Genomic DNA, 144,179 nt, shown 5'->3' with positions numbered 1-144,179 from the left:
GAAAAAGTAGCGAGATTATAAACCAAAATGCTTCAAATAATTATATTTTGTGTATGATGTATAAATTACAAAAAAGAAATTAGAAAACATTGTGAGGGAGGGGTTATTGCACGATAAAAAGATTGAACTTTAAATTGAACGAGCACACAAAATGGTTTCTCAGGTAATTTTTGCTTTCAGCATTGAAACCCGTTGATTGCATATTACAGAATAAACAAAATTAGAATATATATATATATATATATATATATATATATATATAATATATATATATAATATATATATATATAATATATATATATATAATATATATATATATATAATATATGTAAATTAGTAAAAACACTTATCTAATTTTTGATTTCTTCAACACTGTGTTTCACCATCAGTGGGTTCATCAGGAAGAATGTCTAAACGCAAAAAAGTTTTAAAATCATAGAAAAATTATTTCACAGGAAGTTGGGAATTTTTATAATTAATTATGTAATAACTGTAGTATTTTGCAACCAGGAAGATAAATTTGGACTGGTCATTTGTTTTTATAATTTTTTAAAAGGAACTTATTTTCATGTCTGCATTTAGAAATTAATTCTGATTTTTTATTCAGTAAATTTTCTTGATCTAAATGAGTAATAATTTTAAATTTTTCTTGTAAACATAGTATACATTTTTTGGAGATGTTATTATAGGCAGGCGCAGTTTTTAGAATAGACCAGTTTAATTTAAAATTAATATTTTTTTCTTTTAGTTGCCAAATATATTTAGACAGCATAGTCTCTTTTGAGTATTTTTTATGTTTAAAAGATTGTTTGTAATTGGCATAACGTTTTTTCCATTTGCCCTCGGTTAAGCCAATATAATGTTTATCAGGGTTGTTTTTCGAGGAAACAATGCATTTGTAATTTGGTTTTCAGGGTTGTTTTGCGAGGAAATAATGCATTTTTTTGTGTTTAGACATTCTTTCTGATGAACCTACTGATGGTGAAACACAGTGTTGAAGAAATCAAAAATTAGATAAGTGTTTTTACTAACTTATTATTGCTCTGTTCTTTTAGAACATTGAGCACTCTGTTTTTAGAATACACTAACATAATTTATATATATATATATATATATATATATATATATATATATATATATATATATATATATATATATATATATATATATATATATATATATATATATATATATATGTATATATATATATATGTATATATATATATATACATATATATACTTGAATGTATTAAGTAATATTATGACTTCAAAGAAATATAAATTTAAAATCCAAAATCGAAATACTGCTCAAAAAGAATTAAAAAAAAGTATTATTCCTTACATAACAGTATTTGATCAAAATGCCACAATGTAGTCTTATTCGTTAGAAAATTTTTAAAAAAGAATTTATTTAAAGAATTCAACAAAATTCGTTGAAACTTATTGATTAAGGTGGTACACCCCTATTAATTTTGGTATTTCTTTTGAAAAAATCAATATTTCTAGTACTGATATTTTTAGTTCATAGAACATATTTATGATTTTTTTTTAAAAAATAGAATAAATAAATGAGTATGTAAAAATGTGTGTACTTTGGCCATTATAGGATTTTGAGGACCAAAGCAACGCCAAAGCAACGCATTTTCAAGCAAGAAAATTTAAACTTGTTCAAGCTCCTAAACATCAATATCTTATCTATACTTCAGCTTCTTCTTTATTATTTGCTTTAAGTTTAGTGAATGTTTTTATTGGGCTAATGCTTTTCTTTGTAATTTAATGAACTTTTACTTTGTTTTTTGTACTTTTCTCAAAACGTCATTTTTAGCAACATGTAATTTTTAAAACATGATATTTTCAGATTGCGACCATATGTTAGCTTGAAATTTTCAGGGTGCTTTTGTTATTGTTTGACTTAGATAATGGACCAGAATTACAAAAAAATATGGTGTCAAAGTATACCTAATACCTTTTTTTCTTGCTTTTTTTGTTTAAAAATTTTATAAATCTATTAAAAATTACTTTTAAAATGTTCTATTCATCTTCAATCAATAATTCTGGTTCATAAACTCTTCGCATTTTTCAGAAATGTGAAAATATTAGAACTTAAAGATTTATGGAAATGGAGGTATCTTGTTTTAACCCACTTTTGCGTAATTTTTATGGAATAAGAGAGGTGAAAGTTTGGAAGCCAAGATTTCATATTTAGAAAAGTATTAGCATACTTGTTTCAACTTATGTGATGGTATTCTTAATTTTTTAAAGTAAATTTTTTGAATAGGGGTGTACCACCTTAGAGATAAAAATCGTCCCTTACCGTATATATTTATTATAAAGAAACATTTTAAATAATGTTTTCTGGAACTTGTTACAAAAAAAATAAAACTAGTAACAATAATAATAATAATAACTATAATAATAATAATAATGATAATAGTTTATCATCAAAATTATTAGCTAGTGAATATCAAATGTATAATGACAGAACAATTGTATGTTGATTTACTCTCCAAAATTTGTGTCTAGTCGCTAAAGAACTGCATTTAGATACTTAATTTTTTTTTCAACACGACAATAACCCAAAAAAACAAGCAAAATGGTACAACAATTTCTCACAAAAATAAATTTAATATCCTTATTTAATAGTCACGTCAAAAACCTTAACTCAATCAAATTTTTGGAAAATTTCCGCACCTAAATAAGCTAAAAACAAAAAAATTTTGATTAATTCTTAGTGAAACTTAAACTTGAGTTGATATGTCACGCCAAAGCCTGTAAACAGCATTCTCAGACGTTAAAAAGAAGTTGTAAAAGCAAGTGGCGCTGCGTCAAAGCATGAAAGCATGAAAATCAGACATAAAGGACTTACATTTTAATAATAGTTATTGACAATAATAATAGATATTGACAATAATAATAGTTATTGACAATAATAATAGTTATTGACAATAATAATAGTTATTGACAATAATAATAGTTATTGACAATAATAATAGTTATTGACAATAATAATAGTTATTGACAATAATAATAGTTATTGACAATAATAATAGTTATTGACAATAATAATAGTTATTGACAATAATAATAGTTATTGACAGTAATAATAGTTATTGACAGTAATAATAGTTATTGACAATAATAATAGTTATTGACAATAATAATAGTTATTAACAATGATAATAGTTATTGACAATAATAATAGCTATTGACAATAATAATAGTTATTGACAATAATAATAGTTATTGACAATAATAATAGTTATTGACAAGTGCTATTGCTCATAATAAAAACTTTATTGTTTCTTACTTTTGTCTCATTTTTATTTTAATAGATAAATTGTTTGAAATCTTATTTTAGTTTATTAGGTTTTGCAATGAGCCTAAAGAGTTTAAACTTATTCCAAAACTAACACAATAAAACATATTTGTTTACTTTGGAATCAAATTTTTTAAAGTATATAAAATTATTAGAGTTATTATTACAGTTATGTAGATCCTGACGTAAATAAGTACTGCTCATATTAATGCAAACTATCTTGTATTACAATTTCTTTGTGTTTAGTTCGGAAAATTTTAAATTTTACTCCTTCAGTCGCCGATTTCTTTAATGTGGTGATAGTGGTGGTGGTGGTAGACCACAAAATAAACACCTTTTATTAACTATTTAAAAAAAGTGTTAAAAAAAAACAGAAGTATCATCACTCAGAGAAAAAAATGTTTTTGAAAAAAAATAATTTTGCAAAACTTCACCATAAATCTATAAAGGCGCAAAAACAGTATTAAAAAACACTTTATTCTTGCGTTTTTAAAACACGTTATCTTGGTTTAAACTTAGGAGCCATGAATCAAAATTTTAGTCAGAAAATTTCTGACCAGAAATTTTCTGACCAGAAATTTTCTGACCAGAAATTTTCTGGTCAAAAAATTTCTGGTCAGAAAATTTTTGAGGGTGAAAACTTCTGGTTTTTTGCCACTTCAACAACGCATTTTGTTTTTAAAGGACAACCATATGATCAAATTGACAATGAAGTTTTCTATAAACGAAATGTTGACGACATTTGCGCTGTTTTCTGGTCAGAAAATTTCTAGTCAGAAAATGAGGTACGCCTTTTTTTTAATTATATAAGTAGTAGACACAATTTCATTTCTTTTACTACGGAACAAGAAGTACTTTCAAAAATATCTTTCTTAAACTTTACTCTACCCAAATTAAATAAAGTTAATTTTATCAAGTGTTTAATCAATAGAACGTTTAAAATCAATACTAGTAAACTTAGGTTTCACTCCGACATAAACAACCTTTATAAAGTATTTCAAAGAAACATGTATCCCCCTTGGCTAATCTCAAAAGTATATAACTACTATTTAAACATAATTTTAAAAAATATTGCGCCACAATCAATAATCTTTTTTTGAGGAAAAATAGGCGATTCAACTACAGGAAATGCATATTATGACAAAAATAAAAAATCTGAATTCGTAATTCGAAATTAAAGTTATTCGGAATTCGGTCGAATTTCTAAAATATTCTAAATTGTTTTTATGTCTGTAAAAATAATAAAAATAGCTTATTGAAATAATTCATTGTTATTTATTGCATAAAAAATACTTTCTTTAAAAATAAAAATAGAACATAAAATTATGTTAAATTCAATTAGTACAGAAACATTCTAATATGGTATATCATTTAATAATAAAAAATATAAAATTTTTGTTTTATTTTCCTAAAATATGCCTTTAGGAAACAGAGATCACTTAAATCTGCGTCTCCGAGCCTCGTTCGAACTTTTGTACTAAAGTTACCAGCAATTGAGAAGGCTCCCTGAAACTCCACGCTCGATGGCGGAATCAAAATCAAATATAAGTAGACGGACTCTAATATTTTGCCACAAACGTCGTTCTCTTTAAAGAATTTCATTTCAGATTCAATTTTTGAAATTAAGCTTCTATTTATTATTTGTTGAGTTGAATTGGACGTTATGTTGAACGATAAATTCAATTGAACTTTGTTCTCCAACTTTTCCATTAATGTTAAGGGTTTAGTTTGTTTTTCCAACATCACTTCTATCACATCGTCGGCTTGTGACTGCTTGTCTGAGGAATTTTCAATGTTAGTGTTAAATATCAGTCTTTGTACAAAGTTTTCAATAACTTTGGCTATTTTTTTTTCAATGGTCTATTAAAAGATGCGTGAATCTCACTTTTTCCGCCATTGTGTAAATACTGAAGAGTTCCAGACACATTAGTTCGTCTTTGGCTTATTTGGTCTTCTAATTTCTTCTTTGATTTTAATAAAATTTCATCAGATACTAAACTTAAATTTAAAAACTGTTTCTTGCCATGGACATTCACATTTAAATAACATCGGTTTCTTGAAGATGTCCATTCATCTAGAGTTAAGCAAAATCTTGTCCTATTTTCTTTTAAATTATAAAATCCTGCATCATTTCAGCTCGCATTTTTTGTGAGTATTCTAAAACCATTTTGAGAATCGAGTAAGTTGATTTTGGTAATACATAATCTCAAGCGCCTTTAGCCAAAAACAAAATTCTCAAATTGATAGACGTACAGAAAACTTTGAATAGCATATTATCTAATGCATACATTCGTGAAATGATTGCAGAAATTGATTTATCTTTTTTGTTAAATAAATAGTTTGTAATCATAATTTTTGATGCGCTGCTTTCTGGATCTTCATCTTGCACGACATCCCGTTCTAATACATTAATATTGTGTATTGTTCTTAAAAGCGGTTTTTCCTATTTCATAACATATTTTACATTTTCCTTTTATTTTTTTTGATCCTCTTAAAAAATGAATCCAAACTGAATTTTGATTTTTACATTGCTTTCTGTATTTCAAATAACTTTCCTTTGAAGACATTTTAGGATGTACTGTTGATAATGATTTAACTTAAAAAATATTGATCCAAATAATTCAATACACACCGCACTCCAATAGGCCAATCTCAACACTGTTGAAAATCCTAAAATATAAGTCACAAACACGAGGTTATACCATATAATATATATATATATATATATATATATATATATATATATATATATATATATATATATATATATATATATATATATATATATATATATATACATATATGTATATATATATATATATATATATATATATATATATATATATATATATATATATATATCTTTTAAAATCATATTCTTGTTATACGATATTTATAATTGTTAAATTTGATTAAAACGGCTGCGTATAAACATTTTGTTTTAAATATATTTCGATGTAATTATATATTTATTTACACAATATTTCGCTGACCTTTTGCGGTCAGCATCATCAGGTGTAATAAAAAACGTTACAAAATTGTTACAAAACTACATAAATCAAACCGTCAAAAAAAGAAGACATTACAGGCGTAAAATAAAAATAGTTTTTATTAAATGGTATAATGGCGTAAGTTTAAAATTTTTTTGAACAAAATAAATGGTCTCCAAGTTCTCTTGTTTTTATTCATTTTATTTTCACCTTTCAATTTTCTATTCTTTTTTGAAGAAGATTTTTCGTTTGCTTTTCGTATCTTCATGTTTTTTGTTTTTTTCTTCGTTTTTTTGTGATTCTCTTTGCCGTAAAGAGCAGTAATAAAATCTTTTAAAATCATATTCTTGTTATACGATATTTATAATTGTTAAATTTGATTAAAACGGCTGCGTATAAACATTTTGTTTTAAATATATTTCGATGTAATTATATATTTATTTACACAATATTTCGCTGACCTTTTGCGGTCAGCATCATCAGGTGTAATAAAAAACGTTACAAAATTGTTACAAAACTACATAAATCAAACCGTCAAAAAAGAAGACATTACAGGCGTAAAATAAAAATAGTTTTTATTAAATGGTATAATGGCGTAAGTTTAAAATTTTTTTGAACAAAATAAATGGTCTCCAAGTTCTCTTGTTTTTATTCATTTTATTTTCACCTTTCAATTTTCTATTCTTTTTTGAAGAAGATTTTTCGTTTGCTTTTCGTATCTTCATGTTTTTTGTTTTTTTCTTCGTTTTTTTGTGTGATTCTCTTTGCCGTAAAGAGCAGTAATAAAATCTTTTAAAATCATATTCTTGTTATACGATATTTATAATTGTTAAATTTGATTAAAACGGCTGCGTATAAACATTTTGTTTTAAATATATTTCGATGTAATTATATATTTATTTACACAATATTTCTGGTGACGAAACTAATATTTCAAAATACAAATCTATTACCGTCTTGCCTTGCTTCTCAAAATTGTTGGAACAAATTATCTATAACAGACTTTATAACTATTTGATGTTAAACAGTTTGCTGTACAGTAAACAATTTTGGTTTAAAAAAGATAATTCAACTAACCATGCGGTAATCGAACGGATTAATCATGTATCAGATGCATTCAATAATGACTACTTTACCTTAGGAGTTTTTATTGATATGTCAAAAGCCTTTGACACTTTCAACCATAAGATACATTTAAAAAACATTGTAAAAACTGGAACTCTATGGAGTAAAACATTGTAAAAACTGGAACTCCGTGTTTCCAGATTTTTTTACTTCTGCTTTAGGTTACACTATTAGAGTTATAAAACTTATATAAAACCTTATATATTTAAAAACTTGTGTTTTATAACAAATTACAAAAAATCTTAGAAAGCAAACAAATCTTTAGCAATGAAATTTAATTTCACTTAAAATTTTGTTTATTTTTCTTCATTGGATTTTTAAAGTCTTCTCTTTTAATCCAAAGGTATTACGATACGGCCCTTTATTTTTGAAAAGTCTTTTATAAGTTAAGTTGGTAAAGCGATTCTTTTTCTAGCAAAACTTTGGTAAATTCTTGAAGTCTTTCAAGGCTCATGGAACTGATAGTATTTGTTAGTTTAATTTTTTAACTCCTTACAACTGCATTTGCCACTGATATTGGAAAAGTCAAAGGAATACAAAAAGCTACCAAACAGATTTCGAAACCCATTTCCTAACTTGTTTTGGCACAGATAGCGTAATACATTATTACGCTATCTGAAGAATATACTATTTATGGAAAATTCCCTAAGTATAAGTATAAGTTATACCTCGAAGAACACTAAAAAGGTCAAAAAATATTGAAAATTTTAAATTTTATAAAAAAAGAATTTTTATATAAAACAGAATTTTTTTCTGTTGACATAGTATAAATATTTTTATGATGCATATCAAAAGAAAATACAAAATTATATACTCAAGTTACAATTAAATAAATTTAAATCAGATAAGGTCTCAAATCAGATAAAGGTAAGCTTACGTTATCGCAATCTTTTCATAGAGCCTTTTTGTAAAAATTTATATTGTATATCGCAACTGTATGAAGCTCATATAAGATAATTATATTTATAATAATAACAATAATAATAAAAATAATAACAACATTTAATATTTTAGAAAGAACATTAAGAACATATTGTTTTCTATCTGTAGGATAAATCCATGAATAGGTTGTATTATTTATATTAAAATTTGTAACTTTTTTTAAGAAAATGCAATGGTTAAACTGTATTGAATGATTTTGATAGATCTATTGATACTCCTAATTTAAAATTGTTATTATCAAAACCATCAGCTATTTGTTTAACTATTTCAATAATTGCATGCTCAGTTGAGCAATATTTCTGAAATACGAATTATTTTAAGTAGAATAAATTGTTATTAGTGAAGCATTCGAATGTTCTATTATAAATAACACGTTCAAAACATTTAGAGAATACAGAAATTAATGATTTAGGCCTTTAGTTTGTAATGTCCAAATAATCGCTGCATTTGTAAATTGAGATTATATTAGCTATTCTGAGAGCATCAGGAAATATACCGATCTTTAGTGAAAGTTTCAGTATATGAAACAGTATTTTTTTTTAAGCTAATTTTGTTAAAAATAACGATATTATTAAAGATTTTATCATATCCTGAGTATATAGAATACGCTAGATACTCAGAGCAAAGTCTTTTGCTCTGAGTATCAATTTCGTTTGATACATATATTCTTTGTATCAGACAAAAAAACTTGTCTGGAAAACTAAATAAAAGGGTAAATAATAAATCTAAAGTTTAAATGTTAGTATGTAGTATTTATGCAAAATTGTCCCAAGGTAATTAATACTTATATATACTTCATGAGTTTATTGGTTAAACGTAGGAAAAATTTGCGCACCTAATCAGAGAGGGATAGTCAAAAAAATTTAATAAAATCGATACTCAAAATAAACTTCTTTGTGTTACATGTAAAAGCTAGGTTGGTAGACTAAAAAAAAGGTGATATAATAGATTTAGAAAAGTTTAGAAAGTAAAATAATTTTTACGCAAAGTTATATGTCCCGAGTTCATAACTGCAGAAGTGAAAAAGTTGGTGTTTAACTTGTTTATTCATAATGCAGTTTATTTACTAATAACTTATTTATTTTTGAATATTTTCTAATCGCAAAATCTAGAGTTAAATACCATTAAAAAATTTTAAATTGTTTGCTAATGGGGTGAACGATAAAAATATTTTTCACCAAAATATTTGGACTTTTATTCTTATTTTTTTTTTTCGATCTGCTCAACAATTCAATAATTAAATTCAAAATTTTAAATGTTTTCACATGTTAATAAATAAAAAAAAATTACACAATTTCAAAATTAGCGTAACTGACCCTTATATTTTGATTTTACTTAATACTCTGCAAGGAAAAACTTTTTTGTTTCGATTATTAGTGAAATTTAACGTTGCATAATTTAATCTAATCAAATAATAAATTGTATAAGGCATTACAAGTTCAGTTACAACACAACCATTCAATATGTCAAGCAAAAACTCTACTGCAACCAAAATATCAAAAGACGTATGGAAAAAGAATTTAATTCACTTTAAGAAAAGTAAAAGATTACGTAAGAGTAAATCTCATGTATCATTAGGAATAATATGTAAAATACTCACAAATTAGCAAGTAATTAACCGATACACCAGCTTGACATTAGATTGTAAAAATGTTAAAGAACAAATAAAGAAAATTTCACATTGATGTTTAGAACTATGGGCTAACTCGAACTTTCCAACAATAGACAAAAGATCAGTACCAAGAATAATAGAAATATTAATTAAAAAGGGACAAAAAGGATCAAAAAACCATGTACTTTAAGTTTTGATGTTTATTAGTTATAACAAAAGAGGATGGACTTTGTTTGCATTCGGAAGATAAAAATTTTTATTTAAAGCAATTAGAGACTGGTAGAGTAGGATATACTTCAATAAAGCCTGATAATTCTAAAAAAAAAACATCCATCAAAGATAATTAAAACAGGAAACGTTTCATCAATGTCATCAACATCGATTCTAAATGAATACAGAGAGGAACACGAAAGTAGAAATGAGTCAGTAAGTGACAGTAGCAGTGATTATGAACCTTCAATAAATAATATAAACAAAAAATTAAACAGAGGAAAGTTGAGGCTGTTAAATTCGTTTGTCAAGCAAAGCTAAGTGCACAAAAAACTGGCACAGTGTTTCAACAAATTCAGATGGCTCTTGTCGATCTTCCTGCTCCAACTCAACCAGCAATCTATATGGCAGTCATCAGGGAAGGTAAAAAGAAACGAGATAAATTGAGGAAAGAACTTAAGGTCAAAAATTGGTGTTTGCATTTTGATGGAAAAAAGATAGCTGGAGTAAAACATAAAGTAGTCGTGATAAAGAACAATAAAAAATAGGTTAGGCTAAACCCAATGGTGTTGAAGATTGGAAAGTCAGAGACAATTTTTGAAGGACTTCGAGAACTTTTGATTGAATATGATATATGGGGATTAATTGAATCGAGAAATGACATGCAATTTTTGAAGCATCTGGTTAACGTAGTGAAATTTTTGGAATAAAAAGAAATATTACCAAATATTAGCCAACCTAAATGGAACTTCCGGGGAATTTATTTATTACTTGCTTACATACTAATTCCTTCAGGCAGACAACGACTTGAGATGGTAATTAAGCTTGTTGCTGGAAAATGGGCAGATATAAACAAACCAAATGTTTAACCCTGAAAATGGTAAAGAATTGGAGGAAGCCATTAAAGATCATCCAATAGCAATCAATACATTTACGAAGTTTTGGTGGAACCTTTTTTTCGCCTATAAATACGCAAAGATCCAACATTTGCGCCGAACGAGCAGTAAAAGTTTTAGAGGATATCAAAAGTCGTAGTAAACTTTGCATTTGAAATATTTATTAACAAATCACGATTAAAGCAAATGCAAACCTTTTTAAAAGCTTTGATGTTTTGTTAATTTTATCAATATAGCTTTACGGGATATAAACCTTTATTACTTATTTGAAAATAACTTATTATTTTAAGACAAAATGGAGAACATTTTACTTCAAATTACCAGTAAAGAATTTCTAGGCGTATTTGTTATGTGATTAACAGCTTTTGGCTTGGCTTTCTAGTGGGTCAGTGCGCGAGTTTTTTTCTAGAAACATTATAATGAAACTAAATTCTCTTAATTATTTACAAAAGCTCATCAGAATATGACATGCTCAATGAGTTTGTAAAAATATTATACCCCTAATGTATATGTATCTATATATTTTAGGATAATCAAAGACTTCATGATACATCGCACAATCCTGTAACTTTCTAGAAATTTTTAATAATTTATAAAATATTACTTAAAAAAAATATTTTGGTAAAACTTATATTTTCCAAGGAATTAAAGTTTATTTATCTAGTAACTAAAATTTACATTTTTTTGTTTCGAGATATTGCTAAATGCTCATAAATTTATATGTGATATCCGCCTATTCAAGATATAGTTGAGTTAAATAGAATATTTTATCAAATATCTTTAGTTATTGTCAAAAGTTATAATATTTATTTAATTGAAAAAACTTAAACATTTATGAGACATTTAATTGAAGTATGATGATGATATAAACGGTAATGCTGAATGCACTTATGCCGATTCGCACTTATGCCAATGTTTGCAAATTCGTTTGGCACACTTATGCCAATTCGCACTTGTGCCAATTTTTGCAACAATTATTGCAGCTTTCCTTTTCCCTTTTGCAGGATTTACTTTTAATTTGCCTTTACGAACCCCTTTATGAATCGATTTCTTTTTAGTCTTAGTTTTCTTGCTTGCTAATAATACTTTTACAGGGAAATCGGTCACTATTAGTGATGAATGTCTCTTCCTGCCTCAGGTAGAGGTTATTCTTGGTCCTGCTTTTGATAATGGCCTTATTCTTTCTGGGGTGACATATTTAGGCCTACTAATTTCAGCGTCTTCACCAGGTTCTAGGCCTAAATTCTGCTGAAAAGCACTTAATAATATCTCAAACTTAGAATTTTATCAAAGATATGGTGTCATAAGATTCATAAAAAAAATACTCCTATTTTTTTATTTTGACATTAAAAAAAAATAAAAAAATGTCATAATCCACATACTCAACTCTTATAGAAAATTAAATCTAAATAAATTTATTTTCAAAACAAGTCCAACGCAAATTAAGGTACTCCCGCCTTTTTATAGACAACAATTATTAAACTTTTTTAAAATTCATATTACAAGTTTTTGAAGTATGAACTACCATATTACAAATAAAAAATCATAACCTTTAATGACACTAATGCTAATTTATAATTTTTTTTTTCCTTTTTTTTTAGGAAAAATGTTGAATAACTCTAAAAACATTTCTTTTCAATCAAGTTCACCGTTTAGTAACTTTGAAAATAATGCAACAGTAATGATATACGTTGTTTTGATTGCTTTGGGCCTGGCAATTAACTTAACTGTCATCGTTATCTTCTATTTTAAAAATGACAAAAAAACAAAGTTTTGCAGATTCCTTCTACATCTGTCGTTTATCAACATCGGTCAGTATATTGGAATTATACCCTACTTGATTATTAATACACAAAGTATTGTTGCCTCTCATAAATATATAGAAAGTTTTATATGCAGTATAAGCGATGGACACAGTACTATGATGATTTTTTCAATGGCATCATGTGTTTTACTATTTTTCATGTCTATTTTAAGATGTGAGCAAACGATCAAACCGTTTCGTAAATTTGTAAATAATAAAAACCTTTATAAGTTCTTTATAGTATCGTGGTTTTTTGCTTGCGTATCTTTTATTCCTTATATGCTATCATATAAACTTGATCGTGTATCTGGTATTTGTTTCCGCAGCTGGATAATAAGCAATTCATTTGGAATTACTTATATGAGCATTATGTATGTCTGTGGACTTGTATTACCAATTTTAGCAATGATTTTAGCGTGTGTTACTAGTTACATCAAGCTAAGTTCGAAACATTTGAAAAAAAGTTTGGTACAAAAAAAGCGTAAAAGTGTTCTTATGAAGCTAATAAGTTTAATTATCATATTTATATTGACATGGTTTCCTTACTCTGTTTACTGGTTGATGACGTACACCACCTTTGTAGGAAGTAGTATCGATAAGCAACTACAAAGATTAAAGTTACTTAGATACATTTTGATGCCTAGTTTAGTCGGAGGAATTATTGGACCATTTTTCAATATATATCATTGGGAACCATTTAGAAAATCAGTTCAACACTTATACCATAACTGCAGTCATGCAAATGAAGAGTTACAGCCAGCGATGGTTAATCTTTCTACTAGAACTTCATCTCAGGCTGAAAGTGAAACCAAGTAAATCTTTAAGTGGTACCAAAACTATTAATTTTTGTAAAAAATTGGAGTTTTTAAAGGATTTGGATGATAAGTGTCAATAATATTCAATTGAAAATAAAACCTTCTAAATATTTTAAATTAAGTAAATATTTTATTTATCTAAATTTAATTTAAATTACGTTTTATAACATTAGCTCAGCATGTAATTCTGTTCTAATAGTTTTACTTGCAGAACGTGACATACGTTTGTTTGGCATTTAAAACAGGTTATACAATGTATTACAAAATTATAAATAATTTTCAGTGCTGTGATAATAATAAGAGTTATAATCACGTGACGTGATTGCAACAAGTGCTATGACTTAGAACACATCGAAGCTTGTAGTGATGAATAAAAATGTTTGAAAACTTAATAGACGAACAAACTGCTTTAATTTAAGGTATTAAAGAATTTAAGTGATTGGTGTGTTTTTATACAATTATATACAATTTACAAATATATTGTTTCCATTAAACGTAAAAATGTTTTAATTTTATTGTTATTAAGTTGATTATTTTATTAGCATCTTAAATGAGGGGAAGTTCATGTACCTAGTGAAGGCTAGAGATGTTGTCTAAATAAAAATACTAATCTTGGGCAGATTTTAACAGCATCCAGCTACTGTCTTGTTGGAGGCCTCCTAAGCAAAGATGTTAGGGGTAGGCAGAATAATTCTGCTAACCAGCCTCGAACTCCTTCTTTATCTATTAGGCTGGGGAAGATGCAAACCTGTGTTACATTGTTTTCTGCCTAAGATGATAAATGCTGGATCTTTTTTACTCTTCTCACAGTTTTATGCTTATGCAACTCTTCTTGTTATCTTCTAATGAGGGTACAGCTCAAAAACTCAGTTTAATTGTTCTGAGACCGGCCGGTAGTAAGTTTTCCGTAACTCTGTGGTAGTCAGAGAGACTGATTCTATTAACAGCTGCAAAATATCAGAGTATTAACAGTTGCATAATGCACATGGATGATGTCCCTGTAAGTAATTTTTGTGCGCATTGTCGAGGCTTAAATAAGGAGCCCTATGTGACAACTTTAACTTAAGGTTATTTAACAGAGCTTAGAAAATTGCTAAGCTCGTTGCTTAGGAGGCCGTGTTCTATCAATGAATGAGTCAAGTTCTCTTTATACTTAAATCATATCAAAAGTAACCCAAAATATTAAACATAAAAAACCATTCCCACCACTTAACTGTTTTAGTAAAACCTTAACAAATATTCGTGGTCTGCGATGAAACCTTCCATCAGTTGAATCTAACCTCATGCAAAATTCACCAGACTTGTTTGCTCTTAGTGAAACTAATTTAAATTCTGCTAATAATTCTTCTGATCTCAGTGTTTATGGGTACAATTCTTTGATTCGCAAAGACTCCAATAGTCACATGCTTGGCTAGTGGGTATACATACGCATCATTTCACCTAGTTGTTTTGAAATCAGGTTTAATTTCTTTGACCATTATTTTATGTGCTTCCGCTTAGCACCTCTTCACTCTATCACTTTCCTCTTTGTTCTATATTGTACTCCTTCTTCCCAAGACTGCACTCTTTGCCCATGTCTTCTTTCTTTACTCCTATACCAATATTGTTGTTATTGGTAAATTTAATGCTCTTCACACTGAATGACTTGGCTCAAACGCCACTGACATTGCTGGAACTAAAGCGTATAACTTCTGCATTTCAAAATCTCTTACCTACAATCTCTTGATCGTTTACTTTTTAACTTGTTTTCCTGAAAACCCTAATCATTTACCCGCACACCTTGATTTATGTCTTGTCTCTGATTCTAACTTATCATTATTTTCTCCCTTTCTCCTTTATTTGATTTTTACCTTGCAATGATCTCTAAATCTTTTATCTCCTACTTCCTTTTTAGACTCACCCTATTATCGCACTACTTACTACTACACAAAAGCTGACTCGGATTCTTTTTGTGATTTTCTTTGTGATGGTCCTTGACGGCTAATATCTTTTCCCTCTCAGCTGAAAAATGCGCCTCCTACGTTACCTCCTGGATTCAGGCAGAAATGGAAGCTTTTATTTTTTCTCGTTGGTTCTGAGTCAAGCCTCATTCTACTCCATGGTTCTCACTCTCTTGTGCACCTGCTATATCTAATCGTAATCATTTATTTCATCTTTTTCAAAAGAACACCTTCTTTTGAGAACAAACGGCTATTTATTATTGCAAGAAATTGATGTAAAAAGGTGCTGTCAGGTGCAAAGCTTTATTATACTCAGTTCACCAAATCTCGTATCTTATCTAAATGTATCTTAAATGGATCGGATCTACACAGTAGTCGATTTAACAAATCTTGGTTCGTTTTCACACGAGATGATTTTCTTGCAAAATGTTCACGATAGTTTTGAATGTCTTTATTGTGCGCTTCTTGAGTTTCTTCAGAATACATACCAATGGGTAATGCTAAAGTTTTAATAATTTCAGAACCATGAATTAAAATTTTGTCCAGAGATTGTGGCATATAGTACCAAGGAAAATGATGAACGTAAAGACGAGCTGTTTTTAAACAGAAAGCCTCAAATTTTTCAGTGTCAATGTCTAAACCACATGAAATTGTTGCCAATATAATATGCAAATTTAGAACCAGTTCAACATCAATATTTAAAATTTCTGCAAACTTTTCTGCATTTTGAAATGCTCTTCGAGCCGTATTTCCTCATTTGATGTTCCACTACCACTAGATTTCGGAACATCAACTATCAAGCCCATTTCATCTTTAAATCTATTTTGAATTTGTTGTTTCAGAGCCTTTACTTTAGATTTATCTTCTACTGTTCTTGCCTGCCACTTTTTCAAGATCATTTTCTTTCCAATATGTAATAAACATTCAAAAAAACGTATCCAAGCATATAAGGATGATAAACCATATGAATAACTGCCTGTCATATCGTTTTTGAAAATCATTTTTTCAATATCATTCATTACTTTGGGACTTGCCCCACATATAGTACAGCATTGACTAGAATTTGTAACATCTGAAAGAGCAGTGTAAACTTTTCCATCAATTATAGTAATTTGTATTATATGATGTATTTTGATTTTTTTGTTATTTATATCAACTTCAGTATCTTTCAAGTTTGAAATCTCAAGCCTAATGAGATCCTTCTCTGATTTAGAAACTGCTGCCGTTTCTTTTTCAAATTTAAAACGCAGAGGTCTACAGTACATTGTTGATGATGGTCGTGGGTTTCGCCAAGCTGGGTAACGTTTTCCATTTGAAAAGCCACACAAGTCCAATGGTACTAGGCAAGTAATAAAAAGTGCCTGCTCATCGTTTAAATTTCTTGTTACTGTTTCTTGCGATGTTTGTTTATATATGGACTGTCCTGTGGCACCATCAAAGCCTATTTTGTATCTCAGAGAAAGACTATCTGGGGTGCCTTCAGTGCTAAGGACATCATACTGTGCCTGGCATATTCTATTTGATGTATGATCCACCAAAGCTTGCAGTTTTATTTCAGCTGAAAAATCTGAGACAAATATATCTGCAGGATAGCATAACAACTTTGCATCTGGAACATCATTCATTATATGGCGGATATATATCAAATCCCTTTTCAACTGCTTGATTTCTAATAATTTGGTAGGAAGCTTTTGTTAATTTAGCATCTAAAAGAAGACAAAGAGCTTCATCTTTAGACATTCTAAAATCTTTTTTTGAGTTTTTTTCAATTGGATTTTCTTTTCTTCTTTTAATTTCTGAAGCAAATTGCAACGCAGAAGCAGAATACATTTCAGTTAAGTGACTAACTTTATGTTTTTTGGTTTTAGTAGAGTAGTCATCAAAGTTTGCCTTAATTGGCCTCCCAATAGGTATTGGTGTTATATTTATATCTTCAGGAACATGGCTTTGCAGCCATTTTTCATTCTTTTTTTCAAATCGAACCATGTTGCTATCTGACTTGCGCCATCTATCTCATAGATGTGCTAGTATAGTTCCTAATTGCTTCTTGTTACAATCCAAATTCATTGCCTCAATAAGTGTTCCCTCAATACCACAGTCAGATATTTGTAGATTATTACGCTTGTGCACTAAGAATTCATAGATATCAAAATATTTCATTTTCATCCTACAAATACAAAAAATATATTATTCATGAGACATTTGGACAACCAGACATGAAACAAGCTCCACATATTTACATGTTCATTTTAATGTGATAAAAAAGATGTTTTGCTGAAAAATTACAATGATTGGAGCCTGGGAACACAAAAAAAACCAGAATGTTGGCCCCCCTGTCCCAAACATGCAACTCATAAAAATTATGTATAGAGACGCAGTCGACATCCGTCGACAATAGGTAAAATATATATCGATTATGTACATATTAGACAAGATATTTCAAGTCTCAAATTTCTGGAGGACCTTGGAGCGCAAAAGTATTTTATTATTTAAGTGAAGTTTTCACTAAGAAAAGTACTTTTAATACGCAATCATTAGAAATCAATTTATTTGATATAAATTACGTGCAAAATAACTTTGCAATAAACCATTTGATAGATAATACTTAGTTTTATTAAATTATGCAATAAAAAAATGACGCTCTAAATATTAATAAATTTTTTTTGCTTATTAGTAACACGAAAAATATTATTAAATAAATTAAAAAATTAAAAAAATTAAAAAATTAAAAAATACCTTTTTTAAAAACAGTTAAAAATGCAAACGACATGATAGTTATGCAGAAATATATACATTTTATAAAAACCAGTTGTTTAAGCTATAAAATGGTATATAATAATGTCATTTTTGAGAATGTTTTTTAAATACTTTTTTCCACCATCACTTTGCCTTGTTTGGAGTGAATCAGAATAACAAATAAATAAAAAAAATGCACCTTGGGCTTTTTTGTACCGTGGAAAAGTATAGACGGTTTTCAAATAATTGTGAGCAATTGCTTTTTCAACTTTAAAAGGCATAATATTCAAACAATTCTAAATTATTTATTGATTAAGAAACATAAAGATAGTTCTTTGGATTTTCTCTAACATTGTAATCCCAAAATTTACAGCTAAAAAAAGCCTCATCGCTATAAGTTAAACAGTTATAACATCATAAGTTAAACATAACATTAAACATAAGTTAAACAGTTATATACATCGCTATAAGTTAAACAAATTCTATCTGTTGACCAGCCTTGCACCCCTTCTTCATCTATTAGGCTGGCGCAGATGTATTTTTAATACATTGTTTCCAGTTTAGGAAGTTGAATGCTGGATCTTCTTGACTCAATGCATGGGTTTGCTTGTGTCACTGTTTTTACGACTAGGCAACTCATTCTATTATCTCCTTATGAGGGTACAGCTCTAAAACTCAGTTTTATAGTTCTGAGGCCGGCTGGTAGTCAGGTTTCCCGAAGCTCTCAGAGAGGCTGATTCTATCAACAGCTGAAAAATATCAAAGTATTAACAGTGCCATGTTGCGCATGGATGGTGTCCCTGTTTGTACTTTTGGTGTGCATTGCGGAGGCCGCATTTGGAGCCCTTTGTTACGGCTTAGGGTTTATTAGTAGTAATGAGGCAATTGCTTGGGCTATTAAACGGTGTTCTGAGTACTATCTATGCTTTGAGTCAAGTTCTTCAACAATTTTAAAAATGAATAAAGTACCAAAAACTATAAAACACAAAAAACCATCATCATCACCAAGTTCTCTAAACCTATCATTCACTAATATTCGTGGTCTTCGAAGTAACTTTTCTTCTGTTGAGTCTTATCTCTTGCAAAGTTCACCAGACCTACTTGCTCTTTGTGAGACTAATTTGAGTTCAGCAGTCTCATCTTGTGATCTTAGTGTTGATGGTTATCTTCCTCTGATTCGTAAAGACTCCAATAGTCACATGCTTGGCCTGGGCATTTACATTCGTAAGAATTCACCTGTTTGTCGTGAAACTAGGTTTGAATCCACAGACTATTCTTTCATGTGCTTTCGTTTAGCACCACTTTACTCTATTGCCTTTCTCTTTGTTCTATATCGCTTTCCTTCATCTCAAGACTGCACTCTTTTTGATGTTATTTCTGATCATATTGACCAAGCCCTCTCTCTTTATCCATCAGCTAATATAGTTGTTGTCTGTGACTTTAATGCTCACCACTCTGAATGGCTTGGCTCTAGTGTCAGTGACTCTGCAGGCATTGAAGCCCACAACTTTTGCCTTTCTCAATCCCTAACTCAAATAGTCAACTTTCCAACTCGCTTTCCTGACAACCCTAATCATTTACCTTCTCTACTTGACTTATGTCTTGTTTCTGATCCTAGTCAGTGCTCAGTTTCTCCACATTCACCCTTAGGAGCTTCTGATCACAGTTTGATCTCTTTAAAACTAATATCCCATTCTTCTTCATCACCTGAATCCCCCTATTATCGAACCTCTTACAACTACAGTAAAGCTGACTGGGATTCTTTCCGTGATTTTCTTCGTGATGGCCCTTGGGTAGAAATCTTTCTACTTCCTGTCGACAAATGTGCTTCTTACATAACTTCGTGGATTCAGGCTGGCATGGAATCTTTTATTCCCTCTCGACGATTCCAGGTCAAGCCTCACTCTCCTCCATGGTTTTCCTCACACTGTGCTGCTGCGATTGCCAATCGAAACCGTTACTTCCATATTTATCAGCAAAACAATTCTCCAGAAAACAGACGTCTGTTTATTACTGCTAGAAACAACTGTAAAAAGGTTTTGTCTAACACCAAAACCCGCTATTCTCAGGTCATGAAATCTCGTATCTCATCTCAAAAATTAGGCTCTCGTGACTTCTGGAGAATCTTTAATAATATCAATAATAAGGGCAAATCTATAATTCCACCTCTCTTGTATGGTTCAGACTTTGTCACCTCACCTAAAGACAAAGCCGAACTGTTTGCTAAAAACTTTTCATCAATATCATCTTTTGATTCCACTAATTGCGTTCTACCTGATATTGCCAACAAACAGGTTGATCCATTGCTTGACATTCATATCACTCCAGCATCTGTATCTAAAGTGATCTCCTGCCTAGACTCTTCTACAGCTTGTGGCCCAGACAACATACCTGTTATTGTCTTGCAGAAGTGTTCTCCGGAGCTGTCGTCTATACTCTCAAAACTATTCAACAAGTGCTTATCAGAGTCTTGTTTTCCAGCCTGCTGGAAAGCCGCATCTATTATCCCTATCTTCAAAAATTCTGGGGAGCGATCTGATTCGTCTAACTACCGTCCCATAAGTCTTCTTCCTATCATAAGCAAGATTTTTGAATCTTTAATTAACAAACACTTAATTTCTCATCTTGAATCTAATAACTTACTTTCTGACCATCAATATGGATTTCGATCTTCTCGTTCTACAGCTGATTTGCTAACAGTAATAACTGACAGGTTTTATCGTGCATTAGATGAAGGTGGAGAGGTTAAGGCCATCGCTCTTGACATTTCAAAAGCGTTTGATAAAGTTTGGCATGCTGATCTTCTCCATAAGCTTTCTTCTTATGGTGTATCCGGCAACATCTTTAAGATCATTGAATCCTTCCTTTCCAATCGTAGCATAAAAGTTGTCCTCGATGGACAACACTCTTCTTCTTATTCTGTAACTTCAGAGGTTCCTCAAGGTTCTATCCTTGGCCCTATACTCTTTTTAATTTACATTAACGATCTTCCAGATATTCTCACATCTAAGGTGGCATTGTTTGCTGATGATACTACCATTTATTCTTGTCGTGATAAGAAACCAACACCCTCTGATTGCCTGGATGGGGCATTTGAGCTTGAAAAGGATCTCACTTCTGCTACAGCATGGGGCTCACAGTGGCTGGTGAACTTTAATTCAGATAAAACTCAATTTTTTTCAGCCAATCGTTATCGCAATAATTTAGATCTTCCTATATTTATGAACGGTGATGTACTCGATGAGTCACCTACTCTTCATCTTCTAGGATTAACTCTTACTTCCAATCTTTCTTGGAAACCATATATCAAATCGGTTGCAAAATTAGCATCTGCTAAGGTTGCATCTCTTTATAGAGCTCGCCACTTTCTTACTCTGGATTCTATTCTCTATCTCTATAAATCTCAAATCCGACCTTGTATGGAATACTGTTGCCATATCTGGGGCGGATCTTCTAATGATGTCCTTTCGTCTTTTAGACAAGGTGCAAAAACGCATTGTAAACATAGTTGGACCTGCTCTTGCAGCCAACCTCCAACCATTATCACATCGTCGTAATGTTGCTTCTCTTTCTCTTCTCTACAAATACTATAATGGGCACTGCTCTAAAGAGCTAGCATCTCTTGTGCCATCTACTAAAATTCATTCTCGTGTTACTCGTCATTCAATTAAGTGTCATCCTTTTTCTGTGACTGTTCCTAAGTGCTCCAAAAACGCTTATTCGTCTAGTTTTTTTCCTCGAACATCAGTTCTTTGGAATTCGCTTCCTTCATCTTGCTTTCCTGATTCATACAATTTGAAATCTTTTAAATCATCTGTCAATCGTTATCTTGCTCTACAACCTTCATCTTTTCTCTTACAGTAACTTCCAACTTTAATTAGTGGCTGCTTGCAGCCTTGTTGGAAGCGAAGATGTTTAAAAAAAAAAAAAAAAAAAAAAAAAAAGTATTTTCAGAAACTCTTTGCGTAGTAGAACCATTGGTTTGCGTTAAACTTACCTGGTCATTCAAATAATACTTTAACTGTGTCTGTTTCTAAGTGCTCCAAAAATTCTTATTTTTTTCTTCGAAGTTGAATTCTCTTCCTTCTTCTTATTTTACAAATTCATATAACTTGCAATCTTTTAAGTTGTCTGTTATTCGTTATCTTGCTTTATAAACTTCCGACTCAATGTGTATTTACTTGCTTTATAAACTTCCGACTTCATAGTGGTTGCTTGCAGCCTTGATGGAAGTGAAGATGTTTAAAAAAACAACGAAAAAACAAAAAACGAAAAAAAAATAAATAAATAAAGCAATAACTAACATATTTGTGAAAATTTTTTTTTTAATTTTTTTGACATTACTAAGTAACAATGCTTTTTTTGACCCCTCTTTTACCAAACCTTTTAGATTTAATAATTTGTTTTGAGAACAAATTAAAAAAAGGTTTTAAATTTTCTTAATCCCTCAAATCTTTTTTATTTCAACAGTCAAATGTATAGTAAGTATTATTTTTAACTTTGTTAAACAAAATTGTTCGGCCTGCTTTTTGTTGTTTTAAGTATTTCTCTTAAAACGTTTTTTTCAAACAACAGATAAGTTGATAAGCATTTAGTCTTTCTTACTTACTAACTTTATCTATTTGGTTTGCAAGTCTTTATTGATTAGAAATTTAAAAAAATGGCCCTATATCATGTCTTTAATAGTTTAAGTACACCCAAGAATGCAATTTCTGTTAAGCATGCTTTGTTTTCAGTAGTACTTTTAATTCATTTTTTTGTAAATTTTATAACTAGCTTTCAATTTTTTGACAGAAATGTCAAATTTAGATCCTTTTTAATATTATTACTCACAACGCAACTTTAAAATTTTTTGATATTACTTACAACGTTGAAAAGGCTTTGAAAAGGCCTTTTCATATTAGGCATAATTCACAACGAAAACTTTTTGAAAAGCATAAGGTGGTATCTTGTATACAGTTCAATAGAAACAGCAACCACAAATATTAATCCTTGCTCAATTTTAATGCTTGCTCATTTGCTATAATTTGCTTAATGCTTAGTTACTTTGCTTATCAAAAATCAAAATATTCTTATAAAAGTCAAAATAGTTAATAGACTATTTTGATATAGATAAAAATAAACGTTCAGAGCAAATTGTTAATTTTGCAAAATAAAAATATCAAGAAGAGAAACATTGCCAGAATTTTTTTTTTTTTTAACATTTCACTTTCTATTTTACATTAAGACTTACTTAATTTTATTAAGAGCGTCACGGGTGACAAATCGATGTCGCGTTGTGACGCGCATACTTTTAGGCTATTTCAATATTATAATAAAGTTTATTTTTTTATTTTAAAAATCTAAATAACTTTTATCTTTTCGATTAAAAACGCATTAACGCGAGTCATTGAATTGCTAAGTAGTGCAACCGATAGTGGATTAATTTAAGTTGTTATTAAGTCGCATTTTTATTTGTTCGGAATTTTTTGGAATTTTTCTTCTTCCGTACCTTATTATTACTTTTTTACCTCTTTATTTTACCTCTATATTTATTTATTTTATCATTGTTTTACCTCTATATTTACCTCTTTTTTATTCCTCAATATCTTAATTTTTCAAGTATACTTTCTTATTTAAGTTTCCATTAACTATTATTTTATTCTACTATTTACAATAAGATTATTTTGACTCAGAGTGCTCGACTAGTTTTAATATAGTTTTTTTTTTAATACAAAGATCTTGTATCTTTGTTTAAAAAAACTTTTTTTAATCGAAAATCTATATCATTCGACGATCTTAACAAGTTTGCAGCTTTATACTTTTGTGTATTATGTATATATGTGTATATATTATATATAACACATATTTTTTTATCTTTATAAACGAGTTTTTCAAACTATTTTTTTTTTCTCTGGTAATTCTTAAAATCAAGCTTACCAACTAAGAGTGCCATTTGTATCTGTCATTTTGTAAACATTCGTTTTAGACTTGTGGTATTTTGTCAACATGTACAACACATAACATACTATCAAATAACATTCATAACTCAATATCCATAATTTTTGACTTGTGGCACCCTTAATCTAGGCGTACGATATCATTATTGCTATTAACAAAAAAGTTATAAAAAATATTTACGCTTCAAATTTATAATACAAATGAGTTTTTTTTTTTTTTACATTATAGATTTAAATTTAACATGTACATGTAATATATAAATATAATTTGTATATTACATGTACATTAGGGTGGGGCAAATTTTGGTTGCCTCATGCAGACAATAGTAAATTGATGCACCCCCATCAACTGATCAAGAAAACTGCTGTTTTTAATTTTTAGTACAATGTCTAGGGGTCGCAACTTTGAACGAAATATTGTAAAATATTTACCATAGTACAATATTATGTTTTGTATTATTTGTGATTCCGAATGGCTTGTATGTATTGAAACTTGTAGGTAGTAATAATTAATGTTAGTTTAGATATCATTTGTTTTGTAGATGTTAAAAACTTGGATCTAATTTGTGTTGCAACTTGGCAGTAGCAAGTTAGATATGGGTAGCTGTAGCACAAGAAGTACAAATCGACACTCAGTGTTCGGTTTTCCGAAGGAACTAAAAAAAAGTATGCTACCGACATGTGAAGACGTTTTCTGTGCATACTGTTTTCACCAGAAACAGCAGTGCCAATCTGTTAATGACATTGTGAGAACTGTTGCGACAGACTTGATTGAGATCTATAACACAGCTAGCATACCTACGATTGCGTTCAATAGCGTAATGAAAAAGGTAAAAAGGGTAATTGACAAAGGTAATGATCTACGAAAATATCCTGATGCAAAGTGAACTTCTGAGACAAAATCAAAAGATATTGTCAAGTTTCAGCAATTTGTTTGACATTTGTCCATGTAAGTGCGTTAGTGCTAGAATTGAAAATAGAGCAGATTGTAAATGTCCAGTCGACAGAAAGATTCCTCTTATTGAGTGGAATTCAAAAGTTATTCTACCTAATTTTCTATGTCATTTGCAAGATGTTGAGAGAAATATCAAAGATATATCGGCGGTGTGCGGTAAAGTTTTCGGACACGATACACCCCATGGTGTTATCATTCAAATAAAGAAATCGAGAATAGACTTGCCTAGTTTGGAAACTAAAGCTGATTTCCTACCGTAAGTAAGACACTTATACTCAACATTGGTATGCTTGATTTTTGTAATGCATGCTATGTTGGTTACTTGCTTTATTTTCTTACGAAGATGTAGGCGAAAACCTATATGCGAGAAAGGCTCGAACGTGCAATAATTTGCAGACTAAGTTGCTAGAAAACGATGATGTATATTATAAATTAGTTTTTTGTGTAATAATTGCTTTCAAATAAAGCACTGATTTTTATTTGTCTTAGAGCCTAATTGGAAAATTTGTTATCTTTTATCTCACCCTAATGTACATATTAAATTTAAATCTATATTGTAAAAAAAAAAAAAGACTCATTTGCGATTACTAATTTAAGACTAACTCAATTAAAACAAGTTGAAAAAAAACTTCTTGAATCTGAATCTGCAAAATGGCTAGCCAAAGTTTCCGAACCAGAGCAAGTTATAAAGCAACAACAACTGTAATAAAATGAACTTGTTCAAAATTCTAATAAACAAACTATTACAACAACCAGAAATGTTAAATCAAGTAGGGTTACAGTTGCAAACAAGAACAAAAAAAACCCTTTGAACAACTAACAGTTATTAACCCATTGAGCTACAACAACAAAGAAAGCAAGAAAAAAATTATTTATGGTATTAAAGAGTCTACTAAGTTATCAGATCCAGACAAGCAAGTCGACCATACGGAAACGGTTCAGAACATATTAACTACTATCGCATCTGACGCAAAGCCAAAGTTTGTTGAATGTATTAAACCTATGTCCTCTAAACCAGGACCAATTATCGTTGAACTATCAGATGTTTCTGAATGAAACCCATGACTTACATCAGCGAAAAAATTAAAAAATTCATATGATTACAAAAATCTCTTTATAAGCCCGGATCTGACTGAGGCTGAGCGATTTATACATTTTCAGTTAAGAATGAAGCGTAATGAATTAAATAATAGTATAAATCTAAAAATATAACCCTTAAAAAACGGTATACGAAGCAGCGGAGTTGTTAAGCTCAAAATCTTCAAACCATTGTCTAAGAATCACAACCCCCCTTATACTCTCCTACCAATGAAATCAAAATACCAGGGTAAAAACAAACATAACCTGAAAAAAAAACTACAGCGTTAATTGTTACTACACTAATGCAACATCCCTCAATAATACAATGAACAATTTATTTACAATAGCTAGAAGGTTTGACTTATACAATCATACTGTTGCTGTCTTCAAAACATGGTTTTGAAACGATTCAGTTCCTAACATCGATGGGTATAGTTCATACTGCAAAGGTCGCCGTGACGGACGTTGAGGTGGCGCTGTAGCTATCTAAATTACTAACTTATTTAACTCTCACGAAGTTAATCAGTTTTATACAAACCCTCTCGCATAAGTTTGGGTATCAGTAAAAGTTAATAACAAACGTAAACTTATTGGGTATATATATAGACCAAATGATGCTAATCTAACAAACGTCGCTGAATCTTTCATATTACCTCATAGCTTAATTAGGAAGCCCAACAATGACTGTTTTATCGCAGATGTATTTTTAATGCATTGTTTCCACTTTAGGATGTTGAGTGCTGGATCTTCTTGACTCAATGCATGGGTTTTGCTCTAAAACTCAGTTTTATGGTTCTGAAGCCGGCTGGAAGTCAGGTTTTCTGAACACTGTGGTAGCTCTCAGAGAGGCTGATTTCATCAACAGCTGAAAAATATCAAAGTGTTAACAGTGCCATGTTGCACATGGATGGTGTCCCTGTTTGTACTTTTGGTGTGCATAGCGGAGGCCGCATTTGGAGCCCTTTGTTACGGCTTAGGGTTTGCTAATAGTAATTTGGCAATTGCTTGGGCTATTAAACAGTGTTCTGAGTACGATCTATGCTTTGATTCAAGTTCTTCAACAATTTTAAAAATGAATAAAGTACCAAAAACTATAAAACACAAAAAACCATCATCATCACCAAGTTCTCTAAACCTATCGTTCACTAACATTTGTGGTCTTCGAAGTAACTTTTCTTCTGTTGAGTCTTATCTCTTGCAAAGTTCACCAGACCTACTTGCTCTTTGTGAGACTAATTTGATTACAGCTGTCTCATCTTACGATCTTAGTGTTGATGGTTATCTTACTTTAATTCGTAAAGACTCTAATAGTCACATGCTTGGACTGGGCATTTACATTCGTAAGAACTCACCTATTTGTCGTGAAACTAAGATTGAATCATCAGACCATTTTTTCATGTGCTTTTGTTTAGCACCACTCCACTCTATCTCTTTGTTTTATGTCGCTCTCCTTCATCTCAAGACTGCTCACTTTTTGATGTTATTTCTGATCATATTGACCAAGCCCCCTCTCCTTATCCATCAGCTAATATAGTTGTTGTCTGTGACTTTAATGCTTACGACTCTGAATGGCTTGGCTCTAGTGTCAGTGATTCTGCAGCCATTAAAGCCCACAACTTTTTCCTTTTTCAATCCCTAACTCAAATAGTCAACTTTCGAACTCGCTTTCCAGACAACCAGAATCATTTACCTTCTCTACTCGACTTATGTCTTGTTTCTGATCCTAGTCAGTGCTCAGTTTCTCCACATTCACCTTTAGGTGCTTCTGATTACAGTTTGACCTCTCTAAAACTAATATCTCAGTCTTCTTCATCACCTTAATCCCCCTCTCATCATACCTCTTACAACTACCTTAAAGCTTAGTTAAAGCTGACTCTTTCCGTGATTTTCTTCGTCATGGCCCTTGGGTAGAAATCTTTCGTCTTTCTGTTGACAAACATGCTTCTTACATAACTTTGTGGATTCAGGCTGGTATGGAATATTTTGTTCCCTCTTGACAATTCCAGGTCAAGCCTCACTCTCCTCAATGGTTTTCCTCACATTGTGCTGCTGCGATTGCCAACCGAATTCGTTACTTCCATATCTATCAGCAAAACAATCTCCAAAAAACAGACGTCTGTTTATTACTGCTAAAAAACTTTGTAAGACGAACAAACAGGTTGATCCATTGCTTGACATTCGATTTTGATCTTCTCGTTCTAAATCTGATTTGCTAACAGTAATAACTCAATTTTTTTCAGCCAATTGTTATCGCAATAATTTAGATCTTCCTATATTTATGAGCGGTAATGTACTCGATGAGTTATTTACCCTCCATCTTCTAGGATTAACTCTTACTTCCGATCTTTCTTGGAAATCATATATCAAATCAGTTGCAAAATTAGCATCTGCTAAGGTTGCATCTCTTTATCGAGCTTAACACTTTCTTACTCCGGATTCTTTTCTCTATCTCTATATATCTCAAATCTAGCCTTGTATGGAATACTGTTGCCATATCTGGGGCGGATCTTCTAATCATGCCTTTCTCTTTTAGACAAGGTACAAAAACGCATTGTAAACATAGTTGAACCTGCTCTTGCAGCAATCATCCAACCATTATCACATCGTCGGAATGTTGTTTCTCTTTCTCTTTTCTACAAATACTATAATGGGCATTGCTCTAAAGAGCTAGCGTCTCTTGTGCCATCTACTAAAGTTTGTTCTCGTGTTACTCGTTATTCAATTAAGTCTCATCCTTTTTCTGTTTTAGACGAATAAGAGTTTTTTGAGTACTGTTCCTAAGTACTCCAAAAACTCTAATTCGTCTGGTTTTTTTCCACGAACATCAGTTCTTTTAAATTCGCTTCCTTCATCTTGCTTTCCTAATTCATATAGTTTGCAATCCTTTAAGTCGTCTGTCAATCGCTATCTTGCTCTACAATCTTCATCTTTTCTCTTCCAGTAACTTCCAACTTTAATTATTGGTTGCATGCTGATCTTTCAATCCAAACAAATTTAACGAGAATGAATTTTTGGAATATTTACCAAAACAGCCTCTTTACGCGACATATCACATTCCCTAATTTTCAGACAACCTATGGTTCCTCAAAAAATATATTGGATTTATTATTTACCTAAAACAATAATTCTATTTTAAATTTGTTTCCGAATGATTTACTAGGTAATAGCACTAAAGGGTCACTTTAGTATCACTTGGAGAACCTTAGTTTCATAACCGCTTCACGAAAACGAATCTCAATTGTTTAGTTACAACAAAGGTGCTTATGATTTAATATCAAACTTTATTGCATCAATCAATTAGAATATTTTATTTCTACACAAAACTGCGGATCAAATGTTCAATTTATTAGTTTCTTATTATTGTACTGCTTACGAATTTTTTATCCCCAAGATTAATAAAAAAAAAAAAAAAAAAGTATGATCCTTGTGTTACTCCACATATTGAAAGTTTAATCCAAGCATAAAAACCGGCATGGCATATTAACTGAATGGAAAAATAAGGATCTCAAAATAAATTACAATTTTTCTTATTCGTTCCGTTAAAGCTGAATTATTTAAAGCAAAAATATTACATGAAAAAGACACAGTATCAAAATCTTAGAATAACCCGAAACTTGTCTACATTACCAACCAGCTAAAAATTAAAGATAAAATTTGTTCTCTCAAAAATTTTTCAGGGAAAATTAATGAAACCCTTTGCGATATACTTAAACTTCTGAACTTTCAATTCAAATCTGTTTTCTCTTGAAAACTCCGAAGCATTTCCATTGTTAAATAAAAATTAACGACATTATTAATGAACTTACCAATCTAAACCATTACAAATCTTTAGGACCTGACGGTTTGCACCTTTTAATATTTGAGATATGTGCCAAAAGCTTTGCGATTCCGCTTCCAAAAATCTTCTATGAATCTTTTAATTCTGGAATAGTAACAACTTTCTGGAAATTAGCAAATATTAGTTTGGCCTATAAAAAAAGAAGACAAACTACTTCCAGAAAGCCATCGATCTATATCACTAACCTCGGTTGCGTGCAAAATCTTTGAAAAATTTGTAAAGAATAAAATCTTGAAGCGATAACATTCTGCTCTCTCAAAATCAACATGGCTTCCTTCATTATTAATCTTGCGTAACCAACCTGGTAGAGACTTTTGATTTTATTTCGTCTTCCCTAGTATCGCACAGTTTATAGATGTAATCAACCTCGACTTTGCTAAAGCTTTTAATTTTGTACCTCACACTAGACTCATGTTAAAATTAAAATCATTCGAAATAAACAGCAAACTACTACAATAGATTAATTCCTTTTTAGTCGGTAAAAAGCAACGCGTTTCAATTAACAATACTAGCTCTGTTTGAGTTGATGTTCTCAGTGGTGTTCCTCAAGGTTCTGTTCTTAACCCGCTCCTTTTTATTCCAATCACATTTAAAGACATTCACCATTATTGATGAAAAAATGGCCCTCAAATTATATAAAGTGTTTATAAAACCACACCTTAAATATGCAGTGTCTGTTTGGGCCTCTTATTTAAAAACTGACGTCGCTTTGGTTGAAACGTAAAGCTAAAAAATGGGCTTCAAGCTTAAGACATCTTCAATACTACGAAAGACTAAAAAGACTAAATCTACCATCACTTGAGTTTCGGCGCCTATAATGTGATCTTATACAAATCTTTACACTAATACATCGATTTGGTATAATTAATGATATATATCAACCAAAATTTGTTAACTCCTTGTCACGTGGTCATCATCTTAAAATAAGGCGTGATTATGTTCCAAACTGTCTTCTAAGACGCAACCAACTATATAATAGATCAGCAAAATACTGGAACGAACTACCCGAGCAAGCAACTTTCTATTCAACTGTACTTTCTTTTAAAATTAGACTAGATCACTGGTTGGGGATAAAATTCGGAACGAATCTTTTTAAAACTGCTGTATGTATATATTGAATGTATATTTTACGGCTACAACTATAATAATAATATACTATAAAAATAATAATAAGTCAAATTTCTTATTCTATTCTGCCAATAAAATGGAACTTTTTTATTGCATTGGTTGTTGATTGTTAAAATATACATTAGAAATATCTTATATAAGTAATCAATTACAGGGCCCTAGGAACAAAAATTATATTGCCCCTGCTGCCCCCCGGATGCTACGGGCCTGGATTAAAATTTTTCAATTATTTAGAAAATGTGTTCGTTGATTTGTCTGCTTTAAAAACATTTACGTTAGTAGATTCCAGTCTTCCTAATATATAATTTCTCTTAAGATTTTTAGACCCAAAAAAACGATTATAGTAAACATTATTAATAGTATCAAAATGGCTGGCCACGTTGCTTTTTTATTCCTTGTTATATTTTTTGATGCGATATTGGCTGACGAAGGAAGGCATAGTCGATTTGAATATAAACTGAGTTTTAAAGGGCCTCATATAGCTACAAAACAAGGAGCTGTTCCATTTTGGGCGCATTATGGAAGTATGTAGACATAGTTTAGCTTAATAATAGATGATAAGCTTTATCTTAGTAATTAAAGTTGATTAACAGCTAAGTTATTATGCAATCAACTTTGTCTATATTTCATACATTTATCTAAATGTTTGAAATAAAATATTAGTTTTTCAAATAAATGCCGATTTCAAATATTGAGCTAATTTGGGCAATTATTTTTTTAAATGTTATAAGGTGTTTCAAGAGTTTAATATTATACTTTAATCCATAATGTTATTACCTATGGGTGTGTTTTACCCATCTCTAATTTTTTTGTAGTTTTTTTATATTTTGTTAAAAAATATATATATATTTTGCATTATCATTATGCAATAACACATTGTTTATTATTAACAACACATTGACACTAATTTTTGACTTTTCTGGACTTTATTTTCATAATGAAGTCCAGAAAAGTAAAAATTAGTGTTAATGTACAACACATTTAATGATGTGTTGTCATTTTTTCACACTTGAACAAGACTCATCAGTATTTAATTGGTTTCATAATGCTTAGCTGTAATTATTATGTAGTATTATTGGTTTTAAAATAAGTTAACTTGGTAGGTGAAGATAATAATGTGAAGTTGCTTGGATTTGGTAAAAAAACTTTTGCTGGTTGCATCTTCTTTTATTAAGTTATTTAGGAAATTAAGAGGGCTTGATGTTTAAATTATCATGTTATTGAAAATAAATGTACTATCCTTTCCCTAGTGCCTTATCAAAAGTGAAAAAACTTTAATAAGTTTTTTATAACTTAAAAAAAAGCAAGAAATTAGTAAAAAATAGATTTTAAAATCTGTATCTTTTATGAGTCAGGAAAGCAGAAAGTTAAGAAAAAACATCTTTGTCAGTTTTTGAGTTGTGTTTGTGTAATTTAAAAAAAAAACGGTTTTATAAAATCCTTACTTACATACACTTACCTATTAAATAACTTATAAGTTTATTTTCTATAACATTTACAATTTTAAGTGAATGAAATCAAACTATGTTTTAAAATAAAATTTTAATAAGTAACAATGATTCTATTACTATTCTATTAAAAATACTTTAAATGTAGCTTATATATATATATATATATATATATATATATATATATATATATATATATATATATATATATATATATATATATATACACACCATATATAAATATATATATATATATGTATATATATATATAAATATATATATATATATATATAAATATATATATATATATATAAATATATATATATGTATATGTTATATCTATATATATGTATGTATATGGTATATATATATGAATGTATATGGTATATATATGTATATATATGGTATATATCAGGGATGCGGAGTCCAAAAAGGACTCTGGCCTTATACCTCTACTTTTTCCAACTCTGTAGTGTCCAGAAGCTTTAAACATGTTTGTTGACTTATGATCTGCGACAAGTAAAAAAATCATGAGATTTAAAGACTTATTGTTTTTAAGCCCGGAGTCCTTGCTGCCATTATACTTGAGGACTCCGGGCTCAAATAATGATTGTTCGTCTAACCTAAAAGTCGTAACTTTTTTCCTATTTGTAGTCCATAAACTTATTTATATTTTTATAGCTCCTGGATACCAAAAACTAGGATAAAGTAATCTTTTTGTGACTTTCAAATTTGGAGTCCTTTTTGGGACTCCGCAAAAAATCCATTCTGTTTATTAATAACCCATAGTAAATATAATTTATTTATTAAATGTAATTTCTTTAATTATACTTGACGTTTAAAAAAATATATATTTTAAAATATAATATGCTTTTTAATAAAAAAGTATATAACATTTTTAAAATTATGTTTACCCTAATTATCTCTTCTTTAATTATCTTTAATTTAGAAAGCGCCTTAAATCACTTTAAGAATTATTAACCTTCAGTAAAAGTTAAATGAACAGATTTGCTAATATTTAAATCAAAATTTTAAAATTAAAAAAATAGTAAATATGTTTATTAAATGCTTATGTTTTTTATTCAAATAGTTTATTAAATACTTTTATTAAATGCTTATGTTTTTAATTTATATACAAGACGTAAAACTATTTTGTTAATTTTTCAAATATTACACGATTTAATATTATGTAAAGTAAATATTGATTAAAAATTGTTTAAAGTATTTAAACACTTAATTACTAATTATTTAAAACATAATTAACTACTAAAGTTAAATTTACTAAAATATTGTTAATAAATGTTTAAAGTATTTTTAACAATTTTCAATAATTCTTTATTAATATCGTGGTATTTGCAATGAAAGCGTTTATTAAAGACTTATGTAAAATAGAATATTTATTATTAGGCTTTCTTATCATATCTAAAATAACATCATCCACCGGTAAATTCATGTATTCAAAAAAATGCCTTTAAATCAACTAAGGAGTTGATTATCTTAAGATAAAACTAAACAAGGTAAACACAAATGATTAAAGCGGTATACCTAAATAAGCTCTGGGTTCTTCACTGTATATGTATGTATATATATATATATATACATATATATATGGAAAAAAGTAAACAAAAAGCAAAATGGCATTTAATGATAGTCGGGTTACAGAAAAATCAAGAAAAAGAAAGATTAATTATAATTCCAAAAATAAATAAAAAATTCACAATTTATCGAGCCACATTATTGGGGAAGGCTGTAATTGTATTCGACTTGCATGTTTTAAAAATATTAGTAGTGAGGAAAGGAATGAACTAATTAGTAACTTTAATGAATATTCATCTAAAAATAGTCAGGACGTGTACTTATCCACACTAATAAAAATCTAAATATTAACAGAAGAAGACTATGACAGAAAGCAGATAAAACTTACTTACACAATTTTTCATATTCTTATTGTGTGTGGTTGCAAAGAGCACAATTAGCTATCGAAGTACCAATCTGCATTAAAGCTATGATGTCTTTTTTCAGAATTGCGAAAGCTAAAATCAAATCAATAAGAAAATATGTTGCTACAACTGGTTAGTAAATAGTTAAAGAAGTTATTAATAATATTTTAAGTTATGAACTAAACTATTTATATATATATATATATATATATATATATATATATATATATATATATATATATATATATATATATATATATATATATATATATATATATATATGTATATATATCTGTGTGTGTGTGTGCATATAAATATTATGTAATTTTGTTCTTTTAGGTCGCCCTCCAATTGATGGTAGAGGCAAACATTAAAATCGACCACACAAATTAACAGAAAGTGACTGTGAAGCTATCCAAAAACATATTTTTTTTCAGAAGAAGGTCATCTCATTATGCTATTGAAAAAACTAAAAAATTGAAATTGGATTGCAATTACATTCTTAAAATTTTTTGGTGCTTAGTCGCATTTATTCAAGTTTCTGATTATTTTTATCTCGAATAGACGTTATCTGTTTGTGACTATTTTAAAGTACAAGTTTTAATAAAAAATAAAATTGCTGGTTTTTTGAACAGTAAATTTTCTAAAATTATAATGGCTTCGTACATGGAATATGACAAAAAAAGTAATTCTGCTGTTTGGAAACATTTTTTAAGAGAAGAAAAAGGGCAAACAGCAATGTGTAAGTCTACTGACTGCAAAAAAATTTTAAAAGTTAGAGGTGGTTCAACGAAAGGTCTGCATACGCACTTATTTTCCCTCCATAAAATTAACCTCACACCAACTACTATTTCAGTAAACACACGAGATGAACCACCAATAAAAAAAAAAAAACGTTAACCAATTATTTTCCGATATTGGAGCGAGAAGAAACATCACTTCCTGCTACACTTGCACGATTAACAGCCATTGATGGGATTTCGTTCAACGTGATTTGCCGTTCTAGTGATATACGTGCAGGTCTTATAGCTACAGGATTCAAAAGTTTACCCACAACAGTCAACACTGTGCGTAAAATGGTTGTAGATTACAGCAAAAAAATAAGGAGTTTTTTTATTACTGAAATTGCTAGCAAAAAAAAACCTGAATTCGGTGTGGGAGAAAGATTTTCTTTATCTTTTGATGAATGGACATCATTGCGTAACCGTTGCTACATGAATATTAATTTACATGCACGAAATTGTCAGTTCTGGAGCTTAGGCTTAATTCGTATAACGGGATCAATGTCTGCAGATAAGTGTATTGAGTTATTAGAACAAATGCTTGCACAACATGAACTTGATTTGAGAAAAGATATTGTTGGTATTATGACTGACGGAGCAAGTGTGATGAAAAAAGTTGGGAGAGTATTACCTGTAAATCAACAGTTATGTTTTGCCCATGGTGTGCAACTGGCCGTTATTGAAGTACTATATCAAAAGCAGGATATAGAAAGAGAAATAAATCAGCAATTCGACGAAGACAAACAATCAGATATAGAAGACGATTTTTCAGAAGTAGCTCTTGCGAGGATGATGATTTTTCTGACAACGATAAACTGGTTGGTCTTGATGCTAGTCATAATTGGCATCGAGGAAACGAATTTGATGTTACTGAGGTAAATTGTGGTCCAGTGATCAAAAAGGTACGAAAAGTAATAGTAATGTTCAGACGATCACCAAAAAAAAATGATATCTTGCAGAAGTATGTTGCGGCTGAATTTGGAAAACAAATAGCTCTAATTAAAGACTGCAAGACCAGATGGAATAGTCTTTTGTCAATGCTTCAATGCGTCTATTTATTAAAAAATTGTATACAAAAGGCATTAATAGACATAAGTCTACCGGAAGGTGAATCTTTGGCTTTATCTAATATTGAGCTTAGAACTGTATCTGCTATCATTAATGCGCTACTTCCAGTAAAAGCAACAGTTGAGGCCCTTTGCTGTCGGGATGCTAATTTGTTTACAGCCAATGTTGCCATAACTTTTATGTTAAAAAACTTAAAGATGCTAACAACGTTATAAGTCAAAAGTTGCATTCATCCCTCGTTCTTCGAATGCAACAAAGATGTACCGATGCAAGTGGGATCCTTCAGTATCTGCACAATGGTAGAACCAATATTCAGTCCGAATCTGAAATAGAGCTAGTAACAGTTCCGACTTAAATAAAATGTCGCAAATTAATAGTTGAGTTACTTGAAAGACTAGACGCTACAAATCCAGCTACATCATTAACAGCTAATGAGTCTGAATCAGAAGTTGAACTTTCTGTTTCAAATGAGGCACTACTCAAAATTATTTCTGATTCTTCTGACTCTTCATCTGAATCTATTTCTTTTGCTCTTAAAAACAGCAAAAGAATCACAGACGAACTTAATAAAGCTATAAAAAAAGCACATTTGCCCAGCATACCAACTTGATGTGAGACGTTATCGATGAAAATTCAAAAGGAAATGGTGTTGTTTGAAAATGGAGGAACACGTGGTGATTTTTTGCAAAGAGTGTATGATTTTTTAATGACTATTAAGCCTACCAGTGTGGAATCAGAACGTGCTTTTTCTGCGGCCGGACTTTTTGCAACAAAAATAAAAAGTCGTCTGGGGGATGAAACTTTGGATGTGCTCTGCTTCCTCGAAACGTATTTTAAGAATAATCAAAAATAATTGCATACATATATTATATCTACAAAAACAACGTCTTTATAATTTAATAATTAAGTATGTATAATATTAACAAACCAAAGAAATTCCTTGAAATTTGTAAGTTTTTTTTAAACATACTTTAAATGTCTTATTAATTTCCTTAAAACTTTTTTTCTAAAATAATATGTTAAAATCTTTCAAAAACAGGTATTTCAAAATCCCGGGATCCCGGGAATAGGTAAATGTAATCCCGAAATCCCGGGATTTTAAAAATAGCACGGGATTACAAACCCTAGTTCATTGTAAATATAAAACAAACTGACCAAGAGCTTTTTAAATGCAGTTGGTGAAGATATTATCAAACTTAATAAAAAAAAAGATCATGAAACAGAGCATGAATTTCACACAAAAAAATCTGCTGTATTTTATAACAGAAAGTCAGATGCAAAAAAGTGAACAAAAAATTCAGACACGTTTGTCTGAGAAAATGTCACACAAGGGCTCAAATTAATTTTTTATAAAGTCCTGGACAAAATGTCCAATTAAAACTTGTTTGGGTCAGACAACGTCCAATCAAATTTTTAAAATATAATTTATATTATATTATGGATAATAGTTATTCAATTGAAATCTGTGTCATGTTATTTAGTTTATTTAATGTTAGTCTGGTGAAGTTTCCTTTTTATTTCTTTCTTTATTATTTAGAAAAATTTTTATTTATTTAGAAAAGTCTTTTTATCAAACTTAATCTTATCTATTTATATGTGTATATATGTATATATATTTATATATATATATATATATATATATATATATATATATATATATATATATATATATATATATATATATATGTATATATATTTATATATATATATATATATATATATATATATATATATATATATATATATATATATATATATATATATATATATATATATATATATAGATATATAGATATATATATTTAAATGACATCCTAATAGTATGGTGAAATTTATATATGAAATTGAAAATACATCATATACAGTGTCATGCTATTTATTTAACTTATTAAAATTTTTAATTTTAAATATGATATTTTAGCTCATAATTGGAGCCGTTATCAAACTAGAATACGTTACAAAATATTCATTGTTTACAATAATAATGTTTTATGGCTGCATAATATTATAAAAGTTTTTTTTTAATTTAACAAAAAGTATTTTCCAATAGTGAATCATCACTAGGTTGCCATTATCCCAGTTTAGAATTATATTTTTTGAGTAGCAACATTGCAATTTTTCTGTTTCAATTGCCTCCCTGATTTTTCTAGTATAATTATTTGGGATAACTAAAAGTGTTTTAGGATTATTCCAATTAACTTTACCTTTGCAATGTTGTGCATCTTTAACAATACCAGATGCTTTCCAGTTTGCTTTAGTCATGTTTTTTGATGTTCAGCTATCTGTGCTATTATCTCTTTCCTGGTTTCACCTACTAGGGCCACAGTACATTTAAGTGGGTAAACACCCAGGTAACTGTTTGGTGGTAGCTTTGATTTATTTCGGCATAATATGTCCAGTAAAGATCTTTCAAAATGAAAAACTCTTTTTTTATGCCAACATTTTGAAAAACACATCTAAGAATGCTGCTTAATTTAGGAACCCATGGAAGCATTATGGTATTATTTGTGTTAATTTTTTGGTATTTGTTACAAAGTGGGGGGGGGGGGGGTCACCCCCCCACTTTTTAAGTTTTAAATTTAGAGAAGACTTTCTTTTAATTAAAAATCTGACCAAACCACAACCCTCAGTTGATGTATCTAAATGTTGATTGTAAAATCAACTGCGCCTAAATCTTACTCAGTCGATGTGTACACTTCGTTAACGCAGTTGTTAAAACCTGTTAATGGACTGTTACAGTCATAGGTGCAACACGCTGCACCTGCAGTTGTAACAGTTTATGTGTAGTGCATGTCTTGTGCTTTAACTTTATATGGTCCAAGTGCAGAAATTTAGTTGGTGTCCAAAAATGTGTTACAGCAAAAAAAAAAACATTTGTGCACTAAGTAATAAAAAAATTTATTGTCATTGAGAGACAAACCTCGAACCCTTGGTTTACTAGCCAGAAGGAGAATCCACTCAGCCATGCCAATGTGACTGGTGGTGAGAAAATTATATTCATAAAGTAATAATTTTGCATGTTTATATTGGAAAAATAGCAATTTAAAATTGGGGTGATGTTTATGATAGTGATTATACAATTTTACACGGAACTATTGGGGTGAAAGAAAAACATTTAACAGACTGAAAATTACTATTTAATTAACCTAAAGAAGCCTAGAAAACAATAGACATTATCATATTAAAAAGTGTTAAAAATAAATTTTAAGGAGAGGGGGGGTTACAAAATTGTTGCATAATGTTGGGGAGGGTTGGTCAATAAAGTGTTATGAAGGGAGGAGAGGTCAAAAAATGTCAAAAGTTGTGTGACGTAATTTATGAATGACCCCTTTGATACAATTGCTATTTACTAATGAAAAAAACTCAAATTAAAATAAAATTAAAAACTAAAATAAAAACTAAAATGAAAAAATAAAATTAAAAACTACTAAAACCTTATCTCTTTAAGCTAATTATTTTATCGAAACATTTAGTAACAGGAAAAAAATTTGAAAAAATTTAAATTAAAAAATTTAAATTAAAAAATAAAAAAATAAAATTAAAAACTACTAAAACCTAATCTCTTTAAGCTAATTATTTTATCGAAACATTTAGCAACAGGAAACAAAAGTGTTAATAGTTAACGATAATATTTTTTTTGTATATGAAGTTATCAAACAAAACCTTAAAAAAAAGAAATAAAATAAAAACTTTTATTTATCATCTCGCGAGCACCAATTTTTTATACAACTTTTGATTGCAATTTAAAAAATTTTTTTAATTTCTATTTAATAATATGAAATAAAATTAATTATTAAAAAAATGTTATTTTATCTTTATTTTATATTATAATATTTTTTTATTATTATTATTATTTTTTTTTTTTATTGTAATGATTGATTTTTTCGCTTGTAAAACGCTAATATTTAAGCTTGAAGCAAAGATTAAACTATATAATTTAATTCTGATAAAAAAATATATGATTTAATTTAAAACTAATTTAATAAAAATATATCATTTTATTCTGAAAATATATAACTTAATTTTGATTTAAAAAATATATAATTTAATTTTGATTAAAAATATATATTTAAGTTTATTAAAATTAAAGTTAATGCTTGGGTTTAACTTAACTGTCAAATTTATTTTAAAATATTACTAAATATTTAAATTTTCAGTATTTAAATTTTATTTATTCTTCAAAAAAATTAGCTCATTCTTATTGCAATTGTTTTTTCGCTTTTCCTTCATAAAAATTTTATTGTTTTACTCAAAATTAAATTTCAAATAAATTTGTTCTGAGGCTGCATCAAAAATTTGGACAAAACATAAGTTAAACTTTTTTTTATATAACGCAAGTTAAAGCACAGTGATTATTTCTTAATAAATGATATATACAGCGATATAATTTTAATAAATGGTGTTTAGAAAAATAATCTTTGCATTCATAACAAAATTGCTTATAAAATAATAAACTTTTAATGAAGTAAATAAATTAACATTTTTTTTTTATTTGAAACTCGCTAATTTTTTTAAAATAAAAAATCATTTTTAGTTGCAATTAGAAATTTAAGAAATAATGATTTAAAAAAATATAAAATATTTTAATTCATTTATACAAATGTCAACAAAAGAAAGAAATTTGTTTATATTAAACAATTTTAAAAATCTAATATTAAATTTAATTATTTGTTATAAAAAAAAATTTAAAGAAAATAAACATTCCCTTATAGTAATAATAAAAAACAAGTTAAATAATATTTATCTTGTTTTGCAACAATTTAAAAAAGTTAATGTCTTTTAAAAATAAATGATTTTTATGATGCATTGAGCATTTTTATTAAAAACAAGGCCTGTACATATATATATATATATATATATATATATATATATATATATATATATATATATATATATATATATATATATATATATATATATATATATATATATACAGGCCTCACCAGGAGTAAATGAGTGCAAGAGCGGCAAAAAGCTCTCCTAAAACGAACACGAGGAGCCATGTGAGCTGCTTCTCTAAACAGCTTCTTAGGAGAGCTTTTGGTTTTTGCGCGAGCTATCTGTTTATTTGTTAAAAATATTAAATACAAAATTTTGCTTTTATACTTGTTACAAGCCCAGGGCGCGACATATCGTGTGTTTTTTTTTAATGAATGTTGTCGTTCATATCTTTATTTAATGAGGAACATCTAATTTAAGATAATATGTCATATAAGGAAGTTTTGTTCTCAAATAATTTTTAATCTAGTTAATAAGCTATTAGATACATCTAGGATGCTTATTGAATTTAATTAATTTTATTTCTTCAAAACAAATTTTTATGCATTTGCAAAGTGAATGCAAATTAAGGATAATTTTAAATAACATTAATTTTATCACAATTTACTATCGTTAGGTCATTGCATATTAAAATATGATGTATTTGGATAACAATCCACAATGACCTAACGATTGTAAATTTTTATCCATTGATACTAATTAATGAATTTTTCTCAATTTAATTCTCGCTAAATTTATTTAAAAATAACAAAGTGTATAAACTAGAAGAAATTAAAATCAAAGGAGTTAAAAATAAAATAAATGTTTGACACTTCTTTTTTAAAACTTTTAAAAATATTAATATCATATTAAGTATTTAATAAAGATATCATATTATTTGCGTTGCTAAACGTACAATAAAAAATAAAAACTATAATAAACATTAATTCTATTTATTTTATTAGATATTATGTAATTCAACAAAATTAAAAAATTTTTTTCAGACATTTGAAAAGTATTTTAAATATGAAAATTAACATTACTTCACTTAAAGAAAAATTAGAAATTAACAATAAAAAATACGCTATAGAAAAATGCAATTGTAATGTTTAAGCATGGTTTCTTTTCAAGTAATTGCAAATGTATTTATTTTAAATACAAATTTGTACACTTTAACGCATGCATAGACCATGCTAAATCATAATTACTTTCTTTGATAGCCTACTTAATTATTTTACTTAATAGTAACACTGTTGAAAGAAATAATCATGTTTTAGCATGGTTTCTTTTAAAGTCTTTAAAATGTGTTTTAAATTTTAGTAACTAATCGCTTTTTACTATAAATATTTGTTTTTTAAAATAAATAAAAACCTTCAATCTCTTAATTATTTGGAAAAAAAATTGCTGAAGTTATACTTGTTTTTAAAAATTTTATGCAAACTCCAACGATTGCATATGCAAAAATATAGAAATGTGCGTTCGTTTTTCTATTCGTTATTTTTACAAAAGTTTGGGCGTTCGTAGATTTGTTGCGCCATGTCAAGCAAATATTTGTTACGTTGAGATAACATGAATATATATATATATATATATATATATATATATATATATATATATATATATATATATATATAACAAGTGTCATTAATTGCAGCATGAAAAAAGTTTTTTTTGTTTTTACTGCTTATTAAAAAAAAAATCATATTTTCTTATTGTAATAAAATGCAGGTATTTTAAGAAATATTAAAAATGATTATTAAAATGGCTGCGTGTTTTATTTTTACGATAGCTTAGCTTAGAGAGGAGTGGCGTACAATCACATACTGTAACTGGCAATGCTTATTTTTTTAATCAAAGCATGAAATAATTAAAAATTACTATTTTAAAAAGGCAACATTATTTTTTTTAACAATTTTTTTTTTTTTGCAACTTTTTGAAAAAAATGTTTATACAACTTAAAAGTATTGTATTTTTTTCTTTTCAATAATTTAATTTCACTTTTCAATAAAATAAATAAAATTTTTTATTTATTAAACAACCAATAACAGTAATTTGTAAAAGCGTTTTGCGTAACTTTAATAAAACGTTTTAAAAGATAAATTTTATAGTAATTTTTTTCAAATGTATTTAAAAATGTAACAAAAGTATTTTTCATTTCGAGTTTTTTGAGTTTTATTTTAAAGCTTTTTTGTATTTTTTTTTTTTTTTTTTTTTTTTTTTTAAGTTTTTTCAGTTTTTTCAGTTTTTTTCTTATTTTAAGTTTAGCTTAAAGTTTCTTTTTTCAGCGCATTTCTAAAATGTTTAAATCATCAAATTTTTTTGATGTAAACAAAATAAATCATTTGCATGGTCTGCAATAGTGTCTGATATCACCCCAAGCCTGTTTATAAGTATATAATAAAGTAATTACTTTGTGGAATTCAATTTCCATCTGTCAAAATGTCCATTTACTTTGTAAATTGATCGGATGATCTGAGGTTTTAGCCGGACGATGTTTGATGTCCGACTGTTAAATTGAGTCCTGTCCCACTGAAGTTTTGTGTTAACACAATTGTTGATAAATTTAGGGGATTGCATTTTAAGATAACACGATCGAACATCGAGAAGCATTACTTGTGTGGTTGTTGTAAGTTCTCTTCCATATTATTTTTTGTAACAATACCAGCAAAGAAATTGAATAAATTTTCAGCAAAAAATCAGGTAGGCTATACGGAACAGAGTTGTCATTTAGGATATAGGTTGATCCTGAAATGTCTTAAATTTCTAAAAATATTCTTAAAGGGATCCCAAACCCTTTGCAACATGTTGTGTTCATATTAAAGAGAATGATTTAAAAAAAAAAACATCAGAACTAAATTTTTTTGATCAAAACAAAATAATAAATGCCTACCAAGAAAAATTAACTTTTAACGCCTTCTCAGTGTTGTTATAGGCCAAAAAGTCTTCATAATAGACACTGCAATCTACAAAGTTGATCATTTATTCAAGCTCGTTTTATTCCTAAAAGTTTTAGTACATGATCTCATTGATTTGTTTTATTTGTTTACATAGTCAATCTTTTAAACAAACAAAAAAATCAATGTCATGTACTGAAACTCTTAGGAATAAAAAACGCTTTGATAAATTATTAAGTCTATAGATTGCTGCATATATTATAAAGACTTTTTGGCCTACAACAAAACTGAGAAGATGAGCTTTAACTAAGATAAAAAAGTTAGTTTTTCTTAAATTTAACCTAAACATTTTTTTTTAAAACTGTTCTCTTTAAGATGAACACAACATGTTGTAAAGGTTTGGGATCCAATTAAAAGTTAGGAAATGTTATAATTTTTATCAAATTTATAGAATGTTCTAAATATCTAAGAATTTGAAGTTATTCTTTTAAGGACAAGTTTTTTTAACTTCTGAAGCATTTGTGCTGATAGACAATGCACAAAAAAAGACTTATAGATAGATGATGAGATTTTATATAATAACTTTATAGATTCTTTTGCATTTATAAAACACAAAATATTTATTTACATGTTATGTTTTTGTCTAAATTTATAGGATTTAAAGCTAATTTCAAAGTTTATTTAAATTAGCTATAAATCCTTGAAATATCCTAAAATTGGGCAAAAGTCTTGTTTAAATAATCTTGTTCTTGAAATTCTTGAAATTGTGATTATTTTTTGGTGGCATTACTGTCTTTGCTGCATTATCTGCAAAAAAAATGTGTGGTAGGTGCTGCAACATGCTAATGTTGTTATGTGTTCTGAGTTCTTTCTACAACTTTAGGACAATTGAGCGGAATGCATAAAGGTGCTTCGTTCCCAGACTATCTAGTGGTAAGTGCTACAAAGGTCTAACCAATGTTGTTAAATCAAAAATGTTAAACATAGTTTTAATATTCTAAAAAAGTAGTTCTAAAACAGAATAAAAGTAATTTTTAAGAACTGTAGCTAAATTTTATATATGCAAAAAATTGTTTCCAATATTTACTGTTCTTCAAAATTAATTTGAAAACATACCTGAATTTTCAAATTTTTTGAGAATGTGTATATTTTCAGAAATAAATTTAAGTTGAATGTTTTTAAAAGTTTTTCATAAACAAACTTGATATTTTTAAATTTTTTGAAAATTTTTAGGTGCAATTCCTAGTGACGAGCAGATTAGAATTACCCCTTCATTAAAGGATCAGAGAGGTGGCTTGTGGACAAAAACAATCAGCTCTACTGAGTTTTGGGAAGTTGAAGTGTTTTTTAAAATTTCTGGTCGTGGAAGAGTAGGCGGTGATGGATTAGTAAGTGTCATTATGATAAACTTAAATGTTATCAAAATGTTATGCTTCCTTAAATTACGTTGTAAAACTATTTTTAAAAAAAAATCAACAAGTTGTATACAACAAAGTGCTAATGGTGGTAAAAAATTTTGTATGTTAGGTGTCAGGTGATATTATTATTTTTAAAGTAAACTTAGAAAGTATTATGATAGGGTTTTGACTTTATTTGCAGTTACAAATATTAGTTTAAAACTATGAAATGCTTAACACATGTTTTTAAGCTTTCTGGTAAAGTTAGATTTCCTTTGAATTTAGAAGATTCTGTATTTCATTCACCTAAACTGCTTAAATTGTATACTCTTGAAAGGATGTTTATACATGTTATAATAGAAAGAGAAGCAGCTTTACATCAGGAAGACAGTTTTCAATTTTAGATCAAGTTATTTGTCACATTTTATTTAGTCACATTGATGAGCTATGCAAGAAACTATAACTTTAGCTATTGGTATGTTTTCAATTATTTTGTTGATTGATTGATCCTTACAAATATTCACTTTAGATTATTTTTCATCTCATCTTAGTTTTTATAGTAGACTAGTACATTCAGACTAGTAAGTTAATGGCCCTTGACCTGGCCCTGGCTAAAAATGGAGTCTTATAGAGCCCTGGTAAAGTTATAAGATTTAGCACGGTTAATAGCCGGGGCTAGGAAAAAAATTTAAAGTTTGTTATGTATTATAAGTTTATGCATATATTTACTATTTCTAAAATCATGGAATATAATTAGAGGAACGCTTTTTATTTCAATTTTAAAAAGAAAATAATATTATGATGAGCAGTTTACTTAAAGTTTTAATCTCTTTATAAAAAGCAAATGAAAAAAAACCTTTTTAAATTATATATAAATAAATATATATATATATATATATATATATATATATATATATATATATATATATATATATATATATATATATATATATATATATATATATATATTCTCAAAATAAAATAAAATAAGAGACTTCAAAATGAAATATCAAAAAAAAAAAAAAATTTAAGATACTAAAGAAAGCACCAATAGCAGTTGTAACAATGTTTAGTATTTAAAATTGTGTATACAAATATTGTAATGTAAAAACATAAGCATTTCTACTGTTTCCGGAGTTAACCTATTTTGTTGTGAAGAACAAACTTGTCCTCCACAACTGAACAACCGTTCACTTTCAACAGAAGATGGAGGGCATGATAAATACTTTTGAGCTATTGGAGCTAATTGCTTGAAGTTATTTCTATTTGCGCTCCGCCATACTAAAGGACTATGTTGTTGCGTGATAATGTCTTGGCTCAAATAAATTAAAACTTCATTTTCTAATTTTAAATAATGCTTGGTTTCTGTTTCTTGCAGAACTTCAGATATTGATGCGTTTTCGATTAAAGTGTTTTTATTTTTGATAAAATTTTCAAAGCATTTTGAAAAATCAAAATCTTGATTTATTGTACTTGATGAAAAACTGTCCTCAGGTTTAAGTTCCATATGATCTTTTTGTTGAAGGCTTTCTAAACAATCTACAAGCCATTTAATAATATTTTCAAAATTGTTTTTATACCTCGGATCTAAAAATGTGATTAAAATGAGATTTTTGTCATTGAGATATTTTTCAAATCTTTCATTCACTGATTTTTTACATTCTTTTGAAGTTGTGTCTGATCCTAAAAACAAAGGAGACTTTTCAGCTTGAACCAGCATGGTTTTTATAACTTGTATAGTTTGAATTATAGCAGATGCAATTGCTTCACACTCACTTGACAAATTTGTTATATTATTAAACATTTTTAAAAGTCGCAGTAATTTTTCTAAAATAATCCATTCATTGTTTTCCAGTGACTTTAGTGTTGTCATTATCACAACAAAATGGGACCAAAGCACGCTACTGTTCAAACATAAAATATTGATTATTTCATCTTGTTGTTATGTCTTGTTTCAACCTATTTTCTGGCACTTGATAATGGTTTGATATTTTTGATATGCTTCAAAAGAAGATGACGAATGATTAAAATGGGTTACTGTGATTTTACAAGTTGTTGATATATTTTTAATGTATATCCGGGCAAATACAGCGTCATTCAACACAAGTTGCTAAGTGTGTAAAAAACACGGCAAACTTTTCTAACCAGCCTTTCTTATGCCAGCTACCATATTAGCTGCATTATCTCTAGCAACTAAATGTACCTTTAAAGTTGGAATAAGAAAGTCATTCATAGAACTTGGAATTGCTTCACTTATATTTTTGGCAGTATGCAATACATTGAGTTGACAAACTTGAAGAATTGCCGATTTTTGATGAAATTCATTAGTTAACCAATGAGCTGTCAAGCTAAGAAATAAGCATTTTCTGTTGGTAGATGCCCATCCATCAGTTGTAAATGAAATATATAAAACATCATTTTTTTTGGACATTTTGTCTGACTTTTTTGTATATATTTTGAAAAAAAGAGTTTTAATGTATTTTCTACTTGGAATGCAATAGTTAGGACATAAATGGTTTAGCAATCTTTGAAATCCAATGTCTTCTACTATAGAAAAAGGTTGAATATCAACTGCAATTATTTCTGCAATATATTTTTTAATTAATTTAGACCTATAATCATTTATGTCCCTGGGCTTTTTTCTCTCGAGTGTTTCAAACAAAGTTTGTTGAGACTGTCTTGAGCAACATGCATCAGTTGACTTGATTTTTTTGAACACATTTTGTTCACTTTCTGCTCTCCTTTTGTTTTCTTCTTTATTAAGTCTCTACTCTTTGCTTGCTATTTCTTTATGTTTTGTATTAATATGGGACAACTTTTATTGTATTAATATGAGACAAAAATGTTGTGTTAAAAGACTTGGATTTTTTTTCTTTGATACCTTTTGTAATCTTCAGTTTGCATATGCTACCTATTGCAATCGAAGCATCTTCAGGAGAAATAATAAAATATTTCCACATCCAACTGCGTGATTTTATTGAAATACCTTTTCCAAACAAATACTGCTGCCATTCTGAATATATATTTGATTCTGCAACTTTATTAACTTATTAGTAATTTAGATATCTAAATAACAATCATATAGAAATATAGAAAGGCAGTACTTGAATACATATAGATAGCAATGCTTAAATAGGTTACTTTTAAGTATAACAATAAAACATTACAAAAAAAATTATTCTAAAAACGACATTATAGTAACAAAAGTATAAATACATTCAGCTGTTAAACTAAAGCTTATACACATCATTTTAAGAATCAATAAATTTCCCTGTAAACTTAGTCCAAATAAACAATTAGGTTATTTATTATTTAATTATTATCATAATGCAAGACAAAAATATTAAAATGCCATCAGTAATGCAAATCGTTAAATTAATAAAAAAAGGCCAATACTGATTCCGATTGTGCAAAAAGTGGCCGATGCCGATTAATCGGTACATCGCTAATATATATATATATATATATATATATATATATATAAAGAGAGAGAGAGAGAGAACATGTTTGCTGTTTATTTATATTCTGGCATACAAAATTTATACATATTTATATAAATTAATATTTGTATGGCTTAGTATTTGCCAAGAAAGAAGATAATGATCAGATGAATGTGTGGTGTTAACTCTAACAAGACTAGGCAAAAAAGAAGCCATGATTTTAGAGAGAGTTTTGGAATAATGGGTGTATGGGATAAAGTTTTTCAGAGAATATTGTATAATTCAGGTGGTTGGTTAGTTGAGCAATGAGGATGCAGATTCGGGTATCAGCGTGTAGAGAGGTAGGAACTTCAGGAGAAAAAGATAGAGGTAGAAGTAATAGCTCTATATATAATGGTGTAACATAGCTCTTAGCTTGGGACGCCCTGCTCTATTAATAATTGAGTCAGTTTCTCGTAAGGGTAAATATAACCAAAGTACCCAAAAATGTTAAACATAAAAAATGATCACCACCACCTAACTTTCGATCTTTTACAAATATTTGTGGCCTTTAAAGTGATTTTCTATCAGTTGAATCTTTCCTCTTGCAAAATTCACTAGATTTACTTCTTCTTTGTGAGACTAGTTTGACTAATTTATGAGACTAATTTAGCTGTTTTATCAGTGTTTCAGTGTTAATAAGCACCTATTTTAAGTAAGCACCTATTAAGTTTATTTTATTTTATCATGCTTGCCATTTTTTGCTCCTGATTTTATTCTCTACCTCTACAAATCTCTCATTTGCCTCTGTATGCATTACTGTTATCATAATTAGGCTGGTTCTTTTAATGATGGAAAAGATTTTTTTAAATTTTTTTGAAATTATTTAATCTTGAACAAAAAACTGAAAATTTGATAAAGGTGTTTAAAGTTCTACTTTTTTAAATTCATTTACAGGGAAGGCCATGCTATTTTTGTTGTGGTTACAACTAGGGATTATTAGATAACAAGGCTCATGTCACAATGCCTTCCAAACTTCTGAATTCTGTATCTATGTGCTTTATATTATATTTAAAGTGGTGTCACTTTTTGACCAGGCTTCTGTGTAAGTGATGACATCCTTAGAAATCATTAACTTATTATTATAAATAATATTTAACTTATAATTTTTTTAATTATTATCTAATTTTTATTAAATTTTATTATCTAATTTTTTTAAATTTATTATTATTATTTTAGTATTATTACTATTATAATTATAATTTGTATTAAAATAGTTATCTTATTGTATTTTTATAATTATAATTTATTATTATTATTTTATTATTGCAATAAATAATTATTAATAGAAAATAAATAGCTTGTTTTTATTGTTATTAGGCTACAGTGAGAATATATATTTTTATTTCATTTCAGAATAATGTAAAGTTCCTAAAATATTATCATTTTAATGCATTGCTATTTTCAGTGTAAATATAAGCTGCTAAGAAACTCTGCAATCCAAATTTTTATGATAGTCACAAGATTACTATAATTTTTTTTTTTTTTTTTGCATTGAGCCTCTTGCCGAAATCCTGTTTAGTATGTAGGGCCTGCACCCCACTGATTAAATTGTAAATAAATTGTAAACAAGTAAGTAACACACCCTGTTAGTTAATTGTTTGTAAGTTGCAAATGTAAACAAAATTATTTTGTAATTCTGTTTTACCAAAAAAAGTTGGATTTCAAGGTTAAATATTAACTAACCTTAAAAATTTAATATATATATATATTATATATATATATATATATATATATATGTGTGTGTGTGTATATATATATATATATATATATATATATATATATATATATATATATATATATATATATATATATATATATATATATATATATATATATATATATTTATATATATATAAATGGTTGCATTTAGGAGTACGGAAGGTAAAAAATGATTCTTTTGCCAACAAATACGTCACTTTTATTTACTTTTGACTTTCGTCCAACATTTCCATATTGTCAGAAAGTTAAAACCATTAATTTAATTACAAATTAATTTTTTTTTTTTAAATCGCAAAAACGCAAATTTAATTGACCAGAATGTTTTTAAAAACATTCCGAATGTTTTTAAAACATTCTAAATGTTTTTAATAATATAAACAATGTTTTTATTTGAAATTATTAGGGACCCATTAATTATTCGAGGGTCTTGAGGGACCGTTTAAAATATTTTTTATTCAAAAAAATTTTAAATCTAGTGTTTTTGTATAAGATAGAACATATTAAGGGGGTCTCTGCATACATTTTTCTAAAATGTTGTTTTTTGGGACACCCTAGTATATATATATATATATACACATAAGGTCATTTTATATAAAGATGAGCCAAACCTTCCCAGGTGACCATCTCAGATTTTCTTTAAATTTACCCCCCTAATAGGTTTTATGAAAAAAAGATTACTTTAAAATTTCAGCTCATTATCTTGAAGTATTCTAAAACTATGGCAATATGAAAAATTAATCTATTAGCCTATTTTCAGCAATTTGTCTTTTTAATAAAAGTCTTACTTTCAAATCCAGATAAATAATAAACTAATTTTCTTAAATACTTAAAAATCAATCTGATGGCAGTAATCTACCTTAACTTTCGAAAAAATAAAAATTTATTTACAAAAATAATTATTTTTGGCCATCTTGAACTTCAAAGTTATAAAAAAAAACACCTTAAAGAAAAAGTTTCAATATTAATAAAGCAAATGAAAGCGGAATACACAAGCAAATGTGAAAATTATGTTATTTTGTCAGAATAATTTTGAAATGTCTTGTAGCTGGTGAGATATCTGAACTTAAACTTTCTATCATAACAGGATTCTGGAATTTAGAATCGGCTATTTTGAATTTGTTATATAGTCAATATCTTTAAAACTGAAGAACATTTTAATGTAAAATTTTTTTTTTTTTTTAAACAAGTGATTTAAAATTAGCTTAAAAGTTAATTATTTTTAGGTAGGGTTACAAAAAAAAATGGGCAAGTATTACTTTATTTTATGATTTATGCCATCTTTATTTTCAGTTATTTTCATACATAAGATGCAAATACATTTTATTAATTTTGATAAATGAAATAACATATTTTTTTTAGATATAATATTTATTTACATATGTTATTTAGATATAATAGCAAGTAACTTAAAACTAAGAGATTTTAGATACTTGTTATTAAACTAAGAGGCGAAAGAGTTATTCAAAGCTTTGTGGAATAAGAAATAGAAATGCTAGCATGTAGATGTGATATAACCAGGTTTGGCCCGGAAGGTGTGTGATTTCAAGTCTTTATATGACCATGCAAATAATATTTTGTTTTGATGATTTAATCATGGCTTTTAACAAATGCACTGAAAAATTGGTTTTTAATTACGTTGAAAATAAATAACTTCAATATGTTTATCTTTACTAACGTTTTTATATTAGCAAAACGCTTTTAAATAAAGTAGCTAATGATTTTAATTAAAGTATCATTGAAAGTATCAATTATTATTTATATTATTTAATTATATAAGATTTTTTTATAAGTAAAAATAAATAAAGTAAAAATTAAAAAAAAATTAAATTTTATAAGCAATGACTTAAAACAGTGAAGGTCTTTTTAATAAATTTTATATTAGAATCACTTAAGTTTTTGTTGAGAAGAAGAAAAAATTTTTGGAAGCCGTTTGAATTAAATTACTTTGACGTTTTTATATTATTTAAATAAAGTAACAAATCATTGCTAATGATTTTAATAAAAACATTAATGAATAATATATATTTTTTTATATTTATATAAGTATTTATTTTTTATTATATTTATTTTTAAATTAAAGATAAATTATATCAATTTTTTAAATAAACAATTTAATTATTTTTATTTATGTGCAAAGAATTGTTATGAATCTTTTTTTAAATTTTTCAATGTGCATGTTTATTAAACAATCATCAGTTGTAAGTTGTTAATTTATTTAAAAAGGGTTTTGCATAATATTATATTATAAAAACATAAGTAAAGACATAACGATTTAAAGTTATTTGTTCCAAACATAATTTACATAATCTTATCGTTATAGTTTATTATTTATTTTAGTTAAGTTTTAACTTTATTTTTGCTATTTTAGTTTTAGTATTTACGTTATTTTTATTTTATTTTTTGCTATTTTTTTTTACGAAGATTTATTTGCTTCTTTTACGAAGTTTTTGTTTAAGTTTCTTTATTGTTAACTTAAGATTTTTAAAATTTATACAAATTTTCAAAACATATTAACAACTGTGGTCAAGTCAAATAAAATCAAATATAATTTGCATGGCCATATGATGACGTTAAATCGCACACCTTCCTGGCCAAGCCTGGATATAACTTTAAATGATATAACTTTAACTTTTCTGTACTAAAGTCAATGGTTTAAAAAGCGCATAAACTAAAGGCGTCTAAAGTTATCTTAGGAGTGTGTAAAAAAATTACTAGAAATAAGATATTACAAGCACTTAAAACAAATATCAAGAGTTTATCAGTGTGACGAATGTTCTCAGATTTGTCCTGGTAAGAAAGAATTTGTTTGAGTTAAAATCGATGGTCAAAAACAACATATCCAAAAGCGATTATTACTTGTAAATCTAAAAGAGCTACATTAAAAATTTTTAAAAATAGGAGAGAAAATAGGATTTTAAAAGTTTTGTCAGCTTTGTCCAAAATTCGGTGTAACAGTAGATAGTGCATCTAGTGTGCATTCAGTTTGTGTCTGTCAAGTACACCAAAATTCAAAGTTGATTACTTATGCAGTGCCCGGTTACATTAAATATAAAGAATTTTTATCAAAAACAGCATGTGACATTAAGAATCGCAGCTGTATTATTTCATAGTTATGATAACTGCCCTAATGTAGAAAACTTAAAACAGTATATAAGTAATTTCTTCAATCAACATGGTTTTGAATATGAGGATATATTGCTGTACAAAAAGTGGTTAAAAATGAAGAATGCTATTAGTTTGGTAACTTCAAAACTTCCGTTAGAGAAGTTTCTTAAAGAAATTGTTTCTACAATTGAAAACTTGCAATCACACCATTTTATTTCAAAGGCACAGTCCTTATTTCTTCGAATTCTGAAAGAAAATCTTCAACAAAACCAAATTATTATTTTGCTTGATTTTACAGAAAATTATAGTTTTATAGCACAAGACGCAGTCCAAGGATTTGGAATAATAGCCAAGCAACACCACATCCATTCGTTATATATTACAAAGATTTTGAAAATATACTTAAACCAATAAACTATTGGATATTATCTGACTATATGCAACATGATGCTAATGCTGTTATTATGCATTTTTAGCTAGAGTTTTAGAAGATGTAAAAATTGTCTTTCCAAATTTGACCATATTCTATTACTTTAGTGATGGAGCAGCTAGCCAACACAAAAACTATAAAACTCTTAGCAATCTATGTCATCATTTTCAAGACCATGGAGTACGTGCAGAGTGGCATTTTTTTGCAACAAGTCATGGTAAAAGTCTATGTGATGGCATTGGTGGGACCGTAAAATGACTTGTATCAAGGACTAGCCTGCAAAATAACTTAATATTATCTGTCACTGAAATAATTAAATTGTTTACTGAAAATATAACAGTTATTAAATTCATTAGTAGTTCTGAAACTAATATAACAGATCATATAGAAAATGCTAAGCTTGATGACCACTACTCTAATTCTAAAATTCTAAAAGATTTTAAAATTCTAAAAATAAGATTCTAAAAGATTTTCAGGAATGCGTTCATATCACTGTTTTATACCATGTAATGATGGGAAGCTAGAAATGAAACGTATATCTGATATACAACAGTTAATGCAACTAATAATGAAGAAGGCTGGACTTCGGATAGATGATTTGCATGCTGGAATATATCTTGCATTTATCTATGATAATGAATGGTACATTGGAATTGTACAAGAAATTGCAGATAATTCAGATATTTATATAAAATTTATGCAACAAAATGGAGTAAATAGCCCAGGCAAGAAGACAAATGTTGGGTTTCTGTAGTAAATGTTTTAGCAAAAGTAAATACTCAAGTTGCACAATGTCAATGAGCAAGAAGCTATCAAATTTCTGAGCAAGAATTTGAAGAAATATCATTAGGTTTTAAAATGTTTAACGAATTGACTATATAACAAATTTAAATTGGCTGATTCTAAATTCTGGAATCCTATTATGATAAAAAGTTTAAGTTAAGATATCTCACCAGCAACAAGACATCCCAAAATTATTATTTCTGTATTTCTTCTTATATTAAAGATACATTTCTAAAAGTTTTAAATGTTAAATTTACTGGCACCCAGGTAAATTTCAGTTTTAAAATGGACTTTTTTTTACCATTTTAAGGTTAGAGGCTTTTTTAGGGGGTTCTAACTTCTATAGTTTTGAGTCCAATGTTACAAAACTTATTAGGAATGATGACTACCACCTATATTCACACACTATTCTCACAAAATAATATAATTTTAACATTTGCTTGTGTATTCCGCTTTCATTTGCTTTATTAATATTAAAAATTTTTCTTTGAAGTATTTTTTTTATAACTTTGAAGTTCAAGATGACCAAAAATAATTATTTTTGTAAAATAAATTTTTATTTTTTCAAAAGTCAAGGTAGGTTACTGCCATCAGATTGATTTTTAAGTATTTGAGGTAATTGGTTTTAAGTATTTAAGGTAATTTGAAAATGAGACTTTTTTGAAAAAGACAATAAATTGCTTGAAATAGGCTAAGACATTATTTTTTCAAATTGCTATAATTTTAGAATGCTTCAAGATAATGAGTTAAAATTTTAGAAAAATCTTTTTTTGCATAAAACCTATGAGGGGTTTAAATTTCAAGAAACTCTGAGAGCCAACTTTTTAATAATTTCCCAGGAAATTATCAAAAAATTGGCTCATCTTTTTATGGAATTACCCCTATATATATATATATATATATATATATATATATATATATATATATATATATATATATATATATATATATATATATATATATATATATATATATATATATATATATATATAAACACACCATTCTAGGAATTAAGAAAAAATGAGGTCGGCAATAATTTGCCAACCTCAATTAAAAACTTTATTAAACCTTAATTGAACTTCATTAATAAACACTTTTAGGATGGCAGCTGACTCTAATTCCGACGGCTGATATATATATATATATATATATATATATATATATATATATATATATATATATATATATATATATATATACATACACACAGAGCTTTGGAGTGGCTTCAGAGCTGGTGATTTTACATGGAGTTGGCTCCAGAGCCAGCACCACCCTTTGATATTTTGAAATATTAAAGTTCCTTAAAGTTATTATTTTAAATAATGAGATTTTATTATAATAAGAAAATAAATTTGAACAATTACTCTTATTAAAATATATAAATTATCTAAATAAAGCATGTTCTAAATGTAAACTGTTAAATGATAGATTTGCAACTTGAAGCCTAAAGGACTTTCATATTTTAAAAATTATACTTAAGCTTATAACAGTGTTTCACAGGAAGACATGTGGTCGCATGTCATTATATGAACAGGCAAATCACATTTTACTTTTGACGATTTGACTATTTCAATAAATATTTTAAAAATGCGCTGATTAAAAATATTCTGAATTATACCTTAGATGAAATAAATTGCATTGAAACTTCTTAACAAACTTTTTTTATATTAGCGAAATGCTCTTAAATAAAGTAACAATTTACTGATAATGATTTTTTTAAAGTATTATTGACAGTTGTATATGATTTTTTAAATTTATATTATATAAATTATTTACGTATGCATTTTTTATAATAAACGTTATTAAAAAATAAAAAATTATTTTATTTTTATAAACGATGACTTTCTAAGACAATGAAAGTCTCCTTAATGAATTGTTATATAAGAATCATTGAAGTTATTACATTTCAAAAGATAAAAAAAATGTTGAAAATAAAAGACAAATCTTTTTGCAAGTTACAATTAATTAGGTTTGATCTTTAATGCTTTTATATTATTGAAACGCTTTTTAAAAAAGTAACAAAACACTTCTAATGAATTTTTATATTAAGTGTTAATAAACTGTTTTTTTTTTTTTTTTTTTTTTTTTTTCTCATGTGAATATTTTGAAATAAATTCAACTAAAAAAAAAAAATACAAATGTAAAACAAAGAATTTTTAATGCGTAATTATTTACTAGTTTACATTTACATGGAAACTGATATTTTTAAATTAGTAAAAAAAGACTAATTTAAATTAAGGGTGATTATTTTTCAAATAATCATTAAAAGTAAGTTGTTCTTTTTATTCTAAGGGTTTCCGATAATATTATATAAACATTAATGAAGATAAACAATTGTTCCAAACGTAATTAAAAACATGATTTAAACAAACTAAGCATTTTAGTTTGTTGAGTTTTGCCTTAGTTGTTTGTTTTTTTAATTCTTTTTTCTTTTTTTTTAACTTTTTTTTTTAGATATGTGAGTAAATTTTTTTAGCGCATTTTTAAATTTTGAAAACTTGTTAAAAGCCCTGGTCAAATCATCAAAACAAAGTATTTTTTGTGTGGTCATATAATTGTGTGCGTCTTACTGTGAAACACTGTTATAATATTGTTTTTCAATTATTTTGAGTAATATGTCATGTGGTTCATATTGTCGAGTATGATAAGTTACTTTAAGATAATACTTTTGAACTATGTCAATGATTGGTTAACAAAAATAAACTTTTATTCATGTGTTTAGTCACATGATTTGTTTTAATGTTTTTTATTGGTTGAAACATTTTAAAAATAGATTTAAACACTTGTTTTCCAAATAAAATTAAGAAAAGATTTAAAAACATTTTTTTGAGATTGTTGATATCATTTTTGTTTATACTATTTTTTTACTTTTATTTTAAAATACTTTTTTAATTGTATGTTTATTAGTGGTTTTTAATGTTTGTGTGAGTTGCCATAAAGTTATGTGTTGATTTTAATTAGTTATTCAAAAATAGACTATAAATAAATAATGAATAATAAATTGAATTTAAAAAAATATGCACCAAAATAATGCACCAATTTCACTTTAAAACGTTTTGTTTTGGTAGTGAAGATGATTCCATAAGTTAGTTATTTAATAAGAAAATCAAATGTTTAAGATATGAAACAGCATTTGGAGAGATTTTCACATTTATCAGAATATAAAATTGTTGAATCCAAAATGAGCCTTATGGCCAAAAGAAAACCTTCAGAATCGTATCACATTCACAATAATTCATAACTGAAAAAACCTAATAGCCTACCTTAGATTCTTTTTGGTATCACTATTAATAGAACAATAAATCAAGATAGTGCTAAAACTTTTAAAATGGAAATTATTAAAATGGTAGTGAATAACGTAGTTTAATTTGAAAACATTTGGGGATGAAGGATTTCAGTAAGTTACATGCCAATTAGGTAAAACTATTGGATTCATTACTAGATACAATTCTGTAGGCAATTTGTTTGATGAATTTGCTGAAAAAAGGAAAGCTGAAATAAAGGAAATATTCTTACAGAAATTTATGTGAAAATAGATGCAGCCAAAAAAACTATTAGGAATAAATATTCAAAATTATTATGCATGGGGTCAAAAAAATGGTGGAAGATACTCTATATAAATTTGGTATCAGCAAACATCAAATAGTATGCCAGTGTAGACACAGTACAAAGGTTTTTACCTTTCACCAAATATGACACAAGCAGAGCAATATGAAAATATGGAGCTTAGAAAATTAAGAGACAAAAAAAAGCAGCAAGAAGACCAGATGATCCCTTTCGATATGCAATCCGTGGAACCGGACTTGTCAAGTTCAAATGTAATGTTGAGAATGAAAAAAGAACTGAGCAGTACTAACAAATATCTGCAATGTTTATATACGGATGCAACATCACTTGGCAGCAAAATGGAAGAATTTATAATCTTGTGTGAATCAAAAAAAGTCAATATAGCTGGAATCACTGAAACATGGTTTCAAAACTCATCTATTGTACAGTAAGGTTACACCGTATACAAGAAAAATAGATCTGATGGGCAAATATTTACTTATACTACATATTTGCTGATATAATAAACAACAAGTTTTTATTTCAGCATGTTAATGCTCCAATTTTTCAACTGCCAGAAACACAGTTAAAAAACACACTGGACTTGATATTTACCAACAATAGTAATAGTTTCTCTGCGCAGAGGCCTTGTTCGTCGAAGTTCGTGTTTCGGAATTATAGAGTTGAGAGAGGGTTGTAACGACTAAAGTAGCCTCCTTGACTGTCTTTGTTCTTAGCCTTAGGGAGGTAAATAATTAAAATATATATATATATATATATATATATATATATATATATATATGTATATATATAATATATATATATATATATATATATATATGAGCTACAATCACATGAGTTCCTGGGTTGTACAAACAAGGGGGCACTTAATATTGACATTTAAACTTGAACTAAACATTAAACAGAGCAGCAGAGCACCAAAATATAAATTTGACTACACCAGAGGAGACCACATAAAAATTAAGGAAAAAGTTAAATCAATCGACTGTAACTTCTGTTTTCACAAATCAACAACAAAACAAATGTGCAATACTTTTATATTAGGCATAAACTGAATAATTTATATACCAAAAATTGATGTTAATGCAAAACACAAAAGTTTAGCGATAACCTTAAAGCATTAGTAAGAATGAAAAAAGATAAATAAATTTAGCAGCCAAATGAAAAATGCATACAAAACAATAACTAAATTAATATCAAAAGAAACCATATTAGCCAGAAAAGACTATGAAAGAAACCTGGTAATAAAATCAAAATCAAATTCGAAACTTCTTTATAAATATGTAAACAGTCAGAGGAATACAAAGCAATCAATTAAAACCGTTTTGAACAATAATGGTACAGTAACAAATAACCAAAATGAGGTCGCAGATATTCTAAACAACCAGTTTTACAGCACTTTTGTAAACTAAAGCAACACAATGTCAGTAATAGCAGATAAACTAATAAGTCACACACTTCATTTAAATGACACACTTCATTTAAATTTTTATTGATTACATAAATATTCTGAATTGACTTAAAACACTAAATACATACAAAGCGTGTGGTGCAGACAATTTACATTTAATTTTATTAAAGCAATGTACAAAGTCAGTAGCATTGCCACTAATGTTAATCTACAAATCTTCTTACAACACAAGTAACCTGCCTCTACAGTGGTGTGCAGCAAATGTGACACCAATTTTTAAAAAAGGATGTTAGTTAAATGCATCAAACTACAGACCTATGTCAATTATGTCAGTAGCATGCAAAATATTTGAAGGAGTTATAAGAAATGAAATGCAAAAAAATTTTGACAACTGTAATCTGATCACAAAATGCCACCATGGTTTTGTGAAATAGAAATCATGTACCATAAATCTTTTAGAGACTCTTGATTTTAATGCACACAATTTATCAAAAAATATACCTGTGGATGTTATAATGGTGGATTTTGCATAGACATTTGATACCGAGCCTCACAAGCAACTTATGTTAAAATTGAACGCATATGGAATAAAAGGAAAATTTTTCAGCTGGATTGATGTGTCTTTGAAAAAATTGAATACAAAGAGTGTTTCACAGGGATCCATTCTAAGGTCATTCCTTTTTGGAGCATACATCAATAAAATACCAGAGAAAATCAAAACCACTGTAAAAATTTATGCAGATGACACCAAAATCTTATCAGCAGTAAATTCGATTGAAGACACTAAATTAATTCAAAGAGACTTAAATAATATAGAAGTGGTCAGAAAAATGGTTAATCAAACTGAATTAGAGTAAATGTGTTGTTATGCATTTCATTAAAAACAACATAAAATTCAATTGCACAGTTAATGGATCAGAAATTCACAATTCGATAAATAAACCTGATCTTGGTGTAAATTTTTATACACCACTGAAATAAAAGAAACACATAGTAACATATTTATCAAAAGCAAATGCAATAATGGGGATGATAAAAATTGCCTTTGTCCATTTAGATCACACAATTATACACAACGTTTGTTGGACCTCTGAATTTGCAGCACCAGTTTGGTGACATTGAAATATTAAAAAAAGTACAGCCCAGAATAACAAGGATGGCAAAGAACATATGAAGTCTACAGTACCAATACCATTTACAGACATTGAATTTAACAACATAAGAAAGAAAACAAAGATAAGATATTTAAAATTTTCAATAAAATCGTAGAAGTAGATCTTTTAAACAAACTTTCTCAAAATCACACAGAGGTTACAATAAGAAATACAGTAGAGAGCAAACCAAAATTATACAGACACAAATTCCTTATAAACACAACTGCATATTTATTGAATTTATACGCATTGCCATTGGAAGTCGTCAATTCAACAAACATAAATAACTTCAAAAACAAACTAGACATATTTAGCATCAAAAATTAACTTGAAAACTATTTTTGTTTAAATTTTTTGAATTGAATTATTGTATATTATCAAAAGCTTTTAACTCACTAGCTGTTAATGCAGCTACAGTTTTAACTACTATTACTATTAAAAGAAATTAAAAATAAAAATTGTTTAAAAAACAGAAAATAGAAAAAAATTTATTCAGCTATTTGTTTTTTTATCTAATAAAAAATATTTCACAAATGTTTTTTACAACAATTAATTACTACAAAATTTTAATGTTGTTAGTTAATAGAACCTATAAAAAATAAGGATTAAATATTATGTGTTAATTTTTTTATATATTTTTTTTGTGAAAAAGTTAAGAACCACAAAGAATTTTTTGTGTTAAATGCGGCGGAAACATCTTTTTAAATTTATTTTTCCCTTTTTTTTAAAATATTTTTTTAATGACCTGAGTTATTACCAAAGAACCAATAAAAACATTTGAAAAAAATTAATTTTTTTAAATACTTTTAAAAAAAGTATTTAATTTCAAACAAAAAAAAATTCTTTCCTTTTGAAAAAATGAGCAGAAAAGCTATTACCTATGAAGATCGTGTAAAAGTGGTGCATTTTCACCAGGAAGGTAAATCCGCTCGTGAAATTGGAAGAATAGTAAAGCGATCACATAGTTTGGTGCTAACAATCATCAAAAGATTCAAAGAGACGAAATCTTACGTTGATCGCCATCGTTCTGGAAGACCGCGTTTGACGACACCCAATGATGATCGCCTTTTAATCAGGTTGGCAAAGAAAAATCGAATCATGCCGTCGCATGAATTAAGAAGGGAATGGAAGCTTTCAAATGGACTTCAAGCCTCGGCATCACTTGTGCGTAGGAAACTATTAGCTAACAATATGTTATGGAAAAAAGCTGTTCTAAAACCACGACTTACCAAACGACATATAAAAAAGCGAAAAGAATTTTGCCAAAGCGTCAAAGAATGGTCTAAACAAAAATGGAGGACAGTAATGTTCAGTGATGAGATGAATATTGAGGTTAATAACCGAAAAAACCGAATTATGATTCACAGGCAGCCTTCAGAAAAATATAATCACGATTGTATCGTTCAAAGAACAAAACAAGGTAGCGGGTCGGTTGGAATATGGTGCTGCATGACATATTATGGTCTCGGTATGTTTAAATTATTTGATGGTTGACTCAACTTTACTTATTATGTCGATATTTTAAATAACAATTTGTTACCGTCAATTGATGCACTTGAGCAAAGCGTTCCGTTCATTTTTCAGCAAGACAATGCACCATGTCACAGGGCTAAAATTGTCTCTGAATGGTTCGAAAGTAAAAATATTGAGCGTTTAACTTGGCCACCAAATAGCCCAGATCTAAATTGCATTGAAAATCTTTGGAGTTGGCTTGATAAAGAGATTGCCAAGAAAGCACCAAGGAGCCTTTAGGAGTTGCGCAATATTTTACCAGCAATACTTGGAAATGTTCCCAAACATATTTTAGAGAATTTAATAGACTCAATGCCAAATCGTATAAATGAGTGCTTAAAAATTCATGGTAGAATTACGCGGTATTAGGTGGTAAAAATTATCGTTTTTTATTCTGTGGTTCTTAACTTTTTCACAATTTTTTTAAAATAAAAATTACCTCTAAAACTTTAAATACATTTTTTATATTTGTTTAAAAGTTTTTATCACTATTATTATTTTTTATTTTGTTTGTCTATTTTCTAAAATTTATTATTATTATTCTTTGTATATATATATGTATATATATATATATATATATTCCTATAGTAAATATTCCTATACATATATACACAAACCGTAGAAGTTGTTTGAAAATATTTAACATATTTTGTTGACATAAAAATGTTAAAAAATGAGACCAGAAAATTTTTTTTTTTTAATAATATATGTAAAATCCTCAAATGCTCCACTGCGATAATTTCGAAGCAAATCTGGAAAATAGCTGAGTGGTTATTAAGTGGAATATATGTTGATTGATTCTTGAATCAAAAATATGTTGATTGATCATTGAGTAGAAAATAAGTTAAATGATTATTGATTGGAAAATATATTTGTTGAGAATATATTTTACTCTAATTAGATTAGCTGTATTAAGCAAAAATATTGGAATAAGGTTTTACAATATTGAATAAAAAAGAAAATGCAATTGACCTATTATTTATATTAATTATGAAAAAATTTATAATAATTTTGGATAATAAAGATAAAATCAAATATGAACAGATAAAATTTCATTGTGAATAGATAATTTCTACAAATATTAAGTTCTGCTATGTTTTTATTGTTTTATTAACATTTTGTTGGGTTTAGGCTGTTTGGTTTACTGAAACTGCAGGTTTACCTGGTCCAGTTTTTGGAAGTTCAGATAAATGGAAAGGATTAGGACTATTTTTTGATTCCTTTGATAATGATGGAGAGGTACTTTAATATTTTATTAATAGGGTTTCTTAGAGTTTCCTTTTATCAAAAAAAAAAATTGTATTACTTATTTTCTATTTAAAAATTTTCTATTTTTATTTTGCTTGTTACAAATTTAAAAATATGTTTATTAAAAATTAATAATAACAAGTATAATTGTTGGATGTTTTTTTATTATTATTATTGTTATTATTATTATTATTATTATTATTATTATTATTATTATTATAAGAAGTAAAAAAATGTTGCTCATAAAATTAAATAGTTACTTCAAATTAAAATCTCATTTTATGAGATTTGCAATATTCGCTGTTCAAATAAAAAGCTGTCATTAGCTAAAAAAAAAAAAAAGAGTTGGTATAAAAAGTATTAAAACATCTGTTTCGTTGATATACTCTAGAATTTAATCTTCTTAAAAGTTAAAAATCCAATAATAAAAACTGAGAAATTACTGTTAGAGTGTTTAACATAAAAGTATTTTTTGCTTAAGTTACATTCCTTTTTATGAATAATCCCCATAACATTTAAGAGAAATAAAACTTATTTCAAAAGCTTGGAAAATATCTGTTCTCAAACCCGCAAAATTTAGGAATTTATAACAAAAGAACAAAATCTCTGATCTTTCTGTATTAATGATAGTGGGTGTTAGCCAGGAATATATTTTTTTTACCATGTTTTTGCAATATCGAGAATATTTATTGTTATTTTCTACTAAATATTGGGAATTTTTAATGATCTTGTCCTATTACTTCATTAAAAAACAAAAGGTCATTGAATTTTGGGAATTTTAAACCAATTAAGAATTTCACAGTATACAAGGTGCCATTGGACTGTCTAACACCTTGCAATATCATATTTAGGAAGAGAGAGTAATATTTCTGATGTAAGTTCTTCTATTCTATTTTTAAGATTTTATTTTATTTTGGATTAGTTTACTTTTTAAGATCATTTTATACAATAGTGTTTTTTTTTTTTAAAAAAAGCATCAAATTAAAAAAAAAAATACTAATTCATCTTTCGCACTATTAAATGTTGTTTATGATTTTGCTGTAAATGTAATAACCAAATTTCAATATGAATATAAACAAAAAAAAATTGTACAATATAATTTCTCTCATATTCAAGGAACCCAAAGATCCGAGGCAGCTATAGGATTATTGAAATTCCCAAATGTCTTAAAGTTTGCAGGTGACCTCCAAATTGTTGATGAACAAAAATTTTACTTCAGCACCATAGAAGTTCATCATAAAACTGGAATTTGATGTATTTTTCATATCAGTTACACTTAAAAATAAAACTAGATCTATGTTTCCAGAATTTCTGCTCAAAAGCAATATAAACTGATATTTATCATAGTGGGACTTTGATAGTTGCCTGCTTGCAAATCCTCTACCATTTGTTATAAATTACTTATTTTATTATTAATAAACTGATTAAATCTTAAGTTAAATTATAAATTTTTTGGTAATGCTTTATAAATAACTTCCTCAATATTACATTACAGTAACATTTTTTATAACATTTAGTGATAGTAATGGTAATGAGATGTTTTAATTCCATTTAAGATTAGTTTATTATAATTTAATATGGTAATTATAATGATGTTAAAAATTTAAAATGTAATGATTACAAAAAACCATACATATAATATTAAAACCAAATTTGTTGATTTTATAGCAAAACAATCCATATGTGATGGCAATGGTGAATGATGGTGATGTAAACTATGATCACTTCAAGTAAGCTTTTTGATACTATTATATAAACACACACGCAAACACACGCTCACACAAACAAACTGATTATCAGACAGTGTTGTTTATCAAACAAACTGTTTATCATGCATAATGTGCTGTTTATCTGCACAAAATGTGCAGGCTTAGCTGTGTTTGATATGTCACTGATAATGTCATACTTTAATTCAGGAAAATTGTTGTCATTCTCTAAAAAAGTGTCTAGATTAAAGTTGGGATTTTACTAGTTTAAGGAATTAGAATATATTTATATATTGTGCTATTGTGGCCTAAATCTGTTGTAGTATATAAATATACATGTAAGGGTATACACTCAGGCTTATGGTTGGTTTCTAGAAGGACGACTGAACAAAATAAGCTTGCTAATGTTGGTGGTCAGTGTTTTGATTTGCCGGTCACTTTTTTATAGAAAAATCAGGCATTCAGTTGAGTTCTCACATATCCTAGTCATTTTTCCTAATAGGGCTAAATATAGGCAAGAATTATTTGTAAATGAAAGTAATATTGTAAACTATTGATAACATTCACTGTTCTGCTTTCATTTAAAGTAGAGCAACAAGTTTCATATCTTTACAGTAAGTTAAATGCAAGTTTCATTTTAATACTTTTCCATTAAAACTGTTCAGTTTTCATTTTTAGTGTCTAACAGTTTTCTTTGTGACCTGATAATTTGAAATATCTGACCGCTTCTTAACATCCTCCTTCAGAAAGGACATGTCTAACTGTAAGGTATCAAAAAAGAAACATGAAGATGGTCCGATGAAATACTTCAGAGGTTTTGCACTCAGATCTTCAGTTCCAGTGTATCGGATTGATTGACAATCGAGTTCTTGATTGTCTGCAAACTGATCTTGCGATTTTGCTACCATAAGTTTTTTCGTCATAACAGGCACCAGATCAATCGGAACCATATGCTTCGGGGTGGAATATCTCCAAGAAAGATCAAAGTAAGTTCCAAAAGTTCACGATAATCTTCTCTGGGTAAATTTCCTTCCTTTCCATTCAACACTCCTAAAATAAAATCAACTAACTCTCTCTCTTCAGTTCTTTAAGCTCTTCATTTAAAGGATGATCGGTCCAAGCTGTATATGTTTCTTGGTTTATGTTTTGCCAATATTCCTGAAATTGACAAAGTAACAACACATTTGGACCAGAGGATGGACTGAAAACTGCTTTAAAGACATCGCCACATAGAACTTCATGCATATGATTGCGACATGTCAACCATAGTAGATTTTTTTCAATTTTCTTTCTAAAATTGTGCAAGTACCATTAAGTCGACCTGTGTTTGATCTTGTAGTGTCGAAAGAAATAGCAACTATTTGATTTTGCGATTTCCAATCAGAAATGGCAACCATTATTGCATTTGCTTTAAGCTCACCAGTCCCTTGTGCCACTCTAGTAATTACCAAAAGATTTTCTGCTTCTAATCCTGAAACTAGAATCGCTTGACGATCAACTTTTTTGGGCCCACCTGAAATTGCTGACAAAAGTTTTCTATTAATATGAATAATCAAAAGTCCCTCTGAACTAAAGGCTGCCTTAACGTTAGCATAATGCTTCATTTGGCTTCTTTCAATGCCACAACGAGATATTGGTAGTTTTGATATATCATCGTCACCACTTGGATGGCTGTCACCGTTTGGATGGCTGCTGTTAAGATATGCTGCTTTTCTGTCACTTACATTTGTACGTTCAAGTGCAGATGCAAGTGCTGAAGGAATAATATATCTAAAGTAAATAGTTGATGGAGATTGCTCCTGAACAAAATTATTATTTTGTTGAACCATATAGTCTTCATCACTAGATATAGCATTATCTGCTTCGCTTGAACTATCTGATGATGACAATAATTCTTTTTCTGTTTCCAGACATTCTTTGAAATTTTGGTTTCTCTCTTCTTCGATACCATGTTGAACTTTCTTTTGCATTCTTTATTCTTTACTTTCTTTTTTTGCCAAAATTTTATCTACACCTCCCATGGCATATTTTCTTTCTGAACGTTGGTCTGCAAGAAATATTTGATCCTCTATTTTATTAGTTTCAATGCATTGTGGTGAACAATATCAAAAAGACAATTTACTGAGTTCAAAAGTTCTTCTTTTACCTGCTGTACTACCCACCACGACTCTTATTCTTTGAAATATTTCTTTATCTTTCCAATAAAGCTTCAGTTTTACAATCAATACTTCTATGTTCAGCAGTTGGAATTCTAGCTTTAGTCCAGATCTCACACAACTGCTGGACTTCAGTTTTTATGGCATCTTTTAGAGTTTGACTGTTTTTTTTATGATAGAAAAAATATATACTTGAAACTTCCAAACTTGTGGGCAAAACTCTGCCACTAAAATGTGGTTCTGGTTCCACAATTTAATAAATGAAAGTTTTTGATCTTGTTTCAGCCATTATTGCTCTCTGCCAACCACAACTTGGTTTACATTAGTTCTATAATCTAATTTTTGGTAACTATAAGTAAATAAAAATGTTTTGCATTATTTTATTTGTTTTAACATTGCTGTCTGCAGTCAAGGTTCCACCATTTTGTTTGTTTTGTTTTTATTTGTGATTTATGATCTTTGGTAACTAATAAGTAAATAAACAAATACTAAGTTCAAATTCTTTGCAGGTAATAATAGTAATTACTAATTGGAAATAGGTACAAAGGCTCTTGGAAATAAGTACAAAAGTAAATATTTTAAAAATCAAGCTCGAAAATCACAAATCTGCAAACTTTAGGTCTCATGGCCTAAAGTTTGCAGATTTTTCTGAGTTTTTGAAAAAATTTATTTTCTTGCTGATAGCATTGCACTGTTGAACCAAGAATACTTGATGATTTTAACAAAAAATTGATTTAACAAGAAAAAAAATTTTTTGACTTTAATTGGGTAGTATTTCATCGACTCCTATAAAAAGATTACCTTATATGCAGTAGACATTTTATCCACCACAGTCACAACAACTAAATCAAGTCTCATCCCACCCTTAAAAAAAATCTTACACTGGTTTTAGTTGGCATCAGGTTGCAGCAAAATATTTTGAGTAAAAATCAAAATTTGAAAGAAAAAAAATTGTGGATATCTATAAAGCTATACGTGTTATAATTAATGTCAAACTAATGTCTATGTCTTTAAAAGCCTGTTCCTCATAGGATAGAGTGACTAGTGTTTTATTGTTTTCTAATTGAGTGAGTTATTTGATGCAAGATTTATTGAATACAAAAGACCCTCTAGTCACTCGGTGTAGTTAAGGCGATTTACAAACTAATCGAATTCTTTTATTTTAAATTAGCATGATTTTATAAGCGTATTATGTACAAACAAAAAATTTAGATGTTATAATTTTTTTCGCTTCAGGTTTTTTTAATATTTGAAGAAACTTTTCTGTTTTTTATATAATTTCCTAAACCTTTTTACTACCCCTAATAGTGAATTTAAAGAACACCATTTTGGAGTCTTTAGATCACTTTCGCTCATCGGCGTTAACATGAATTTAGTTAAAATCTTTTGAAAAAGTGCCTTAATTTACTATAGATCCTAGTTCTAATCGGTTCTGACGTATATTAGCTTTATATATAGTTGTCAAAATACTATATTTCTATCAATTTTTACAAAAAATACTAGAATTCCGACCAAAAAAGACCTAATGATTAAGAAAAAGCGCCAATAAACGATCAGAACAGACCATATTTTTAAACTATGATGTTTATTTTACCTAAAAAACGTATTTATTTTAAATCTTATTTGAATTTGGACAAGCGATTGGGGTTTAAGAAGATTTAAAAAAAAAAAAAAAAGAATCTACGGTCTGGGTTTTTTCGCTACAAACATTTATATTTTATGATACTGCAAAATTTATTATTTTAATTTTTTTTGTCTTTTTATAATTCACAGACCTGATCATTAAGCAGAAATATGTCGTAATCAACAAAATATCATACAGACGCTATAGTATTTTAAAGTTGCCTTAACTACACCGAGTAGCTAACTTATTTTGTAATTCTGCTATTAAGGTATTTTGTTAAGGTATATTTCTATAAAGCGTATGTACACGGTTCATTTTTATAATGCGTTTACAGTGTTTATCATAAATGTCTAAGCATTTAAACTAAATTATATTTTCTATGGTTTGATTAGAAAGTAATTAAAATTTTTGATTTTCATTTAAATTACTAATTAAAAGCATTACAACAGATCGTGTGACTGAATTGATAGTTGCTAACCAATCAGTAATATTGTGTAATAATATATAATAATAATGTGTTTAAGTGTTTACTAAAAACATTTATAAAACTAGCATATTTATATATATTATATATTTAAGATATAATTAACTAGAAAATTTTGTACCCTAAAAAACCTTTTCTAATTCTCAACTTCTTTAAAAAATTACTTCTAATTAAAAAATCCTTCTTTTTCATTATACACAGCCTTAGACAGGAATAGCATTCAATCACTCTGTAACTGACCACTCTAATAATTTTTTTTCTTTACAAATTGGTCGCCGCTGTTTTATTGTTTTAACAATTATTTTTTTTTTAAACATCTTCGCTTCCAACAAGGCTGCATGCAACCACTAATTAAAGTTGGAAGTTACTCGAAGAGAAAAGATGGAGATTGTAGAACAAGGTAGCGATTGACAGACGACTTAAAGGATTGCAAATAATACGAATCAGGAAATCAAGATGAAGGAAACAAATTTCAAAGAGCTGATGTTCGAGAAAAAAAACTAGACGAATAAGCGTTTTTAGAGCACTTAGGAACAGTCACAGAAAAAGGATGAGACTTAATTGAATGACGAGTAACACGAGAATGAATTTTAGTAGATGGCACAAGAGACACTAGCTCTTTAGAGCAGTGCCCATTATAGTATTTGTAGAAAAGTGAAAGAGAAGCAACATTACGACGATGTGATAATGGTTGGAGGTTGGCCGCAAGAGAATAAAGAGATGCAAATAAAGATAGAGATGCAACCTTAGCAGGTACTAATTTTGCAACTGATTTGATATATGGTTTCCAAGAAAGATTGAAAGTAAGAGTGAATCCTAGAAGATAAAGAGTAGATGACTCATCAAGTACATCACCGTTCATAAATATAGGAAGATCTAAATTATTGCGATAACAATTGGCTGAAAAAAACTGAGTTTTATCTGTATTGAAGTTTACTGTGAGCCCCATGCTATAGCAGAAGTGAAATCTTTTTCAACCTCAAGTTCCCCCTCCAAGCAATCAGGGAGTGTTGGTTTCTTATCACGACAAGAATAAATGGTAGTATCATCAGCAAACAATGCCACCTTAGATGTGAGAATATCTGGAAATTTAAATTCAATAAAAAAATCATTACATTATGAATAACAATTAACCGTTGATCTTTTTTAACCTTTTTATTTTACAAAAGGCTTTAAATAAAATAAATAAATTACAATGAATTATGTTAAAATTACAATAAATTGATTACAATGATTGTTTAAAATAAACGCATTTTGTGTAAATAAATTATGTAAATTTTTTTTAGTAGGCATGTATTTTTTATGATAAATTTAAATATTTAAAACCATTTTTCCATTTCTTTCTAAAAATCTTTCATAAGATTACTTTTTTTAAATACTTTAAATTATGAATAAGTTTGCAATAAAATGATTTGATTGCTTTATTTTTTTTTTGGTTTCTATTTTTACAAAAATTTGTTTAAAAACTTCTTTTTTTTTTTAAACTTGACTTACTAATGAAATGATTAAAAATTACTGCTTTAAAAAGACTACGTTTTTACTTAAAAGAAAAAAAATTATGTAAAAATGTAAAATGTAAAAGTATTTTTTTTTTTTAATTTCAATAATATAATTTCACTTTTTAAATAAACAATAATTTAAATAAAATTTTTTCATTTATTAAACAATCATTAGAAGTAATTTGTAAAAGCATTTTACAGAACTTTAATAAAACATTTCAAACGATAAGTTTTAAAGTAATAAATTGTTTTTAACTATTGTAAGTATAAATCTTTGTCTAGTTTTTTATATTAAAAAGTTAGCGTTCTTTCACATCTTAACGTAATATATATTAATTGTCCATATAAGAATATATTATATCAAATTTATTTTGTAAAATTTGTATAATTTTATTTTATCTACTTGAAGTTTTTGAAATGGCAAAATTTTGCTTTACTTACTTTTATTGTTTGCGCCTCAGTCAGTCAGTTAATGTACACTTGACTGCGACTACCTAAATAAACTATCCCTATTTAAGCCAGTCCGTATATGTACACTCGACTGTGGTTACCTAAATAAACTATAATTAACAACAATATAGTATAATGTAACCATAAGCAACAATATTAGTTAAAAAACATAAAATCTTTGACTTTCACTTTCAAAGTGACAATATGTGTTTTATAATATTTTTATCAACTAAATTATTACAAATAAAAATGTTTTGATAAAATTGAAGCAAGTTATATTCAGGCAGGTTCTTCTAATGATGTTCTTTCTCTTCCAGACAAGGTTCAAAAACGCATGGTAAACGTGGTTGAAACTGTTTTATCTGCCAAGCTTCAGCCTCTCTCCCATCGTGGTAAAATTGAATCTTTTTCTTTTTTCTACAAATACTTTTATGGTTGCTGCTCAAAGGAGCTGTTATCTCTATTCCATCAACTAAAACTCATTATTGCTAGACTCTAGTCTAGCAATAACGCTAGTCACTCAGTATAGTCCATTCTTTTATCTGTCCTTGTATGCTCAAAAAACTTTTATTCATCTTGTTTTTTCCCCGCACTTCAACTCTTTGGAACTCTCTCCTAATTTCATGTTTTCCTGACTCATACAACCTACAACTTTTGGAGTCTTCTGTAAACTATTTGCTTGCTCTTCAACTATATTCTTTTTTTTTTTTTAGTAACTGCCAACTTAAAGTGGTTGCTTACAGCCTTTTTGGGAGTAAATCAGAATAAGAAAAAAAAATTAATTTCAACCGTAATTACAAATGTAACAAAAAGTAAATTTCACCTCTAGTTTTATTTTAAAGTAATAAAAGAGTTTTATTTTAATTATTATTTTTAAATAATTTTTAATAATTTTTATTTTAATTTTAAAATAAAAGAGTTTTATTTTAAAGCTTATATATTTTCTTTTTCGTGAGGAATTGTTTTCTTTTTCAATTTTTTTCATAGTTTTCAAACTTAAAAAAAAGAAACTAAACGCTAAGCTAAGCTAAACAGTTTACCTTAGCGTTTCTTTTTTCAGCACATTTCTGAAATGTTTAAATCATCAAAACATCTACTGTCGTGGTCAAGTTGTCAACAAGAAAAAATCATTTGCATTTTTAGCGATAGCAATAGCGATCGCACGCCACTACGCTCCGAGCCTGATTATATATGATTTTTTCAAAACTATAAAACACTAATTTTTTGTGTCCATATATAAACAATCATATAAAATAGTTTTAACTGCAGAGAATAAGCAAAAGTTAACCTCATTTTAAATATTATTTGTAAGTAAAAGGATGTGTCTGTTAGTATTGTTTCTTTTGTTATTAAAAAATGATAACTTTTAAAAAAAAAGAGATTTAAAAAGGTCTTAACAATTAAGTATTTTAGTTTGGTGTGGCAAGATCATTGAAACAAAATCAAATCTTTCAATTAATCAAATCATTTTTATTCACTTCACAGGAACAAAGTTAATTTAGTCTAAAAAAATATAACGATTTGTTTTAGATGCGGTTGTTGACCAAGTGTAATGATTTGAAGTCTTAGTAAAGTCTCTCCATGTGGTTAGCTCTTGGTAGAATTGTGTCTAGGGAAAAGTGCCTTTTGTTTATGTTGATGCTAGTATCAATTTTATACTTTATTATGAGATTACATTGTTTATGAGGGTTGGTTAGAGTTGTCAGGCCAAGTTGTGAACATCTATATTTGTTGTTTAATTTTTTCAGTTTTTGTGGCTTCTTTGTGGCTCTGTGCTTTATTTACTCAATACTAGTTTTCTAATTCAGTTTAAGGCTTAAATTAGAAAAAAATAATTAAATAAACTTCTTGTTTTATTCAATATAATGTATGATTCAGTTACAGCAGCACAATCTTTAGTGTATTTAAGTTTCCATGCAACAAAAAGTTACTTATTTTTTGAATTACTAAATGAAAATGATTACAGCATAAAAAAAAATTAAAGCAACACTTTTTTCAAAAACCTGAAGACTTTTTTCTTTTCTTTATCTTCTTTCTTCTCTTTTTTAATGTTATACATAATATTATGTTATATATAGCATTGCTATGCAAATTACCTTCTTTCTCCCTTTTTTAATAATATACTATTATGCAAATTATTTTAAGAGATGGAAACAAACAACAACTTGGAGGCTGTATGCGAGACTTCAGGAATCGACCATATCCAGTTCGTGCGAAAATTCGATATTATAATAATGTGCTCACAGTAAGTTTCTTTCTTTTATTTTTATGCAAAGTTTTAAAATTTATAGGTAAAGAATAAAAAAATAATTTTTTAAGGTATTTTATCATGCTGGCATGACTGAAAAATCTGATGATTATGAGCTTTGCATGAGAGCAGAAAATGTTAAACTTCCAAAAAGTGGTTATTTTGGTGTTACAGCAGCTACTGGTGGTTTAGCAGGTAAATTAAAATTTTTTTTAAAAATAGATATTGATACAAACTGGATCTAATTAAATATTTAATGAATTGTATATACATTATGAAAAGTATATTACATTAAATAATAAAAATAATAGTTTAAAATAATTATTTAAAATTTTTATGTTTATAATTATTACACTATTTAAATTAATTTAAAAAGTGATAATTTTATTAATAATAATATTGATAATTACAATAATATCAATTATAGTATTTTCCTACATGAAATTATCATTTTACCTCATTGGCATTTTCAACTAGATATTACTACAGTAAAATTTATGTTGTAATAAGTCTCATATCTTTGTTATTTTAATTTTGATTGATAATTGATGTGCATGCATTGACTGGTTTAAGTAGGAATAGTGTACATACATTAACTGACTTAAATAGGGAGAACATGCTGGGAGTGTACATGCAATAGGGGAAGAATTAATAAACTGACAAAATGTTCAATTAGTACATGTCTTTTATATGTTCATAATGTGTTTAGAACAGAGGTTTATTTTTAAATTTTTTTTGTTTGTTTCAAATTGACTTCTTTAAAACTTTTTTAATGCCCAAGTTACTTGAAGTATTCATGTTTAAGTTTAGTAGGTGTTTAGTAAGTTTACTAAGTCTGTAGGTGTCAATATTCATGACAGCAGTTAAAATTATTATTATTATTTCTTTTATATTTTATGACAGCATGAAAATTTTTTTTAATAATTGATGCATGAAAAAGCATGAAAATTTTTTAATAATTGATTATTTTAGATAATAAGAGGGGCAGAGTGAGGGTGGGGGGTTTAGAAATGTTAGGTGAAAACTTTTTTCACTTTGTCAGTAAACTTATTCTTACGATACATTAGGAGGCGTATGAACCAATCAATATTTTGTCTATCCACTTTTTACTTTAATACAACTAAGAACTCTTCTAGGCATAGACTCAACAAGATTTTTGCACATCGCTTCTGGGACCCTTTACCAGGTCTCCTTAAGGACGTCCTTCAGCTGGCCAAGTGTGGAAATTTGAACCTTTGCCAATTCACTGTCATTCCATCTTGTTGAAGCGCCATCTTGTTGAAGTTTCCACGGTTTATCATTGAGCATAAGCAGGTCAATTAATGGAGTTAGGTTGTTTTCCAGTATTTCTACATATATTCTGCAGTTGATTCTTCTGGTGTATGTTTGGTACATACCAACACCTTTGTAAATAAAGCATGACCAGATTCCTATCGAGCCTCCTCCACTTTGTACAGTTAGTCTAATGTACCTGGCGTAATACTTTTCATGAGCCATTCTTTTGACTGTTATGTTAAATTTGTGATTGATAAGCTCAAAGTTACTTTCATCACTCCACATAAAGTTTTTCCATTGTTCTATTGTCCAGTACCGTCTTTCACGACACTATTTTAGTCATATGGACTAAAATGGTGTTGTGAAAGAAGGTCTTAGACAATAGAACAATGTGTTTATCATATTTTATAACTTTGTCATATTTTATATAACTTTTATCATATTTTATAACTTTTTAACAATGTGTTTATCATATTTTATAACTTTGTTTATCATATGGACGCAGGAGTGGTTTCTTTAAAGCAGAGTAGACTCCAATCTTGTATTTGATAAGTATCTGGTGGACTGTGCTTTGAGAAATAGATGTATTTCGCATTGTATTGAATTCTGTGGTCAATTCTTTGTAATTAATTCTTGGATTAGCTCGGACAGCTCTAAAAAGGGCACTATCATCCTTTCTGGTGGTTGACAAGGGTCTACCTGGCCTTGTTTTGCTTCGTTGTCCCAATGCAGTTCTCAGAAACTCCAATTAACTTGGCAATTTCTTTATTACTTTGGGTTCCTTCTTTGATGTGAGCAATAATTTGCCATCTTTCATCTTGAGTGATATGTCTTAAGCCCATTTTTTGCGTCTTTTTAGTGCAAAACTAATTTAACTTTTGTTTATTTATTAAGTAATGATTAACTATTTCCAGGTAAGTCATATTTATATAAAGTTTTTTGACTAAATCAATAGGATTAACGAGAAATATGGGAAAAAAACTACTAATTAACTATCAATTAACAAGGTATAAGACTTTTTTGATTGTGCGTCTAAATTTATGAATAAAATCAAGCTTATCAATTAACTTTTTTGTGTTAATTGGTATAGAATGGGTAAGGGTTTAAAAATTAGTGTCATAAGGTTCAATAAGCTTTTTTTTAATTGTACTTAGGGCCACTAGCTATTGTATCTAGGGCCACTCGCTGGAAATTAGGTTTAACTCCAATATAAATTGACAACAAAAATAAACAAACATAAACAAAAATAAAAGTTTGAATAAAAATTTTTTAATCTGTTTTAATCTGTTTAATTTGTTAAATCTTTGTTTAAATTGTTTTAAACAAGTTTATCTAGTGTTACTTAATTGCAACACTTAATTAAATAACAAAATTGACTAATAGTTCAGAGCAAAATTGATAAATAAGTCTATGCATAAGATGAAAAAAAGTGCCAACAATAACTGCAAGAAAAAAAAATTCTGCACTTATCAAAATTCAACAATTTACCTCATCAAGCAAATTCTTTATGCACATATGGTCCTAGGTACAAGCAAACTATACGGCCCTAGGTACAAGAAATGATAGCATCATGGAAAGTGTCATCTATTAACAAACCCTTATTGAAAGGAAGCTTATATATTATACATTTATTTATATGTATATAAGCTTATATATATATATATATTATAAATAATTTTATTTACTGTTTTAGTCTATACTAAACTTCTGCAAAGGTAAGTTAATAATAATAGTTTAGTAATAGGGTTGTATTAAGACCATTCATTTTTAGATGATCATGACGTTTTGAAGTTTCTCACCCACAGTCTTACACCCCCACTTACTGAGGAAGTATGTTAACATTGGTTTTTTTTTTTTTTTTTTTTTTTGCAATGATTGATTATAATATTCTTTGGTAATTTTTATCGTATTGCTTTTGTGTTTAGCAAAAAAAGAAGAGTATTAATGAAGCTGATAGAAAAAAGTATGAAGAACAATATGGTGAATTTAGTTCAAAACTTGAAACTCAAAAGGAAGAGTTTAAAAAAGATCATCCTGATAAAAAACCAGCAGAAGAAAAGGTTTTAAAATACTTTTTTTTTGTGTAAAATGTTTGTAGATAAGTTGACTCAAATTATCATGCAATAATACTTTGTTCCTGTGTTTTACATTTTTTTAATACTTTACATGTTTAATATATTTGGTTAATATATTTAATATATTTGTTCAATATTTTTATAATAGTATGAAACAGTTTATGAGCGTGATGTGCGTTTAATGTATGAAGCACAACAAGAAATGCACAAAATTATGCGTGCATTGCATGGTAAGACAGGTGAGCTGACCCAGGAAGTCAATAACTTGCATAGTGCTGTAAGTAAGCAACAAAATAGTGGAGGAAGTGTGGATTATAGTATGCGACAGGATATTGGAAACATTGTCAGTTTACAAAATGATGTTCATAGATATGTAAAAGATATTGCGTAAGGATTAAATATTTCATCAATTTCTATTTACGTATAGTATATTTAACATAACCTTTGCAAGTCTTTTTTTTTTTTTTTAATATTTTTAGATCTCGCATCAGCAACAGTGATGTAAAAAAGCTGGAGCAGATAGAGCAAAATATAAGAACAATATTAGAAAATGTTGGTCATTTAATATCAAAGGTAAAATTGTTTTATTTTGTTGTTCTACTTTTTCTATTCTTAAAAAATTGTGTTAGATAAAGTATATAAATCTGTGTGTATGTGTTTGTGGGTGCATGTGTGTGTGTGTGTGTGTGTGTGTGTGTGTGTGTGTGTGTGTGTGTGTGTGTGTGTGTGTGTGTGTGTGTGTGTGTGTGTGTGTGTGTTATTTGCATCGACTGTTGCAAATTTGGTCAGAACTTTTCAAATGGTATCTAATTATTGCCCGGATCTTATTCGGACCTTGGCTATCACAATGTCAATCCAACCCCAAATAAATTTGATTGGATACAAATCTGATGATCAAGCTAGCTAGGACAATAAATCTACTCTTTTTTTCATCCTTGTATATTTCATTCATTTGAATGTATGAGTTGTTTATTGAATGTATGAGTTCTTTGGATAGGCAGCATTTCTAGTTAAAACTGACACCATTAGTTTTAATCAATTAACGTGTCTACTGCTGAAACTAATTAATTGAAAAAACACCATTTGTTTTAATCAATCAGCATGTTTACTGGTGAAACCAAGCAGTTTTATAGTGTCTCTATATAGATGTGTTGGTTAGTTTTGGCCTCTATAAATTTTATACACACCTACTCCTTAAATCTAAAGTTTTGAATACCAACATTCACACCTTTTTAAATCTTTTAACTAGAACTTTGCTTTTTCTATTTATTACTTCAAAATTACTTTACTAATTGAAAACTATCTGCTTTCATTTTTACAAAGACCACCAGTTTCTCTCCTTACTCGACCTTAATCTTGTGAGCTTTTCCTGGCCATCAGCATTGGTTTTCTAACAGCAACAATAACACTTTTGGTTGTCTTCTGATTGGCAAAATACTATATTTGCATTCTATAATTTTTTTATCTTTGTGGATTCTGCATGATTTTGAATGTCACTGTTCATTTTAAATGTTGTTGGAGTATTTTTGGTTCATTTTTCTTAAATTTTTTATCGTTAAGCCATCCTTTATACCTATTATTTCACACTGTTATTTCTCTTGCTGCTTTTCAATCTATTTCTGTGTACTTTAATTTTTAACTTTATTAAAATTTTAAATGAAAATTTAAATGTAACAAACCTAGTCATCAGAACCAATTTTATGCAATTTTATACATTGAAAATATATATCTAATGAGGTGGAAGGGGGTTTTTTTTTTTGTCCATCCCTTAGCACAGTTTTTTCCTACATAGAACCCTCACAGAACACACATTTTTGTATGTATATTAAGTTTGCAGTTTTATTGTTCTTTTGATTTATTATTGATTTTTATATTTATTCCCTCATCTTTGTTTTTATCTCGCACCTTTTAACTCACTTTTTTATATACGTATTTTTTTAGAATATAAATTTGATCATCGCTAGAATTTTCTAGGTTATACATGATATTGAGACTTAGAGATTAGATTAAGTAAACATAACTCATAAAGTATGTGTATTTATTAATAGTTGTCTTGGATAACTTTGCGTAAATACTATATACTAACATTTAAACCTAAGATTCATTATACACCCCTTATATTTAGTCTACCAGCCACGTTTTTATGTCTGATACAAAGAACTTTGCTCTGATCTTTTTCATAAAAATATTCTTTTTTATAAAATATATGAACTTTCAACTTCTTGTTCTATTTAGAGTTCTTCCGGAAATAACTTATATTATTACTTAGATAAATTTTAGGACTTGCCACAGTTTATACATGTGTATGTATGATGTATGTATGCATATTTGTGTGTGTGTGTGTGTGTGTGTATATATATATATATATATATATATATATATATATATATATATATATATATATATATATATATATATATATATATATATATATATATATATATATATATATATATATATATACATGTGTGTGTATATATATATATATATATATATATATATATATATATATATATATATATATACATGTGTATGTATATATATATATATATATATATACATGTGTGTGTGTATATATATATATATATATATACATATATATATATATATATATATATATATATATATATATATATATATATATATATACATGTGTATGTATATATATATATATATATATATATATATATATATATATATATATATATATATATATATACAGTATCGGACAAAACGAGTGCAACCAAATAATGCTAATTTAGTTTCTTTATATAAAAGTGCTGCATTTTTTCAATTGAGAGAAATATCTATGTAACTGTTTAGAGACAAAGTTCTTCAAGTTTTATTCATCACAAAGTTCATTATTTGTACACGAAAATTAATAAATTAATCATAAGTATTAAAAAAAGTTGATTTCCTTCTGGACAAAACAAGTGCAACTCGACAAAATGTTGACCAAGCTGTATTTCGCTATCAATATTTCGTGGCAAATCCTTTGTTGTCGATTACAGCCTTGCATCTTCGAGGCATAGATTCGATCAGGTGATCGATGAAACTTTGTGGTATCGCTGCCCAGGACTTTTGGATTTGTTCAAACAGTTGATCCTTATTACGAACATCTTCACGATTAATTCTGCAGTTGACGATCTCCCACAGGTTCTCGATAGGGTTAAGATCCGGAGATTGAGGCGGCCAATCCATCACCGATAGGTGGTTGTCTTGAAACCGCTGCTTGACTACTTTTGCAGTGTGTTTCGGATCGTTGTCTTGCTGAAAAACCCATTTTATTGGCATATTCCATTCAGCATGAGGTAGCATAACATCTTTCAGAATATTTTTATACATAAAACGGGCCATTATTCCATCGTTTCGATGTATTGGACCTAGACCGTTAGCAGAAAAACACCCCTAGACCATTACATTGCCTCCACCATGCTTCACGGTCTTATGGCAGTAACGTAAATTGAGGCGTTTTCTGGCCGGTCGACGTACACGGCAAATGCCATCGCTCCCAATGATGTTGAACTTCGATTCATCACTGAACAGGACAGTTCGCCATTTCTGCAGACTCCAGTCAATATGAGATGTAGCAAACAGGAGTCTTTTCTTCTGGCTTTTTAGTGAAATCAGCGGTTTCTTTGCAGAGCGTCGAGAAAACAATATGGCTTCAACAGCACGTCGTCTGATTGTTCGGTCCGATACAGGCAGCGCTAATTGCTTTTGTATTTCGACTGATGATATCCATGGATCCTTCTTGACGGATCTGACGATCATAGAATCCTCTCTAGAAGTGGTGGAACGCGGTCTTCCACCTTTAATATCTGCTGCCAACTTCCCCGTAAAACGATATTTGGAACATAGTCTTGATACGGTCCATTTTTTCACGCGATATTTATCACAAATACTTTTTTGTGACATTCCACTTACGTAATCGACAATAATTTTCTTTCTTAGTTCCAATCCAAGACTGTCGGGAGCCATTTTTGCACTTGAAGTCATAAAAATAATAAAAATAAATAATCACGTATCTCAAGGCTTACCGTGCTACATTTACCTTGTGATGATACAATAATGCTCTGTGGAACACAACGTCTTGGTTGGATGTGGACTGTATTGATGTAATGAAACACTTGTTGTATTTCACTTCTTGTATTGATGTTCTTCGATAAAACACTTTGATAAAACTCACTTCGATAAACTGTCTTGATAATACTGACTGATTAACTTTCATATGCTGACTGAATTACATGTCGATTTACATGTCTCTCATATAGTAAAATGAACCTATGTGAACTTGTTCTGGAAGATTCTAGATGCTTTTTTCGATGCTTTTGGAAGCTTCGGATGCGTCTGGATGCTTCTGAATGTTTCTGGATATTTCTGGATGCTACTGGATACTTACCACAATCTTTAGGCAAATAGTAAAATTTAATTTCGCTACGATATAAATTTTACTACTTGCCTGAAGATTGTGGTAACACATGAAACTCAGAGTTGCAAATTAAATTATATTATATTGTAAACATAAGCATTTAGCTTATTCCTGGTTCTGCAGGTAACAATAACATATATGCTATATAGCTCTAGTTTATCTATTGAGCACTCTTTTAATTATACAATATTATACATGTTAAGATAAATGTATTTTCTTTATTCATATATATACACACTTGAGTGTATGTGTGTGTGTGTGTGTGTGTGTGTGTATATATATATATATATATATATATATATATATATATATATATATATATATATATATATATATATATATATATATATATATATATATATATATATATATATATACATATTATATATATATATATATATTTATTTACTTTTTAGAATCAAGATAACAAAAAGTCTTGTCCAAGTTGCGTTTCATCTAGCTATTTTACTTTTTTTCTATGTACGCAAATAGTTATTATTGTAGGTTATGCGTTATATAAAAATCAACAAGACAAAGTTCATAAAAAATTTTATTAGAACTTTTTATATGTAGAAAATTGACATTAGCATATTATTTCGTTATATTAACTTGATAGCTTATTTTCTTCAATTCAATTTTTATTGTAAAAAAAATTCTCTACAATTAAATTATATTTATTATATATTAGAACAATATTGTTTGCTATTTTAGTTTAAATGATGTAGCTAGATTATGTGACAATTTTGTATATCGTATTTACTTTAAAAGTTATAACAAGATATATACGATTTTTTATCTTTTTGGTTATTTATTTTTTAGTTTATAGAACCATTTGGCTAAGGTGACACTATCTCTTTTTTATATTTTTCAAGTAATTTTTTAAAATTAGAAACTTTTTAATAGTTATTGTACAAGATTTAAAATAAAATTAATTAAATACTATTTAGTAAAACTACATTAAACCGCAAAAACCGGACGCATATTTTGAAAGTCTTTTTCAGGTTCAAAATAGGCCGAAATATTAGTAATCTGATTCGCTGATTTTGAAAAAGAGGCAAGTGCGCTTTTGTTGAAAAGTTTAATTAAATTCAAAACAAGCAGAGCAGCAAAAAAGAAATATATTCTTATGACTATGGATTTACGAAATATATTTCAGAATATTGATAAACTAAGTTTATCAATACAATCTTGTGTTAATGTCAACACAGAAATTTTAATTTAGTACTCTTCTGAGCATTTGAAAGGTATCGAAATCTGTTTGATCAAGATAATTTTCACTCGTAAAATCTCAAAATTTCAATGAAATTTATATGGTAATAGAGTTTTTATCTGTTGTTAATTTAAAGAAATAGACAAAAAAAGATGTGTGAAAGTAAACTTGAAAAGATCTATATATGTCATGGCGTACTTTATAACAGGCCTATTCATCGTGCGGATGACGTCATAAATTGGAGGCGAACATTTGTGAAACCATATTTTCTGTTAAGCGTCGAAGCTCTTGCTATTTATTTATTTAGTTAAAAATTTAAATTTGTATTAAACATGGGTCGTAAATGCTGTGTCACTAATTGTAATGGAAATTATGATCAAAGTTCCAAAGAAAAAACTTTTCGTCTTCCTCGAATACCAGAAGAAAGAAAAAGGTGGTTGGCAGTTATACCAAGAGAAAATATACCAGATAAAAAAGACACCGTAGTTTGTGAAAGGCACTGGCCTGTTGGATACGTTTTAACAAAAGACTATGGAAAAGAAAGACCTCGTGATCCTCCATCTGTATTTACGTGTGTGAAACCAAGTGTAATACCTTCACCATCTGGTTGTCCTAGAACTACTTTAAGATCACGTGCTGAATCTAGAAATGTTCAACCTGACGAATTATCAGCTTTCAATATAAAAGACGTTATAAAATCATTTAATGATCTGAAAACGAACATAGAAAGTTACAACTTTAATGGGATTGATCTATTATTTAACACTAAAACAGACAATCAAGTATTTATTCAATCATTAGAGTTCTTTCATAACACCGGTGTGCCATTATTTGTTCTGAAAATAAATAATAATTTTCAGTACGAAGCATTTCACTGTGGAGTCAAATGTGTAATAAAAACACTATCGCAGAACAGAGTTACCATATTAAATAGATGGTCACATATTGTAGAAGCAGTTCGATTTTTAAATGCTTATGAGATAAACAGTAAAAAAAATATTATTGAACAGCAACTATTTTCGATGGGTGATAAACTTGTCACAGATAAAAAATATTCTGTTGAAACAATAAGAGCATTTGAATATTTTTCAATGTCACGTACTACATATAATCGTCTCAGAGAAGATTTTCAACTTCCTAGCATTACAACATTAACAAGACTAACATCGAAAGTAAAATCTGTTCATAAAGATATATTTCTACAAAAAGTGTTTTCAAACTTATCTGACGTTAGACATAAAAATTGTATTCTTCTATTAGATGAAGTTTATGTTAAAACTATGTTGCAGTACCATGGGGGAACAGTGTTTGGAAAAGCAGTTAACAATCCAAATGTTCTTGCTAATACTGTTTTGATTTTTATGGTGGTTACTTTGTTTGGTGGACCCAAATTTCTATGTAAAATGCTTCCAGTACGTGAAACCGATTCAAATTTTCTTTTTGAACAAACTAACTTTCTTTTATCGGCCATCAAAGCAGCAGGTGGTAATGTTGTATGTATAGTTTGTGATGGTAACAGGGTAAATCAGGCCTTTTTTAAGAAATTTGACACAGGCGGCGTACCTTGGCGAACAAAAGATAATATTTATCTTTTATATGATTTTGTGCACCTTTTAAAAAATATTCGCAATAATTGGATAACTGAAAAGACTCAGGAACTTGAGTTTTATGTTAATAAGGAAAAAAAAGTTGCTAAGTGGTCTCACATTGTAGCATTGCATAAATTAGAATCAAAGCAAATGATTAAAATGTCTAAACTTACTGATGTTGCTGTATTCCCCAAACCAATTGAAAGACAAAAAGTTTCAACTTGTCTGAAAGTATTTTGTGAAGAAACAGTCTGTGCCTTAAAATGTCATCCAGACTTGGAAAATGTTGATGATACTATTTTGTTTCTTTCAATAATAATTGAATTTTGGAGAATTGTAAATGTTCATAGCCCTTATGCAGATATACGTATGCGTGATCCAAACAAAGCTGCAATATTTTCTCCTGGTGATTTTAATCTTCAAAAGTTGTTAGAATTCGGAAACTTAGCTAAACAAATGTGTTCTTCTCAAAAAGTTTGTTGTAAAAGTTTCACAAAAGATACTTCTAAAAGTCTCTATCACACATGCAATGGTCTTGTTGAGTTGTCAAAGTTTCTCTTGTCTACAAATCATAAATATGTTTTGCTTGGAACATTTACCACTGATCCTTTAGAAAAACAGTTTGGGAAACTCAGACAAGGATCAGGTGGTACATATTTTATTACTGTACAACAAGTATTAGAGAAAGTTGGTATTTTAAAGACAAAACTACTTTTGCAATTAGACAATAATGGTGATTGTCTTGATTTTACTACATCAGGACATTCTTGTGAAAGATGTGGTTTTTACATGAACGAAGAGAAATGTTTGATATTTGATAACTTACCAGAATTAGAAAATATAGTATCTATAGATGTTAAAATGAGTCTGATTTATATAGCTGGGTATGTTGTCCGAAATGATGAAGATTCAGATGACTCATGCTTTTATTATGAGAAATTCCGATATTTTACAGACGAAATCAATCGTGGAGGATTAACTGTACCTGGTGATTGTGTATGTCAATGGGTTATATATTGCTATATAATGTTTCGTGAAGTGGCTGATAATACATGCATTTCTTCTTTGTGCAATCTAATGATGCTTATTTCAGAATCATATCAACTGAATATGAATAGAAAACATGGTGTTATACTTTCGAACATATTTTTTAAAAACTATTGTAGTTTGTACTCACCAAGATCAGAAAAAGAACCAAAACAAAAAATTTTGAAACTCAGTGTTAAATAGCATTGTTATTTAACACTGAGTTTAAAAAAAAAACCAACATAAATACTGAATTTATGTATAAATTTATTATATTTGTAAAAAAAATTATTTAGTATTTTTTTATTTAGTATTTTTTGGATTGGAAATATAATTTCAAGTTGAATTCACGTTAGTTGTGTTTTTTCTGTTTAAAAAAACTCGCCTCCAGTTTATGACGTCATCCGCACGGTGAATAGGCCTGTTATAAAGTACGCCATGATATATGTGTTTCTCTTAAAATAGAATTACTTTGAAGCTTACTCATATACAAAGTTTATATTCACTTGTACCAGACTACTGGTGAAATACTTTATTTATACTTGTTGATCATAATGAGTTGAACGTTGATTTGTTTGATTAAAGTAATAAAATTTTATTTTTATATTCTAGCAAAATAATAGGATTAATGGGAACTTAATGTGAAAAAAAATCATGCCAAGTCATTAATATTCTATTTATATTACTTCGTAAATTGTAAAACTCCTTTGAAAAATCTTTCGTATGAAAATCGCAGCATAGTCAAGTTTCTTTTATCTGTTAAGTATCTGTTTTATAGTTTGTTACAATGATTTTTTAGAAGCCTTAGAGTTATCAAAACCGTTAGGAAAACAAACTGTTTTTTTAAAATATTCAATTTTTAGAAAATCACGGATGTTTTTATTTGTGAAATTTTGTAAAATTATAAGAACTATAACGTACAAAATTTGATTTAAAAAAATCATAATTTTTTCGTTATTATTGCTTCATTCTTCTGTGCGATTATTTTTTCGTTTCTATTAATTAACACGCTTTTTAACGTGTTTTGATTTTAACAAACGCTGACATGCCTCTTTTTCAAAATCAACCAATCAGGTTGCGCATAACGCTGCCTATTCTGAGCCTGTTTAGGGTTTCAAAATATGCAAAGCGGACACTTATCGGGAATATTTTGAAATATCCTCACTAAAAATAAAGATAATTTAAAAATTTTTAATTTTTTTTTATTTGAAAATTATAAAGTATCAAAATAAATTTATTTAAATAATAGGTTTTATAAGATATTTAAGTTCCAACAAGCCCTTAAAATCAGGGTTTTTTCAGGTAATGAACCTGAAAAGTTTAAGAAGGCATTTAAAAAATGAAGGGTTGTCTTTGTATTCGAAATCTTCTGCTATTTCCGAAAATAATTTTAGATTTAAAAAATTTTGCTCCGTTAAAATGATATAACGAAAACAAGATTTTCTTTTGTTTTCACCTTCTTTTTTTGTTTTGTTTGTTTATTTCGCCGTTTAATAACTTTTACAATTTAAAAGTTTATAAATAAGGCAAGCAGAAAACATAGTTTTGTCTCATCACCGAGCCCCTATCGTACGTATTTACAATTACAACGTACCGTATTTATACTTTACAAATTATTTATTGAAAATTTTAAATGTAAAAATAAATAACAATTAGTTTAAGAAATACTTTAAGAAAAATATTCATGTTATGAGTAATAATCACGTAAACAAGAAAAACCGAAAGAAAAGTGAAAAAGAAATACAAAAAATAAATTAATTAATTAAAGAGCACGTATTTACAAAAGCCACACTTCGTTCTTTATTTAAATATTGCTTTGTTACAAATTGTTATATAATTCATTTTCATATTTTTCAATAAAAATACTTATTACTTATTGAAAAATATGAAAATGAAATATATAACAATTTGTAATTAAACAATATTTAAATAAAGAACGAAAAATTAAAAATGAAAGAGTGCTTAATTTACAAAAACTGTTATATTTGTGTATATTTTAAAACCAATTTGAATAAAATTAAAATAAATAACAATTCATTAATAGTTAAAAATATATATATATTCAAGAAATCAAATTAGATTTCGACAATAACTTTAAATATTAGAGGAAACACCGCAACTGAATTGATGGAAAAAAAAGTTTATAAATTCTGTTTTATACAATTGAATTTTAGTTTAAAAGAAGCATTTAAAATCGGATATGTTAAAATCCATAAGTGATAACACCTGCTTCGATTTATTTTTAAACTATTGTATACTAATTTTTTTCGTACTTGCAATATTAGGAAACTTTTTCCACAAATAAGGTCCACGATATTGAATTGAATATGTAATTTGTTTTGAATTATATTTAGGGACGATGTAGTTATTATCTAAAAATTTTGTCGGGTATTTATGCACTAATCTTTCAAAACAAGACTGAAATGTTTTAGATGATATCTTTATTTTATACATGAACATTAAAACTTGGTATGAGCTGATTTTATAAAGAGTAGGTACAATCGGCGGGGCGGGGCGGATCATTCAAGTAACACGGCACTTTTAATACTTAGATTACTGCAAACGAATTCAACCTTAGCAAACATATTGTTAAATTTTTTTTTAAAAGAAATGACTATTCCAGTTTTGACAAGTTGTTTAAATCATCTTAAGATAGATTTTATTGGCAATCTTATCGCCAAGAGCAATAATGAAGATAGACCGACTACTCTCGATAATCCTAAGGCAGGCGAAGTTTATGTCATACAAGTGAACCATGGAAAAGGTTAGGCAGCAATATTTCAGTATACTTTTATAGTATTTGTATTTTGTAAATATATATTTGTATACTAAAATAGCATAATGTAGTATATAGCATAGTTATCAGATTATACTAGTAGAAATCAATTACTATGCCTTGAGTAAAGTTAGACTTTACTTTAAACACATTTAAAGAAATTATGCTTGTATTCTACAATGTTAGCCATTCTAGACGATTTTTATATAATTCAAATAAGCATATACAATTTACATCATTGTATAGAGCTTGACTTGACTTAAAAAATAAGGGGTCATTCAGCCTTTGAAGTTAAGCGGATCCAAAGTTATTGAATTTTTTGAACCATTATTACATCTGACTTTAAATTTTCCATAGTGATCCAACAAATATAAGAAAATAAAATACCCCAAAATTTATTTATTTATCGGACGAGATTTACCAGAATCATCTATTTTGCGGACTGAGGTTTTTCACTTATTTACTTAGTTTTTGAAAATAAAATTTGGGGTTATATTATAATTACACCATACAAATATGCATAAAGGAATCATGGAATTCAAATAGTACATCATTTTGAAATTATTGTATAATTTACAGAACGGTCAGTAAATTACTACAAAAAGGCTGCTCATAACAATTTGGCATATCGACTTTGAATGTATTTAATATTTTTAAACCGTTATTAAATTTGACTACAAATTTTTCATAATGATCTTTTTTTTTTTAATCTGACGAGATTACCCAGAATCCTCATCAGAAATAATTTTACAGACTGATGGTTTTCACTTATTTACTTAGTTTCGGAAAATAAAATTTGGGGTTAATTATAATTACACTATACCGATATGCATAAAGGAATCATGGAATCCAAATAGTACATCATTTTGAAATTATTGTATAATTTACAGAACGGTCAGTAAATTACAGCAAATAGGCTGTACAAACCAATTGGGCATATCGATTTTGAATATATTTAATATTTTTGAACCGTTATTAAATTTGACTACAAATTTTTTATAATGATCCAATTTTTTTTTTAATCTGACGAGATTATCCACAATTATCTATTTTACAGACTGATGGTTTTCACTTATTAACTTAGTTTTGGAAAATAAAATTTGGGGTTATATTTTAATAACACCATACAAATATGCATAAACAAATCATGGAATCCAAATAGTACGCATTTTGAAATTATTAAATAATTTACAGACAGGTCAGTAAATTACTGTGTAAAGGTATTGAAATCTGTTGGAATTTTACAGAATGACCTATTTCATGACAGAAGATTCTTCAATAAAGTAAAAATTTAATTTTCAATGAAAATAACAAACAGCTAATGAACTTTCCGAAGTACTTTAACTTTTTGGAGTACTTACAACAGCAATAGGCAGGTATAAGAGCAGTTACTCTACCTAAAAATGTAAAAAAATTATCATTGAAACAAAGATAAAACATCATATGTTTAAAATATTTTTTAATTAGTTTACAAAAATTTTATAAAGAATTAAATTTTAAAAAGGTATATATATATATATATATATATATATATAAATATATATATATATATATATATATATATATATATATATATATATATATATATATATATATATATATATATATATCTTATATATGCAGGTTGTTAGTATAATAAGTATAAAATAAGAAACTTACTCTTTGAGATTGTTTATGTGAACTATTGACAACGCTTAAAAATTAAAATAACATAAAAAAATTATTTTATTCTCAAACTTATTTCTTGACTTTTAGTGAATGATTAGAAGTAGCAAGTTTCAGTTACGAAACAATCTAATAATCATTTTAACAATAGACACCAGCGAGAAGGTAAGCGAAAGTTGTCTATCTACACAAAACATCACAACAATAACATCACAATCACAAAACACACTGTCCAACAGAACACAAATATACACATAATGACTGACAGGTACATAAACACAATGAAACATATAGCGACTTACGGCTTAATGCCTCAATACCAAACTTTTTGTAATTTTCCCATTTTTCCGTTTCTCCTAATTGCAACCAATTTTCTGGAAATTTTGCTTTAGTACTTTTTTTCTAAATTTTATTTGTCTTTGCGACTTCTTTACTATTTCATTTTCTGTACCTAAAATTTTTTCTAAATCCTCCTTACACAAAATTAAACCTTCATCCTTTCCGATTTCTGTTGTCAAAAACTCTTTCTCTTCGCTTTTCTTTTGTTCCTTTATTTCTTTTTCTAAGCTGCGCTTGTCTATCTCATCAATTTTGTACTGCAATTTATTTGCTTTTTTTTCTCTGTACTTTCTGATATACCCTTTTCTATTTCGCCTTGCTGGTAAAACTAGCCTTTCAATGTCTTCCTGTAATTTTCTATCTAACCAAACAGCTGTTTTTTTGTTGTTAAACATGATGACACCAGATGCAGCTACTGTTGTCATGTTAGGTTTCATTTTTAACCTGCGGTCATAGAAAGCAAAATCACATTCAGACTCAACATTAATACGCGGACAGTTTTGAGTTTCCTCAAGCACATCATCACCAGGATTGTGATATTTTCCTCGAGGCAACTGGTCTCTTAACTGACTCTGAATCATAACAGAACATGTGCAACATATAACTTCAAGACATTCTTGTGTTAAGGCATCCAAAAGTGGGTCATTACAGTTGGAAAATAAATGATAAAACACTTCATCCTTGGTGAGATATTTGACATCGAAAAATGTAGAACCACCTAACATTTTAGATGCATCAGAAGAACAACAAACAAAATAATTGAACATTTGTGACCAAACGGTATTCAAAGAAAATATATGACCCTCCTCTTCAATAACACGAAAAAGAAGGCCTAATATTAGTTTATTAATTATTGCCTAATTGACTCATAAAGGAAATTATAACCATCAAGATTGAAAACAAATTCTTTAAGGTGATGTTTATGAAAATACGCTGCTCCACCAAGTACAAATATAATGTTAAAGTGATGATGCAGAAATGAAACCATAAAATTTTTGGAAAACCTTTTACGCAAAAATGCCTTCCATTCATCAGCTTTTCCATTCCGCTGATTCCATGTCTATAGGTTGTAAGTTTTGAAAGTTCATACAAAATATCAAAAGTGCGAGAGTTTTGCGCATTTTTAAAACCACCATGAATACTAACTTCCTGCTCAACCCCTTTTTTCCTATTCTATGATTGCTTTTTCTGCGTATATTTAATAAGGCTTGGTCGGGAAAGGCGTACGATCGCACTCTGATCTTGACCACAGATGTTTTGAGAACATTTCAAAAAATAATCGAGCGCAAAAAAGTTCAACTAGACCGATGAGAGACAATTACAAAAATGAAAAGCTGCCTGATTAAATTGTTATAAAATAAGTTTAGAATAATTAATAAACTTCGTCTTTTATAATTAAGCGACACTCTTTTATATAAAGTAAAAACTTACTATTATTAATTGTTTAATAAAGAAACAATTGTTATTCGATTTATCAAAGAGTTTAGTATAATTTCTTTTATTCGAGTACTTCTGATTTATTTCAACAAGATTCTAATAAACAAACGTTTGTTGATTAATTTAATAAATAAAAAAGTCTTTTTTAACCATTTCGCACTTTGCGTAGTTGGGCTGAGTTTTGTTTTTACAAATTACATGCATTTCTTTGTAGTAGGACGAACAAAAGAAACAATTAAATCATTCAGTTACTATGACAATGTTAGAACGTTGTTTTTAGCAGTATCTTTAAAAATGTTAAAAACAATTCCGCAATGTGCTAGACCCCTGAATTAGCGGTCTATAATGATCAGTATCCAAACAAATTACATTCCAAATGAAATTTATTTTTATTTTTTATTTTACTAACCAAAATCAAATTTTAAATACGTCAAACTATATGAAAGCATTTTTTTATGATTAAACTCAAAAGGTAAAAATAAATCACGAGAAGGAAGCGGAACAGCTTTACCACTGATTATGAATAGTGAGTGGGCTTTTTTTATTTTTTTATTTTAATAAGTATTTAAAACAGAAATAAGTAAATTTAAGTTTAAGTATAACAAATTTGTAAAAATGACATCTGAAGCAAAAAAATTTAAAGATAGTAAACCAATATCTAAGAACTTAAAAACTTTTCTTTTGTGGGGGAAAAAATCAGTTATTGATTACACGGAAGAAAATGGCTTAGTTGTCAAAATATGGTGTAAGATTTGTGCTAGGAACAAAACTGAAATTTTAACGGATGCTTTAGTTAAAGGAGTATCAAATAATTCTTTGACAGCGTTTACGGAGGGAACTTGTGTGGTAGCAAAGTATCAGGTAACATTAAAATAATTAGCTTGTTTTTAATTTATGACTCCAGGAATCAATTTAAACATAATTTTTCTACCATTATGTAACTTATAACTAGTAACCAGACTAGTCTATGTATAGACTTACAACACAGACATAGACAATTCTGTATGTTGTAATGGACACAACAAATGTTTAATTTTTTGTCCTTGTTGTGTCTATCAAATTTTTGATGGTGTCCTAAGATTGCTCAGTTAAAAAATAATTTTCACTTCATAAGTCTACAAAGCATGATTTTTGTCTATTTGGTGTCTATGATTTTGTCTAAATTTACTTAATTTCATAAAACCAGAAATCTTTCATTACCGTATTATTTGAAGATTGTTATGTAGTAAATTTATAATATTAAAAAAATATTGAAATGACATCAAAACTCCAAATGACGATCATTGCCCATGATTAATTATTGTTTAAAACTTGCGTACATATTCATCAATAAAATGAAAGTAAAAAACATTTTTCTTTTCACTATTGTTTTATTCACAAACCTAAATAAATTTTAACACCTATCGGAATCTTCTACTTACTAATCCACATTTTGTAAAGGATAACTCCTTTATCACATATTTTTAAAATAATTTTATTGAAGGTGATAAAGATTTTAGTGACTAAGGAAAATTTTTTAAATGATAAACTTACCTTCAACTTTTTTGAAGTAATCCCAAACTGGAGAGGGCATTTTAAAAATAAATTTTCACGCACATTCACTGAGAATTGAAAAACAGCTGAACTGAGTAATTGATGAACTTCAATTGAGCACAAAATAGTCCATTTTGAGGTTTTTAAATAGACATTAACTTTTTAATCAACAGCACACGCTGGACAAAAAATTAAAAAATGAACTTCTGTTAGAAAAATTATATTTTTAACTTTGTGCTCGTTTTCAGTTTTTGAAACGATGCTGCAGTGAAAATTTAATTACTCGTTATAAGTCCAAATTATATATTAAATAGATCTTCTATACCTCATTAAAAAATCGAGATTGTTCATTTAGTGTCCGTTTTTAAAATGATTGTCTAGAAAGACAAACATTTTTTATAGACAATTCATTTTTGATAGTTGTAATTAAAATTGTTGCAATTAGTGCTTTGTCGAAGTCTATTTTTGTCCTTTTATAATAAGTCCATTAGAGATTGTCTGGTTGCTACTTATAACTGTAGTTATCTTATAATTCACTATATTACTAAGTGAATACATTTTTTAGAGAATTGCTTAATTTGAACTGTGATTTTTCTTTGATAATAATAAAGGTTGATTGCCATCTTAGAGGGCAAAGCCAAAGATTAGCGGTGCTGATTGATAATGGTAACTCAGAAGATCCTGGAAGTAGTTGTGTTGCTAACCTCGATATGGAAAACTTGTTACCTATTACACAAGACAACCGCGGAGCGTTTTTAAAGATGATTAGAATAGCCTATAAAATGGCTCTAAAACCGAGCATGCCACAGAGCCATTTCAAGACACTGATCAAATGCCAAAGACTTAATGGTGTACTCCTTTTAGAAGGAAAAGACAACAATAAAGCAGGTTATTGATTTTTAGGTTCAGTTTCTTTATCGTAATTTGATAAAACAATTCAAATGAAAAAATCAAATTAAAGTTACGTTACTATTATAATGAAAGTTTAATTTTTTTTTCAAGATTTTACATCCGAATGGTCTTATCTTTTTGATTTATCCATTTGATTTTTTAATTTGAAAAATATTAGTTATATTATTATTACTTTTTTTTAATTATTTTTTAATTTCATTTTTAGCACGTGAATATATCTCATGCATGCCAGTGCCATAACAGAAAAAGTTGCTAAAATTTTCAATGAAACAAACTTTCTCTCATTCTTTCCGATGGTTCTCAGGCTAGAAGAACAAAGGATGGAAAAGAGTTGATTATTGTGCCCGTTGAACGCGAGGGGACCCCTGCCTGTTTTGTAGTTTCTTTACTTGATATAAACAGTTTGGGTGGTATGAGTGCCAATACTATTAAAAAGGCTATTAATAGCATTTTTATTGAAACCGGTAGTGTTCCTTTAACTGCGTCAGCTTACAAATACAAACTTGTAAGCGCTACGGCCGACGGAGCTTGCGTATATTTTTGAATTTATAATGGCGTGTTAACACAATTAAAAAAAGATAGATTGTGATAAAAATTCACTGCGTAAACCATCGTTTAGAATTAGCAATAAAAGATGCTGTGAACGATATTTCCCAGTATAAAGAGTGTGAACGTTTTTACATTTCCATATTTAATTTATTTCGCAATTCTGGAAAACTAAAATGCGCAGTTAAAAAAGCTGCTGAGACTTTGAACATTACATATTACACCTTGCCTAAAATATTTGGAACGCGCTTTATAAGTCACAGGAGACGCGGCTTTACAAAAATTTTACATAATTGGCCTTCGCTTATTGTGGGTTTCGATAATGCTCTTGCTGATCGCTACACTAAAGCAGATATGCGTGCTAAACTTTTTGTATTGTCCAAACGGTTGCATGACTACAGACTATTATGTATGGTTTGTAGTTATTTGGACATCTTAGAAAAGTTATCACCATTATCATTGGTTTTTGAAAAACAAATGTTAATGGTGAATGAGTTAAAACCAGCGGTGGATATAACAAAGGCTAGCTTAGCGGAATTAAGCAATGAAGATACTGATAATATTATTGATTCATATTTACTCAAGTTTATAATCAATGAAAAAGATGGTTTAACCAATCTTGTTTCTTCGTATTTCAAAGAAGGTAACGAATTGAAAAAATCAAACCCAGAGTTTGTTGAGATTGAACTCAACAATATGGCTAATATTAGCTTTGAATGTATTCATTCTGCCATTAAAGTAAGAAAATTAGCAATTGAAATCATTCTGCCATTGATAAACGATAGATTTAGTTCGCTGTTAAATCCCAAATTCAAATCAATGGATTGGTTAGATCCGCAAGAATGGACAGCAGACAGCATTTATGGTGATGCCAGCATATCTTTATTACTAAAGGAATTTGTTTACCCTCTAGAAAAATTAGGAATGGATTTTAAAATGGTTCTTTTGGAATGGAGAGCTGCAAAACTAGTAATAAATGCGCAGTACACCATTGCACTCACACCATTGCAAATATGGCAGAATATTTTTCTTTATCATAAAACTAAGTTTCCAAACTTGAGTCTTTTAGTTAAACTTCTAATGTGTTTTGCTGGTTCTAATTCAGCTGTCGAACGCGTTTTCAGTATTTTGACTGTGATTTTGACTGATAGGCGTTTATAGATGAACCACTCAACAATGGAAGACTCAATAATCATAGCAGGGAATGACACGAATTTTACTCAACAAGAACGCGCTGTGGATATTTTCTTAGATAAGCGAAGAGTTTTTTGCCTTGATTCAGCTAATGCTAGCATTGCCACTGATTATAGTAGCGAAGAAAGCTGCACCAGTGAAGATATAAGTTCTATATCTGAATCGGACGGATAAACAGTTTATTATACAATTTTTATCCCACATAATTTTATATTTATGTACATTATATATATATTATGCATAGATAACATATATAGCATTATATATATGATATCTTTGATTGTCATATTCTTGTTATACGATTGCATAAATAAGTTGAATTTAATAAAAAGGCAGCGTATAAGCTAATATATGTATATATTATATGCTGTATATATAAAACTTATTAATAATATAGATCAAAATATGTTATTAAAAAATTTATACGCTGCCATTTTATTAAATCTTTTAAATATCTGTGTGTATGTGGCTCCCACAATAAGTCAACGTATTAAAATAAAACAAATTTATATTAGCGAATTTTTTTAAAGCATTCGCCAATATAAAATCATTTAATTAGATTAAAGTTATGAAGTTAATTTTTTTGCGTGTATTTTTAAAACTTATTGTTATGCGGACAAACATGGAAACATACTTGAATGTTCTCAAAACATCTATGAAGATGTCATAGTAACTGAATGATTTAATTGTTTCTTTTGTTCGTCCTACTACAAAGAAATGCATGTAATTTGTAAAAACAAAACTCAGGCTAACTACGCAAAGTGCGAAATGGTTAAAAAAAGACTTTTTTATTTATTAAATAAATCAACAAATGTTTGTTTATTAGAATCTTGTTGAAATAAATCAGAAGTACTCGAATAAAAGAAATTATACTAAACTCTTTGATAAATTGAATAACAGTTGTTTCTTTATCAAACAATTATTAATAGTAAGTTTTTACTTTATATAAAAGAGTGTCGCTTAATTATAAAAGACGAAGTTTATTAATTATTCTAAACTTATTTTATAACAATTTAATCAGGCAGCTTTTCATTTTTGTAATTGTCTCTCATCGGTCTAGTTGAACTTTTTTGCGCTTGATTATTTTTTGAAATGTTCTCAAAACATCTATGAAGCCGTGGGCAAGTGTCGCAACTAAATATTGTATGCGTGGTCAAGATCAGAGTGCGATCGCACGCCTTTCCCGACCAAGCCTGGTATATTCCAAGGTTGTGGATAACGTGTAAGCCACAAAAAACATGATACATTTGAGAAATTTTTCATTTTTCATTGAAGGGAAGCAGATCATAATTTTCAACAACAAAAAAACTTGAATTAACTATAGTGCCATCTGTCATCAAAGATTTGAATGAAAAAATAAGTTTCCTAAGATCATCCTCGTAGTTTTCTTTTTCAGGAGAAAATATCTGAGACATATCAGTGAGTAAATTTTTTAGCTCTCCAAAATAAGATTGTGCCTCTCCCAAGAACATATCTTCTATCCCAAACGTGTAGCTACCAGATGATGTTGTGACTTGAAAACTACCAACCTCCCTAAAATTATGCTTTGTGCCATCTGTATGAAGAACATTGTTTGTACTATTCAACAATGCCTTTCTCACTTGAGCTTTTGATAAAGGGTTCATTTCACTAAAAAATCCAGCAGCCAAAGATTTTTTTGGAAGTGCGCCTCATGAAATTACAGCCATTTTTTGTAGTACAGTTCTGATAACAGATTCAACATTAATAACAGAAACATTTTTACTTAAAAGGTTGTAATATACCGAGCGAATTTCATCATTATATTTACTTCCTTCAAAAACTTCAATTACATTTTTTTTCAAAAGTGTTAACTCTTTCCTTAAGCTCTTCTGTAAGATTTTCAAAGTAATTTAAACTCTCCTTTAAGATTGACTCATTCATTTCATCAGATGTTTTCAAAACAGCGTTTTCAATTTATTTCTTTAAAGACCATGCCTTTTGTCGATCTGATTGTGAGCGCTTTCTAGCCATATCAATTTCTTTTTTCAGTTTTAAATTTATATGCAACAATTGGTAAATCCTACAATCCTTTCTAGCGTCTCTTTTGTTGACATTTCTGACATTAAATCTCAACAAGATTGCCTAATATTTTTTTTTTATATTCACTACATTTTATATTTATTTGTCTATTTTTCAATTTAAGATAATCAATTCTTCGTTTTTATTTCTTTATTTTATAGGTAAAATCACAATTAGCAGAATTACTAACTAGATTACCCCAATAGAAATTGGGGTAATACAACTTTGAAAAGCAGAAACATCTTCTGTAACAAATTCACAAGATTTGCTAGAAGTATTGATAGAACAATTATCAGAAGGTAGCAAACTATTAAGTTCAGGAACTTTAGGACAAAAAGAAAGAACAGAGTTTAAATAAGAATTTCTTAAAGTAAAATATTTGGCACGATTCAGTTTTGCAACAAAGTCTTTTGATTTTTAAGACACTTAGCAAGCATTACTCTAGTGATAGGGTATTTACAGTAGGTTGTGAAAAATACAGAGACATTTTGCCATGTCAAATAATGTTTATCTTTTTCTTTGCAAATGTCTAAATAATGGCTATTTGTTAAGACAAAATTTGGATATTTGAGGGAAACAATGTCATCTTCAATATTTAAAAAATCCATAATATTGTTGTAGCAATTAAATGGGTCTTCCGGCAATACTCTGGAAGCTACAATTAAAAGTAAAACTATTTAAAAGTAGGTAAAAATAGAAAAAAAAAGAGTAAAATTTAAATAAGAGTAAAATAAGATCAATCAAATTTGGTTTCAATAAAATTTTTAAAATACAAAATGTGTGTGCTACATTGTCTGTATTTAAAAAATTAACTAGTATGAAAGTAGGACTCACTTTTGTGGCTTATAGATGGCACCACTATTTTGATTTGACTATTGTTAACTTGTAAATCTAAAACAAAAGAATACTCAAACATAGATTATCAGAAATCATATTACTTTCAGCAATTAAATTAAACATTCGAAAATAAACTTTACAAAAAAAACTGGCCTATCCACCTATGTTATTTGGTTTTGGAAATTGGGGTATGGTGCACTGTTGCAAACTGTTGGCACAGTCTGGTAACTTGTCTAAAATAAAATTGTAGTATGCCACGATTTAATTCATACATACATTGTATCAAAAAATTGAGAAGTATTCCCTATTAAGTAAAAATTGTATTAAAAATTCTTACATATTTCCATACTTACAAACTTTCTTTGAAAATTTTTTAATTTTTTGTTTTGAAAAAAACAGTTTAAGAAAGGCCAGTCAGTAATTACAATAGCTAGATTGTAGTCTTTGACCAAACCTTCTTTGATGAAAAATCCAGCAAGAATTCCTTTGAAATAATTAAATTTTTAATAACTATTTTATCCAAATTTTGAAAATTTCACTTTCTATTTCATTTTCAGAATAAGAATGTAAATCATTTACTAAATGTGAGTAACTGTTATTCACATGTTATTCAAAAATTTTTAAAACAATGTCTTTACAAAAATTTTGATAAAGAAAAAAACCTTTTTATAAGAATTTTTATTAATTTTGACAAAATTTTGTCAAAATATTGTTTGAAAAAAATTTTGAAATCAGACAAAAAGATGGATTAAACAAAAGCAAGATTTATATTATTTAAAGCAGTTATGTATTATGTTAATAAAATTAATTTTCCTATTTGGCTAGCTAATTTAGTATAAAGAAGACATCATCAAACTTTAAAACTTATAATTTGTTAAAACTAACGAAAAATACTTTCGTTTGTTTGAATTTTTGCGAAAAATCAAAAAAAAAAAAACGTCATTAAGTAAGCGTAAATAAACCTTATAATATATACACTATTTGTAAATAAAAATCCTAAGTATCATATTCTTAGGAAAACATAAATAAATACTTGGTTTGAAAAGTAAAAAGGCTACACTTGCCTTTTCACTTTTCAAACTTTTTTTTCCCGAATAAATTGACTCTAAAGTATTCAAATGCTGAGAACTAAGAATTTATGTATTAATTTAAAAAATGTTCCCCTTTCCATTCGATTCATCATCCTTTTTTTACTATAGATGGAAAGTTTCAATCAAATTGGATGTGTCTGCATACTTAGGAAATCTTCCCTTCTAAATCTTATTTTGAAAAAACGTTCCCGCGGAAAGTTTTTTTTTTAAAGTGGCCTCAAGATATGAATAATATATAAGTGAAGCCATATAAAGCTTAGTACTTTTTATATATGATTGGAAAGAGGTTGAGTAACACTAACTGATGAAAAAAACCTCAAGGCGGTTGCTTAACCATACAAAAAGATATAAGAGAGCAAAGTTTATGAAAATTACGTGTTTTTTGTCAAACGTCAAATGTTTTTTGTTAAGCCGTCGAATCGCTAACAATGTAGACCTACATATAGTTTACAAGACTTTATATATTTTTATTTCTTTTAATATTTTTTAAAGTTAAATCTAACTTTACATAGTTCATCCTTTACTTAAGGCTATGCTACAGTATAGCAAGATAACTTATTGATAAATATGAAAGGAAATCTAAATGCCATTTAATATTATATTGAATATTTTTAAGATGTCATTTAATATGCAATATTTTTTTGAAGCTAAAAATTGTCTTTCCTATTATAATTTATTTGAAGATTTATTTATTATTGTAAAATGGCTCCATAGCAAACTTACATGCTTATGTCTTTTTTATATTATGCCAATGTAAGACATAATATTAAAAAAATCTGCAGATTTTTAAATGACCTTTATACATGCTATTTAAAAGTATCTTTGTTATGATTTTTAAATGTGAGCGCCAATGTCCTTTCATTGTACTTGCTTAAAAACAATTATTATTAGTAGTAGTATATAAAATTTAGTTATGTGTTAACAGCAAATGAATTAGAAACTTTAACTACTCACTTTACACTACTACTTAAAGTATGTATATACTAATAAAAAGAATAAAAATTTAAACAAAAACTACTTAGAAGACTTAAGACCAAAAGTAATTTTTGTTTAAATTTATATACTTTCTGTTAGTATTAAAAAATTTTATTACTATTAAAACTTATTAAGTTAGTTTTTTTAATACTGAATATTTGTCTAATTTATTCTTGAAACTGTTGACATTTGTTGACTTGTGGCAATATTGGGGTGTTAGCCATGAATATATTTTATAATAAACAGGAATATTTCTATAATCCCGGTGCGGAGCCCTCATGTAACCCAAACATCTAGCGCTAAAATGGGTGAGACATATTTTCTAAGTTATAATTTTTTTAACTTTGAAAATATGTCTCACTCATTTTAGAACTTTTTATAAAATTAAACTTATGATTTTGCAATGAAATAAAATTATAATATTTTTTTTTTTTTTTGAAAGAGAATCAACTCTAACTCAGATAAGACTAAATTTTTTCAGCAAATCTTTATTACAAAAATCTAGATCTTCCTATATTTATGAACAGTAATGTACTCAATGAGTCATCTACCCTTCATCTTCTAGGATCAAATCTTACTTTTGATCATTACCATCTGCTAAGGTTGTATCTCTTTATCATGCTTGCTACTTTATTACTCCTGATTCTATTCTTTATCTCTATAAATCTCTATTAATTATAGTACCAAAAAAACATAGAACTTGCATTAATAAGGACCTTAAATGTATTAATAATTAGTATAATTACCCAACAAAAAGTTTATAACATTATAACAATAACATTGTTGATTTAACAATAAACACAGAGTAATTACTACCTAGGTAGCAATAAATTTGTGTTTATTGTTGATAATAAAGTTAGATTTTACCTAAGAACTCCAGGTTCAAAAAACGATTGTTTCTCTAACCTAAAAGTCTTAATTTTTTTTCCTATTAATAGTCCATAAACTTATTTATAATTTTAGAACTCCTGGATACCAAAAACAAGGATAAATTAATCTTTTTGTGACTTTCAAATCCGGAGTCCTTTTTGGGACTCCGCATCCCTGCTGTGGAACCTTCTAACTGTAGGTGGAAGCAAAATGGTCTAGTAAAATTCCTCGGGGTTTGCCACTTTACACAAGGATTCATTTACCACAGTTACACCAACAGGAATTTTAAATGATATCCAGAAGTTTATGAACTGTGATCTAAGTCGTACAGATCTTGTTGTTATCTATTACATCGGTTACTTCGACCTTGCAGTTTTAGTTCCTCATGGTAAATATATCTTGCATTTTGATAATGGTTTTTGTTTTTATTTTAAAAGTTTTACGTAAGTTTACTACTAAATAAAACCTACATTGAATAAAAATTTTAAATAATAATATCTTTAATTAAAGTTCATGTAGTGTAGCCCCCTCTCTTTCTCATTCTAAACTTTGCCTGGTTCGTCCCCCCCTCCTATCCCTGTTTTATGGTTCATACGCAAGTGTACACACACACACACTCACACACACACACACACACACACACACACACACACACACACACACACACACACACACACACACACACACACACACATATATATATATATATATATATATATATATATATATATATATTCAGGTAATTCCAGAAAATCAATCAAGCTCTTACTAACAGCTTCTTCTGTGCGAGATGCTATTGCTGATTCCCACAGTTACAAAGACCCTCTTCTCGATCGCAAGGGTAGCCAGGTCCGTAGTGTAAAAACGGCTAGTATAAAACTAGGCACTGAATTTTTTTTAACTTTACATGAGCTGGCATATATGATTGCAGACTTTGTGTGGTCCATATCCACTTATCCTGACTTGTCAGTTTTGTTTGGAATTCAATATTTAATCAGTCAACTTGTCATGTGCTCTCAAAAATTTTTTTTCGTATGATACAACATTTAATTTAGAAGATTTTTATTTATCCATTCTAGTGGCTAAAATAAGTTATTTTGTTGAGAAGCCTTGCATGCCTGTATCATTTGTTTTACATGACAGGAAGTTTGGTACTGTATAAAAGTTTCTTCAAATCTTTAAAAAAAAAATTACCAGTTCTAAATCAGGTTGTGATTGTAACAGACGGTGAGAGTGGGATTAGCAAAGCCATAAAAAAGGTATTACAAAAATGGAATCTGGTATCTTGCTCTAATCACATTTTGTCTGATATTGAGGTTTGTTTAAAAAAACACAGTGCTTATGATGCAGAAATAGTTGTTTACAAATCTCAGATGCAGGAACTTCTCAGATGTGAAAGTGAGATTTGTTTAAAAGTTAAAATTGATACATTGAGACTTTCTTGGAGCTAAGCATTCTTAATTTATTTTTCTGACCACTTACACTCACGTATTTTAATATCTTATATTGGTCACCTCAGATTTGTTGGTTTAACAGATAATATAATTACAAATTATGTATCGGAATCACTAAATGCTGTCATTAAAAAATTTTCAGGATTGGAAAGAAGCACTTGTTGATTCAATGGTTGTTGCAATGCATTGCTTTCAAACCTTCTGTTTGACAGAAATTAAGCAAAGTTGTAATGGTTTTGGACCCTACACTCTCATTGATAGCAGTCTCCTAATCAGTATGTTGCATATAATATATAACAACTTGTTTGTTTAAAACATTTTTTTTTTCCTTTGATTTTATAATTATTTAGTAAATATTTACAAATATGCAATATACTCACAAGTTAATAATGATGTTTTAAATTGAAAATTTAAATGTTTTAGATAACACAGATGACATACCAAAAGTAGAGAGTCCAGAGCTTGTTATTGCAGAGCTGCAAGCAGCTGCCAATATACCAATGCAGGAACTCATATGTGTGCTTTCAATATGTGTGCTTTCTAACACATTTAATGTTGTACATATTGCAAATCTTAATGTTTTTGCAGTCTCTGCACCTAACGGAAATGCGCATGTTGTGATGCTGTATCCAAAGGAAAACTGCACGTGTCCTTCTTCAACAATTTGTTGTCACATACTAGCTGGTAAACGCAGCATTGGAGTTGAATATTAAAACGAAAAATCATAAATTTGACCAAATTGTGATGTAACTCACGGTACATTAAGTTACCCTGAGGTGCCTAATAAATAAATAATCCTAATAAATGGGGAAACATTTTAGGAAAATGAGTAAAGAATCTACAATATTATTAAACATGAGGCGGTCTAAATATAATCTGGATGAATGGGGTAAAAATTTAAGTAAATATTTAATATTTGGCATCTCCAAGTACAATGTTAGATATTAAAAATATATAAGCAAGTATAAATTCTAATCATTGATGACATTTTAGGTTACATGTTTCAAACAAATGTGATTTATCTTAATATCTAACTTGATTAAATAAGTAAGTGATCGAAGTCCTAGCTAATTATGAAGGTTTAGCGACCCTGGCAAAACTATAAGGTCACTAGGAGTTATAACCTGGAGCTCTGATAATAATTTTAATACCAGTTATTTAGTTTTGCTTTAGTCATCCGAAGTTGGTAGAAATATATTTCACTGGTTATATATTTTATCATGTCATGTATCTATTTTACAAATCTACTTTTTATAATATTATCTTTTTTTATTTCTTTAGTTCTTCCGCGTTCTTCTACCTTGCATCATTAGTTTGGTTTAGTTTGCCTACTGATGAAGTATGATTTAAATTTAGTAAATTATCAAGATTTGAAATTTACTTTATTGATCATATTCTAACATTTTGTGACACGAAATCCAATTCAAAATAATTTTGTTTACGGGTAATATTTATAAAAGGTAAACTATAATGTTATTTCTATATGGTTCTAATACATTGCGTTTTTTTTGTATTGTTAAGTAACATTTTGTTTTTAAGCAATAAACATTAAATCTGCATTATCAATCAATGAAGAAGTGCTTGAGTGTTTGCCGGGTGAAGTCAAAATTTATTAAAGTGCTGATCAAATTGATACTGATGACCTTAATGAAAGAAATAACTTTCCTGAACTTAAGTTTTTGAACAACTTAAGCTGTTCAAAGGTATGTTCAAAAGCTGTACAAGTATGCCACCTCATTGTTTAAAATTGAAAATTGGCCTAGGCGGATCACCTGATATAAATCGGCGAATCGCGTTTTTTTTTTTTTTTTTTTTTGTAGAACAATCATTAGACTTCATAGAGTTTGACTCAAACAATCAAAATATTAGGCGGATTACTTCATATAAATTGGCGAATCACGTTGTTTTTCGGTAATACAATCATTAAAATTTATAGAGTTTGATTCAAACAATCAAAATATTAGGCGAATCACTTCATAAAATTTGGTGGATCACTCTATTCAAACTGGCGGCTCACGTTGTTTTTTTGTAGAACAATCATTAAAATTAAATGAGTTTGATTCAAACAATCAAGATATTAGGCGGATCACTTGATATAAATTGGCGGATCACGTTATTTTTCGGTACTACAAGCATTAAAATTTATAGAGTTTTATTCAAACAATCAAAATATAAGGCGGATCACTTTATAAAATTTGCTGGATCGCTCGATATAAAATGGCGGATCACGTTGTTTTTTGGTACTACAATCATTAAAATTTATAGAATTTGATTCAAACAATCAAAATATTAGGCGGATCACCTTATAAAATTTGGCGGATCAATTAATATAAAATGGCGGATCACGTTGTTATTTGGTAGAACAATCATTAAAATTTATAGAATTTGATTCAAACAATCAAAATATTAGGCGGATCACTTGATAAAATTTGGCGGATCACTTGATTTAAATTGGTGGATCACTTAGTTTTTTTGTAGAACAACCATTAAAATGTATAGAATCTGATTCAAATTATAAAAATTAATATTGTAAAAATTAAAATTTATAGAATCTGATTCAAACAATGAAAATATTAGGCGGATCAATTAATATAAATTGGCGAATCACGTAGTTATTTGATAGAACAATCATTAAAATTTATAGAATTTGATTCAAACAATTAAAATATTAGGCGGATCACTTCATAAAACTTGGCGGATCACTTTATTCAAATTGGCGGCTCACGTTGTTTTTTCGTAGAACAAATATTATAAAAATTAAAATTTATAGAATCTGATTCAAACAATGAAAATATTAGACGGATCAATTAATATAAATTGGCGGATCACTTTGTTTTTTTGTAGAACAATCATTAAAATTTATAGAGTTTGATTCAAACAATCAAAAATATTAGGCGAATCACTTCATAGAATTTGGTGGATCACTCTATTCAAACTGGCGGCCCACGTTGTTTTTTTGTAGAACAATCATTTAAATTAAATGAGTTTGGTTCAAACAATCAAGATATTAGGCGGATCACTTGATATAAATTGGCGGATCACGTTATTTTTCGGTACTACAAGCATTAAAATTTATAGAGTTTTATTCAAACAATCAAAATATAAGGCGGATCACTTTATAAAATTTGCTGGATCGCTTAATATAAATTGGCGGATCACGTTTTCTTTTGGTAGATTTATCATTAAAATTCATAGAGTCTGATTCAAACAATTAAAATACTAGGCGGATCACCTTATAAAATTTGGCGGATCACTTAATATGAATTGGCGGATCACTTTGTTTTTTTGTGGAAAACCATAAATATTTATCGAATTTGATTCAAACAATCAAAATATTAGGCGGATCACTTCATAAAGTTTGGCGGATCGCTTGATATAAACTGGCGGATCATGTTGTTTTTTTGTAGAGCAACCATAAAAATTTATAGAGTTTAATTCAAACAATGAAAATATTAGGCGGATCAATAAGTATAAATTGGCGGATCACGTTGTTTTTTGGTAGAACAATCATTAAAATTAAAAGAGTTTGATTCAAACAATCAAAACGTTAGGCGGATCATTTCATAAAATTTGGCGGATCACTTGATATAAATTGGCAGATCATGTTGTCTTTTTGTAGAACAGCCATCAAAATTTATAGAGCTTGATTCAAACAATCAAAATATTAGACGGATTACTTGATATAAATTGGCGGATTACGTTGTTTTTTGGTAAACAATCATTAAAAATTATAGAGTTTGATTCAAACCATCAAAATATTAGGCGGATCACTTCGTAAAGTTTGGCGGATCACGTTGTTTTTTTGTAGAATAATTATTAAATTTAAAGGAGTTTGATTCAAACAATCAAAATATTAGGCGTATCAATTAATATAAATTGGCGGATGACGTTGTTATTTGGTAGAACAATCATTAAAATTTAAGGAGTTTAATTCAAACCATCAAAATATTAGGCGAATTACTTCATAAAATTTGGCGGATCACGTTGTTTTTTTGTAGAATAATTATTAAAATTAAAGGAGTTTGATTCAAACAATCAAAATATTAGGCGGATCAATTAATATAAATTGGCGGATGACGTTGTTATTTGGTAGAAAAATCATTAAAATTTAAGGAGTTTGATTCAAACAATTAAAATATTAGGTGGATGACTTCATAAATCGTGGCGGATCACTTTATTCAAATTGGCGGCTCACGTTGTTTTTTTGTAGAACAACCATTAGAATGTATAGAGTTCGATCCAAATAATTAAAATATTAGGCAAATCATTTGATATAAATGTGCGGATCGCTTGATATAATTGGCGGATCACGTTTTTTTTTTGTAGGAAAATTATTAAAACTTATAGAGTTTGATTTAAGCCATCAAAATATTAGGCGGATCACTTGATATAAAGTGGCAAATCGCGTTGTTTTTGGTAAAATAACCATTAAAATTTATTGACTTTGATCCAAATAATCGAAATATTAGGCAGATCATTTAATGTACATGTGCGGATCACTTGATTTAAATTGGCGGGTCACTTTGTTTTTTGAGTTCATAAAATTTATAAAATATTATAAAATTATATAGTTTTTTTGTCGTTCAATAAAATTATAATATACAAATACCTTCTAAATATAATATTTTTTAATGAAATTAAACTATATCTGAATCGTTTTTTTTTTGTTCAATGAAATAAGACTCGCTTTATTAACGTGTAAATGATCCGCCCCGCCGTTTGTACCGTTTAAATGATCCTCCCCGCTGATCCGCTCCGCCCCGCCGTTTGTACCTACTCTTTTATAAACGCTTAATGCGCCTAATATACGCAAAAATGGCTCGCATGGTACAATTTTATCAGCTCCAAATAATATTCTGCACACATGTTTTTGCTTACTGTACAAATTTTATTAATTTTGTATGATTTGTACTTGCCCATGCAATATTACAATAAATCAAATAACAACAAATGAAAGAAAAGTATAAATTTTTTCAAGATTTATTATTTAGAAATGGTTTAGCCCTATATATCATGGCAATTTTTTTTTTCAATGCTTTTTATACGATCACTCCAACGTAAATGGCCATCTAATATTACGCCCAAAAAGTTAACTAAAGTTTCTCTTTTAATGTTAGCGTTATTATTTATTAGATTTGGCAGTTTAATGGGAATATTTTTTAATTTATTTACTTTATGAAATAAAATAAATTTGGTTTTATCTACATTTAGAGATTAGTTTATTACTCATAAACCATTCATTAACCTTACCCAACTCTTCGCTAGCTGTTTCAAAAAGTGTTTTAATACCTCTGTGGGAATAAAAAAGATTGGAATCATCTGCATCTATATGTTTTTACTCCATAATATTCATGTTTTTTTATTAGTATGTTATGGTTTACAGTATTAAATGTCTTTGAAAGGTCAATGAAAACTCCTAAAGTAAAGTAGTTAGTACATAATGCGTTTGTTATTTGATTGACTACTTCAACCACTGGATTTTGGATTCCAACCAACGTTGTTTCTTAAAAGGTTTTGAAACTGTTTTACAGAGCTTTCATTGATCTGTCGCCAAATAGGATAGTTTTAGAAGAAATGTTGTTATTTATTATATTATTAGTAACTAAGAATGTTGGAAAATGATTTAAAAAGTCAGTTTTGATTATACCTTAAACTGGACACTATGAATCTCTCTATAATTAATTACAATGTCGTAGATTTTCTGTTTAACTTTTTTTTTATTGTTTAAAAATTGATTCTTTTATAAATTTTTCCCACTAATTGATAAAAACAAACCCAAATTAAATAATTTGTTTTTTTTTACTTTTCACACTTTCGTTCAAATTTTCTTCTTTTACTGATTAAGTGCAAAAGTACACTAAGTAACTACAAAAGTACATCGTTTATTCAATTTCAGAAATCTCTATAAAAATGTAATGAATTAACATTACTAAACTTAAAATGGAAAAAAATAAAACAAATGAGAGTCCGAACATTGAGGTAACAATATAATGTGCATTGGAAAAGGTTAAAATTGCGATTTGAACTTATAAACCGCAGCTCAACTCTGCCATATATCAAAATCAACGTTATCCAACCAAAGTTGATGGCATTTAGAACTGAGCAAAAGGACAACTACAAACATTCATATTTGGGAGTAGGTTCATGCGGACAGCAAATTACTGCTTGTTGATGGCATTTAGAACTGAGCAAAAGGACAACTCCAAACATTCATATTTGGGAGTAGGTTCATGCGGACAGCAAATTATTGCTTGTTAATTTTCTGATTTGAAAAAAACATGGACTCTTTCCATTAGATTTGCCAAACTTTTAATAACAACGTAATAACATCACAAGAAATTACAAGATAACCACAAAACCCATATTCTTCATCTTATACTGCTCGACAAACAAATTTTAACATTATAAAAAAATAATTTTATTTAACGAATTTATCTATATTTTTTTCATATAATTTTAACTGTCTGCGTTTATTTTCCCAAAAACACTTTTAAAAAGAATTAAAATCTTCTTTTTAATTGAAACAGGTAGTTTTTTTTAATTATTTTACACAGCAAAATTGCTCTAATCAACAACTCACAAATTCTCAATTAAGAAAGTTATTCAGCTTTTTGTGAAGAGTGACCGGTTTGTCTTAGTTATACTTTAATATTATTTAAAATAAAATAAAAAAGCTAAATTTAAAAGTGTGTGTGTTTGTGTGTGTAAATAATATATACACCATAACTGAAAAAATAAAATAATATGTATATATGAATAATTTTAAAATGTATTATACAAAAATAGAGTGCTCAATGTTCTTAAAAGAACAGAGTAATAATAAAGAACGGAAAAGTATGGAAAAATATTCTTGGGGTGCAATTTGAACTTTGAAGTTTTCACTTTTATGCAAAATGACCTATAATAAGTTTGAATACTTTCTTAATTTGAGTTTAAAACAACTCATAGATTATTTGTCTGTTCGTGGTTTTAAAACATCAGTAAAAAAAGTTGAACTTGTTGCAAGAGCTTTTGCTGCTATAAAACTTAATATTGAAATTATATCTTCTGCTGAGAATCAGTGTAAAAGGGCTCAACTATATTATGAACTTTTACTACAGAAGTAAGGAATTCCAGATTCCAATGGAATTGAAGTAGAAAAAGGTGTTGGCAATCTTACCAAGGGCCAGTTGTAACAATTACAAACATTTCACTTTTATTTAAAAAACAAAAGAGTTTAACACATATTATATTGATAAATATAAAGATCAGAACGCTTTTTCGTGACAGTATCACATAAAACCTGTTATTATGTAGTTGCGTGTTTCAATAAAATAGAATACACAAATACCAAAGGCTATTGCGATCCTGTACTGAAACAGCATGCTAATGGAACCCACAAAGAAGTAGAACCTTAAAGAGTTTCAGATTTAGTTATTAGTAAAAAACTAAACCAAATCATCTTTAGGTATTGATTGCGAAGAAAACAGGCGGAAAAATTTAATAACTTTGATCCTCGAATCGCATCGCACAGACCAATATCTGCTGATAATATATCATTCTGCTGATAATATATCCATTGAATCACTTAGTACAAAAATAAAGAACATTACAAAAATGCCTTTGTGAAAAATAATGCACTTATTATTATAAAAGCTTATTCTCAAGCTTCTAAAACAAAATTAGTTCAAGTATTAATAGAAAAACTAAATACGTCTTTATAGACCATTGAAAATATTAAAAAAGCTACTAGAGGACAATCTGCGGTTTATTGTGGTTTGATGTAAGGAGTGGAAGGTTAAAAGCCTCTAAAGTTATGATGTTAATACTAAAATTAATACTATTTTAAAAGCATAGGGGATAATAAAACTAAAAACTAGATCTTTTGTTTCTAAAATAATTTTCATAAATCTAGTATTGCTATGAAATGGGGATCCCAAATGAAGATATTGCATTTAAAAGTTTTTATGCTCAAGAAATATCAAAACATCAGCATTTTAGAGCAGAAAATGTGGAACTTTTTTCAAAACTAAAATGTTATGCTGCATCACCTGATGGCATTAACTTAATACTTTTACCATGACATTTCGTAAATATCATGGTAAAAGTATTTTAGAAATCAAGTGTTCATATAGTCTTTGTGATAAAAAAAAAAAAAAAAAAAAAACAGAATTAGTAAATGAATGTGAGTTCTTAATGATATCAACGGTTAAATTACTTTAATAGAAAATCATAAATACTACACACAAGTTAAATCACAATTGGCAAAACAGAAATCAATGAATGTTTTTTTGTTGTATAGATGTTGTATGGATAACCAAGGAACATTTGTTCAATACAATAAAGATTATTGGAATAAAGGTTTCTTTATATATTCTATAAAACCATTGTTTGTCCGGTACTTTTAAACTTTAAACCTTTAATATATAATGTTGTAAGTGTGAAAATGTTTTGCTAGAAAAGTGTGAAGTTCGCACAAACAAGGAATTGTGTTTTAAAGGTATCCAATGTAATTTTTGTGAAGGGTTGTTTTATATTAAATATGAAGATTTTGAAAATGAAAGTATGATGGTAAGGAAGCAAGACAGTATGGTATGCACATACTGTATTGTTTTCTTACTAGACATGCATTAAATTACTTTAATAAGAAATAATCAGTTTAACCAGAAATAACCAGTTTATGATTATTTGCTGTAGTGAAGAGCCATTACCGCCGGGGAGGAGGGGGGGGGGGCAGGGGGCATAGGCCCCCCAATAATTTAAAAAAAAATATTTTTTTAAGGCCATGCCTTAAAAAAATATTTTTTTCAATCGAAGAAACCCCAGGCCCCCCCCCCCCCCTAATATCAAAATTGTGGTTACGGCTCTGTAGTGTGTTATAAAATACGTAATAAACTGTTTATATAATAAATTAATTTGTCAAAAAGTTTTTTTTTTGTGTTACTTATTTCCAAAATGTGTGGTTTTCTTGATGCAATTTAAAAAACTGAACACATATCATGAAAAATTTTTATAACTAGTTATTAAATTTTATAAATAGTTAATTAATTTTAAAATAATTAAATTAAATAAATTTTATATTATAATAATAAATATTATAGTTACAATTATTATATTTTACTAATGCCTTTAAATAAAAATTTTATAATGTACATAATTTTTAAAAGATTTGCAAAAAAGGAATGTCCTCATGTTTTTTTGTGCCTTATTAAATAAAGATTCTTGAGTAAAACCCTCTGCACAGTAAAGTGTCCCAAAAAATACACACATATTATGGTTCATTTAGTCGACAGTTGTCAGATGTATATTTTGAAAATTTGGATATTACAATTTTTTCCGTATTTTTGTTACATTCGCTTTTGTAATAATTTTTATGAAAAAAGCATGGTTGTTAAAATCATACAGAAAGATTTATTAGTTAAGCTTATGTTTATAAATTTTTCTTTTTTTTGCTTTGATTTACTTGTTAAATAATTTTAACTAGTGCTGAAGTGTTCACAATATCAAAAAAGGAGCTCAAGTAAGGTAATTAGTAACCTTTAAAAATAATGAATTTATTTCAGTTCGTACTCGTTTTTTGTTAGCTTAACTGAAATTATTATCGATAAAATAATTTTTTTTTAATTTTTACTAAGGGACAAATTAAAGAAGTTCATTAAAAAATACACGAAAATGCTAATGAATTGAGTTTAAAGATAAAACAAAACATAACATTCAAGGAGAAGAATTTAAGTTCAAATTAAGTAATCTTTTTAATATTTCAAAAATGGTGCAGATTTTAGAGCTAGAACTGAAAAGACTCAGATTTCTAACTAAAGAAAAACAAAAATAAAAAGAGATTCATTGAGTTCAAGGAAGCCAGGATAGTAGTATATTAATATATAGTGAAAATTTAGATGGATTTGAAACAGCTAAATGCAAATTTGACTCTTCAACAGATGACAAATTTGACGAAAACTTATGAAGAAAAAAAAAGGTAGTTGTGAACTACTACGTTATTAAAAATAATTTTTATTTATAATCAAGTATTTATTTTATTTCCAGAACAACTTTATTATTAATAAAGGCATATTAACTCAACATAAATAAAAAATTTGTTTATCAAACACTTTTAGATTAAAGAAAATGACTAAAATAATTATAGGGCTTACTCCTGATGAGCTTATTAAAACAACATCAATTGTGGCACCAAAATATAATATTGGAATACGACCTCAGACCGCAATTAAGTCTGCAAATCTAATTATAATTTTAAAGAAATAAACATCACTTGATCTTCTGTTCACAGAAAGCGGTTTCAGATAATTCAGTCCACAAGAGAACCTAAGAAAGCAAATAATTGATTTACTAAAAGGTAAAAGACTAGTTCCTACATTTTGACAATAAACTAGTTAAAGAAATTTCAAAAGACCTTCAAATACCTGTTGTTTATGACAGATTGACTGTGAGCGTTAGTTAGATTGCGACGATATATTGTTTGGAATTGTCCAATTAAAAAATGGTACTAGAGCATACCAGGAAATTGAAATGATAATATTATATGAATATTACAAGTGTGTTAATCAACTGTATGCTTGCTGCTGCGATACAACCAATAGTAACACGGGGAAATATGCGGGGGCAATTTTTTATCTTGGTGGAAATGTAACTAATGTTAAACTCCATCAATCTGGCATTTGTCATAAGACACGTTTTATGGCAGATGGACTTTACCTCCTTACATTGGAAATGACAAAAAATATTGGTAAAATAATGACAGAAAAGGAAGAAAATGAGGTACAGAAGGGAAGTTTTTTACCGCCATTCTTTATGCACAATGGGTTTACGGTGGAGTAAATCTTGGGATAATACTGAAAGTATTTGCAGGTTCTGTTAATTTATAAAATATCTCTCTACTATTAACAATTTGGCAGAAAGAAACATCAAACATATACAAGATTTTGTGAAGACATCTACAAATGATGATCAAAAGCAAAATATAATACTTGTTGCAAAAGATCGTAGAAAAAGATTACAAGCCAAAATGCCAAAAGATCAACTCACAAAAGCATATACTTTATAACTGTTTTCCTTTGCGTTTAATTTAATAAAAAAAGAGGTTTTTAACATTGTGGTTCATTTTTTCTCGCTGTAACGGTTGTTTATTACATTATTTAATTCTGCGAAATAAATTTGTAAGTTGGGATTTTTTTATATTTATTTAAGGAAAATTTTCTCAGTAATATGCGCGTAAACCGTAAAAGAATATAAATCTCTCTGAATTTATAATTCAAATCTAGCAAAGTTGCTAATTTTGGATAAAAATTTTTTATATATTCTTTTATAGACCAAATCACATAGTTTGGAGGGTATAGTCTCTTGATTTTTAAATAAAAGTAAAAGAGTGGGTGGTGCTTTACCTAAGGCGGGACTTTTTTATGGGTGGCAAAAAATAAAAAAATAAATAAATTAGTTTCCAAATGTTCTTACGAAACCAACTCCGTCCTTCAATTGCTTGCGTTAACCCTAAGGAGGGTGACGTAAAATAGGTTCCGTTAACGAGGGTGGTAGGACGTAAACGAGGGTGACGTAAACTTAGTACACATAAAACTAAACTTAAATCTCTTTTTCGGCATCAGAAACACGCAGCTCGCATAATAAATTTTAAAAATTGTTTTTCGAACTCTGAACCACTTTTTAAAGAAATAAACGCCTTAAATGTTTATCAACTAAATGTATTTAATATATTGTGTTTTATGTACGAATGTATAGAACTTATGTCCTCCGATGTTTTTGTTGTTTGATGATTGTCTTTTGTTTTTATTGTAGAAGAAAATAGAGTTTCGTTAAAGGCTTTGCGATCAGGTCATTACGATCTTCCTGAAGTCCTACCCGATTAATATTATAAATATTAGTGTAAATAATATTATACGGCAAATAAAAAAAAAAAAAAAAAATAAGGTTCCGCCTCGGAACCTGGTTTACGTGGCATATGCCCTTACTACACAACTGTGTATATAGCCGAAATTTGTTAGCAGAGTTCAAAAATATCCATTTTCGGTAAATCCTACCTATGTTTGAAATTTAATGGACAATATTAAGAATCTGATGAATGTCAACACGGAGATCTGTTTAGTCTTCTTTATTATAATGATGAACACTAGAATATTTCCATAGTTCTGGTGTTAAAAGAAAACTTAACATCAAACTTTTTAGTTATGTATTTTTGTAAACCATAAAAATGTTGATGATGATTTGTATATGCTATATGAAATATTATATAACATTTCATTTACATTGTGTAGTTTTCTTGCAAGAAACACAGCAGTTAGTTAATGACATTTATCACTGAATTAAACCTTCCTATTCACAAATTCTAGCAACAGTTTATATTGAATTAAAATCCCGAAAAATTAACATTAAAAGCCATATATATACACATTAACAATAACTAATAATCAAAACTGTTTAACCACATAATCCTCACCAAATGACTTAGAACTTTTTACAATAAAATTGTTCATTTCCAAATAAGAACAAACATTAAACATTGAACACGTTTAAAAAAATTTACATTGTTTCTGTTAATTTCGCTGTTTAAGATGGTTCTTTACACAGAACAAGAAGTTTTCAAAATATTATTAGATAACAATGTTAATTCAGTACAATCATTATTTACAGTGTTTAAAAAGTTGGAGAATATGACCGAGCTTGATGAACATTTAGAGTTAGTTCAACAACCTAAAAAAATCAATGTTTATTGCAAAACGTATCTAGATTGACAAAGAAGCTCTAGTAAAGCTGGGAAAAGTAGAGGAAAACACAAACTTCAAACAAATATGTAAATTAAATAATAAAATGACATAATTATTATAGAATATTTTTCAATGAGTGCAGATATTGCTGCATTTATAAACAAAACTTAATTTTGTACGTTAATGGCTTTCGTGAATATAAACCATAAAAGTTATTATTAATAATGATGTTAATTAAAAAAATTTAATGTTATGATTTCCTATATAGATTTTGCTTTCATTTAATGAAGATATGATAAACCAAGAAGATGATACGCAACTACAGTTCAAGAAGATGATAAGCAAAGAAAGAGAAAAATTCAGATAGTATTTCGTGAAAGTCTAAAATTCGGAGAAAAGAAAGTACTGGAAAAATGTAAACAAACTTGCTGAAGTTGATAATATACATGTGAAAGAGGTTTGTAATTTCTTATTATCTAGATGTTCGACCTGTGTCAAAATTACCCAAATAACAACTGTGACAGCTGTTTCAATCTGCTTTGACTCACTGCTGGGTCGATCAGCATACAGAAAACTGAGGAAAATGCTGAGAGCTAACATTATCAATGTTTATCCAAGCTAGAAAGAAGTTTAAGACTTCTAAAATTCTATCACTCCTCTGAGAACCATTCCCTTTATCTGAACCATATATTGGAGTTTACTCTACCATTACAGAATCTATCAAAACAGTATCCCAAATTCTTAAGCTTCAAAATGTCCATATCACAAATGAACTAACAAATTTAGTTCTTGAAATCAAATTTGGTTATGATGGCAGTGGAGGACATAAAATATATAATCAGCTGCACAATGTAAATACCGATAATATAATCACGGCAATGTTTTTTTTTCCTTTAAAACTCTAATGTTTTTCCGCCCTGAGTTAGTTTGACACTGACTATTCATAAGTTATTAGGACATACTTGGGAGCTGATTGATTTAAATAATGACGCAGGACTTAAATCATGGAGAGAGGAAGGCATGGAGGCGAACAACAAACAACTGAGAATATTTAGAGAAAAATTATTAAGAAAAAAAATCAGTAACAGAACTTGGCAGATTGTTTAAGAGACTCTGGGTGGGTTCTGATCCTTTAGTTACCGAGCAACAGAATAAAGGTCGAATACAATGCAAATCGTGTGAGTGAGATAGGGCATAGTAAAAAAACATGCTTCAAAGTACATAGAAATGACATTGTTAATACCTTGTTTATTTAAAATGAAAAAATAAAACTTGATCATTTCCTAGTATTTTTTCTTTTTAGAAATTTACATAAAATATCTAGTGCAATATGCCTAAAGAAACAATAAAAGATTTTTATAACCACAAGTAACTCAAAAACCGGGTGATTGGTAAATATATGTGGCATACAAAAATAAAGGCAATAATATGTAGTTTCCAAATAATATATGGTTTAGTTTACCAAACATCCGGGTTTTGAAATATTTGAGGAAGTATACGAAATTTGAGAGATTTATAATTTGCGGAAACGGACTTATCCATTAAATTTTTTGAAAAGAAAGTAAAAATTTTTATTTAAAAAGTCAAAAAAAATAATATTGAAATATTTTTATTTTTTTCATTAAATTTCTTAGCAAATAAAAGATTTTTTTCATTATTGACTGTAAATCTGGTGCATATATTTCAAATTAGAAAATGTATGTGAAAAATCTAACTGTGCCGTATGAATTTTTTTTTTATATGCTTTTTAAAACTTTGAAAGGTTGTCATTTCTTAACCAGGTATAATAATGATCTCTAGCCTTATGTGTTTAATTCGAATTTCATTCTAGTTTCAAAAAATCATAAAATAAATTTTGTTCCGAAAAATAGATTTTTTCATTTTGTCTACCCTTTGGACCATTGTGCTCTGGTACACGGCCCTGACAAATTGTTTAATCAAGCATTGTAATTTTAATAAATCTTTTTTTCCTTAAACCTTTCTGTTCCTTCATTTTATGCTCTTAAAAACTGTAACTATTAAATCAGAACACTCAATTCTTTTGACATAGGTTAATAATTTAATAATTTTATCTACGTTAATAAGATTTGGGATTTTATCTGGAGATATTTGAAAGCGAAAACTTAAATCTACTACCATAAGGCTAAGTCATGAGAACTAAGAGCAACCCTTGTTCTAGAGATAATTTTCTTTTCAGATCCAATTTTATGCAATTCAAATAAACTTGGATCAACATTATAATACGGAGACAATAATGTAGTCTGGTTAATTAAACAGAACTTGACCTTTTTCTTAATTTTTTAATATTTGTTGGTATCATTCCAATTAGCCATTACAGAAGCTCTATGTTTGAGATAATTGAAGACACTTTTAAAAATTAAGTACTCACCAAACCTGTAAGAAACTGCACATCACGTGTCAATTTTCATTTAGACATTGATATTTCTGTCTCATCAACAACAATGAAGTTTAAATTAGAATTGCACAGTCAACACTTGAACTGCAAAAAGCATCTGTTAATCTTGAATTGGAGTAGACTGAGAAGTATGAATTGGAGGAAGCAGAAGAGTATATCTATTTTTTTTAGAAGTATTATTTTTAATGTCATGTTACAATTGATAGTAACAGCAAAAGCTTAAAATAAATTGGTAAAATGAGTTTTAAATAACACAAAATAACCTTTTTATATTAAAAAATTTTAATATAAAAGGTTATTTTGTGTATCAACTAAGTTACAAAAAATACATATATAAAATTCCGGGAATAAAATGTCAAAGTTAAAAGTTAATCATAAATTTAGCCAATAGAAAATATTTTTATAAAGAATAAACTTCTATTTAACATTTTTATCAGGTTTATGGAAATATGTAAATGCAGAATTTGTAAAATTGCTATCTAGAATTGTCGTCAGTGGATGTTATTTGTCAATAACCAGAAGAATAACTCAAACAATTTAAGATTATTTCTCGCCTCTGCTCACACTGTTTTGCCAGTATCAAGAGGGATCAAACCATTACAAAGATAAGTGTAAACAACGATTGCAAAAGTTAGCTAACATTACAAAACTAATTAATTCTAAACTGGCTGGGCAGATCAGCTATAAAACTATAAAAACAAAGATAAGTTCAGGCAATTTAGTCATCTCCACTACGTCCCCTTATGGTTGAAAACCTTTGATTCTATTATCGGATGAGAAAAAGGAAACAGTAGTTGATGGGTTTCTAACTATAGAGAATGTGTCTATAATACAAAATGAAGCTCGGCTGACTGATCGCCAAGCTATTTCAGTACAAACAAACTTGAGACTTAAATGGGGACAAAAATGTATTGTTCTTCACATAAAGAGGGTATTAGGAATCAGAAAAGGTACCTTCGGAAAGTTCTTTTCTCAGAATTTAACTGCATTTCAAAACTCGAATGAGAAAGAAATAATCAGACCCTTTATCTTCAGTTCCAATTACTTAAACTTTGTTGTAAAACAATGATATCTAAGGTAATCGTAAAAAATTTTAAAATTTTTGTCGTTATTTATGTTTAAAGATTTTTTTTTTCATTATTTTAATCTAAATAATGAAATTTTATATTATATAATTTTTAATTGCAAAAAACAGCCTTTCTTAGAGATGGCTTTTGATTTTGGCTTCGATTTCAGTAAAAGAGATCCAAAGCTGTAACTTATACACTTTATTATCCCGATTCCAGATAGTTTAACATTCATTAGACCTTCTAGCAGGGTAACCAGGATAAGGGCAAATGTTTCATGTAAAAAAAAGATCAATTTTTCTAATCCTCACATGCTACTTCTTTTAACTTTTAATTTTTTTTAAGTATTTAATAAAAATTAATTTAGAAAATCATTACAAAGATACTGGAGGGAAGAAGATTCAGATCAATGCATCAGCTCCAATTTCCAAAAACATATCATAACTGCAGAATATACATAGAGAAGACTCAAATCAAAATTTTATTGTTTAATTTCACTTTTTTTTTTTTGTAAATTTGACGTAAAGTTTCTTCAAAAGAATTTTTTTCACTAGAAAACATATTAATCTATTCTAATGATTTATTTCCTTTATTTTATTGTGAACTTGTTAATGTATTCAACTATTAATTATACGCAAAAACTATTGACGTGAACGGACGTGCTTTTGTAAACTAAATTAAAAATGGTCAAATTTAACGTTACTTAAATTAAAGACCTATTAGATATTCTTTATCAAAAATATTTAACGAGAAGTTTGATTAAATGGTAATTAAGCTATTAAATATTCAAGAAGAAAATACAAAACTAAAAAAAGAAACTAATGAACTAAGGAAATCGGTGGAGTTTCTTAGCGAAAAATATGAATCAATTATTCAAGAACTTTCTGAAATGAAAAAAAAGCCAAACTTATCATCAAACCAAAATGATATAACAAACGTTATTGTCAAAGACAAACTAGCTGAGTTGGAAGACAGGAGCAGAAAAAATAACCGAAGGTTTACGGCAATTGAAGAAGACGAAAACGAAACGTGGGAACTGAGCGAGGAAAGATTCAAAATTTTTTAAAGACAAAACTTGGATTTAAAAGTAATTTTGAAATTGGACGGGCGCACAGGACGGTGAAAAAAGTAGCAATGGAAAAAAGAACAACAGAACCATAATAGTTATTTTCAAACTACAAAAACAAAAAAAACTCCGCTGGATTACTATGTTCAGTTAAAATTGTGGAACGATCGATTTTAGGTAAACGAAGACTACAGCTAAAGAACTTTAGAATTGCGAAAACAGTTATTTAAAGAAGCAAAAGGTTTGAGAGCCAAAGGTAAATATGCAAAAGTTGTATATAATAAACTTGTAACGCGCGACTTTTAAGAAATTCTTTTATCTTAGAGTTATTAATTTTTTCTTTATTATTATTGTTTTTTTAATTTTTAATGTTTTTAAATACTAAAATGGATTCAAATCGCTCTAAGAATTTGATATTTTTAAATTTAATGATTTTATACTTAACAAAGAGTCCGATACGGATTAAAGTTAATTTAGTGAAACAGATGCTTTACAAAGCATCTGCAGCTATTTTTATAATTTTGAAATGAAAGAATTTCTTGAGCGTGATAAATTTAATGCAATTCATATAAATATAAGAAGTTTAAAAAAAAGTTTTGAAAATCTTTGCAATAGTTTTGAGGAAAATCTTACTATTTTTAGGGTAATTTGCCTAACTGAAACCTGGTGTAGTTCTGATGACTCAAGTTTAGATAAAAAATTTAAAATACCGGGCTATAATTTGATTTCATTAGGGCGGAAAACAAATAAACGCGGTGGTTTAATTATTTATGTAAAAGAAAACCTAAGGTATTATATTAGGCATGACATGAGTATTTCTGACGTCAATATAGAGGTTTTAACGATATATTGATCAATAAAAACTAAAAACATTGTAAATAGCTGTTGTTATCGCCCACCTACTGGCAAAATTAAAACATTTAGTACATTTTTACAAGATGATGTTATAAATAAAAGCAATCGCGAAAAGAAAGTAGTTAACATATTAGGTGATCTGAATTTAAATTGCTTTGAGTATCACGTCAAAAAAGTCATTAATGGGTTTTATAATGGCCTATTTAAAAATGGAGCAGTTCCTCTAATAATCAAACCAACTAGAATTACTCATACAACGACTTCCTTAATTGATAACATTATAACCAACGATATTTTTAATAATTCGCTTAAAAAAGGAATTACACAAAGTGACATATCTGATAATTTCCCTATTTTCTTTTCAATAGATATTTATGCGAAAATTTTATATAATGGAAAAAATAATTTGAAAAACGACTTTTTCATAATAAAAACCTAGAATCTTTTAAATTTCAACTTTCTTTAGTTAATTGGCACATTATTAACTTTTCTGAAGACATTAATTCAATATACAAATCTTTTTTTTTAAATTTTTTATGAAATTTATGACATCAATTTTCCCAAAGTAGAAATAAATTACAAACAGAAAAAAAAAAAAAAATCGCCATGGATTTCTAAGGGTATTCTGACATCTTCTAAAATTAAACAAAAACTTTATATTAAATAATTAAAATCAAAAACAACTGAGAGTAAGACCATTTATAAAAATTACGTAAGACTATTTGAACGCCTAAGGAAAAATTCAAAATCAATATACTACACTAATTTACTTGAAAAATACAAACTAAACTTAAAACGCACTTGGCAACTAATAAACGAAAATACGGGTAGCACTAAAGAAATATCTCAATCTTTGCCCTCAGGTATTAAAGTAGATGATAATTTTTTTCTTGATCAAAAAACAATTGCTTCCGAATTTAATAAATATTTTGTATCTGTAGGACAAAACCTAGCCGAAAAAATTCCGAACCCTAAAAAATTAATAAAGGCAACATATGACCCGAGGGTAATTCTAAATCAAATCACCCAAAATTTAGAAAATTTTGAACCATGGGTCTTCAAATTTTTTTAAAACCTCTTTGGCTATTGCATCTTAAAAAGAAAAGTTAACATATAAGATTTTAGCTAAAAATGTTGAGAGGTTGACAAGATACTGCAATTTTAATACTGACCTGGTTTCCTAAAATGACCCGGTTTTCATAACACTCTGAAAAAACATTTTTCTTAAAATAATAAGAAATAAAAATGGCAAAATCATGAAAATAAATATATATAATGTTTTTTTGATGCTGAATTCAATAAATGTACTTAAAATGCTAAAATATAAAAGGAACATGCTTAAAAATTAATAAAACAACTAGTTTCTATAAACCAACTTTGGGGCCCAATATCTCAAAACACCCCCATCAAAAAAAATTTTTTTTTGCTGTTAATATTTTCAGCTGTTTATAATCTTACTAGGCACAAAAAATCTAATTGGAAAAACGACTGAAACATACGGAACTTTAATTTCAAAGATGTATCAAATTTTCAATAAGCTATTTTAAAAAACTTTTAAATAGAATTCTGTAAAATATTGTATTTAGTTAAAAGACTCCTTAAAAAAAAAACAATTTTGTTATATTTAAGGAAGTCTTAATTATATGATAACTTAGTTATTTGAACTTAACAACTGAAAAAAACATCCTGTTTTGTTTTATATAAAAACTGAATTAGTGTGATATGGATGTGCATTTGTTTTTAAAATTTTGACAACTTTTCTAAAAGTTTATTATTACAAGTTATTACAATTGTGCAGATAAGCTATATACAACTATACATACAGTAATACTATATACAAAATACATAAAGCTATATGCAATTATATGTACATTTCAATTACTTTTAGAAAATCTTAGAGTAGTTACGATAAATGAGTCACAAGACATGATGAGAAGTAGTTTAAATATTGCTCCTCGGAAGAAACTTTGCAAACCCTGTAAGCAAAAGATTGCCAAAAAAGCAGATCTTAAAGAAGAGAAGCAAAGTCAGGGTGAACAAGATGAAGATTTTCTAATATCATCATTCAAATCAAAAAGACAGGAGATCAATGAAGAACTTGAAAATTTTAATATATCTCCTCTAAAATCTCATTCAAAGTCATCAAAACATATACTCTCAGAAGGAAAGCGAAAAGTTGCGCGCATCAACGAAATGTTAAGTAACCTTACTAGAAAAACTGAAAGTCGATTCAATGTTCCCTCAAAACTGTGTTATGAACCAAGTGACATTAAAAAGAAGGCTGAAAACTTTGATGAAATTATGAGCTTGATAAAAGAAAAAATTCTATGTTCTGACAAAAGAACTATTGTTCAACTTCTAACACTAGCACCCCCAAGTTAATCAATATTAGAAGTACAAAATAACTTTGCAGTTACAGAATACCAAGCAAAAAAGGCTAGACAACTTTTTAATAAAAAAGGATTGTTGGCTATCTCACCTTTGTATAAAGGGAAAGTCTTACAAAAAGAAATAGAAGATTCTGTTAAACTTTTTTATGATTCAAGTGATTTATGTAGATTTATGTAGATTTATGTGATTATGTATGAAAAAAAGATTATGTTAGCATTCAAAAGAACGTCTATAAACAAAAAAGACTGCTTTTGCGTAATTTAAAGGAACTATATTTATTATAAAAAGAAAACAATCCAGAAATACAAATAAGTTACAATTTGCTTCACTTAGACCAAAGTGGTGCATATTGCCAGGTGCAAGTGGTACACATTCTGTTTGTGTTTGTTCTTATCACCAAAATGCCATATTGCTAGTAGATGCTTTAAATATTGGACTAAAGTATAAGGACTTACTTTCAAAAACCGTTTGCTCAGTAGAAAACAAAGAATGCATGCTTGCACAGTGTGAAGATTGTCCTGGTAAAGAACCCCTCACCAAATATTTGTATGAGATTTTTGGAGAATACGAAGATGATTTTGAGATACACTACAAGCAATGGCAAACTACTGACCGTGCAACACTATTAAGTTTAACAGCTGATGTTCCGACGTTTGTTGAACTATTAGCATCTTGTTTTGAAAAGCTACAAGCTCATTCTTTTATTGCTCACTCTCAATCACAGTACCTTAACCAACTGAAACAATATATGGATCAATCAAACATTATCATTATTGGCGACTTTGCTGAAAATTATGCTTTTGTTGTCCAAGATGAAATACAGAGCTATCATTGGAACACCCAACAATGTTCTTTACATCCATTATTCATATAATATAAAGATGATAAAGGTGAACTGAAACATATTTCTTACTGTTTTATATCAGATGACATAATACATGATGTAAATTATGTGTACAAAATATTCCAACTAATTATACAAATATTAAAAATAAAATTTTCCAATCTGTCCAAATTACATTTATTCACTGGTGGTTGCGCAGGACAGTACAAAAATTGTAAAAGCTTTTACAATCTATGTCAACTAGAGAGCGAATTTTGCCTTAAAATTGAATGGAACTTTTTTGCCACGTCCCACGGAAAGTCACCATGCGATGGGATTGGTGGTACTGTAAAAAGATTAACAGCACAAGAAAGTTTAAAACGACCGTACAGAAACCAAATTCTCACATCAGAAGCTATGTATGAATTTTGTATTGATAAAATCAAAGTTGTTAACTTCATTTACATAAAGGGATTGGACTTACAATTGCAACGTGAAGAGCAAAAAGAAAGGTACACTGGTGTAACAACTCTACCTGGTACTCGTAGCTTTCATCAATTTATACATCTTGGAGATAACAAGGTTGGGGCAAAGAGGTGTAGTACAGACACTAATTATACAATAATCCACAATCTTAAAAAGAAACAAGACATATCTCAACTTGATACTGTCACTTTAGGTTGTTATGTCGCTGTTGTCTGTGATGATAAGTAATGGATCGGCATTGTAACTAAAACCAACTTAGAAGAAGTTGATACTAAAGTTAAGTTTCTTCATCCAAATGCTCCATCAATCTGTTTTATCTGGCCTGAAAGAGACGAGTACTGTTTTATTCCAAACACCAACATATTGAAAAAACTATCTGTTCCACAAGCTTGCTCTAGTTCTGGTAGAAACTATGTGTTTGAAAATGCTGAAATAGAGGAAGTACAAGTAAAATGGGAGCAATTTGTAAACCATTACAAACACAGTCAAAATAACTTTCATCTTTGATACCTTTACAAATCTTGTATATTTAAGTAACTTTTTAAATTACGATTAACTTTATTTTATTTACAAATATTTTTTGGGAATTGCTTGAAAAAGTAATACATCTTTGAAATTAAAGTTTCGTATGTTTTAGTTGTTTTTCCAATTAGATTTTTTGTGCCTAGTAAGATTATAAACAGCTGAAAATATTAACAGCAAATTTTTTGATGGGGGTGTTTTGAGATATTGGGCCCCAAAGTTGGTTTATAGAAACTAGTTGTTTTATTAATTTTTATGCATGTTCTTTTCATATTTGATCATTTTAAGTACATTTATTGAATTCAGCATCAAAAAAACATTATATATGTTCATTTTCATGTTTTTGCCATTTTTATTTCTTATTAATTTAAGAAAAATGTTTTTTCAGAGTGTTATGAAAACCGGGTCATTTTTGGAAACCAGGTCAGTATTAAAATTGCAATATCTTGTCAACCGCTAAACTTTTTTAGCTGAAATTTTGCATGCAATATTTTTTTATAATTAGGAATAATGTGTCAAAATATAACACAAAAGGAAGACACATGGTTCAATGGACTGGGTGATTAATTGTGGAATTGCTCCCTTTTTGATTTGTCTTTTGAAAAGTTTGAACGTGCCTATAAATTTTTAAAGTCAAATAAAGCAGTTGGTCCGGATGATGTCAATCGGAATGTTATTTTAAACTATTTTGACGTTTTAAAAGACATACTTTCCCAAATTTTTAGATGCTCTATTTATCAGGGAGTTTTTCCTAATGATTTAAAATAGCAAAAATTTTTCCTATATTTAAAGAAGGCGAAAAAACTAATGCTAAACACTATCGTCCGATTTCTATCCTCTCTATTTTTTCTAAATTTTTAGAAAGAATTTTGTACAACAGAATATTACCTTTTATCAAACAAATTATTATATTACATGCAATATGGATTTAAAAAAAATGAATTCAACAGAGCATGCAATTATTCAGCTTACAAGAATTATATCAGACTCATTTAATAATTTTAAATTCACATTTGGAATATTTATTGATTTTGCGAAAGCGTTTGATACAATTGATCATAAAATTCTTGCTAAAAAATTAAAATTTATGGTATAACAGGCAATGTTTTAAAATTGTTAAAAAGTTATTTAACTAATCGTAAACATTTTTTTTTCGCCAATGAAACATTTTTATCAAATTTGTTAAATATTATATGTGGAGTTCCTCAAGGATCCATGTTAAGACCTCTTCTTTTCCTTATTTATATTAATGATCTATACAAAGCCTCCGATTTAATAACAATTATGTTTGCTGATGACACCAATATATTTACGTCACACAAAAGCATTCCTACTCTATAATATTTCATTGCGTGAACATCGAACTAACAAATTATCTCTTAACATTGATAAAACTAAACGGATTATTTTCCATCTTCTTATCAGAAAACCTAAACTGCCAATTAACATGTCTTATCTTGTTATTGACAATATACAAATTAAACAAGTAACAGTAACCGACTTTTTAGGTGTTTGTATAGATGAAAATCTTACAAGGAGAAGTCACATTTGTAATTCCGGAAAGTTCTAGAACATTTAATGACGTTAGAGATTTAATAGCTTTAATAGTTTTTACCAATAATAATTGTAAATATGCTTTTGCGGTGATTTATGACGGTGTTTTGAAGGATATTTTAGGAAAAGCATAGAGTATATATATTGAGGAAAAATTTGTATATAGCAGAGTTTTAGTTAAGAGAAAAGATTATCGTTTATTGATTTAATTTATCTGTTTATTGATTTGTTGATTACGAGAAAAAACTACAAGCTAACCGGGCATGGAACCAAGTATGAGATTATTTGATATGTTTGAAACGTATGATGGCACTTCGGATGCTGCTGTTTGGATTCAACGAACGAAAGTGATTGCTGAAATTCAGAACTTAAAGCTTGAACTACTTTTTCCGATTCTTCTCAGAGAAGCTGCTTATGCAGTGTACGATGCTTTAACCGCGGAAGATAAAAAAGATGTTGTGGAAGTCGAGCGTGTGTTATTAGCGGCGTTTTCTGTAGATGTCTATACTGCATATAAACTGTTTACAAAACGAAAATTATGTGACGGAGAAAAAGCCGATGTGTTTTTGGCTGATTTAAGACGATTAGCCTATCTTGCTAAATTATCAGAGGAGTCTGTGCGTTTGGCGTTTGTTGTGAGTTTGCCAGAAGTTTTATCATCAAGATTTCGAGCCGTAATGGACCCGATTGATATAATTTTACCCAGAGTGAGAGCTGCTTTGAACTGTGCAAATGTGATTGACAGTGACGCTGTTGGCGCTGTATCTAGACGCCATGCTACAAAAACCGCGTTAGTGTGTTACAACTGCAAAGGTTTGAATCACATCGCAAAGAATTGTTTGCTTGCGAAGAACTTGTCACCGAAGACTGTTAGATGTTTTAAATGTGGTGAGGAAGGACACATTGCATCGAAATGCTGGAAGCTGTAGGGAAACGATTGCAGGAGCGAGGAATCTGCGCTACCTCGCTCCTGAACAACGGTGGAATGAGCGCATTATCTGTTATTCGTTTAAAAGTTAACGGTATGGTTGCGACAGCTTTAGTGGACACAGGATGTTCGAAGATAACTTTGAATAAAAAATTCCTGCCCAAAAGTCAATGTAGGTAGTCAAACTCTCAAAAGGTAGTAACGTTTGAAGGAAAAGTTCATCAGTGCACTGGGTCAGCGGTCGTGATTCTTGAGGTTGATGGCATTAAAGCACGTGATGAAGTTATTTTAGTGGACTTCCAACCGTTCGGAGTTGATATGATGCTCGGAATGAGTTCCATTAAATTACTAGGTGGAGTATCCATTTCTCCTTTGGGAAAAGCGAAGTTCGGATTGAGTTACTGTGGAGCATCGGCTTTGAACAAGGACAAAGTTAAGAAAATCGAAATAAAAAAGAAAGATCACGAAGCAGTTTTTAATGGTGTTGAATGGAGAGTCAAATGGAAATGGAGAGATAGAGAAAGCCCCGACCGATTGCGCAATAAACTGGCAGAGTACGGAATTCCACAACACGCTAGAGCAGACTATGAAAACGAACTACAGGATTGGATTGATCGGAAGTGGCTGATAGAGTATGACAAAAATGAATTGGGGCCGCCCAAAGGGCAGATTCCTTTAATGGCTGTCATTCAGAGAAACAAAGACCACAAAATCCGACCTGTTCTGGACTGGAGAGAAGCTAACGATTTCATTGAGACATACACGAGAGATGCAGATGTGTGTGTCGAAAAGCTTAGAGAATGGAGAAGAATGGGTAACAAACCAGCAATTATTGATTTACGCAAGACTTATCTTCAACTAAAAACTGATAAATCTCTTTGGCCCTTCCGAACAGTGGTATTTCGAAATAAAAGGTATTGTTTGACACGACTTGGTTTCGAATTGAACGTTGCGCCAATGATCATGAAATCCGTTGTGAGTGCCGTTATTGATCAAGACGAATTAGTGAAGAGTGGAACGTCCGCCTATGTTGACGACATTTTCGTAGACGAAAGTGTGGTGAGTCTTGATTATGTCAAGAGGCATTTTTTAAATCATGGTTTAGAAAGTAAAAAAGGTGAGCAGATTGGTAATGATGGAGTTCGTGTGTTAGGATTGTGTGTGCGCAAGGTTGGTAACAAACTGATGTGGTCCAGAGGGAATCGAGTTGATGCTATCTCGCAAAAATTAACCAGGAGAGTTGTGTTTTCAATCTGTGGACAGTTGGTAGGACATTTACCCGTGTGTGGTTGGCTGCGAGTGATTTGTAGTCTCTTGAAGAGGAAAGCTGTCAGTCTGACGAAGGGTTGGGACGATGAAATTTGTGATGAGAACGTTAAGTGGGTGCTTAAAGAAGTATTTGCTGAGGTGGAACGTTGCGAGCCTGCTTGTGGTGATTGGGCTGTGTGTGGTGATGAGGGAAAAGTGTGGGTTGATGCGAGTTCTTTAGCGATAGATTTATTCAAGTTGGGGAAACTACTGTGGAGGATGCAACATGGCTGCGAAAAGAAACGTCTGATATTCATAAAAACATGGCAGAATTAGACGCTGTGATACGTGGAATGAATATGGCTCTGATGTGGAAGCTGAAGAAAGTGACTGTTTTTACCGATTCCGTGACAGTATTCCACTGGGTTTCTGACGCCTTTACAGGAAAATCAAGGTTGAGATCAAAAGCGACGGGTGAAATGCTGATTCGAAGAAGACTAAGCGTGTTGCAACAGCTAATTGAAGAATGCAATGTTAGCGTTTAGGTAAAACTCATTCCTTCTAAAGATAATTTGGCTGACGCATTAACAAGAGTTCGCAGCAGATGGCTCAACAAACTGACTGTGCCAGAGTGTCGGAATAGTTGTATGGGAATCGTAGCTACAAAGGCTGAATCTATTTCCGATATACACTAAAGAACTGGACATTTCGGAGTGAATCGAACGTTAAACTTTGTTCGTAAAGCAATTCCGACTGCTACTGAAAACGATGTTCGAAATGTGATAAAAAGTTGCGAACCATGTCAGTCAATAGATCCAGCGCTAATACGGTGGGAAAAAGGGAAATTGGATGTTGAAGGAAGCTGGGAGAGATTAGCCATGGACATCACGCATTATGGCACTGACAAGTTTTTGAGTCTAATTGATTGCGGACCTTCAAAATACGCGTTGTGGCGACAATTATCAAGCTCATACGGAAGTCTGAGTATTCATAGTCCGAATACTCTGTCTTATTTTTTGTGAACGTGGAGCACCGTCTGAAATATTGACTGACAATGAGCCGACATTTAAAACTAAAGAGATAAGGAGTTTCCTTGATAGTTGGGGAGTACAAATTAGATTTAGAGCCGCTTATTATCCTGAAGGAAATGGAATTGTAGAAAGAAACCACCGTACGATCAAGAGAATAGCAGAACGATCGAAAATGTCGATACCGGAAGCACTATATTGGTACAATGTCTCAACCGACAAAAATGGTGCAAGTCCGATGGACAAAATATACAGTTATACCATTGGTGTGAAAGGATTGGGAAAAGAGAATCTTCCTGCGCAAAATGTCACGAACAAGAGGTTTCGAATCGGCGATAAAGTCTGGCTGAAACCACCAAATGCGAGGTGCTATACAAAGTGGCAACCACCCAGTCGGCAAATTTAGTTGTAAATGCGCATTAGAAACTCATTTAAATACGTATCGATGTGGTATGTATGTTAGCCATTTTATCGTGTCGAATACGCATTAGAAATACGCATTAGATGCGTATAAAGACAGGTATACAATACGACGCCTACTGAGTATCAAACTCGCATTTGAAACTCTTGTAAACACGTATAAAACACGATAACCAGAGAATATTCAATACGATATATTCCTGGTATTACATGCGCATTTTAAACTTTCCAGAATACGCATTATTTACGAATATATGTTAGCCATTTTATCGTGTCAAACGCGCATTAAAAATAGACATCAAATGCGTATAAAGACAGGTATACAATACGACGCCTACTGAGTATCAAACTCGCATTTAAACACGTATAAAACTCGATAACAAGAGAATATTCAGTACAATTTTATTAACTAATATGAATTCATAACATAATGATAATGACTAGCAGTAAGCAACCCGTAATATGGGTTATGAAATATTAAATCATTAATAACAATAAAAACACATTAATAACTTGATATATTATCTAAAATATTAAATACAAATTTATCTATAAATATTTTAATTTTGACTCCGTATCAGCAACGTCATTACTTATAGGTAACGACATAAAGATTGCATTAACATCAGTTGAGTTCTTTTTAAAATCTGTCACAACACAGGTACCAGAAAAGGAAAGTCAAGTAAAGCCTGCAACTACCTAAAAAAAGACATGAAAAAAAAAATTACAATTTTTAATTACAAAAGTACTATTTGCATTTCATTGTTAGTAGAATTAGGATAATAATAACAGAAAATGTATATTCTGTCTACAGAATAATTTAAAAAGATTATAAAAAGGCTAGACAACACAATGTATACATTGTTATTATAGTAAGGCTGGCAAATAACACCACAACTTAATAAGACATTTTATTAACTTAAATACTTGGACTAAAAAGATTTTATTTATTACAATATTTGAACAATCAAGGGACAATTATAGTTAAACAATTTGGGCAACTATTTCATAAAATAGCAAGCAACTCGTAAAATATTTCTTATAAATGGTCATTATCATTTGTGGTATTAAGAAATACGTAAGAGCTCAGTAATTACATAAGTTTTATTAAATCTCCCTCTCATCTAAGAGAGAGAGGGAGAGAAAGAAAGTGTTTCCAAAGCAGCATGTTAACAAATGTAAAAAAGCACAGAATAAACAGTAGTAACTGGTTTTATTATGTTACCAGTAAACTAAATTATTAATACCTCGATTATAAGTTAATTTCCAGCATTTCTTAATTAAGCTCCAGCTTCTCTCTAAGCGTTGACTAATGATTAATAGAGTAAATTTCACATCATACTAAATTTACAAAATTAAAACCATGTTTCAACAGTTAGCTAACTAATCAAAAGATGACAAAGGGAAGACAAACTAAAAAAAAAAAAATGAAAAAAAGAACATAACTATGATAGAAATTATAAAAAAAAAATTATTTAGATTTAAAAGTGTTAATTGTTACTATGAATAGTTAAACTCATACTTTGCTTTGTTCTAAAGTGTCTAAAGTAAAATCAAATTAACAGACATTAACACTGCTTTACACTGAATTCTGTCAAGTAAGTTTTCTGCACGCCGAGTTGCATTTCTTATATTTCAACAACGATTAATTTCATCCTGCCTAGATCTATTTTTTCATTCGACAACTATTTTCAAGTTGCCTATTAGCATTTACATTAATAACTTTGTTGAGCCTAATACTACCTATTTCAATTTCACTGTTATCATTAAACATATTACCAGTAATCTTACTAATGTTACAATTGAATAAATGAACATAAAAGAATCTTACAAATTGTGATCTTTTCTAATCAAAGACTATATTTAAACTTAAGATTTATTGAAATCCGTATCTTTATGTTTATATACATAAGTCATTTATCAAAAATATTAAACAATATTTATTTACTTCAACTATTTTTAATTTAACAAAGAATCCACGATGCACAAAATTATTTTTACCTTAATGAACAAAAATAATAAATGCACAATCTTGTATAAAAAATTGAAGCAATGTCAGTCAGTATATTTTACTCTAAAGTAATTAAATGTATATATAAATTTGCCTATATTTCAGTATATAAATATACTGAAATATAGGCAGATTTAAGTTTATAAACTTTCGTGTCAACAAATTACAGTCAGTTTTCCATGTTAAATACATAAAAAATATATATAATATAATATATATCGAATATAAAATAAATCCAATATAAAATAAAACAAAACAGTAAACTTACTCAAACCAGTATCAGTTACACCTTTGAACTAACTAAAAAACAGTTCTTTTCAATCGCTCTAAAAAAATGACTTTTAGCTCTTTCCAATAGCACTAAAAAATAGAACAAAACTTGCTTAGCTGAGTTGCCTAGTTTATAAGAATCTGAAAACAGATAAGTAAAAAACCAAGAACAAACAAGCATTTATTTGTTAGAACTACTATATTTGAACAAATTAAATTTAAAAAAAATAACGCCAATTCTCCTTAAAAGCTCAATCCTTTCCAGCTCAAATTTGCTTGCAGACCTTGCTTGTTAAACCATGTGAATAAGAAACACATTTAGAAAAGCCTAGAAACTACCTAAAAATGACATATGCAACATTGAAGTTTGAACATTGACTGGACTAATTATTAGCTGATGTTTCTCAAAAAGTCATAAAAATTTACATACATTTGTTCTTTTATATCGCATAAATCCATCATATGATAAATCTGAAATGAAAAAATGTAATGGATAAGTAAATACAAAGAAAAACATAATATATGAATCAAAAATCAATATATCTGATAGAGATAAGATGTCATGATAAGAGAGTAGTGGTTGTTAAATATTGTTATTTCATGTTAGCTTTTAGAAAACAAATCATGTTGGTACTTCATGATTCTAATAATTCAAATTAAGATATAAACAAATGTATATATGGCAAAATGATTTTTCTTGAGTGGCTTTTAGTGATGATTAAAAGCAGCGAGTTTCAATAATAAAACCACTTATAATTTTTAACAATAGACACCAACATAAAGGTAAGCCAAATGTAACAACATTAGTAACATAAATAACAACTTTACGCAAAATCTTGCTCAACACGTTTGCCAAGTCACACACTTTGAAAATATGGAAACAACATAATATAAACATATATAATAACTATAAAACACAATACATTTATTTAACTTTATATAACATATATAAATACCTCATATAATATTTATATACACAATAGATACATTTTATACTATTTTAATGACACATTTATAAAACGATTACATAACACATATTACCACATACATATATTTATCAAAAATATTTTAACTTTGAATATAATATAAACATATATGCAAACTATAAACATATATAACATGAATTGCGGGAACAAAAAATTTAAAAATAACATAAAAAAATCTAAAAAGATTCATATATATATTCATATATAAAAACATATATCTCGTAATAAAATATCAAATTATAATCATATTTAATTTAAATCAAATACTTATTGAATAAAGAGCAAAAAAAGATAGAAGAACTGCAATCCTTATAACAAAATTTAACGTTTAGCAACAATAAAATGTCAGTGTTGGCTCGAAATTTTAATTTATTTTTCTAAATTTTTTAAAAGAGTACAAAATAAAGGTACTGGCATTACAGAAATGTTAATAAAAAAATAATCAACATAATAAAATATGCAAGGAATGAAATGATAGGATTTATAATATATTTGAATTATATTAATTTAGGACTTCATAAAACTAAATAAATTTAAAAGTAGTAATAAATATTTTTATGATACAGTTTCAGTAACTCTTTTAGTACAAAAAAGTACTGTAACTGTATTGGAGATATGCGATACTGCTTTAGCAGAACGATATCTCTTCATACAACTTTTCATGTATTCCTGACTATTTCTTTTCAGTCCAGACACAAACTTTTTACTAACTTTCTCAAGGTTGATGCATGTTTCCATACCGCAAAGTCAGGTGGCGTCTTAAGGTCCGCAAATTTTGTAAAAATTTACATAATTATTTCAAGCATGAATAATTTATTTGTTTTGATAGACTTACGGTATTTGTTTTGTATAATTACGGTACAAAAACATTCATTACGTAAGGAAATAACATTGTGAAAAACGTAATTTTCATATTTTTTCATAACTTTGCCTTTAACTTTTGAATTAATAAACTTAAATGTAAATGTTTATTTGGATTTATGACGAAAAATATCCATTTTGCTGTAATTTTGCATTTCAAAGTAGAACGAAAAAAAAAATGAAAACGGTTATCAGTAATTTAAATTTTTAAAATTTAGTTTATTATTTATTTTTCATAAATTATCCATACATATTGTTCTATTATTTGTGATTACTGTTAGCATTATCCCTTAAATTCCTTAAATAAATTTATTTAGGCTAATAGAAATAATAGTAATCAAAACTGTGATAATAAATTTTCTATTTTTTCTAGTATTATTAGCTATGTTATTTTTAGCTACTTTTGAGAACTTTCTTTTACTTTAGAACATATATTTGATGTTCTAATAAGATACCAATCAACCAATTGAAGTATAAATAAAAATTACAAAAAACTAATATGGTTAATTTAATTAAAAATTTTTTCCCATTTTTAAAATTTTTTTTCAATGTTTTCTTTTTCTTTTTTTATATACTAAAAGTTTTTTCTACCAGTTTAAAAAAATTTTAAACTAATACTTTGCCATGTTAATGCAAAGAATGAAAGCAGAAATAAATACTTTTTACTGCTACCTTCTTTTGCAATAAAAATATCCACTGTTTTTTATGAACAAATTGTGGATGCATAACTTTAATATCAAAAGATATTTCTGTGAAAAGTATTTCACAGAAATATCTTTTGATAAATACTAATAAGAAGTTATTGAAAGTCATCATATTTAATATTAATGTATGTTGCATGTAAATTGTTTACATTAAAGTTTCTTATAGTTTAAAATAAATTCTTTCCTTTATCTATTTATTAGAAATTAGGCTGATGCAAATAACTATAAAGATTCTTTTTTTAAACTTTTTTGTAAATAATACTTTACAATTTCTTTGTTTCTTTGACTTCAGTAATTTCAAATTAAATATAAAGTGAAAAATTCCATTAAATTATTTAAAGTTTGAACACCAAATTAAATTTGGTAGAAATATTCAGATTTTTTATTATTTTTCAAACCAAAAAACTTTGTGATGAAATTTTCATTTAACTGTTATTGTTAACTTATTATTTTAACAATGTTTTTGTTTAAATTTCATTTTGATTTCTAATAAAAAGCAAAGGAGGTTTTTTGTTCCACTAGCTTTTACTACATCCTGTATAACTGAGCATAAAGAAAAAGTTAGCTGTTGATGAATTTTATAAACCCTGTTTAAAAAAGTAGAAGAAATGTGAAACTAAAGTTCTGTTTTTTAGCCTTAGCTATAAGTTATGTATAAGCTTTGCTGTTAAGTTCAGTTACACAAACCTGTAGAATCTAGATAGAACAATTTAGATCATTATTCCCAAACTAGCTATCATTTAGTTTCATATTTGCAACGTTGTCAGAGATTACAATGGTACACTTTGTTAGTTGGTTACTTGTCAATTATATTAAAGAATTCTTAAAATTCTTCAACATATTTACAACATTTGAAAGCCTGTAATGTTAAGTTGAGTTAATCTATTGTACTGCTAATGAATGAAAGGATGCTGTGATTCATCTGCCAGTTCATTTGTTTTGCTACATAGTTCATATTTTTTATTTCCAATTTTATAAAAATTAGAAGAAAATTTAATTCATATATTCTAGAAAGGTTGGTGTATCTAAGTTTAAGATGCCTTATTAGTCTGTTAAATACTTAGTCTGGAACTAAAAAGTAAGGTTATATATCTACATATATTATTTCTCCTGAAGCTTTGATTAGTTTTTGTTGTCTTATGTAAGTGAAAAATTAATTTTTCCCTTGGTCTATTTTCTTTTATCACATTTTTATCACAGTCTATACGTTTTGAAGTTGGTACAAAAACAAGTTTCTTCTGTGTTAATGTTTTTAAAACTTAAACATCTTTTATTTTATTTTAAACTTTTAAATAATTTGCTTTCACATTTCACATTTATAAACATTTATATTCAATCAAACTTATTTGATGAGAAAGTTTACTGTTTTATTAAAAAAAAAAAAAATTTAAACTTTGAAATTTTTGAGCCTTCACTAAAATATTATTCATGTTATGCTTGCGGTTTTAAATTTATTTTCCTGACCACAAACCACATCAAATTAGGGGGTATTTATATATATATATATGCAATTTAGAATTTATCGAATGTATATATATATATATATATATATATATATATATATATATATATATATATATATATATATATATATATATATATATATATATATATATATATATATATATATATATATATTTATATATATATGTATATATGTATATATATATATATATATATATATATATATATATATATATGTATATATATATGTGTATATATATATATATATATATATATATATATATATATATATATATATCTATATATTTTTCATAACATAGATGCAACTTTTAAATGTTCTTTTTTTTTTTAAGGATCTCAGCTATCTTAACTTACCGACTTTCAAACAATATGACTTTCTCAACTGTTAGAAATGATTTTGATAGTTGAACCTAGAAATCTGATGTTTAACTATAGAATCATAAACTAAGAGCTAAGTTGAATTCAAAAACATTTTCATGTTTCTATAGCAAAGAAATGCAGAATTATTTGATGGTGAGTTTTGATCAAGAATTCTTATTTTTTATTTTGATAAAAAATATGAAATTTTTTATAAATTATTTATTTGTTGTTGTTTATTTATTCCTTTTTTCTAATGTGTGTAAATTTTATAATTATTTTCATTATTTTATAGTATTAGTTATGATGATATTTTTGTTTATTACTTTTTGCCAAGCTGCTATGTATTTTTTACACTCTTTAATTTGCACCTAATAAGGCTGAAAACAAACAGGTTTAAGTTGGGAGTTACTAGAAAATAAAGAATAGTGTTAAATAGCGAGAAAATGGTTGACAGAAGACTTTAAAAGTTGAAGATTGTATGAGTTAACAAAAGAAGATGTTGGGAGAGAGTCCTTAAGCTTTCGTGAGCAAAAAAAAAGTTGAGTCCTTGACAAGCAGAGTCAATTAGATGAAAGATTTTCAGGAAAATCATTAATTTAGATAAAAAAAAGTACAGGATATATTATATCCCTGTAGTTAATTGGAAATGAAGAGGAGTGTTGGCTTTTAAAGATAAATATTTCTGTGATCAGAAAGAATTGATTTAATAATTTCAAAAACAATCAGCATGTGACATTTTATCAAAAGCTTTTGATATATTAGCAAGTCAGCCATAGAACCAGACGATTGAAATCCATATTGATTGTTGGAGAGTAAGATATTAGATTTGAGTTAAAATGTTAGCTATTGGTTGGTTAAAAACTCAAAGAGCTTATTATAAAAAAGAAAACTTATTGAATGATAGTTGGATAAACTAGTGTTCTCTAGAGTTTGTAAAAAGTAGATCCACAGAAGCGATTTTTCGGCAGTCAGGAAAACAAGTTTCAGTCAAGCACTTAATAATATTTCAGAAAGGATTATAAAGAGTTTTGGAGAAAATTTTTGTATGACAGAAATTTTGTCTAGACCACAACCCTTAGAATTTTATTTAAATTAGTAGATTAGGTAGTAGAGTTTACTTAGTAATGACTTAAGCAATGGAAGCCCAAATTATTTGGATGTATAACAATGGGTTAATCAGTTTAATATGAATGGCAGAAAAAGGTGTGGCCATTAGGTTAAGCAGAAAATTTCTTCGCAAATACTTCTGCCTTATCCCAGGGATAGGTATTAAGAACGGACCTACAAATGGGAGTTAAAATATTAGTTTTACCTTTGTTAATCACACTGTTGAAGTTTTTCCAAAAGTCTCTAGAACCTAAATTCTGAGATAAGATACAAGATTTTGCATACTGATATTTGCATACTTTTTACATTGATTTCTTGTAATAATAAAATACGTTTGTTTTTTAATCATTTTTTCAAAATCTTTTTCACAAGAAAATTGTTCTTTTGAAAAAGATGTTTATTTTTAAAAAAATGATTACAATTAGATGTAACAGCTTCACAAGTAGGTAAGAACCATGGAGAAGAATGAGGCTCGGGTTGCAACTAACAAGAAGAAATAAAAGGTTCCATTGTTGCCTGCTTTTCCAATAGTAACCATTTTTGTTACATCATTTTACGAATTTCTGTCATCAAATCTCTTTTTATTAAAGCAAAAAAAAGTTTGGATTTCTCGTTTTGATAAAGAATAAGATTTTTGTCAAGATTAAGTACAAAAAAAAAAAAAAAAAGTTATTATCTGATGCATTTATAACGCAATTCAACAACTTACTTTCTAACGATCAATACTGTTTCCGGTCTTAAGGTTATACTGCTGATTTCTTAAGTTTTGGTAACTTTAATAATCAATTGCTTTTACTATATCTTATATAAAAAAGGTAAGAAAGTTCTTGCTCGAAGTATTCACAAAACTTTTGCTTTGCGCATTAACAAAAGTTATCAAAATCTTTTCTCTCCATTTTCAGCATTAAAGTTATCCTAGATAGGCAGCACTCTTCTTTATCCTACCACAAGATAGAAGAAGAACTTTATCTTTTAACCGAGAACATCTATAAATACCTCTGAACCTTTCTGACTGCTTTATTAAAGTCATACTCATTACATTCTTCTTCATTTCTTGTAACTTCTGGGTACCTCAGGGATCTATCCGTGGTCCTGTTTGATTCTTATCTATATTAATGGTATTCCTGATTACCTTACATCTAAAGTGGCTCTATTTGCCGATAACTTAATTTTAAACGTCTTGACAAAAAGTCTTCTGTTTTCTATTGGTTAAAACAGGTAGCGGATCTTGAATCTGATCTCACTTCTGTATCAGATTGGGGCTTGCAATTACTTTTTATATTGAAGAATGGGTACCCTCTCACTGAGTCCTATTCTTCACTGAGTCTTATTCTTTCTTCTTGGATCATCCTTCACATCTGACCTCTCATAAAAAACGTATATATAATCGGTTGCTAAGTTAGCATCTTCCAATGTTGCTTCTCCTTATCGTGCTTGCCATTTTCTTACTTCTGATTCCATTTTCTACCTCTACAAATCTCTTGTTCGCCTTATTAGAACTCTCTTCCATTTTCATGTTATCCTGACTCATACAACCTAGAACTTTTCAAGTCATCTGTCAATCGTTTTCTTGCTCTTCAACTCAATTCTTTGTTTTCTTGTAACTTCTCCCTTAATAGTGGTTGGTTGCAGCCTTGCTGGGAGTGAATCTGAACAAAAAAAACATGTTTCCTTGCTGCAGTGTTTCTTTATATTTTCTTGAAACACTAATATGGTGCTCAAATAAGGTCTCGACGTTTCAGCACTGGTTGTTCTTTTATGCAAAACTTTGAAAATATATTTTTTTCTCTTTAAAAATAAGCAATTTAGAGTTCTCTTTCATTGTTGTGTTTTTTTGATTCATAAAAGATTTTAAGCAGTTCTTCTAGTTAACTGTTTTTTTGTTTCCTAATTGTTTTCCTCACTTTTGTAATAATTCTTTACTAAGATGATGTATGATTACCTTATAGTTGTATTTTTTTACCTGCTGTTGACACAAGAGAATGTTTAATGAGTACTTTTCTTGTTTAGTGTGTCAATTTAGAAAATAAACTTTTAAATAAGAGCTGTAAAATATCTCTTTCTAAATATTTAATCCTAATTGACCTAGTTGTCAGGGAGGGCTAGCTAGTTTTACTTCTTCGTTATCCAAACATTTAACAATGTTATCCTCAAGTTCTAATAAATATATATAGTTACAATCTGACTGGGGCAAGTAGAAGACAAAATGTCTTTTCATCAAAACTCTTTGTGAGATAGAGAAAAATAAATTTTTACAAGTTATAATATTATACAAAAAAGTGAAATTAAAAAGTTTGAAAAAAAATAATACTAAAAAGTTTGAAGGTAATTGTAAAGTTTGCAAAATAGAAAAACGTCTTTAAAAAAAAAATTACATATCGGGAAAATAAAATTACGTATCGAACATATACGTATCGTAATCAAAGGTAAATATAAAAATGAAAGCCTTTATATACTAGTATTATCAGGTTTTTAACCTAAAGTGGAATTGAGTTTGGTAATATTTGTTTTTAAAAGCTTTATTTTAAAAGAAGCCATTTTAAGACTTTAGGGGTTATATAAGGGTTTTTGTTTTGTTGCTAAGGCAAACCCATGAAAAATGCAATTTTTAAATACTTTATATTATCAAATAATACAATAGTACAGATGGTTATATTAAATGAAAGAGGATAAAAATCGTCTTTCGTTTCCAAAGTGAGTCCAAAAACTAAATATTGACATTTTACTCCAAAATCAATATTTTTTTTTAAATAAACACATGAAAGTTTCATAGAAAGCTGTTAAACCATTTTTAATTCAGCATTAGTATTAGATAGGGATATATGAAGGAGTTTATTTAGCTCTCTATATACATATATATATACATATATATATTATATATTTTATATATATATATATATATATATATATATATATATATATATATATATATATATATATATATATATATATATATATATATATACACTGTATATATATATACCGATACTGTATATATATATATATATATATATATATATATATATATATATATATATATATATATATATATAAATATATACAGTATCGGACAAAACGAGTGCAACCAAATAATGCTAATTTAGTTTCTTTATATAAAAGTGCTGCATTTTTTCAATTTAGAGAAGTAACTATGTAACTGCTTAGAGACAAAGTTCTTCAAGTTTTATTCATCACAAAGTTCATTATTTGTACACGATAATTAATAAATTAATCCAAAGTATTAAAACAAGTTGATTTCCTTCTGGACAAAACAAGTGCAACTCGACAAAATGTTGACCAAGCTGTATTTCGCTATCAATATTTCGTGGCGAATCCTTTGTTGTTGATCACAGCCTTGCATCTTCGAGGCATAGATTCGATCAGGTAATCAATGAAACTATGTGCAATCGCTGCCCAGGCCTTTTGGACTTGTTCAAACAGTTGATCCTTATTACGAACACCTTCACGATTAATTCTGCGGTTGACGATCTCCCACAGGTATTCGATAGGGTTGAGATCCGGATATTGAGGCGGCCAATTTATCACCAATTGGTGATTGTCTTGAAACCACTGCTTGACTACATTTGCAGTGTGTTTCGGATCGCTGTCTTGCTGAAAAACCCATTTTATTGGCATATTCCATTCAGCATGAGGTAACATAACATCTTTCAAGATATTTTTATACATAAAACGGTCCATTATTCCATCGTTTCGATGTATTGGACCTAGACCGTTAGCCTAAAAAGACTCCCAGACCATTACATTGCCTCCACCATGCTTCACGGTCTTATGGCAGTAACGTAGATCGAGGCGTTTTCCGGCTGGTCGACGTACACGGCAAGTGCCATCGCTCCCAATGATGTTGAACTTCGATTCATAACTGAACAGGACAGTTCGCCATTTCTGCACATTCCAGTCAATATGAGATGTAGCAAACAGGAGTCTTTTCTTCTGGCTTTTTAGTGAAATCAGCGGTTTCTTTGCAGAGCGTCGAGAAAACAATCTGGCTTCAACAGCACGTCATCTGATTGTTCGGTCCGATACAGGCAGCGCTAATTGCTTTTGTATCTCGACTGATGATATCCAGGGATCCTTCTTGTCGGATCTGACGATCATAGAATCCTCTCTAGAAGTGGTGGAACGCGGTCTTCCACCTTTGTTATCTGCTGCCAACTTCCCCGTAGAACGATAACGTTGAAACATAGTCTTGACACGGTCCATTTTTTCACAATTTTATCACAAATACTTTTTTGTAACATTTCACTTACGTAATCGCCAATAATTTTCTTTCTTAGTTCCAATCCAAGACTGTCGGGAGCCATTTTTGCACTTGAAGTCATAAAAATAATAAAAATAAATAATCACGCTTCTCAAGGCTTACCGTGTTACATTTACCTTGTGATGATACAATAATGCTCTGTGGAACACAACGCCTTGGTTGGATGTGGACTGTATTGATGTAATGAAACACTTGTTGTATTTCACTTTTTGTATTGATGTTCTTCGATATAACACTTTGATAAAACTCACTTCGATAAACTGTCTTGATAATACTGACTGATTGACTTCTATATACTGACTGAATTACATGTCGATTTACATGTCTCTTATAAAGTAAAATGAACCTGTGTGAACCTGTTCTGGAAAATTCTAGATGCTTCTTTTCGATGCTTCTGGAAGCTTCTGGATGCGTCTGGCTGCTTCTGAATGATTCTGGATATTTGTGGATGCTACTGGATGCTTCCAGATGCTTCTTCTGGAAACTTCTGGGAGGTTCTGCATGCTTCTGGATACTTCCTTTAATTATTAAAAAACTTTCGTGACGTTGACACGGACCAGACTTAAGAAAATGAAACAAACCAAAAAAGTTGCACTTGTTTTGTCCGCTGCAAAATGGCACTTGTCAACGAAATTCTGCCTGTGTGCTGTCACCTGTCAGCTGATTGCTCATGTCATGACATGCTATGACTCCAGACTCCTGAACTGTTTGCTGTGGTAGTATAGTTGTTTCGTTTTTAAGACATGTAAAATTAGGAACACTTTTTAGCATTGTTCGATGTTGGTTGCAAATGTTTTGTCCAATACTGTATATATATATATATATATATATATATATATATATATATATATATATATATATATATATATATATATATATATATATATATATATATATATATATATATATATATATATATATATATATACATATATATATATATATATATATATATATTTAAACAACTTTAAAATATATTCTACAAAATAGAGTGGTCAATGTTCTTAAAAGATCAGAGCAATTATAAACTAGTAGAAAATCACTTGACAAAATTTTTTGTTTACATTTAACACTGTGTTTCAGAAAGACTCATCAGAAATGATGAGTCTTTATTAATGAAACACAGTGTTAA

The 144,179-nt window shown here is 28.4% G+C and overlaps 2 protein-coding genes and 1 long non-coding RNA gene across 3 annotated transcripts; 2 read left to right on the top strand and 1 right to left on the bottom strand.

Moving 5' to 3' along the window:
* The first annotated feature begins 31,644 nt into the window (after positions 1-31,644).
* LOC100211467 (protein ERGIC-53) lies at positions 31,645-82,768 on the top strand. Its single transcript, XM_065806138.1, has 11 exons — positions 31,645-31,850; positions 45,450-45,604; positions 63,908-64,015; positions 65,693-65,754; positions 74,089-74,188; positions 74,263-74,386; positions 77,238-77,296; positions 77,392-77,526; positions 77,690-77,928; positions 78,021-78,114; positions 82,390-82,768. The coding sequence occupies exons 1-11, from the start codon at positions 31,694-31,696 to the stop codon at positions 82,528-82,530; spliced, it is 1,374 nt and encodes a 457-aa protein (XP_065662210.1). The 5' UTR covers positions 31,645-31,693; the 3' UTR covers positions 82,531-82,768.
* Positions 82,769-127,623: 44,855 nt separating this feature from the next.
* On the top strand, positions 127,624-130,558 carry LOC136085605 (uncharacterized). Its single transcript, XM_065806928.1, has 3 exons — positions 127,624-128,173; positions 128,500-129,793; positions 130,234-130,558. The coding sequence occupies exons 1-3, from the start codon at positions 127,624-127,626 to the stop codon at positions 130,556-130,558; spliced, it is 2,169 nt and encodes a 722-aa protein (XP_065663000.1).
* Positions 130,559-131,485: 927 nt separating this feature from the next.
* On the bottom strand, positions 131,486-134,981 carry LOC136084883 (uncharacterized). Its single transcript, XR_010640920.1, has 2 exons — positions 132,232-134,981; positions 131,486-131,683 (listed from the first exon to the last, which is right to left on the bottom strand). It is a non-coding gene; the product is annotated as an uncharacterized LOC136084883 (long non-coding RNA).
* Positions 134,982-144,179: the final 9,198 nt, after the last annotated feature.

Source organism: Hydra vulgaris, chromosome 09, assembly GCF_038396675.1.
Source record: "Hydra vulgaris chromosome 09, alternate assembly HydraT2T_AEP".
Classification (NCBI taxonomy): domain Eukaryota; kingdom Metazoa; phylum Cnidaria; class Hydrozoa; order Anthoathecata; family Hydridae; genus Hydra; species Hydra vulgaris.
This window is presented reverse-complemented; position numbering and strand designations above follow the sequence as displayed.

Excerpts from the sequence above, each read along its gene's own strand:
- LOC136085605 (XM_065806928.1), top strand. The coding sequence starts at position 127,624 with ATGGAACCAAGTATGAGATTATTTGATATGTTTGAAACGTATGATGGC. Across the intron at positions 128,174-128,499 it reads AGTGTGTTACAACTGCAAAG|GAAAAGTTCATCAGTGCACT; the intron begins GTTTGAATCACA and ends TAACGTTTGAAG. Across the intron at positions 129,794-130,233 it reads TTAGCGATAGATTTATTCAA|AACTGGACATTTCGGAGTGA; the intron begins GTTGGGGAAACT and ends TATACACTAAAG.
- LOC100211467 (XM_065806138.1), top strand. The coding sequence starts at position 31,694 with ATGGCTGGCCACGTTGCTTTTTTATTCCTTGTTATATTTTTTGATGCG. Across the intron at positions 65,755-74,088 it reads GTAAACTATGATCACTTCAA|AGATGGAAACAAACAACAAC; the intron begins GTAAGCTTTTTG and ends AATTATTTTAAG. Across the intron at positions 74,189-74,262 it reads ATTATAATAATGTGCTCACA|GTATTTTATCATGCTGGCAT; the intron begins GTAAGTTTCTTT and ends TAATTTTTTAAG.